This window comes from Neofelis nebulosa, chromosome 10 (genome assembly GCF_028018385.1).
Source record: "Neofelis nebulosa isolate mNeoNeb1 chromosome 10, mNeoNeb1.pri, whole genome shotgun sequence".
NCBI lineage: Eukaryota > Metazoa > Chordata > Mammalia > Carnivora > Felidae > Neofelis > Neofelis nebulosa.
In genome coordinates this window covers 88,790,177-88,910,225 of record NC_080791.1, presented here as the reverse complement: position 1 = coordinate 88,910,225, position 120,049 = coordinate 88,790,177, and the positions used below count along the sequence as shown (strand labels likewise).

At 39.7% G+C, this 120,049-nt stretch overlaps 2 protein-coding genes and 1 long non-coding RNA gene across 4 annotated transcripts; 1 reads left to right on the top strand and 2 right to left on the bottom strand.

Annotated features, from left to right (window-relative positions):
* Window positions 1–9,249: 9,249 nt before the first annotated feature.
* Window positions 9,250–82,068, bottom strand: PDHX (pyruvate dehydrogenase complex component X). Of its 2 annotated transcripts, XM_058688612.1 has the most exons (12): window positions 81,808–82,068; window positions 65,167–65,247; window positions 52,805–52,905; window positions 45,714–45,913; window positions 42,183–42,281; window positions 33,960–34,134; window positions 31,539–31,686; window positions 23,716–23,774; window positions 20,217–20,375; window positions 15,808–15,872; window positions 12,447–12,653; window positions 9,250–11,233 (listed from the first exon to the last, which is right to left on the bottom strand). In XM_058688612.1, exons 1-12 carry the CDS (start codon window positions 81,965–81,967, stop codon window positions 11,089–11,091), a joined length of 1,599 nt encoding a protein of 532 aa, XP_058544595.1. In that variant the 5' UTR covers window positions 81,968–82,068; the 3' UTR covers window positions 9,250–11,088. The 2 variants fall into 2 exon arrangements, with proteins under 2 accessions (XP_058544595.1, XP_058544596.1); XM_058688613.1 differs by lacking the exon at window positions 9,250–11,233 and having other exon boundaries at window positions 11,520–12,653.
* On the bottom strand, window positions 78,452–81,460 carry LOC131487696 (uncharacterized). Its single transcript, XR_009249893.1, has 2 exons — window positions 81,216–81,460; window positions 78,452–78,672 (listed from the first exon to the last, which is right to left on the bottom strand). It is a non-coding gene; the product is annotated as an uncharacterized LOC131487696 (long non-coding RNA).
* Window positions 82,069–82,224: 156 nt separating the features above from the next.
* On the top strand, window positions 82,225–106,671 carry APIP (APAF1 interacting protein). The gene is made up of 7 exons (XM_058688614.1): window positions 82,225–82,402; window positions 92,862–92,962; window positions 98,375–98,423; window positions 100,020–100,137; window positions 101,605–101,740; window positions 105,106–105,273; window positions 106,352–106,671. The coding sequence occupies exons 1-7, from the start codon at window positions 82,346–82,348 to the stop codon at window positions 106,449–106,451; spliced, it is 729 nt and encodes a 242-aa protein (XP_058544597.1). The 5' UTR covers window positions 82,225–82,345; the 3' UTR covers window positions 106,452–106,671.
* Window positions 106,672–120,049: the final 13,378 nt, after the last annotated feature.

Genomic DNA, 120,049 nt, shown 5'->3' with positions numbered 1-120,049 from the left:
ACAGCAATGACCTTCTTCAAACTCTGAGAGGGTTGTGCTTGTTCGGTATTCTGCTCTGCGCAGTGATCATCCCAGAAGCCTTCTGGAACACGCTCTCATTGCATAAGGTCATGAAATAAGGAATCTAGATGGTGGAGAACCGTGTAAATGGCACTCGGAGATGGGAAGAGACAGCGTGTGCAGAGACAGCAAGCCCCACGTGTGACATGTCAAATAAAGGGAGGTAGGGGAAGAGGGGGAAAATGTGGGAAAAAAAAAAAGAAAATTCGCTGGTTCTCTTCCATGAGAGTGTTGCTGCACGGAATCTTACACATTTCCACCCAGAAGCCAGGGTACCAAGAGATAGAGTAAATGGTCTCAGCCCACACGGCAAAGCAGTAGAAAATTAAGAAAACAAAGCACTGGGGTTTGCTTGCTTCTTTTTTCCAATCTCTGGTCTCCATGCCCAAAGCAGCCTTCCTGTCACATCGGGTTAAACATTCTCCCTTCGAAATCATGCCTTCGCAGAGCTGAAGGAGGCTTGTAAGTGGAAATGTCATTACTTTAATAAAAAAAAAAGGCTCATGTAATGTCCTAATCATCTCCTATTATTGTTCCGATCTGTAGCATGGCTCACGGTGCACTAATGCACTTAAGGCTCATCAGAGACCCGGGAAACTGCCCAGGAGAACAATCTGATGCCTAACGATCCCTGAAAAATTATTTTCATGTTTTTCCCTGGACACTGACTTTCTAAATTTTCCTTGAGAAATTATGGGCACAGCTAATTAATACATACCAGAATCTGATGAGTGAGCGGAACTTAGTTTATCTGGTTCCGTGAATACCAGCCTCCCCGCTCCACATCAACCCATGATTTTTCTCCCCCTCCCATAAATGTCTTACGAGGGATTTTTCAGGACTTTAGATTTTCACCAAAGCCGAGGTTCCTCAATGTTCATTAGTAAGTTCATTGGCCAGAATGTGTTACAGGGACAAAAAACAATTTCAAAAATGCTGGCGCAGTGACTCTCAGCATAGCAAAGAAGAAAAAGTTGTGTCGTTACTGTCCTCAAACGTACCCTATGTGCTCGTATGTGACCCCCTAGTTCCTCTCATTTGGGTCACATTTCCTATTTCACAAGTGGAAAAAGACCGATTCTGGATGCTGTACGATGAATGTAAGTTTCCTGTGTTTAATGCAATCGGTGTGTTTCTACAAGATATTAAAAAAAAAATTTACAAAATTTTTACACAAATAAGGATTTTTGTAAGCACCATTTAAAAACGATCTGAAGGGTATTTTCCAGGGACCTTTCTGTGGATCTTTCCAGAAAACAAAAGGCCCTTTGGAAAAGTATCCATCTCTACTGCGTGATTCTGGTTCTGATTTCCGGTTTTCGTGACCTAATCTCAAACACTGACGGAGGCCCCCATTCTCTTTCCTTTGCGGAGCCGGCTCCGCACCAACCCAAGAGCCAATCGAGCTTTGCTCTTCAGCTTTACCAAACGGTGACATTTGACACCGTGGACTACCAAAAATGAAAACTCCCCCGTGAGTCAGTAGCCACCCCCCAGCAAAAGATCTCACGGTTCCAACTAACGGGCCCACAGCCTTTCATATCCAGTTCTGCTTTTTCAGTGGTCTCTAAGAGTCGAATTTCTGGTTAGGAACTGAAAGATCGGGTTGGCCCTGACTTCCGTAGAACAGCAGTGGTGCTAGCTGCCAGAGCCCAGGGGTTTCAGGATCTCAAGCGCATCATCGCTTGCCCACCTGAGGCCCCCCACACTCACCTCTGCCCCGTGGGGTTCCAAAGGGACACCGTGTATGAGGGGAGAAAGGAGGCCAGGCGAGAAAGACAGCTTGTTAGTGGGACCCCGCTTCAAACTTGGGAGTAGTGGGTCCTGGGGGACTGGCGTGGACGATGAGCACTCTCGCCAAAGGAACGGTTCCTGAATCTCCTTGCCCATCGTAATCGCCTGGGGAGCTCTGGGTTTTGCAGCCCGGCCTCTCGCCTCAGACTGATCTCCAGGGGTAGGGCCCTGGATTCTGTATTTTAAAAGGCACATTGGCACGTGTCTCCCCCGTCCCCCAAGCCACGGGCATTAAGGAAGCACCGGTCGGAGTTGGAGGGTGAAAAGCCAGTGGTGCGCTGAGGCTGCCTCGCACCAGCTTGGGCAAGCGGTACCCGGCCTGTACCGCTGTACTGTTAAGGGAAGCAGATGGTTTCAGGAAATTTTGCAAGCCTTTGTTAAAAGTTGTTACAATAGCTTACTATTAAATAATTATCAAAACCCCAAATAATGCCCAGCACTCCTGACCTCCTTCTCATGTACTGTGATCTACGTGCGTGATGTCTTTCACATCTATTGTATCTGTACTAATGGCGCGAAATTTATCTAACGGTGCGCGGGCCACGTGCCTCTTCCCAACTCTGTATTCAGTGGCATCACATTGGTAGCCTGAGGTCAGAGCATTGATACAATAGGCAAAAGCTAAAAATCAGGGCTTGGCTTATTGTTGATTATCTCCAGGCTTAAGAAAGTGCCGGAAAAGTGTAAATAATGCAGATGAAACTTAAAAATACGTCGCATCGATAGCTTGTATGTTGTGAATGGCACAAAATTTGAGGAAATGTGCTTCCAGTATGTGAAAATGATCTGATTTCAGTAAATAAGTGACTCTCTTCATTGACAAATAAGCGAATTTCCAACATATGTCTTTGTTGGTTTAACTTCCATCTTACTCTCTCGTGTGAAGTAAAATACCAACCAACATTCGTGCTGGGAATCCTACTTATTCATCAACTGCAACCATAGTTTGGCTACCGATAGAAGAGTTCCATAAAATCAATGAATGCATTCTGTGAGAATCAATGAGCTCCATAAAATTGACAAGAGTGCTGTATGTTCTAGTACTATTTGTGAATTGTATATTGTATTGCATTGTATTATTAATGTATTTATACACTATTGTATTTTATAGCATATCTTTTTCAACTTGTTATTTATATATTTTATTATTTATTAGTAACATTTATAACAGACTTACATTTGGTTATAGGCACCTATACATTCCCCCCACAGAGAGCCAGTTGTTAAACATTTACCAGCAGGCCACTGCCTAAGCCAAGAACAAAAACAGGTTGAACAGCTTCCTTGGCTTCTATCCTATAGGTCCACACCCTTATCTCAGCCATTAAGTTTGCCATTCTCCTGTCAAGAAAAATACAAAGAATTGTACAAGAACGTGAATCAAAGGGAAAAGAGATTTTCCTAAAGACCCGAAGCAGATAATTTAATCTGCCTAATCCAGCCCTTTCTAAGAAGGTTGCCTTCCAAGCAGGGACAGCTTTGGGCTGATCCGACCACACCTGCCATGTGGAAAGAAAGAAAGAACCCTAACAGATGGCAGTTTGGCCACCACTGCCCAATAAATATCCTCCTGCCTGAATCCACATCACATGGTTCCTGGGAGCAGAGAAGAGGGGAATATGAAAGTGTTGAAGTAGGAAACAAAAGGAGTTTGAATCTTCCTGTCAAATCTGGTACATGTTTGGGGTACCTAACAAAAAGACCAGTAAGGATTTCCACTTTTCACCCAGCAGAGTACCCACGCACACCATGGCTTCTTACATGTTTATTTTTAAATTGTCGTTGCTTGTGATTTAAAGAATGTCTGTCTAAAGGTGACATAAAATGCAGTTACGAAACCAAGATGTACAGAAATGTTAAAAATTCTGTTACTTCCTAGTTTTGTTTGGTAACTTTAGGCCAATAGCCAACACCGACCACTAAGGAGTTTACTTTCGTGCTGGAAAAATAGATTGCAATGAAACTTTAACGTTTTCTTAAAAAGAAAAAGAAAAAGAAAAAGAAAAAAAGCCTGTCCTGTCTCTAATCAAGTCAAATTAGTGACTGTCCATGTTAACCCTGAGTCCCTGTCTAGGTGCCTATTTAATGCCATGAATATTTTTCCATTTGTGTCTTATTCCTCCCACCTCATCTTCTCTTTAATGATTTTTCTCTTAAAAAGCGAAGGAGGCAAAAGTCCACCAAATATCTGTTATTATCTGAGTATCGTGAGCTAGAAACCTTTTCTAAAGAGTCATCCTCCATTTACAGAGACTGTAGTCTTTCAATTATGAAAAAAAAAACCACACACACAAATTGATGCAGATAAGGAGGCTTCATCATTCAAAAGGCAAGTTGCTTTGGAATGTCTTATATAAGGTATTGCAAACATAAACACACAAGACTTCCTTGACCTTCAAGTAAGAGAGGATTCTGCTACCAGCCGAAAATGTTCATATATCTACCCACCATATACGGGAAATTGGCCACAGAACTCATCTTATGGAAAGCGTAATGTTATGGGTTAGTCTTGATAAATGGTAACATTCTTACTTGATCAGTATGTTCTTGAAACCTAGGCACAGAACTGCTCCAACAAGATTCCCCAGGCCCTTAAAAAAGGAAGTGTTTGGTGAAGGTCAGACTGACACATCAGGGGATTGGGAAGGGGGGAAGACGGGAGAGACCCAGTCTGGAATCCTACCAGGTATGAGTCTTATGTTCTATATTTTGAATTAATAGCTGTGATGGTGATAGAGGATGAGGGGTGAAGTGATAATGCTTCAAACAAAAACATATCCAAGAAACTTGCAAAACAATCCGGGAAAAATCAAGATGTCTCTACATACCTGTTATCAGTAACTTATCTGGTATCTGCACAGAAAGAACATATACTTTCAAGCACAAAGACATTTACTATGCTTCTTAAAAAAATTATTAGACACTTCTTTTTCCATAACTTGTTATCTCAGACAAAAATTAAAGAACTCTGGTCATCACCCAAAAATTTGCCCTGTAAATAAGGTCAAGGTGTCTTCCTGTCTGACCCTCAATTTTTAAACCACATCAACTACCACCCCCTTCAGGAATCAGAAGATTAAAGGAACACGTCACTCATTAATATAAAAGACTAGAGGACAATAAATGTCATATTACTGTGGCTTTAGCAAGACTCATTTCTATGATATTCCTGTAGGAGGTGCTACTGAGTTCAACAAGCTGTTAACACTATATTAACCAGAGAGGCATTTCCTCAACTCATGTCTTTTTCATGTGCTAAGCTCCAGAATTTCCTAACAGATTGGCATTTTTGAAAAGAGAAATCTTTTGTGAGGTTCTGGGGCCAGCCTGCCTATCTTGATTCTTGTCCTACTTGCTAGCTGTGGGATCTCAGACAAGCGAAGTTCCGATCACACCAATACCTATCCTGGGGGCTTGTGAGGATTTAATGAGTTAATAATACATATAGAGCATTCAGAAGAATGTTTGGAACACATTACATTATTCAATTAGTATTATTATATTTTCATGGTCAGCGTATGTGTAGTTTGAAGAAAAGAAAAGCTCTGCACCTACTTATCAAGAACTAAGAACTAGAAAAATCATATTGAATATCTGCCTGGAAAATGAAAGTCCTGTAGAGGACTGCCCAAGTAAAAGAATATTTTGCGCTTAATGTATGTTTATGCATTTTATCAGTTTTTCCATTTTTAAAACAATTTTAAGAAGTGATTTCTTCCAATATTTCCCAACATTGGGAAGACTCCTTGAGGAAATGAGGAAACACATATAAAAGCCCTATCCCCCAATGACTATGGAGTTTCCATTTTGCTCAATTCACAGGCTCATGTACTCTCAGCTCAAAGGAATCATGGCTTCTGAAAAAAGGGACCAAACTGAAATTTTTAGAAGGAGGATTAGGGTCTACTTTCAGGAACAGATAGATCTATAAAACTTACCATATAGTTTCATTCTTCTCAAGTTGCATCAAAGCATTAAAAGTAGAATACCTGGAAACTTACATTCTGATTAGATTTCATTAACAAGTTGAGATAAAATACATTGTTATTAATGTATCAATAATGAACAGATGATTTGGTGTCAAAATGAAACGCCCACAGATTGCATAATGTATTAAGTAAAGAAATCAAGTTAACTGGAAGGGCTGCATGGTGCTAAGTGGGTGAATGAAGTTGGTCTCCGAACCTACTAAGCTGATATTTAGCATTAAAGATACTGAGTGCTCAAAATAGAACTTGATTTTCACTTGCTCCTATAGTTTTGCTTAGTTAGCTGGAGAGCCCAAAGATGATCACGACTCTGAAAATAAATTTAACAGATGGTCCCTTGAGATGTGAAACAAGGGCGTGAAGATACCCAAAGAAGTATCTGTCCTGGCAGATGACTTACTCCATTAACAGAATGCATCTGCGCACACAAGGCATCTTCAAAAAAGCAGAGGCTGGGGAAGAGGTTAGGGAGTAGAGGTATTATTAAAATGTGTTTCAATTAAACAGGGCACGAGCGCTTATTCCTAAACGAACGTGACTTTCTTTAGGCACGATGACCTTGGCAAGAACATTTTCTTACAGGTAACAGGGTGTAAAGCTTTCTCTGCCCATGCACCTTTCCTTCCAACTCAGTTTCTAAGCACTGTTGGCGTTTAAGTTACTAGTGGTATGCACGGGTACTGAGTCAAGGTTAAAAAAGATGGACTGCTGGTACTTGTACATTAGGTGTGTATAAGGTGTTAAATATTTGGCTACTGAAATTAGAGAAGCCAGAACCAAAAGGGAGGTGGTTAAAACCAGTGAAAACCTGCTTCAAATGTTATCTCCTCTAGGAAGCCTACCTCTCGACCCAGGCCCAGGCACATACTTTGATTACAGAAGTTGCTGAATTGCGTATCACTCCTCTGGAGTTTGCGCTGAGTGAGGGCAAGGGCCATTAGCTATGAATCCGCAGTGCTGATGCACAGGAGATGCTCACCACTGTCGAACGAATACTCTATTTCACATTTTACTTTCGTTTCACACTTTAATGAACGTCCCACCTAGGAAATACGGGAAATTATTTGAGATGAAGTGACCATATTTTCGATAGGTTTTTCCCCACAAAGCAGGTCTAATGTAGACTGCTATGCTTTTCTACGATTTCTTATTATTTGGTGTTATTCCAAATAATGACATCATACTTTACTCCCCAGCCTTCCTGGCTGGGCTTATTGTGCCAGTTACTGATTTATTGTCTCTGAACTTGAATTTTACCCTTTAATGCCTGTTGTAAAATAATGAATGCAATTCTCTGAAGCATTTCTTAGGAAACGTACAGCAAGAACGATCTGTTAAGCTCTCTCGGAAGGCGCGTGACGGAATAAGCAGGTGTCTTCGTTCTTGCCATATGTCCGGAATGGCCCTCCTAACGCTATGTCCCCATGGCCCTCTCAGGGTAGGTACCGTGTGCTCCAGGCCTCCCATCCACCGGGGCACCCTGAGCCCTTTCAAGTGCACCAGCCCAGTGGCTGAGGCTCACCTGTGCCCTGGAGAGCTGCTTCCTGTTTCCCGTGGTGAATGTGGACAGACCTGGCCTCAACGACCCAATGACCTCTGCCAGACGGTGAACCGCAACCAGTGGTCCCTGACTAATAAAGTCAATATACAAGATTAGACCCTGACTGATACTGGTTGTCCACACAGAAGTCTGGAGCCTCCAAAGGAAAAATTGGGAGTCACTACTTTTGCTTCTGAACTTGGACCAGATTCTCAGGTATTTGTTAAGTGTGAAATATGTCATATTTTTATCCATAGAGAAACTAAGCCCCTAGTTTAAGTTGATATTTTCCCAAGCCTTCCATTCAGAGGGAGCAGTTATATTACTTACAGTCAGCATTTCAAGTTAACAGGGGGTGTCCATAATGCAAACAAAAATCCCTCAGCATTCTCTGCACGCAATTACCCGAAAGACACAAAGAGAACCATTACAGAAAAAAATATGAACTGATTTAAGAGTGGCCATGTAGCAAACACATCAGTGTTACTACTGAGGAACAGGCCCCTCAGTTACTCCCAGGGGAAGGTGCGGTGTGCTAATACCCAACGATCTCAGCAACGGTACCACCTGCACTGTGGCGAGCTTGAAGTTGGGTGCCGCACGGATCCGGGTTCAAATCCCAGTTGCGATACCTGAACCATGCGCCACTGGGCAAATTACATAATCTCTTGAGTTTCATTACCCTCCTTTGCAATGATGATGTTAAAATGAGCTAGACCCGCTTTATAGAATTGAGATTAAACAAGACTAGCAACCGCCACCGCCACGGTTAATTTTCCCTCCTGTTTCCTCATTTTTCATAGGTAAGCACATTGAGGCACAGAAAAATAAGTTTTTACCAAGAGCACAATATAGATAAAGCTAAACCCAGGCGAAAATACTCTTGATTTAATACTTGGAGCACAAAGTACGTACTAAAGAGCAGTAGTTCTGTCGAGAAGGACAGTAACTTATTGAGTCTCTCCTATAGTTAGTTCCCTGACAAATGCCATTCTTTACCAAACGGGCTGTTGATGAGCCACTGGAAAGAAGCAGGATAAGTGCAATTTATATGATTATCATTTTGACAACTTACGTGTAATACTTTATGCTTTATCAAGTGCTTGACTAATAGAATATCTCATTTGATCACAACAGCCTCATCTTTAAAAGATCTATTTTGGGGCGCCCGGGTGGCTCAGTCGGTTAAGCGTCCGACTTCGGCTCAGGTCACGATCTCGCGGTATGTGAGTTCGAGCCCCACATCGGGCTCTGGGCTGACTGCTCAGAGCCTGGAGCCCGTTTCAGATTCTGTGTCTCCCTCTCTCTCTGACCCTCCCCCGTTCATGCTCTGTCTCTCTCTATCTCAAAAATAAAATAAATGTTAAAAAAAAAAAATTATAAAAAAAAAAAAAGATCTATTTTTAAGTGGTGGGGTAATAAAGAATTTCACAACCGAAGGAATTTCAGAAAACGTAAATCGTTTTGGTGTGAATAAAGGCAAATCATGACTAATTAATGACTTTGTGAATAATTTCTCAACTTTGAATAAAAGCCCGTTTCCTTTCATTGTATCTATCATGTGCAGTAGAGGTTAGGTGAGAGGTTTAAAAGTATCTGCTTCCCTAGGAAGAAAAGGCTGCTCGAACTTGTTGCAAAAAATACAGATGAGTGATAAAATGTGAAGGTAAGCTTTTCATAGATCAAAAAAAATAAAAGACTGCTACTAACAGAGGCTAATCATTTTTCCAAACACATATTTATGCCTTATAATTTCATTCAATATTACAAGTCTAGACAAACCACACCTTTCCTCCAACCCAGCACCTGTCCCCATCTGCTGCAACCAATGGAAACACTAGGAAGTAAAATTTAAAAGTCCACAAAACTATTTAACATTATTTTATTGGAAGACTGCTGCTTTTTCCATTTACAGAAAGCTTAAATGTCTTCTGAAATATATCATTTGCTGTACATGACTTAATTTTTTGGATGCCGGTGATGTGGGCCGAGGAGGACTGTGTTTTGGACCGGGAAATTACATTACTGTTGCTGCATCATCTGACTGCACACGCCCACTCCGAATATTTGTAATACACCGCAACAAATGAACATGTACACTATTCTTCACCTCCCCCGCTTCTTTAACGTCCCCTGACCTAGTGCAGAGTCTAGTTAACTCACTCTTTCGTTAAGGCAAAAGCTTCCAGATGGTTCCTGCCGACTGCTGTCCTCTCCTCATTTTGGCCTGCCTTGCATATCATGGCCAGCCTAACCTTACAGCAATTCTACGCCATTACTTCTGGTGACTGAAAAATCAACAGAAGTTTCTCATGAATAAGGCCGTATCTAAATTAACAGTTAATTGTTACCTGCAACATATTTGGTTCTTTTACTTCTTCACGTCACCTGAGACAAAGTCCGTCATGATGCAGTTGTGTGATGAGGCTACGTTTCCCTTGAACACGAAGATCTAAATGCCATTTTACTTTTTCTTCCACACTCTAAATATAATCCATTAACTCACAGCACCCCCTATCTTTCAATTAAAAGGTTAGAAAACTAGGCTTGCTTTTAACAGAATGTCTGAATGGCTGGCCTGTACGATTTAGCATGAAATTAAATCCGAAACGCAAAGAAGACGAAAAAAAAATCTAAAAATAAAAGTTCCATTTGACATTACACATAAGATAGCTGCACTAGCACATATAAATCGCTTAGTATTGTTGCAAACAAAGGAGGTGGGCCAGCAATATATTGATGCCACAAAATAGTGAACAAACTCTGTAAGGGTCACCTGGAAATTGCAAGGGGAGAAGCAGGGCCATTTGATTTATAAACAGTCATTGATATTTCTTTTCATGCCCAAGTGTTAAAAGAAATGTGTGCTGCCTTTTCCTTAGAAGTCTTCCCAACATTTTACTCATTTTCCCTGTTTAAATGAGGAAAAAGATGACCAGATATCAAATTTAATTTTTATATCCTCTCAGTGTGATACCTCTCAGTACTACAAAAACGAGTATCTATTACACACATACAATAAGATATAAATAATACATATAAAAAGAAATAAACATATATACATACATATATATATATACACACATACACATATATATATATGTATCTATAAAAACTGGAGGACGGAGCCTGCCCAAACAGCATAGAGCTCATTCTCTAGAATAACCCAAACCGCGTTACTCAGATCAGCGCTACGGCCAATTTCCTTACATAATCAGTGTAAGTATTAGAGAAAACGCTTCTAGTCGGAATGAATTTGTACCAAAAGCTGCGAGGTGAACCCATGAAAAATCAAAATGCCTCAAGCGTACACGGTATTTCTGCTGTGCAGTTCCCGACTTTCCAAGGCAGGCAGTGGTGGCTACGAGCGCCCAGCTCCCTGCCGGGGAAACAGGTGCATTACCATGTACGCATGTCCGTCTATGGAAAACAGAGCTCCACGCCAGTGCTTATGGCTGTCTCAAGTTCTGTTCCTCAGATATAAAAATTAAGAGAAAACAAATAATTTCAGTTAAAACTGAGAGTAACATAACTTGCAAGAGGTACTCTGAAAAGAGCATTTGGGGACAATTTTTAGTGTAACTGTTAATATGACAAAGGTTTTTAAGACTGCCTTGAAAAACACAGTTTGTAAAGAGTAATTGGATTAAGCATATTCTTAACAGCTGATACACTGGGGCTCCGATGGTTTTAGAAGCTCTTCGGTTAGAGCGTAGGCAGTGTGCTGTCAAACCACGTGGTCTGCTTTCTGGGGATTCCGGGTAGCAGACACCAACACAAGCCTTTCTGTGACTGGGTATTTAAATCAGCACCCAATTTCAGGCCAGTTGACGTGCCGATCGTGGTAAAGCTGTTAAAAGAGAGAAACAGGCTCTTCTAACTTTTACAATAATTAGTGAAAAGTTCATACTATTGATGGAATAAGAAGGAGAGTTCCTGCCGACTTCATAAAATTTCCCTTCTACTCTCTTTCAAAGTTTTACATTCCACATCCGTTGTTTTCCTAATGTTAGATCAAGTTTAAATTCTTCCTTTCCTCTTGTAGACTTCCTTATAAGCTGTCCCAGGCAAACTACTAACCAACTTCAAGGATTTGCTAAACCTCTGTGTCCTGACATTTAAAATACAATAGAAGCTTTTGTATTTTCTCACATTTTATTGCACAATACAAACTTGATTCAAATGCACTAAAAAACCAACATTTTGTGTTTAAGTTAACACTAATTCAAAATGTTTGGTAGGAAATAGCATAATTTATTGTAATATATTCCAACTTAATATGAAGGTGAGCAGTTTATTTCAGAAAGTTTAGATATTTTAACTATAGTTTATTACTGAAACAAATGTTTTGGTCTCTCTCTCTTATTTTTGACTTTTTAATTCTTCCTCTTTGTAAGTTCACAGTGTCACAGAAGTGAAAAATAAGACTGATAGAAACCACTCTAAAACCTATGGCTTTATATACATAAAAAATTCAATAATGTTGCCACAACCCCTAATACAATGTGATCCTTATTTACTTACTATTATCCAGAATACACTTCTGTACATATTAAATTGTTCAAGTATATCTAGAGCAGTGCTTATGAAAAGTGAGGTCCCACTGCTTAAATTAACGGGCTTCTCTTTGACGCTCACTTCTAATTTCGACATAATTAGTTCTAACAATTTTTCCCATTTTACAATTTATCATACATTCTCAAATAGTCTAAAACGCTCACATGAGCCAAACAATTTAATTTACATTTCACTTTAGAACAGCACCAGAGGTTAAAAATGAATCTGATGAACCAAATGTTCTCTTTCTTTTACTAGTTATGGGTTATTTATTTCTGTAACATTAAACTCAAGCTGAAAATGAGGACAACTCGGAGGACAAACTCGTTCACCCTAAATAAATAAACAACTCATCCACTTCGCGCTTGTATACCTAACTGCTTTCTTACAGCGTAGGTTCTAGTACCAGCTACTCAACTAACTAAGCCAGAGACCAACTTCTCATGTTGGAGGGCTAGGCCAATCGGATGGGGTTCTCCAGGTTTGCTTTAAAACTTTCAAGAAACCTGGTAGCCAGTTCGTCGTCCACCACCCGGCTGTCACTTGACATGGTGACCGTTATGAGCTGGTGCCGCTGCAGTTGGGCATTCCCCTCTTTGTCCTGCGTGAGCTTGAGCACAGGCCGGAATCTCCCGACGGCCAGAATGCAGGCCTGAGGAGGGTTGATCACTGCAGTAAACTCGTCGATGCCAAACATGCCCAAGTTGGAAATACTAGGGGAGAACAGAACACTCTGAACGTGGCGCGTCCTCAGTCAAAGAACCCTTTCCCGGAAGCCTACGTTTTTCCTTCACTAAAAAACTGATACAGAACCTAATACCAAGTTATCCAAAGACCAAAGACAAAGACAAACATACCATTCGCAACAGTATCAAAAAACAAGTACAGACACACATATACATAGTATGTCTAGTATAACATTCACTCTGCATTGAACTGGAAGACCTCGGCAGTAGAATATGACAAGAAAAAGAAACGATACGGTACGAGAAGGACTGGAAAAAAGAAAGAAAACAGTCACGGGACGCCTGGGTGGCTCAGTCAGTTAAGCGTCTGACTCTTGGTTTCAGCTCAGGTCATGAGCTCACGGTGTGCGGGATCGAGCCCCACATTGGGCTCTGTGCTGGCAGCATAGAGACTGCTTGAGATTCTCCCTCTCCCTCTCTCTCTGCCCCTCACTCACTCACACACTCTCTCTCTTTCAAAATAAACTTAAAAAAAAACCCAGAAAAAACAAGAAAATAGTCATTATTCATAGATGAATTGACTGTGTACACAGAAAATCTAAGACTCTACAGATAAAATAGTAGGATACGTAAGTGAATTTAGCTAAGTCACCAGATAAAAAGGCCAATGTAAAACTTCATTTTATATCCATATACAGGTTGCTGTAGTTAAAAATGGAATTTAAAAACAATACCATTTACAACAGTAGCAAAAAATAAATAAAAGAAATACATCTAATCAGACCTCTATGTAGAAGATTATAAAACAGAACTGAATGAAACCAAAGAACTGAATAAACAACGGTGTATACCATGTCCACTGCCTGGAAGATTCAATACTGTAAAGATGTTAATTCTTCTCACACTGATTAAAAGACTGAATACAATCCCAATCAAAACCCCAGCAAGGTTTGCATCTATGTGTCTGTATATGAAAAGTGGTAAGTTGATTCTGAAATGTATTTGCAAATATAAAGAGCCAAGAAAGACAGTTTTAAGGGTGAACAAAATTAAAGACCTCCCTTACCAGGTATCAAAGGTTACACCTTGGTGATACCGAGCAAAAGGGATGAACACACAGGCCAACTGAAGAGACAACACAGAACAGACCAAACACACACATGATCACTTTTTCAGTGCTATGGAGAAGGAGTCAGCTCTTCAATAGGTGATGTTGGGTCAATGTAATTAATATCCATAGGGGTGGGGGTACAGAATCTTGACCTTTATCTTCGTACCATATACAAAATCCAATTTTAGATGGATTGTGATCTACATGTGAAAAGTTGTAAAACTTCTAGAAAATAACATAGAAAAATAACTTCATAATTCTGGGAGAGGCAAGAATTCTAAATAGAAAACAAATAGTACAAGCTGTAAAAACAAACAAAAAAAAAACCCCTAAAAAATAGAATTTCATTAAAATTCACAACTTGTGTTCATTAAAAATCCATGAAGAAAGTTCCAAAGGCAAGGGACACAGTGGGAAAGGATACGTGAAATAATATGTATCCTATAAAGAACTGTGTATCTGGAGCTAAGAGCCTTCCACATACCATTTTTAAAAATGGACATAAGATATCAACAGGTACTTTATCTGGTAAGTTACCAGATACCCTAAAGGCTGAAGGATAATGAAAATAGTATTCAATAGCATTAATTTGCCTGACCCCAAAGAGTACCACTACATACCTTAAGAATTGTTACAATTTAAAACCTAACGTTACTAAGCGTTGGTGAGACTATGAAGCAACGAGAATTCTCATGCGCTGTTACTGGAAGTATAAATTTGTATGACCGTTTTGGAAAACTGGCAGTATCCATTAAAGCTTTTAATTCAGGAGTTCCACTTTCAGGTCTATACAACAAATATATTCACCGTAAGACACCGATGAGAATGTTCACGGCACCGTTATTGGTAACAGCACCAAACTGTAAAAAACAACATATGCCCAAGAGTAAAAGCAGACACTGGCGTATTTAGACGATATGCTACAAAATACTATACACTGCAAAAATAAATAACTACTTCACATGGCAACATGGTAATCTCACAGACATTAATGTTGAGTGAAAGAAGTCAGACACTAAGGGATATATATTATTTACATAAAGACCAAAGGTAGCAAAACAAATCTGTGGTGATAATTTTCGGAAAGGTGGTTACCTTTGCCAGGGGGATAATTAGGAAGGGGTAAAGGGAAGCTTCTGGGATGCTGGTAACAGTCTATAACTTGCTTTGGTCGGTTACACTGAAACCTGTGTTCTTCCATTTTTTGAAACATTCACGCTACACTCAGTGTGCTACATACACTGTATGAAGGGGACACTTAAAAACAGAGCTGATAATACCTAAAGAATCCAAATGTTAATATTTTCCCCTGAAGTATCTTAAAATAAAAGAGCGCAAGTAGAAAACAAAAGTAGAAGTTTATAAATGTATTATATTTATAATATATTTCTTAATGTTTATTTATTTTTGAGAAACAGAGAGAGCATGAGCAGGGGAGGAGCAGAGAGAGAGGGAGACACAGAATCCGAAGCAGGCTCCAGGCCCTGAGCTGTCAGCACAGAGCCCGACGCGGGGCTTGAACCCACTTACTGTGTGATCATGACCTGGGCCAAAGTTGGACGCTTAACCAACTGAGCCACTCAGGTGCCCCTATAAATATACTTTTTTAAAGCTTCAGAACCTGCATGTCATTCTGAGAGCACACGAACACGTTAACTAGCTAATACTAGCAGGCTCCTACCAGCCTCGATATTTCGCTTACAGTAAAACATAGATGAAAAGGACGGACTTCTAGATCTGGTCGTCTGGTTTTGCTTGTTTGTTTTTAATTTTTTTAATGTTTATTTATTTTTGAGAGAGAGAGAGAGAGCGAGAGAGAGAGAGAGAGAGAGAGAGAGAGCACGCGCGCGCGCGCAAGTGGGGGAGGGGCAGAGAGAGAGAGAGGCAGACACAGAATCCTAAGCAGGCTTCAGGCTCCGAGCTGTCAGCACAGAGCCCGACGCGGGGCTGGAACCCACAAACTATGAGATTGTGACCTGAGCTAAAGTCAAATGCCCAACCGACTGAGCCACCCAGGTACCCCATGGTCGTCTGTCTGACGCTACTGATAATTCAGAGTTTAAATTTTACCTAAAAGATCCGCCTTGGTATTCTTCAGGTAACAGTTTTCCATCTCTCGCTTTCTTTGATAGAGCCTGAGAAAGAAAAATACACGTTGAGCACGACAACCAGCACCATGTTATGCAGCTGATTTTGCCCCTTGTAATACTTGTCTGGGGTACACACTCATCGCTGATGTGCCCTCACTGACTCTATAAGGCATATATATATATATATATATATATATATATATATATATATACACACACACACACATACACACATCGTTTTCTCTAATACAATTAAAAAATGAACAAGTTAGAGCACAGATCATCTACGAGGCTAAATATGTGAACTGAAACTCTACAAAAATTACTTCCCTTTAAAAATTCTTCCAGTATTAGAATTACCCCATATACCATAACTATGCAGCATGTTTTCTATAGATACAATGAAATTATTCTGCCTATAAAGATTTTTTTGTGAGACAAAGTATTAGAAGAAGCCATTCTTGTCGACCCAGTAGCTTTTAAATAAATTGTCTAATGACAACCATCACACAACCAACATATTAGTTTTCATCTTTCAATGCTTCCTTCTTTTTTATAAAACTGAAACATACACATCATATCTATCACTTCAGACAGCTGCAAAAAAAGCGCAGAATTGTATATTTCACTCTCAATATTATAAGCATCTTCTGTGTTGTTAGTCTTTATAAATGATTTTTAAATGTCTGCTTAACATTCTAAAGACTACATCTGCCACAATTCAGTCATGCCCCCAGTGTTTTAATTCGGTCCACTGGTTTCAATTACTTCATAAAAATCTTCAGAGGTGCAATTACAAAGCTCTAGGACATACACATTTTTTGGGTTCTTGATCTACAGCTGAAGCAATTCCTGAATGAGCTAGTCCAATTTACACCTGCCACGAGGACTGTAAGAATATATTAATTTCATACCACTCTCAGCAAAATTGATTTCTAAAAACTGACAGAGGAAAAGACAGATGACACTCTGAGAATGACGTTAAGAAAAGTAGTTCAGGGGCGCCCGGATGGCTAAATCTGGCTGAGCATCCAACTCTCGATTTTGGCTCAGGTCATGATCTCAAGGTGTGTGGGTTCGAGCCCTGTGTCGGGCTCTGTGTTGACAGACAAACCTGTTTGGGATTCTTTCTCTCCCCCTCTCTGCCCCTCCCGTTCTTTTTCTTTCTCTCAAAATAAACATTAAAAAAAAGGAAGTCGTTAAATATTCCTTGACTTGCGCTTGCAATTGACTACCCTCGTGTTAATTTTTTGTTTTAATGCTTTAAAGACAAAGAAATGGAGGTTGAGTCATTACGTATGAAAAATTAATAAGGAACTAATTCAGGAGGGGAAGAAAGAGAAAAATGAAGCCACTGTCACCTGGGGAGGTAAAATAAATCTGAGGCTTACTAAATTTTCTGTACTATAGAGCTAACATAGTCACCATGGATGATTTAATTTTTGAAAAATAAAATTCTTTAAAAGTCTAAAAATGATCTCAACATATCACTGTGACTTACAACTGAATTGACTACATATTTATCGATACTAGTTGGATACAGTTATTTACAAAACTACTTGGATCCAAAATGAAAACTGAAAAGATGAACTTAGACTTGTATGGTCCTTGGACTATCAGAAATATCAGAAATAGGACAATCTACAAATGTGTTTTTTCTGCCTTAAGCGATGTAGCTGTTCACATGATTTAAACAGGCATGTATCATGAACTTTGAAAGGTATCGACTGATTGATTGAAAGGCAGTTCTTTAAAGGCAGATGATCACAACAATCCTGATGAATTACTAGGCTAAAACAAATAAAACACATGTTCATTTTAAAAACTGGACTGCAAGTCCACATAATACACTTAAAAAAAACATCTCTCTGTAGACTGTAAACATATCAGCAGGATACTCCTATCAATGAACGCTAAAAGCCTGGCATAAGAATAATTCTGAGGAGCATCACTGGTTTTACAAATTCCTAATTCTCACTGGATTTCCCAGCAATGTAAACTTAAAATCAAAACACATGTTACCTGAAGCCTCGTGCCGAAAGGATGTAATACAAGATGACTAGGAAATATTTCTAAAATACGTCACATTCCTTACTAACTCATTTAAAAAACATACCGGGTACATCGAGGAAAACTTTGCCTCTGTCTTTTAAAATGTTATAACTAATGAAGCATGGGATCTAAGGCTTGTTACTATATTACTTTATTTAGGGAATAAAAACTTGAACTTAGCTAAGGCATGCCTTTAGCACCACACAATGACATCCTTAAGGTTCGTGAGGGTCAAGAAGTAAAAACTTAGTGCAGGTATTAACCTGGTCCACAGATGGAGCTCCAGAGACCCGCAAACTCCTTGAAAAGTTCATTTCAATACAAGTTTTTATCGAAAATTAAACAAATAAATTCACGGAGCACCTACTATCTCCATGCACTCTTTCTTCTAGAATTGGATATATGGCAAGAGCAAGACTGTCAACATCAGACAGGAAGGAACAGAGAAGGATCAACAAATAAAGAAATGAGGTGATCTCAGAGAATGATCAACTGCAGGAACACAATAACACAGGATAATGTCAGGAAGCTACTTCAGCAATGGAAGCCACAGGAGCCCTAAGAAAATGGCTCGTGAATTGAGAAAAGCCCCGATTGAAATAAAACCTCACCTCTACTGCTTTCTAGATGCATCACCGTGGGCAGATTTCTTAACGGCACTAAAACTCCATTTCCTCCATTTCAAAATGGGGGAAGTAAAGTTTCAACTAAGATACGGGGCTGATTAAATACAGTGCTTAGCCTGGTGTCTCACACATGCTAAGAAGAGAGAGTGGAGTGTTGGGTCACAGGCGGCAGGGTGGGAGGGGGTGGGAGGGGGTGGGAGAGGGTGGGAGAGAGAAGCAGGGAGAATAAGAAGCATAGAGGAGCAGCCAGCGCACACTGAAACTTAAGGGTTGCCAGGAATTACAGGAAAACCTCAAGGACTGTCACAGAGGCCCTAGAACATTCCAAAGGGTCAAGGCTGCCCTTCCCATTGCGGAGAGGCTGCTCACACTGCTTCCTTACACCTCAACTTAGCTTCCTTCAGAATATAAGAAAATGGGAACGCTAACACTGCTAATTTAAGAACTATGTATTATCATAGTAAAATTAGTAAGTTGGTCAAAAGCAAAGAGACTTTCCTATAATGCTTAATTTAAAAAATTTAATATATAAGAAATACATAAATATTAAAAATAAGAAAGATATAAAAATACGTAAGAAAATTCTAACTTTATAGTGAAATTTAACCTCATTTGAATTTCACAAGAACACTAATAATACATGTATTCTCATTGTTGTTGAAAACTTTTGATGACTAAAAGGCACACAACTATCTTAGTAAACTACTTTGACTTCTGAATTGGTCGAACTAAGTCACCACTCAATTAAGAAAAACAGTTGCATTTTTATCTATAAAACACACATTCTGCTAATCTTTTCAAAGAGGAGCAAAGAAAGAGCTAACAATGTCCATTCCACTAAGGCCAGCATTAACTGTATCTAACTCGAAGATTCTAAGAGTATGCTTTTAAAAGCAGATTAACTTGTGTTCGTGTATTTTGGGCAAGTACATCTACGACGTGTATACTGTCAGCAACCCAAAGAAATCTTATCTTCTACTTTTAAAAGTATACTTGCTCGTCCACTATGTATATACAACTGGTCTTTGGTAAATAAAAAAAAGAGAAGAATCATTTATCTAAATGAGTCTGAAATGTTCCATTCTAATGCTGTAAGAGGGGTGACACTTCCGTCAAAAAATACCTCTGGAAATTATACAGGCTGTCAGAGCCCATCTATTGCCCGTGTTCCCATGCTGTTCAATGGGATATTCTGGGGGAAATCCCACTCCTCCATATTGGAGCTAGAAAAACTGCTTTTAAAGAAACTCAGGAAAAATCCAGTACTTTTGCTTCTGGAAAATGAAGGGCTTTTAGTGGTCTCAATTGTAGAGAGGAAATGAATAAAATTAGTTTTGAAGAATAAAACACTGTGAACAGTGAGATCTACTCACCACCTTCAGAGAAATACAGTTTCAGCTGTAACTTTAAAACTATCTAAAATACCATCTTTAGAGTGGAATTCTAGACTTTGGGAAATAAAGCATTCACCTGTAACTTGAATACAGTAGACCCTAATCTATCTGTATGTTATTTCTGAATTTTTGAATATTAAATTTTCTTAAAATGGTTCCTACCTAGATAAAACCTTAAAAACTTTCATACACAATTGACAATCACTTGAAAATACTAATACATAAATATCTCTATCACAGTGTGACTAGATCATGTCAAGACTTTACCAGAGAGTAAATACTAACGTTTTGAAAGCACAGGATTTCCTAAGACATACCTTTACAGAGTCAGCAATTTCCCATATACCCTTAGCGGCAGCATCTTTTATGATTGGCGTAATTAAACCTTTATCTGTTGCCACAGCCACTGAAATGTCAATAAAGGGCAGTTGCTTTGGGCCCTCTCCATCCCAGCTTACATTAACATCTGGCATTTGCTATGAAACAGAAATAGAAAAAACATGTCACTAAAGAAGCAGCTTTAGAGCAAGGCGGTTACAGAAAAATAACTAAAATTATTCTGCATTTTTGAAAGTGAATATAGGTGGACAGAGCAAACAAATGAAGATCTGGTTTGAAACAATGATTTGGATCTCAGTGTTAAATGTCATCTATGTTTGGGAAGAATAAACATACCATCTTTTTTGAAGCAAGCTTCAGGAAACACTGATGGACCTGTTTTGATCGCTGTATACTAAATCATGGCTAAAAAAAGGTCTCATTGTTAAATCTGATTACTAAAAAGCATTTAACATTTGCCATACTTCCTGCCTCATACGGTGATCAACATGGCCTTAAGGAGAAGAGAAGAAGGGAGGGGAGCGGGTAGCAACATTCAGCCACATAATTCCTGAGGCATGTAGACGGCGCAATTATCTAGCGCAGCCCTGGCGGATATCATCCGGCCCCTAATAAGTGACTTCTGTATTTAAGAGAGATTTCCCAGGCTTCACCAACATATGACAGATACTGTGTATGAGCATGCATATGTTTAATATACATACAACTACACAGAAGACGAAAAGAGCAGAGGAAATGGCTAAACGCCTGGAGCCCGTGTATACTGACACTGTTGCCAAGTATCGGAGAAAGTGATGGTGAAAAACAGCAAACACAGACGAATTTCTCTTCCCACTCTTCGCTTGGGTAACAGCCTACCTAAGTGTACTTCTGAGCCCTCCCCGAAGAGGCCTTTCCCACTGTGCTCCTCCCCGGCCTGTTATGTTCACTCCTGCTGCTTGTTCATTCGAAGTCATCAAAGCTCATTTGTCAAAAGCAGACACGGTGAAGTCGCAAACCCCCCGAAGATTTTAAATTCTTACAGAGGACGCTAAAGTAAAAGAGGGGGAAGAAAAGCCCCTCCCAAGTAAGGAATATCTGGCAAAAGAAGTGTAATTATGCAGCCATGCAACAAAAGCCCAGGGGACATGGTCTCAGTTGTAGGCAAAGGAAAATTCATACCCTTAAACTTTCTTATTCGTATTTATAATCATTATTTCACATTTTCTAATAAAATATTTTCAACCGAAGTCTAATCTAATTCTACTCTGCAGCTAAGGAAATGACGGAAGGAATACATAAACAATATAAAAGACTGAGCACACAAATATACATTAATAACAGTGAGACAGGGTCTAGAATAATGCCAGCCTTGAGGACATTACGATATTAGAAGAAACAGATTTAAATAACATTAGGCTAGTTAAGTTTGGGAATCCAGATGAAATGAGTGATTTTCTGGGAATATAGAAGTTTCCAAAAGTGATTCAAGAAAAAGCTGAAAATTAAACAGCTCAATAATTATGGGGGAAAATGAGAAAGTCATCAAGTCTACCTCCTCAAAACAGAACTAGGCTGAGATATTTTTATTGGTGAATTCTATAAACTTCAAGAAATAAAAATCTTTATAATAAAGAAAAAAGTACAGAGAAAGGAAAGAGAAAAAGGATCCAAATTCATTTTAAGAAACCACCGATTTAAAAAAAACCTGATAAAACTAGCACAAAATTTAAATTACAATCATGATTCCTAATACAAAATTATGAAATGAAATGTAATGACCACCGGAGATTCACTTAAGGAGGGCAAGAATGATTCATAATTAGAAAATCACTAATACAATTCAAAATATTATTTGGTCAAAACACAAAAGCATATGAACCCTTAGATACGAATGGCTAAGAAAAGGCATGACTTTAAAATTCTCCATTACTGTATTGTCCAAGAAATAAAAACAAATTCCTTATAAGCATACTTTAAAGATAGCACTTAATACGCAGTGATCCAGAAAAATAGCCTGGTTATAGAAAGAAAGGCAGGACGGAAAATGGTGCAGAGCAGGAAGGCAGGAAGCCTGGGTTTCCAATCTACGTGTCCAGCCAGACACCCCACCGCTCACCTGCCTTCCTGGCCCCTCCAATGGGACACCATTTGGCTTCTCGAACTGAGTTACGTCCAAATCCAACTCTAGAACTCCTACCTCGAACCTGCTCCTCTCTCACATTCCCAATCTCTGCACGTGGAAAGCTCCATTCCTCCCAATGCTTGGGCCAAAGGCCTTGTCCTTTCTCTCACACCCCACATCCAATCCATCAGTAAATTTTGTTGGCTCTACTTTGAAACGTATCCAAAATCTCACCTTCACCCTAGCCACCCTCCAAGCTGCCCCCTGAGTCCACACCACTGTCAGGGTCCACAGCCTCCCAGGAGAGCACTGCTGCCCCCTGGCCTCTCTACAGGCTGCATTCCTCAAACCACCAGAACAGTCACTCCTTTTTCTTTGTAAAGGTGAAGTAGACCATCAGTCCTCTCTCAATCCCCTCCAAAGGCTTCCTTCCCCTTCAGAATAAAATCCCTAGTCCTTTCCATGGCCACCAAGGCTTCACCTACTTCAGGGCCCTCTCCACCTTCCCTCTTTTAATATCATCTGTCCAATCTCATCTCCTACCTTCTCTCTCCGAGGCACACTTTGTCCCTGGGGCCATGTCTGAAAGGCAGCACTCGCCCCTCCCAGCTGTTGTGTCCGTAGTTCCCTCTGCCTGGAGCACTCTTCTACCAGGTGTGTCTGTGGCTCACGCCCTCTTTTTTGGGCCTTGGCTCAGTTATCACCTTGCCAGAGAGGCCTTCCTTGCCTAACTGTGCACAATGACACCCCTACTCCGCTTTCTCTTGTTCCTCAATACTTTCACTATCTGACAAATACCGGTCTCTTCCATCCAGAGTGTAAGCCCCAGGAGAGCAGAAAACATGTAGGCGTTCGTTCACTATTGTACCTCTAATGCCTACAAAGTACTCAGCACAACACCGGGGACCAATTCGTATTTGCTGAATGGTCTCTATTCCGCTATAGTTAGTCGTAAGCCCCACTGATTCTCAGTTTCATTTGTATTACTGAGGGGGTAAGACTACATGATATATTTTTAGCAATAACGTTATAAAATTTTGGGGACTTAAAAATCAGAGTTCCACTTATCATATAAAAATCCCAAGACATGAGACTATTTAAAATTTTTTTTTAATGTTTATTAATTTTTGAGAGACAGAAAGAGCACGACTGAGGCGAGGCAGAGAGAGAGAGACAGAGACAGAGAGAAACACTTCTAATCTGAAGCAGGCTCCAGGCTCTGAGCTGTCAGCACAGAGCCCGACACGGGGCTCAAACTCAGAAGCCACGAGATCATGACCTGAGCCAAAGTCGGACGCACAACCGACTGAGCCACCCAGCCGCCCCAACATGAGACTAAAAGAAGCCAAAATTATTTGGGGTCTGCTACTTACTTTAAGGGTAACAGCTGCTGCCTTGATGATAAAATCGTTTACTGATACTTTAATGTCATCTGAAAGAAAAAGAAGCATATCAAAATTAGGGTTCATAATGAAACTTTAACATTGACCATTATGATTGCAAACTTATTCATTGACAAACCATAATGAAAAATATTGTAAGTTTTTGTTTATTCGCTTAGCAAAATTTCCCTGATTAGAAAAACTTATAGATGAGGCCCTGGATAAATAATATTAGCCATACATGTAGACAATTACTTCTGGAACTTGATTATAATTCTTTTAAAGCTTAGATATCATATACAAGAACTTGAAGGATACATTATAACCGTAATTAGAAAGAACCAACTCCTGTCTCTAAAAACACAAATGGTCTCCCTATATAGATTCAGATGATTCATTTTTTTCTCTCATCCTTTTCAAATGTCTTCATTCTGCATGAGCTTTATAATATATTGATTATACTAGACAGTGGTAACACACTTTAAAGATATCTATATCTATCTATTTATCTATCTATCTATCCATCCATCCATCCATCCATCTAGAAAGAGATTTCTTACTAATGGAGTGGACACCAAAAAAATTTAAGACCAATGAGCTGCTTTTTAACTTAACAAAACAGGATATAGCAAAGGCCAAAGATGAAGCAATGTTGGCACAGGTCCTGGTGCAACGAACAAAATGAGGTTTTCTGTCTAGTTTTATGGTGATTCCATTAAATCAATTTCCTTCCAGTATACATAATGATTTCAAGGTAAAGCTGAGGTCCCCTCCCTTCCCACAGAGCTGATCATAACTTAAGCATTTGATTTATACTTTTGCTTTTCCAGGAGGGTAGGAAAGTATCGAAAAATGTAAACTACACTTGATTCTCTATTGCAATGGCTTCTAGACAAAGCGTTTAAGATAAAGATCTCGTCAATGGTAGGTGGCAAGATAAACAAATCCCGTTACTATAGTATCATGGAATTGTATGTGAACAATAGCTCATTCCCAAGGCATGCTGGAGATTTCAGAAAGACACTAGATGAATTACCATAAACCCAAATACTGCCAAACTGTCATGGTAAGAGTCACCTGCTCATCCAAATCATTGCTCTTTTAATTCAGATTTCCAGAGACATATTTTTGTTTGCTTGTTTTAAATCTCTTTATGAGTAGAAATGTGAGTGGATTTCCAGTGCTTAGAGAATTTTAATGATAACCACATATAAAAGACTTGGTCTACATAAATTCCAGTATGTGGACAGATACTAGGAACTCATTATGCTTACTCTTCATGGCTCCCTCAACCTCCTTCTCACTTTATCTACTATCCATAGGTATCCACAGTGAAGACTTCCCAAACCATCCACCGGCTGATGATTCCCAATCTACTGCCTGAGTCCACAGTGCTCACTTAAATTCTCTGCCCTCATCATACTCCAACATTTAGTACTCTTGAGTTGATCACTTTCTTCACCTCAAAACACTGTCTCTTACTGGCTCCTGTGTCACTATACTCTCCATTGTTTTCTTCCACTCTTTACCACTTACTCATTTTCTATCCCTTCCTCTCAAAGGTGGAATCTTCCCAGGCAAGAACTTCCTGTTCCATGACTTTCATACCATTCATATGCTGATGATTCCTTCAAATGCTACCTCTAATCCCCATGCATCAGGAGCTTCAGGCTTATTATATGTCCAATTTCTCACATGACATTTCTCTTAGGCACTGAAAACCAAAAAAGTGCAAAGGAGATTTTTTTCAAGTTATTTTATTTTTAACTCTTTATTACGAAAATTTTCAAATATATAGAAAGGAGACTGTTGGTGACATTGACTGAGAAGAATAAGAAATAGTTTGTGAGGGAATATCAAACATTTTCATTTGCCTATCATTACAAAACAGTGCAGACAGGCTTATAGAATACTATATTATAACTATACAAGAAAGAGGACTGGAGATAAATAATGTGGGCTCTAAGAGCCCCTCCTCCCCGAAAATTCCTAATTGCAAAGACATACCAAACTTGGGACCATGAAAAGATACTAGACTAATCCATCCCTCCACTGAAATAGTACTGTTTCCTGCCTCATGAAAGGAAGAAACAAGGAAAATTATTCCCCTAATGATCTCTATATCATGACTAAGCAAGTACACTTAATATCTATAAAGAGAGATTCCAGGGTTAACTTTTTGAATACAGAGAATTTTCTTAGAAGTAGCTTTCCATTTATTTCCTTGAACTTTTAAAAGCTGTCAGGGTGTCTTTGTATGAATTCTTCAAAGTGTGTATCTAAATTGAAATATCAGTTCTGTTGTCACTTAACATGTAGAAACCCAGAAGAGAATGTTTTTCCCACCGTAATAGAGCAGAAGAAAAGCAGAAGTTACAAAATCACAACTTTTCTTGAGTCCATTAGGGAGCCAAGGTTACAAGGCAAACAAGTGAACTGAACGTCAAGGGTGATGGCTCCCCTCTGAGGAAGGACGAGCACACAAAATGATTAACCGCTGTTGGAATATGGGAAAGTACAGGACAAAGTATGGGACAATGCGCATGAACAAAGGGGGTATCAGCAGACAGATGGAAACTATAAAACAGCATTCGAACGGACATCTCAGGGAAAAAAAACATGCTATCAAAGATAAAGATTTTTTTTGTTAAGATTCACAGACTAAACATAGCCAAGAAAAGAGTCAGTGACATTGAAGCTAGATCAACAAAAATTATCCAAATGGAAACACAAAGAGGAAAAAAAAAAAGATTAAAAAAAAAAAAAAAAGAATAGGGGATCTAAGAGCTTTAGACAATTCAAACAATTGAGTATTTATAATCAGAGTTCCAAAGAGAAAACACATGAAGCAGAACATAAGTGAAATATAATGGCTAGGAGTTTTCCAAAATTAATGAAAGACAACAAACCACAAATCCAAGAAGCTGAGAGGAAACCCCAGCAGGATAAATACAGTATAAAAAAAACGCTAAAGCATATAATAATCAAACTGCTAATGGAGAAAATCTTGAAGACAACAGTGCTGGAGGGGAGACATCATTATAGAGGGGAACAGAGATATTAAGAACGGCAGCAGATATTTGGCAAGTCAGAAGATAATGGAATGGGATCTTTCTTTCAAGTAGTGAAACCAAAAATCTTTTTACTCAAAACTCTATACCCAGCAGAAATACCAAGAACGAAGGAGACACACCCATCAGGATGGTTGCCAACAAGTGTTGGCAAGGATGTGGAGAAACTGGAACCCTTGGGCACACCTGATAGGAATGCAAAATGGTACAGTCACAATGGAACACAGCATGGCAGCTCCTCAAAATATTACAAATAGAATTACCGTATGTTCCAGCAATACTTCTGGGATAGACCCAAGAGATGTGAAAGCAAGGACACAGAGAGCGATGTATACCCCCTTGTTCATAGCAGCATTATTGACAAGTCAAAAGGTGGAAGCAACCCAAGTGTCCACTGACATATAAATAAACAAAACATGGTAAATACATATAATAGAATATTATTCAGTCTTAAAAAGGATGGAAATTCTGACACATACTACAACATGGATGAACCTTCAGACAATACACTAAGTGAAATAAGCCAGTCATAAAAAGACAAGCCCTATATGATTCCACTCATATGAGGTACTTAACAATAGTCAAATCCATAGAGACAGAAAGCAGAACGCTGGCTGCTAGACAAAGGCTGGGAGGAGAGGAAAATAGGAAGCTATCATTTCAGTGGGTATAGAATTTCAGTTCTGCACCATGAAGACTTTTGTGGATAAATTGCTGTGGTTGCACAGCAATGTGAAAGGATCATTATCCCTAAGCTGTGCACTTACACATGTTTAAGATGGTAAATTTTATGTTACACATATTTTGCCATAATTAATAATTAAACAAAGGGAAATACATGAAGGAGAAATAGACTTTTTTCAGATAAAAGCTGAGAATATATTGCCAGCCAACCTATATTATAGGACACATTAGAGGAAATTCTTTAGCCGGAAGTAAATACCAGACAAGCATTTTGTATCTATATAGAGAAATGAAGAAGGCCAAAAAATGGTAAAAAGAAAATGGGCAAATGCAAAAAGACTTTTTTCCCCGCATTTTTAAAACTAAAGTTTGTTTTAAACATAATTGATTTGCTAAAGCAAAAACATACCAGACATATATGCTGGTGCTTATACCACATGTGGTAATAAAACATGACAACAAAGGCACAAAGGATAGAAGGGAGAAAATCGAGTATGTTGTTGTAAAGTTCTTACGTTACACATGTAACGTGTAACGAAGGGGTGTGATACAAATTTGAAGGTAGGCTGTGATGAGTTAAAGAATTATATCGTAAACCTTAAGGAAACCACCACGTAGAAAGAGAAAGGTAAAACAGAAATAAAATGGAATTAAAAAATTAAAAGGCAACCAATCCAAAAAAAAAAAAAAAAGGTAAGAAAAAACAAAGGACAAAATTACTAAATGTGAATGGTCCAAACACCTTAATTAAAAGAGTATGGATTAGATTAAAAAATAAGGGGGCGCCTAGGTGGCGCAGTCGGTTAAGCGTCCGACTTCAGCCAGGTCACGATCTCGCGGTCCGTGAGTTCGAGCCCCGCGTCAGGCTCTGGGCTGACGGCTCGGAGCCTGGAGCCTGTTTCCGATTCTGTGTCTCCCTCTCTCTCTGCCCCTCCCCCGTTCATGCTCTGTCTCTCTCTGTCCCAAAAATAAAATTAAAAAAAAAAAACAAAAAAACCAAAAAAAAAACGTTGGAAAAAAAAAAAAACGTTGAAAAAATAAGAAAATTATTTGCTGTCTGCAAGAAGTCAGTTTAAATATAAAGACAGGGACACCTCAGTGGCTCAGTCGGTTAAGCGTCTGACTTCAGCTCAGGTCCCGATCTCGCGGTTTGTGAGTTCGAGCCCCATGTCAGCCCCATGTGCTGACAGCTCAGAGCCTGGAGCCTGCTTCGGATTCTGTGTCTCCCTCTCTCTGTCCCTCTCCCACTATTGCTCTGTCTGTCTCTCTCCCTCAAAAAAAAAATAAATTTTTTTAAAAATTAAAAAATACAAAGACAGATATATTACAAGTAAAAAGATATAAAAACATCAATCAAAGAAATTTGGACTGACTGTATCAATATCAGATAAGGAAGGCTTCAGAGTAAGAAATATTACGCCACGAATGAACAGGGACATTCCATGACGCATCTATTCATCAGGAACACATAAAATCCTAAATGTGTTCTGTGCCTAATAACACATCCTCAAGATGATATAATACCAACAGTACTCAAAGGGAAAACAGACAAATCCTAATCGTAACCAGGGATTCTCAACACTCTTCTTTCAAGAATGGACAGAACACGTAGGAAATCAGAAAGGATATGAAGACATGAACACTACTCCCAGCCAACTTCACCTGACATTTACAGAACACTCCTCAGAGGTAGAACACACATTCTTTTCAAATACACATGAAACATTCATCAAGATAGACCATATTACGACTCTAAAATCTCAACAAAAGTTAAGATTTACATCATACAAAGCATGTTCTCTAAGCACAATGGAGTTAAGCAAGAAATCATAAAAGAAAGGCTGAAAAGCCCTAAATATTTGGAAATTATATTTACACTTGCAAATGATTCGTGGATCAAAAGACACATCACAAGGAAAATTAGAAAACATATTGAATAGAAAGAAAAATAAAACACATCAAATTTTGTGGAATTCATCTAAAGCACTGCTGAAAGGGACCTTAAAAGCATTATATGCTTATGTTAGCATCAAGGTTTATTATATGATATTGATCTCACCTTTCACCTTAGGAAACTAGGAAACTAAGGAGCAAATTAAACCCAAAGCAAACAGAAAAAAAAAAAGGAATAAAGGTGGCAGCAGAAACCAATGAAAAGAAAATTAGAAAAACAATGAAGAAATTGTATGAAATTAGGTGACTGTTTGAAGAGATCAATAAAATTTATAAATCTCCAGCCAGATTGATCAAGAAAGTCAAAAGACACAAATTACTAATACTGAAAATGGAGACATCACTTCAGATTATATAATGTTAGAAGTACTATATAGTAAGGTAATATTATAAACAACTTTATGCCAACGACCCCTTTATCCATAGTTCTGCTTTTCACAGTTAACAGCAGCCCAGAGGCAGATGATCCTCCTTCTGACATACTGTCAGAGGGTCATCAATACCCTAACACTATGTCCCAATGCCTACATCATTCACCGTGCGTCATCTCACCACGTTGGCATGTTATCACCTCACATCATAACGAGAGGGGCGAGTACAGCACAGTAAGATACTTAGAGACAGAGAGACCACGTTCACTTAACTTTTATTACAGTATTCTACTACAGTGTTCCATTTTATTATGATTGTTGTTAATCTCTATGTCTAATTTTTAAGTTAAGCTTTATCATAGGTATGTATGCACAGGAGAAAACATAGTATATACAGGGTTTGGTGCCATCAATGGTTGCAGGCATCCACTGGGGGTCCTGGAATGTATTCCCTGTGGATGAGGGGGGACTACTGAAAATTTTATCACTTAGATGACATAAACAAATTCCTTGAAAGACACAAACTACTCAAGCTCATTCCAGAAGAAATCGATACATCTATTTTTAAAAACTGAATTTGTAGTTAAAAGTCTTCCCACAAAGAAAATCAAAGGCCTAGATAGACAGTCTCATTGGTGAATTCTACCAAATAATTAAAAAGGAAATAAAATCAATTCTACCCAAACCTTTCAGAAAATAAAGGAGAAGGAAACATTTCCTAATTTATTCTGTGAGATCTGGTAACAAACCCAAGAAAAAAACAAACAAACATCTTTAAGAAAACCACAGGGTAGTATTATTCATGTGCACAGGTATAACAATTCTTAGCAAAATTTTAGAAAATGGGATCAAGAAATATATAAGAAAATTAACGATTGATGAGTTTTATACAAGGAATACAAGTTTATTCAACATCTGGAAATCAACCAAAATAATTCATCAAAATAACAGAATGAAAAAGGAAACATTATCTCAAAAGATGCACAAAAGCATTTGACAAAATTCAACATCCGTTTATGCCTAAAACTCTCAGCAAATTAGGAATATGAATTTCCTCAACTTAAGGAATCTACAAAAAACCTACAACTAACATTAAAGACTGAATGTTTTCTCCTAAGACCAAGAACGAGGCAAAAATGTCTGCTTTTGCCATTTATATTCATCATTGTACCAGAGGTCTTAGCCAGTTCAAAAAAGCAAGAAAATGAAATCAAAGCCATACAGATTGGAAAGAAAGAAAGAAAGAAAGAAAGAAAGAAAGAAAGAAAGAAAGAAAGAAAGAAAGAAAGAAAGAAAAGAAAACATCAGTTCATGCTAAAAATTCCGAAGTCTCCCAGCAACCTTAGTTTTAACTAATTTGCTGGGAGGTACATTACAAATTTCATAACCTGAAAGTTCATTTTGAAAAAGATATAAAAAATTAAAACTTGTATAAAGAAGAGTGATATCTAAGATATATGTAAAATCTAAAACATTTTTCAATCATTTTGGATTTTTTACTTTCTAAAATGTTAAGGATTGCTTTGTTCAGATATCATACCAAAAACATGATTTACTCAATACAACGGAATCGGTTTGTTTCTTATAAGAAAAGTGAACCAATTCTTTTCTTTAGTACTAAAATACACCCAGATGATGAAACCAAAATAAAAAGCTGCACAATGTGCCTTTGTAAGTAAAGGATTTCACAACAGTTAGCACATGTACTGTATTAAGTAAATTTAACTTTACTAACCTCTGACCAGACTTTGTCTAGCTTTTAAAACAGCTCCAAGGTCACAGTCAGTAGTAGCATATGCATGTGGTACAGTACTTTTAGATTCAGTTAACCTCTTGGCAATAACTCTTCGAATATTGCTAGCAGGGATTTCAGTGAACGTGCCCTGCAAAGAAATTGCAATCTGTCCATTAAACCATAAATGGAAGTGGAAAAAGCAAATTCTAATACTATAATCTAGTCTCAGTCACTTAACTCTTGGTAATTAAAGATTAACAGAGGAAAAATACTATTAAAAATTCTTAGTATAAGGAGGAATATAAGAAATCCAGAGAGCTTTAATTTTATAGTATACAACTGTAGAAAAAATTGGTAAAATCCATGTCTTAGTTATAAATGAGAATCTTATGTTACTTTGTAGAAGATGATCAAAAAGAAACCTACCAGGTCATGAATAATTCTCCCATGGGTGTGTGTATGGGACAGAGACAGACAGACACACACATACCACTGTAAGCAGCTTGTTACAAATATCACTTAATAAAACTCAAAGCGGGGCGCCTGGGTGGCGCAGTCGGTTGGGCGTCCGACTTCAGCCAGGTCACGATCTCGCGGTCCGTGAGTTCGAGCCCCGCGTCAGGCTCTGGGCTGATAGCTCGGAGCCTGGAGCCTGTTTCCGATTCTGTGTCTCCCTCTCTCTCTGCCCCTCCCCCGTTCATGCTCTGTCTCTCTCTGTCCCAAAAATAAATAAAAAACGTTGAAAAAAAAAAATTTATTAAAAAAAATAAAACTCAAAGCATCCAACACATCAACAAACCAACAACAGACAATTCCTACTTATAAAAATGGTGTGTAGTAGAAAAAGATAATATACTGGATAATCTGCCAAACTATTTCTATTTTGGTTTGTAATTTAAAAAGAAATCCCATGAGTATATTTCCTAAAAATTCATAATAAAAAGTATAAGTGAGATAATAAAATCTTCCTATAACTTACTACAGCTTTTCCACTCTGTTCTTTGAAACTCTAACAAAAAGCAGGATGGACATAAAACTACCTGTGATTCCTTCCTTGTCCTTCACTCCACTCTGGGACTAGATCACAGTCACTTCTAATCAAGCAGCTAAAAATATACCTGAGTCCTTAGGAAACTAAACACTTTATGTTAGTAAAGTATCTGTTCAGATAGAATGAATGCTCTCTGTATACCATAAAAATTTGAAAGTAAGGTTTATCTTCCTAATTTGAATAACCTACTTCTTAAAAACAAAGATTTGATTACACATAAATTTTTTGTATATGAAGTCACGAATCACGAATTTACATTAAAAATTGTTTCCCATGAAATTTATACTGTCTGCAAATTCTTTAAAATACTATACTGGAATATATTTCTCCATTAGAAAGAGCAAGATAGGTTTGTTTATTTTTTAAGTGCCCAGTTTTTTTTTTTTTTTCCCCTTTCAGTTTTACATGAACCTGATTATCCTGCATTTCTTCTGATGGGAAACAAATGACATGAAAGATACTAAGAAAGGGAGGTAAAAAGAGGCAAAATGGAATATTCTGACAACAAAAAAGGGCTGTTACTGCCTCCATCTGAGAAAGAATGACTAGCTATACAGTCTCTATAGTTCTTCACAGTCAGAGTATCAATTCCCTCAGTCAAGGGGCGCCTGGGTGGCTCAGCCTGTTGAGCGTCCGACTTCGGGTCAGGTCACCATCTAATGGTCCGTGAGTTCAGGCCCCATATCAGGCTCCAGCTGACACTGTACAGCCTGCTTTGGATCCTCTGTCCCCCCCTCTCTCTGCCAATCTCCCGCTCATGCTCTTTCTCTCTCAAAAATAAAAATAAACATTAAAATAAAACAGCCACAGATGAGGGCTAGTGGTGGCTACCAACTATTAGTACCACACCAGAGAAAAGCTACGTGAAAAGCAGCATGATTAAAGAGCCTACTTATATGGCACTGGACTTGAAAGTCAGCACCACACAAACTGGGTTTGTGCTAGGAGTCTGCATGACATGAAGTATCTGGAGAATTTTTTCTTTATCACTGTTAGCTACTACTAAAATGGATTGGTAGAATTACACGTAAACAGACAGCTGGGGTGCCTGGGTGGTTCAGTGAGTTAAGTGTCTGACTCTTAATTTTGGCTCAAGTCATGATCTTGCAGTTTCCTGAGTATGAGCCCCAAGTTGGGCTCTGGGCTGACGGTGCAAGAGCCTGCTTGGGCTTCTCTCTCTCTCTCTCTCTCTCTCTCTCTCTCTCTCTCTCTCTCTCTCTGCCCCTCCCCCACTCATGATGTCTCTCTCTCTCTCTCCCAAAATAAATAAACTAAAAAAAAAACCCAAAAAACAGACAGTAATGGTTCTTATTGGGTTCCTAGTTCTCACTTAAGTCCGAAAACATAAAAATCTATTCAAATGATATTACCACTACATTCGGTTGTCCAGGAGTTGAGACCGGTGGGATCATCGGCCGTGTGTATGGTGATGTGGCCATGGCCTGTGGGGGCAGAGGCACTGCGGGAGTAGCTAGAGGGGCTGGGGTGGGTCTGGATTCAGTAAACTTGCCCGTTTCTTTCAACTGGACCAGTTTGAGAGCATCCCTGAAGAGAGAGATAACCACGATTAGCAACAAGGAATAGAAGAGAACGTTTAGAAAATGGAGATAAGGAGGGAAGGTACTGAAATAGAGAGATGTCAAGGCTGTGATGCAAAATGAATTACTTGAGTTACACAAGCAAATCTTATCTGGTCTGCTGATTCATATTATTCACCCAATGGCTACAATATTTGGACATTTTCAAAAACCAAACAATTTGAATTATATCAAAGTTTGGGGCGTAGATACCTTTAAAAAGGAAATTAGTCCTTTTCTTGGGGGGGTGGCATTTGGTAGACGAACAATTCTCAAACCATACTCTCATTCTTTATACTTGTCAAATAATTTTCACATGGCATTCAGAAAATGCCAAGTTTCTGATGACTTTTATTAGTATATTTACTAAATTACTGGATTTTCTAGTGTAAATAACCTTGTTATGGTCAGAAACTCATACCATTTTAAATATTGCTCAAAATGTTAACAGCATCATCTCATGAAATAAACCTACCCCACAGCATCATTCAGAATGAAAGATAACTAAACTAGTAACAGACTTACCCTGCATTAAAGGTATCTTTGTTTTTTAAAAGGATGTAAGTGGATTACTAAACATACCAAGCTTTCAATTCATGCTAAGTTATAGTGGGTATGAAATAGTACATTTTCTTAAACAAAATGCCTTCTCGAAAATTACCTGATAATTTACCTGATAATTTAAAAGAACTCTTTTCAAAAACAGAATTTTATAGTAAAAAAAATGTTTTAATCTAAAAACTTTTTCAAAAAGGTTATGTAATCTAAAAACAACTTCAGGGTGACACTAATTTAAAGGCAATTTACATCCTTTAAATTTCTCAAACACGGTTAATTATTTGTTATTGTTTACTGAAAGAATTGCTGAGGGCAAAAACCTAGCATCTGCCGGGCATGTCTGAAATTATCCTTCCCCGAACAAAACGTTTTTACTTAATATGGCAACACGGTAGGCAGAATTCTGAGACGGATGACCCCAACATTCTTGTATACACAGAATTATTATCTGGTTACACACCCTGCATAATCCCTTGTGTGGGCCTGTGAGTATGATGGATGCCGCTCCCATGATTAGGTTACATGATGTGACAAACGTGACGGATTTTGTACACACGATTCAGGTCCCAAATCAGCTGACATGAAGTTAATCAAAAAGCAAAAGGAAAATTACCCTGGCAGGATCAGACACATCAGATAAGCCCTTTAAAAGGAACCAGAAATTCTTTCAAGAAGAGATTTGAATAGAGAGAGACTCTCCTGCGGGCACCCGAGAAGCAAACAGGCATTTGTGAACAGCCCGGGGAGATGACCATGGGGCAAGGACCTGAAGGAGGTCTCGAGGAGCTAAGACCAGTCAGTCCTTGGCTAAGACCCAGTAAGGGGCTAGAGTCCAACAGCCCCAAGGAACTGAATTCAGCCAACAACCACGTGAGCCTGGAAGAGGACTCCAACCTTCAGATGAAGCCCAAGCCCTGGGCCAACACCTTGATTTCAACCTTGTGACTATAAGCTGAGAACCCAGTCATGCTGGGCCCTGGCTTCTGACCTACAGAATTGTTAGATGATAAATAAACGTTGTTTTAAGTTACTAAGCTTGTTGTAATTTGTTATGCAGCAACAGAAAATTGACCCAGGCAGGAATGCTCCAACCTGGGGCACATTATTAGAGGAATCCCCCAATGGGTCCTAATAGCATTTTTAGGAAGGAGGGTCCATGCTTTATACGCAGTCGAGAAAGGGGTGCATGGAGTTAACACCAAATATAACTTACTTGCTTCAAAGTTAAAGAGCTGACATTTAATATGAGAGGTCAGCTGACGAAGAAACCTTAAATGTTTTCTCATCTTGGATCCCTAACTAAGCATTCAAAGTGGGAGTAAAAGGGGCACCTGGGTGGCTCAGTCGGTTAAGCATCCCAACTTCAGCTCAGGTCATGATCTCGCTGTCGTGGGTTCGAGCCCCACGTCGGGCTCTGTGCTGACAGCTCGGAGGCCAGAGGCTGCTTAAGATCCTGTGTCTTCCTCTCTCTCTGCCCCTCCCCTGCTTGTGCTCTGTCTCTCTCTCTCTCTCTCAAAAATAAACATCAAAAAAAATTTTTTTAAGTGGGAGTAAAAGTAGAAAAATTAGCCTCTTATGTATGTATTGTGTTTATGCTAATTACATAATTTCATACCAGCCTGTGAGGGAGGTATTATTATTCCCAATTCAAAGATGAGTAAGTAGGCTCAGGGAGGTTAAATTCCAAGTCTAAGTCAGTATTTCTCAATCACCTACTCTGTTCCACGTGTCAAGGATACAGTGTTAAACAAGACACTTCCCATCAAACAGCTTTATTCTCTGTTATGTTAATCAGGCAAACAAATGACAGATAGTGATGTACTATGAAAAAAATAAAGCAGAATAACAGGATGAGTGACGGGTGAGGATGGGGGGCGCCTGGGTGGCTCAGTAGGGTAAGTGTCTGACTCTTGATTTCGGCTCAGGTCAGGATCTCACAGTTCATGAGACCGAGCCCTGCATCGGGCTCCATGCTGTCAGTGTGGATTCTCTCTCTCCATCTCTCTCTGCACCCTCCCCACCACTGCTTGGGCTCTCTCTCTCTCTTTCTCTCTCAAAATACATAAACTTAAAAAAAAATAAAATAAAATAGGGCAGATGGTCAGGGAATGCCTGAGGAGGTGGTATTCACGTGGAAAGACGAAGGAGCAAGCCTCGAGAAGAGCCCGGGGAAGCGTGTTTCCAGGCAGGGAGAGCAGCCAGGGAAAAGGCCTCTCTTAAGAACAGAAGGCAGGTCAGCACGAAGAGAGCAGTGAACAAGGGGAGGGGGTTGAAAGATGAAGCTGGAGAGGTGGGCAGCAAGCAGCCGCCAGGGCTGGCATCAAACCCAGGTATGGCCAACTTCAAAGCCTGTGCACGTTCTACCACTTTTCTAACAGCTTTATGCAATAGTATGCAAATATAAACCACGGCAGAGTCAGAATAATTTTTTCTCACATGAACAGATCAGAATAGAATTCAGCACATCTAGGATTAACAGCAAGTCTGGGACTGAATGAAAAAATGCAATCTATGTAATCCAAAGCTAAACATAGGACCTCCTGACCATGGTCTCCAACCGACCACACAAAAAGTTAGCATGGGCATAACCGGAGGCAGTGCTGGTTTTCAGGGCACGGGCAACAACACGGTGACGGGAACAGAAAGGACCGGGGAGAGGAGGAGATACGTGGCCTAGGGAATGACCTTGTGTACCGATAAGGCCTTGAAGGACAAGCTTACTTCTGTTTGGAAATTAATTTTTAATTTAGATTTAGAACCAAAAGCACCAGTTTCCAGTTAATTATGATAACATTTACATATGAAGTAAATGACTGGCAGCATCATTTCTGGGGATTTATGCCATGAGCCAAAACCCTAGCCAGATAAATAAAAATATGAGCATGGATATATAAGGCCTCTCTGTTGATTCAGAAAAATGCCTTCAATAGAAGATACTTAGCTTTTAAAGGTTCTTACAAATCACAGCTGAACGTTACTAGTCTCTTCCCATCATATAAAATACATCTCTCTCATAAAACCTATTACTAATCTGGGTTTTAAATCAAATTACAGTTTAGTATCAGAGTGGCATATCTAAAATACATTTTATTTTCTTTATATGGGGATCACTAGTTTACTCTCAGTTATCAGTTAAAAATAAGCAGATAAAAATAACAGGTAAAGAGACTAAAGAATCTAAAATGCCTGAATACACTGATTTAAGACTGGTCACACTAAACTGACACATCTTTATTTTTTTTTTAATTTTTTTTTAATGTTTATTTTTGAGAGAGAGCGTGTGCGAGAGCGAGCGGGGGAGGGGCAGAGAGAGAGGGAGACACAGAATCCAAAGCAGGCTCCAGGTTGAACTGTCAGCACAGAGCCGGACGTGGGGCTCGAACCCATGAGCCGTGGGATCATGACCTGAGCCGCAGTCGGGCGCTCAACCGACTGAGCCACCAGATGCCCCTAAACTGACACTATCAGCATAGGTATTACTATTTTATCAAGAAAAAAAATAGTTTAGTTTCATTCTTGTAGTAATTAAGATTCTTGGGTAGAACAGCTCTTAGTAAAGAATAAAAGCAAGAAGTCATTAATCATAAACAAGAAAACAGAAAATCAATTCTGGCCACTGCTTCACAGTCAGCTTTTATTGCTAATTTCACACTTACATACCTCATAAAGTATAAATGTTAACTATTGTTTAATGACAGCCAACAATTTAGTTTCTATAATGCAGAGAATGATTTTAATGATTCTGTCCATGAAATAATTAATCAGACTAGACTGAAGAATTAGGTAGGCATTAAAAGCTCTAAAAATTAGGAGAAAAACAAATACACCACACACTTCTGCACAACGGCAGAAGGCACCTTGGTGGTTCGCTCAGGGTAGAATCTTCTCTACCAGGATCCCTTAGAGAGTAATTCATTTGGGTGGGCAATGACTTAGTTTTCGAAAGAAATACTACTACAAGAATGCTAGACACTTGCCTGTCACCCTGGTCAGATTTCTGATGCTGTGATATGAATACAAACATTAACTACAACTATGATTTGAGACACAGATATACCAAAGATGTTAGGTTACAGGCAAAGAACTTAAATATATTCTCTCTAAAGGTGGCCCCAGCGCTCGTTTTCCTAAAATACTACATACACAGGCAAAACAAAGTCCACAGGCTTTTGCGCAACATATATTCTGAGCGATGTGTTTGGGCAACATTAAAATAGCAACCCTAACACTTAGGATCTACTTCATAAATACAGTGCATCGGAGGCACTTCTTCAGCAGTTGGAACTGATTTTTCTATTCCACTTGCATTTTTAGTTAACAGTGGAGAAAGGTAGGATGTCCCTCCAAATTCCAAGAATGTGCGCTAAGGGATTTGGGGGGAAGCTTATGTCAAAGCCTGCAGTTTTTCAATCTTATCAGAATATGACATTTTTGTAGATGACAGCAAGTCAAAGGTTTTCCCAAAGTCCACCTTAATGTTAAACTTAAAACACAGGCATCTTTAGTAGCATACAAAGCAAAAATCCTGAATAATGCATGCTTTCAAGGAACGGTTTTTCTCACGAAATCTTTTGTAATGTGTCAAAGTTTGAAGACCAAAGGTTGACTCCCTTATGATGCAGAGTTAAAGAATAAGGACAGGAAAGAGAACTGGATATGAGGAGGAGGAAGATGGCAAAAACATTAAACATGTAACTCTATTTTAACAGTGCTGCCTTTGTGCTGACGGCTCAGAGCCTGGAGCCTGTTTCCGATTCTGTGTCTCCCTCTCTCTGCCCCTCCCCCGTTCATGCTCGGTCTCTCTCTGTCTCAAAAATAAATGTTAAAAAAAAAAAAATTTTTTTTTTTAAATAAAAATAAAAAAAAGGTATTTGTTCATCACATATGTATTAAGCACACATGGAAAGAGAAGGGAGAAATGAAGAAAGCACTATTTCATTCTTCTGCTGTCACACCAATGAATTGCCTTCTAAAATGTCACCTGATAACCAACTTCAAAGACTTTTCTCAGATCACACGTTCTTAACTTTTTATCCAGTTCCTAGAAATCCTCCAAAACAGGAATTTCAGCCTTCTAAAAGTTTACCTCCTGATTATCTCAATTATAACTACTGCTCTACTACCTACCAAACCTCCCTCTCTAGTTCCAAAGTGTTTCCTGCAAATAACATTCACCTCGCTGATCCTGATGCCTGCGAGGCTCATCAGCACTGATGATAAGCTTCAGAGCCACCCCATCACTCACGCCACTGAGACAAATACTTTCCCAAAGCCCTTATTGTATTTATGGAGCCCAAATTTCATGACCCGGATCAGAATCCCAACTTCAGTCCTTGACTGGTTGCTATCCTGGTCTATTGCTCCACATTCAGTCCTTTACGAAGGCTTCTGGATTCTGTCCGTAGAACACTGTCTGCATCAGTAATCTCTCTTTTACTTCTTCCACACACATTCAAGCATTTTTTATCTTTTACCTGAATTACTTTATAAGCCTATTAATTTATCTCCTTACCTCAAGTATTTTCCTACTCCAGTTTATCTTATGCAAATTTGCAAAATTAATCCTTCTAAGGTACAGCTATGATTATTTGACATTTCACCAAATCTAAATCGATGATTAATGAATTAAATATAGACTCTTTGTCCCATCCCTCAGAAATATAGGTGAGTATCCCTGGTTATAAAGAAAGATGCTTTATCCCATTTTTACAGGGAGTTTACTGAAACATAGACTGGTAGATTAATAAAATTAAGGTATGAATAGTAGATACGAAATAGGGATTAATGTGGGAGAAAAACTAGGCTTAACTGGCTACCGAGATACTTAATTATAATTTTTTATGGCTACGATTTTAGGTCCTTTAACTAAAAATTCACAGCCCTAGGATGCTCTTTTTCAGTCAGGAGTCAGGACAGCTGATTTCCTGCTCATGTAGTATGGCAGAACTTCACAGGATGTGTTTAAGAGAACCACAGACACATGTTTGATGAGCAAATCAATAAGGCTATCATACAGATAACTGAGACTATCTAAGAATTAAGGAGGTACCGCTCCCCATAAAAATAATACACAAACATAAACTAATGCTTTAATGAAGACTAAAATAACCAATGGAAAAAAAAAAAAAAAAAAAAGAAAGGTCCCTTGGTCCAGCACTGCCACTTAATAGTTTCATAACCCTTGCCCCATCGCAACTTAAAAACTTTTAAGCCAGTATCACCGATCACTTTTTATCAATATTATACGAACAGGGAATAAGCATATTGTTTTAAGACATTAACTCAATTTGAAGAATTTAATATTACTGCCATAGCAATATAACATATATCACTACTGCAATTTTACATTAGTTCATATGCCTAAAGGATTAACCTTTGTCTTCCCAATAGACCAAGTTTGAATAGAGCAGGCGCTATCTGTTCTCATACACTCCTGAAAGAAACAAAATTTAAACAAATGGTAAAACATATCAGCGTTCTTGAACAGGAAGACTCAGGATCATCAAGATATCAATTCTTCCCCAACGTAACTTACAATGCGATACAATCCCAATAAAAACACCATCATCCCCCTGCGGAGTCCCGTCAGCAGGGCAAATGAATGGTTTAAAATTCATTGGAAGAATAATAAAATAAGAATAAACCAAGAAAACTGGTCTATTGAAAAAGAAGAGCAAGGATAACTCTTTCAAATTTTAAATTTTACTTGAGAATATTTATAATTAAGAGTGTGGTACTAAGCAAGTGAGGTACTAACTCATGGACAGTGAGATCAGTGCAACAGAAGACCTAAGAGGGCCAACTGCATATGGAAATCTCTTTGGTCATATCATTGACTAAATTCCAAACAGATAAGAATGAAAGTATTTTTAAAAGTATATATCTAGGTTTTAAAAATTTAAATGTGATTGCTAACTTATTTCAAGTAAACGTAAAACAATACAAAGGTTCACCACTCTGCACTCTAATTTTCTGCATTTATCACCATTTCTAAGGATCTGGCCTTGTTACCAAATTAGAACTGTTCTTCACTAATGCTGTAATTATTCAGAAACAACCCTTGCACAGAATATAATTTTACACTGCCAAAGCAATTAAAAATACAAAAGAACAGTATACATCCTTTTAAATCTTAACACTGAATAAGCTCTTCTTAAAATACTTTCAGAAAAGGATGATCATGATAAATAATGGAATTGGTTGTTACAAAAAGCACAAACAGGGGCACCTGGGTGGCTTGGTTGGTTAAACGTCTGACTCTTGATTTCAGCTCAGGTCATGATCTCACAGTTTTGGGAGTTTGAGCCCCGTGTCGGGCTTTGCGCTGACAGTGCAGAGCCTGCTTGGGACTCTCTTTCTGTCCCTCCCCTGCTTGCCCGCCCTCTCTGTCTCTCTCTAAATAAATAAATAAACTTAAAAAAAATTTTTTTAATTAAAAAAAAAAAAGCACAAACATACTCTTTAGTGAATATCCCCCGAGGGCCAGTGGCTGTGCCCTGGCTAGCATCCAGGGAGTGTTTTTCCAGAATATTACGGGCAGCTGGACTTAAACGGAACCTAAGAAGAAAACATGAAGAGATTAAGGAAACCAATAAACACTTAAATTTGAATCAAATGTACATAAACGTCAACAATTTTGCTGAAACTTAGAAAAATAAAAACTTACAATGAAATTAAAATGACTCCCAGAGATAGTCACAATAAAATAAATTAATCTGTATGAATCTGGTTTACTTTACTACCAAAACATTTCATACAAATTTACTTAGTTACTATTTCAAAATACTCTTTCAATAAGAGTAAATATTCAGGGTGCCTGGGTGGCTCAATCGGTTGAGTGTCCAACTCTTAATTTCAGCTCAGGTCATGATTCCAGGGTCATGACCCTGTGTCATGAGGATTGTCAAGGATTGAGCCCTGTGTTGGGCTCCGCGCTGAGCCTGCTTAAGATTCTCATTCTCTCTCTCTCTCTGTCTGTCTCTCTCTCTCTGTCTGTCTCTCCCCCTCTGCCCACCTCCCCTGCTCTCACTCTCTCTCTCAAAAAAAAAAAAAAAAAAAAAAAAAAGTAAATATTCAAAAGAGGAGAGCTTCTATTTCGAGTAATAATTTTTCAAATGGTTCCTAATCAAACACATCAATATGGAACTAGATAAATCATTCCTTCATTTTTTCTGTGTGTGGTAAAAATACATAAAATTTACAATTTAAAACATTTTTAGGTGTACAATTGAGTGGCATAAAGTACAATTACACCAGCCATCTCCAGAACTTTCATTCTCCCAAACTGAAACTCTGTCCCCATTAAACACGAACTCCCCACTCCCCTAGCTCCCAGCAGACAGCTTTCTACCCTCTTTACCAATTTGGCTACTCTGGGTAATTCACGTAAGTGGAATTACATTACATCTGTCTTTTTGTGGTTGGCTTATTTTACTTAGCATAATGTCTTCAAGGTTCATCCATGTCATGGTATATGTGTCAGTGTTTCCATCCTTTCCAAAGCTGAGTAACATTTCACTGTATGTATACGGCACATTTTGGACACCTGAGTTGTTCCCATCTTTTGGCTACTGTGAATAACACTGCTATACGTGGTTATACAAATATCTCTGAGTTCCTGCTTTCAACTTTTTTGAGTATATACCGAGAAAAGGAATTGCTTGAGTATATACCGAGAAAAGGAATTGCTTGAGTACATACCAAGAAAAGGATCATATGGTAATTCTATTTTTAATTTTTTAGGAACTGCCATGCTGTTTTCCAGTGATTGCACCATTTTACATTCCTACCAACAGTGCACAACTGTTGTAATTTCTCTGTCAACACATTATTATCATTATTTTTTTTTAACAATAGCCAATCCAATGAATGTGAAATGGTAGCTCGCTGTGGCATTGACTGTCAATTCCCTAATGATTAGGGACACTGAGCATCTTTTCACATGTTTATTGGCCATTCATACATCTTCTTTGGACAAAAATATATATCTGAGTACTTGGCCTATTTTTTAAAAAAATTTTCTAATGTTTATTTATTTTTGAGAGACAGAGACACAGAGCACCAGTGGGGGAGGGGCAGAGAGAGGGAGACCCAGAATCCGAAGCAGGCTCCAGGCTCTGAGCTGTCAGCACAGAGCCCGACGCGGGGCCTGAACCTGCAAACGGGGAGATCATGACCTGAGCCAAAGTCGGACGCTTAACCAACTGAGCCACCCAGGCACCCCTACTTTGCCTATTTTAATTGAATTGTTTGTTTTGTTGTTGTTGAATTGTATCCTTTATTTTTTTTTTTAAAAGACATTAGTATTTACATGAAAGCATTATTTTAGATTTACTCCAAAGAGTTAAGAGGCAAAACACTTACGTTGATTATTAGACATGGAAACTGAGATATACCAAAAGGCCACACAACTACTGAGTGTCCACTCTTCAATTATGACCTTTAGGCAAAGCAGCTGATACAAATAACTATACAGTTTGATAAAGATGTGACAACTGAAAATTGAATAAAAGGGGCTGGGTCCAGAAGTGTGTAACTAAAAAATGGAGAGGAAGGAACGTGGTACTTGCTCCAGTTTCGGGAAACAGCTCTAGGTGATATGGACTCAGTGCTATCAAATCTTTAGATTTTTCAGAAGAAACTGAAATTTTAGATTTTTTGTAAGATTAACTATAACCAATTCAGAACTTTTATTTAAGAAAATCACTGTGTGGGCCAACACTGTGCGGTTCACAGGTCCGCCGCTTTATAACCTACACCCCCGGGTCTCAGACTCATTAAGTCTCTAGTGATGGATCGTCACAGAATGACGGAGTACACACTGTGGTCTCTGCAACAAGAGAAGAGCAGTAAACACAGCCAGGAGCCTGCCTCTGGTTTTCATGGTAAATGAAGGGAAGTTAAAGCAAGGAAGTCAGAAGTGCTGTGTAAACGGTGACGGGAATTTACAACTCAGCACTTCAAAATCACTGTGGATTTTTTTCTGACAAAAACTGACATTGGTAAGCTGAAGGAAAAAATTTTTAAAAAGGAAAAATTCTGCACTTTTATTTAAGTCTGAAAGTGGTTCATAAGAGGACCCTTCTCGATGAAGAGCTTTTTCTTATAAAGTAATTTTGTATAATTATAGAGAATGTTAAAATAAATAAATGAACTTGTTAGAATTTTCTGAGTCCATCCATTTAAGCTATGCAAAGCTGAAATGAAATGGTGTTTGCTAAGTGTGTTATACAGGGATAAAATTGAGCTCTAATCTGTGTCAGACACTCACATGCAGAATAGTTGCAAAGAAATGCATGTTAAGATGCTAATTCCATTTTACTTAAAAATTTTTTAATGTTTATTTTTTGAGAGACACAGAGAGAGAGGGAGAGACAGAGAGGGAGAGACAGAGAGAGAGAGAGAGAGAGAAAATGAATGAGTGGGGGAGGGGCAGAGAGAGAGGGAGATCTAGAATCTGAAGCAGACTCCAGGCCCTGAGCTGTCAGCACAGACCCCGACATGGGGCTTGAACTCAGGAACTGTGAGATCATGACCTGAGCCGAAGTCGGAGGCTTAACTGACTGAGCCACCCAGGCACTCCTGCTAATTCCATTTTACATCAGTTATACATTTAAAACTGGAATTCACATTATGGTAACTAGAATTCCATGGATGAAAACACGATCTGAAATTTGGTATATTAAATTCCATCCCAGAAGGCTAAAACCCAAGTCAAGTTCAACATGGACAACACAGACTGCTTTGTTCTCCACCAGGTGAGCAGAGCTTTCCTACTACCTGGAACAGGGCAGGTATTCAAGAACTATTTGTTTGTTGAATGAACAATGACATAAAATAATCATTCCTAGGCGTCAGTTACCTAAGAGAAAAAAAGGAAGATCTGCCACTTCATATATAAGGTACAAAGATGTTTGATAATGATTAAGATACCCTAGGAGTTGGTTTGGTTTTGTTTTTTTACATCAGCATCCAAATAAACATACTCACTGCAGTTTTCCCGGTATATGTTCCTTTTTGACAGGAGTAGAAATCTGTGGTTCTGGCGAGGGGCAAGGCACTGATGGTTTTGAAGCTGGTGATGGAGGACCTACATCTTTGGGGATTTCAACATGTTTCCAATCTTCTCCTTCTTCAACTAGCAAACCAATTAGTGCCCCTAGCCGTATATTTTTAGATCCTTCTTCAACCTATATTTCAAAAAGAAAATAACTGCAGAGATGGAAAGGCTCATGACCTCACGAAGTAGTTTACATAATTCTGTACTGATTAGAAAGATCTTAATTTGAGCTAAAATCTGCTCCCCAGTCAGCCTGCCTCCTCCTTCCACCCACCACCGTCCTTTCCTGCCTTCCCCCATGCATGCCTTCCTTCACCATTCTCCCTCTCCCAGTTATTCATGCGACAGCCTGAAAAAAAAATCCAGAATCTCTTCCCTGACAGCTTTCAAATATATAAGAGTGATCATACCATCTTCCTTTTGATGTCAATCGTACAAATCCAAACAGGAGACTATGGTTTTATCCCTCAACTACTTGTCTTTCCCAGACAGTTTCTACACAATGGCTTAGGAATTCCAGGAGCTCACGAGGAATTAACTCTCCTAAGTGAGTCCTACTGACTAATGTAAACATAAAATATGTTCGGTGAACAGTCTCTGGAGAAAAGAATATCCCATCGCATAAACAGAATTGGTTAACTACCCTGGTTAATGTTGGTTTCTGTCTTTCCCTATATTTAATTTTTTCCCTATGTATCTATTTACAAAACCTGAGAAATAAAATAAAACCCCACGAATTTTTACAAATACAACAGAAACACACTGGTGACTCAGCTAATCAAACAATTTTTCATAGATAATGTCAATTAAAAGAATAAATAAGATTGAAGTTAAAAAAAATTTAATGTATTTTAAACATTTCAGCAGCATTCATTTATAAACGAAGAGTTGCTTTTTATTTAGTTAGTAAGATAAGTCCCTAGAGAACCTTCAGATGACAATGTTTTTAAGTTCAGTACTGGAAGAAAATGTCATTCCTTTAAAATTTGTATTATTCTCTTTCAATTACATTAAATAAAGTTCATTACCGATGTAATGTAGTGAATAATAGAATGCGAGGCTGTAGGATGTTCACTAATAGAGTAATTATAAGAGCTTAACTCCTAAAATGGGCATGACATTTCTGATTAACATTAATTTTGATGGTTATCAGTATATGCACTAGTCTAAAAATAAATAAGGCGTAAGTTCTGGAAGTTAGGAAGCTTTCAAAGTTTACTAATTACTGGTGGAGAAGAACAGAAATAACACTTTGATGAAGTGTTATACATATATAAGACACAGGTACATAAGATAAGGACATTTCATGAAGTGCAACCTGTGAAAAAAACACAAAACAACCCAAGAACAATTTGTTTAGCTGTCTGTCACATACTGAAAAGTTTTAGTTCTGTGGACTACTCGTTTTTTTTTTACTATTATGTCAAAAGGATAAATTAATATTATTTCAAATAAAATTTGTGTTTTAAAACAAAAAACACACTCAACATGGATCAAGAGTGGACAGGAGAGGAGTGCCCCATTGGTAAGGGTTGGAAAGTTGCGCTTGAAGGGCCAGCAGGAGGCTGGCAGGACTGGGGAGTGGACAGCGGACAGCAGGACAGCAGCGAAAGCGAAAATAGGCAGGAAGGCCTGGGGCAAACGTATTTCTCCACAGGACCACACACAGGCTGCTGAACTCCATCCCCAGACACAGACCCCAGGGATGGGGCCTCTTTCTTTACAAGAGACATTCCCATAGGCTGAAATGAATCACCTGCAAATGTGCTCCATACTGCCCACCGGAGCTTCCTCAGTGTATCCGCTAATAGGAGATGCTGAAGTCAGCAGAATTTCCCAACAGAGAAATTATTTGAGGGGGTTCACTCCACTCAAGGTGCTGGGAAAAACTGTATTTTGATTGTGATGTTAAAAAATAATAAGTTAAATATTTTAATTATTTAAATATTTTCTTCTGTAAAATAGGACAGTGTGAGAGCTGCTGAGCACAGAAGGAGCATGCACTGCGGTCAGTGGAGTTGAGCCGAGTCGCATGGCTGACTTGGTTTGAAAACTTAGTAACAATTTTCTATCATGGTTCAAACCATTATACAGCTTTAAACTGTATTCTTTAATATACACACTTTAACTCATGTGCACAATGAACTTTGGTCTAAAAGGAAGGCACATAGAGGCGCCCGGGTGGCTCAGTCGGTTAAGCGTCCGACTTTGGCTCAGGTCATGATCTCGCAGTCCGTGAGTTCGAGCCCCGCATCGGGCTCTGTGCCGACAGCTCGGAGCCTGGAGCCTGCTTCGGATTCTGTGTCTCCCTCTCTCTCTGCTCCTCCCCCACTCAGCTCTGTCTTTCTCTGTCTCTCAAAGATGCATAAATGTCAAAAAAAAATTTTTTTAAAGGAAGACACATAAGAAATACTGACACTGACAACAAATCAATGGCAAGCTAAAAATGCACAGCGGGGAGAAAAAAAACACTCATTAAGTCTTTGAGTAACAGTTTGGCATTCAATTGCCAGGCACTGTTCTAGCACTGTGTCAACTCATTTAATTCTCCTAACAACATTTCAACGTAAGTGCTATTATTATTCATGTACAGATGAGGAAACTGAAGCACAGAAAGGTTAAATAACTTGCTCGATAAGGGAGGAAAGGGACCGAACAATAAAAATTATATTGAAAAACTACAGTCTTCAAAAAAACACCAGTGACACAGTATTAGAGTGAGATGCAGCTAAGAAATGGATTGGAGAACACAAATAGTACCAAAAATAATGAATCTTTGTTTTTTAATTTTCGAATGATCAAGTAAGCCCTGTCCAACGTGGAACTTCAACTCACGACCCCGAGATCAAGAGTCACCTGCTCCACCGACTAAGCCAGCCAGGTGTCCCTACAGCAAGTATGTTTTACAATTTTGCTTTAATATCCATGGATTTCAGAAAAAAATTCTATTCTTGAAAATTGTTTTGAATAGTAATGGTCTACCAATATTATAAAATCTATCAGTGAATGTTTTGCTAGTCAATAAATTAAAATTTCAAAAAATTATAGAAGTTCAAATAATCTTAACATCCCCACCCTTTTCACCCTCAAAAGTATTCTGGTTTGTAACAAATCATATAAGAAGCCAAACCAGACGATCTTTAATAAATTCTCCAAATATGTCATCCTAATATGCTATTTTATTAATTTATCATTTAAAACACTTGCTGTTCAATTTACCAGATAAATTTAAGACTAAGCTTATGAACTGGCATGTGTGTAAAAATTTAAGGTTTTCCGCACAGCAATTTACCAGTGATTAAATAAGACTTTTTAACAACTCCCTCATTAACTGAACTAAACTGGAAATGAATCATAAAATTATCTACACTGACAGCAATTGCTCTTTATTAACATTATTAAGAGCTTCTAAGCTTTCTTCTGGTTCTAATTAAAATGTAATAATTATTAGTTTATATCTAAAATGGAAATCAGATGCAAAAATTACGAATGAGAAGAGAATGAAATTGGGCAGGGGGAGGAGAAGAATACAAAAACCTCTCAAAGACTATGCAAACAAACCTCCATGAAGAGCAAAACAGACAATAATTTCTAATTGTTTCAAAAACGTGGGCAGACTAAAAACTAGAGCTTTTTGTCATCACTTGCCTTTTAATGAGATCAATCATCCAACTCCTTGACTCTGAAAGTAAAGATCTCTTATATGTATTCTTATTAAAATCATTTTATTATTTGCTCATATGAGAATTATTCCACAGTGAAAGACAGGTGTAACTGGCAGGAGGGTGGGAGGGCTGAGAGTGGAGTAGGGTGAAAGACTAAAAATCCCCAGTAATATCACCTTGATTTTTTTCACCAGAAAACTGTATACATTAGGAAATGAATATACTCCCATTCCTATTATCCAAAACGCATGTGGAATAATCACAAAGCCACAAGGCCCTAAAATATACATACAATCTTTTCTTTGGCAAGGAAGTAGCCATTTGTGCTGCTAAAGCCCTTATCAATCACATACTCCCACTAGGCCCCCTACCTTTTCAGAGCATTAGGGGCCAGATGAATAGGCACTACTGACCTATAACACTGTTAGCAATGTGAAATGCATTACAAAGCAGCTAAGTGGGAAAAGCTATCAATTCTGAAAGACTTTCATAGTCAAAGGACCCAGAGCTAGGTCTAAGAACACAGCTTGCCAAAAGCATACACAATAAAACGTAGCTGGGTTTGTTACATATTGTAATTCAAGCAATCTTTTCTTTTTTCAAACTCTGCATAAATTAGTTAGAAACTATTTTTTTAATTTTTTTAATGTTTACTTATTATTTTGAGAGAGACAGAGAGAGCACGAGCATGAACGGGGGAGGGGCAGAGAGAGGGAGACAATCTGAAGCAGGCTCCAGGCGCTGAGCTGTCAGCACAGAGCCCAACACGGAGCTCGAACCCACGGACCATGAGATCATGACCTGAGCTGAAGTCGGATGCTTTTGGTATGAATATTTATATTTTCCTTATTATGAAGGTATAGAAATTTTAGTTTTCCATTCATATTTCCTCCAAGGAAGTATTTTCAACAATGTGCTTTAACGTGGCCGTTAATATTGCAGATGACAAGTAAAGAAAGTTTGATAATCAGAATGTAAAAAGCAATATATAAATGACTAGAAAAAAGGGGAAAGGTTTCTAGTAGAAAACACGAATGGAAAACTATATATAGATCTACATCTAAATAGACTGTAACATTCCAAAGTGTAGCCTCTGGATAAAATGTACAAAGGAAGGGGTTATATCCATGCCCAAAACAGAGGTGAGCTGGTGTCTCAGAACTGAAAACCCATCAACAATGGACTACTGATAGATGTGCGGCATCTCTGTACCAAACTACAGAGGCCCAAATGAATACTAACCATTCAGTCGCAAACAACGAATACAAATTATTAGGTAAAAAACAGACTGACATGCGAGCTAATGGTCACCAAGAGTTGGGTGAGTAATTGTAATAATGACGAAGACAGCAACATATATTGACATTTGGTGGGCAATAGGTCTTGTAATGAGTATGTGCGTATTATCTCAATCTCTACTACTATCCATGACGTAGATGGTATTGTCATTATCCTCATTACGAGGAAAAATGCACCGAGAGGTTAAAGAATTTGCCAACTATTACATAACTAATAACTGGCAGAATCTATTAGCTATATGAATCAGGCAGCAGTTTAACTCCAGAGCCTACAATCTTAGCTGTTACAACATATTATTACATGTTCTAGAAGAAACAAACACGCTCCATCAGTGAATATATCATGTAACCCTAAGTAGGCTTTAAGCATTTTATTTTAATTTTCACAAAAATGCTACTATTTCATTATAAAAACAATATAGCTATTATAGAAAATTTAGACAATAAAGAAAAATAGAAAATATGGAGTAGGAGGATCTTAGTTCCATCCCCCAAAAACAACTGACATTTTTACAACACTTTAATCTTTTCTATAGATGTTTTTCTTTAAAGTCCTATAAGATTGGGGCACCTGGGTGGCTCAGTCGGTTAAGCGGCTGACTTCAACTCAGATCATGAGCTCAAGGTTTGTGGGTTTGAGCTCCACAACTGGGCTCTCTACTGTCAGTGCAGAGCCCATTTCGGATCCCTGTCTCCTTCTCTCTCCCAAAAATAAATAAACATTAAAAAAAAATTTTTTTTTAAGTCCTACAAGATTATAATCACTGCCCATATACAATTTTTTCATTTTTTAAAATGTTTTATTTTTGAGAGAGAGAGCAGGAGCAGGGAAGGGGCAGAGAGAGAGGCAGACAGAAGATCTGAAGCAGGCTCTGCGCTCACGGCAGAAAGGCCGATGGCTGGGCTCAAACTCATGAACCACAAGATCATGACCTGAGCCCAAGTCAGATGCTCAACCAACTGAGGCACTCAGGCGCCCCTGCCCATATACAATTTTAAAAGCGTTTTTTCAAAAAAATTGAAAAATTTTTATTAATGTATAACATGTAAAGAAACTACATTTTTTTCTAGAAACAATTTTTAATGGCTACATGATATTCCACGTTTTCTTCTGTTAACTAACCTTTCTTTTATTGCTAGACACTTTGATTGAACGTCTGTACTAATAGCTTCCACTTCTAGTAATACCATTACAGTATTCAAGGCATAGCTCCATATTTTAAATTAGTGATAAAGCAAAGATTGCCCAGAGAGGAATATTCAAAATTACTGCATCTATTTAAATTGGGATCTCAAAGGAAATGACTTCAGTTTTGCTAAACCCACAAGTATATATATATCATTAAAAAGCTCATGAAACAGAAAATATACTATCAATAGACAAGACTGTCAACTCAACTATTTTTAAGTATGTGAAAAATACCACATATGTATCTTTTTATATAGATATTTTTAAATGATTGCAAAAATGTCCAAACTGTAAGGATGAGTCAGAGTTGGACCAGGCCACTGAGTGAGGCTATGAAACCTATAGACAAGAATCTGCACTGGACAACTTAAGATATTCTTGTCTGGAGAACAGGAGCTGAACAGATGGTCACTTTACATACTTCCAATCCTGGGAGTCCTGGGGACAGATGAAGAAAGGATTTCTTGATTTCATGTGATACAGTAAAACGTTCCTTCTTTCTGGTTTAACTGACTACAAACTCGGAAACTGCTAGTGCTGAGCTTTAACCTATTGCTTTGTCTTCAAATTCCACCTCAAAGAGCCTTCTCTCTTCTCAGGCCAGAATGCTTCTCATCCTCTATGAGGAAACCCAAAACACTGAGTACCACTGTCATGGTTGAAATATTTCCATGTTGTCTGATCATCACTGGCTATTATCAGACCTTAAAACTCAACTATTTTAAACATCTGAATTAAAAATGTATTATGTACATACAGATAACACAACACTGTAAATACAGTGGTAAAAATAAAGGGTGACTCTAATTCAAGGAACTTCCCATTTAAGAGATCTTCATCCTGTTGAAGACATCAAAATATAAACTTACCACTATTTTGGCCAAGATGCCATCATCACTTGCATCTAAGGTAACCACAGCTTTGTCAGTCTCTATTTCACATAAGGCATCTCCAGCACTCACAGCTTCACCTACAAAACAAGACTGGGTTTGTTTTGTTTTTTTTTTTTTAAAATATGAATATTAGTATGTGGGCTGGAGTGTGCTTAAGTAAAACATGAATAATAAATACCAAGATATTAGGTAGCTAGCTCTAGGCTATAGAATTACAAGTAATTCTCATTGTATATGTGTGTGTGTTTGCACGTGTGTATAAATGTATGGTCTGCTGTATTTTCCAAAAGCTCTATAATGGACATAAACTATATCTGTTATAGTAAAAGACAATTACAAAAGATTACTGAGCAAATGTTAAAAAATGAAGTTTACATTTTAGAGACAATAGCAACGAATGCATATTCTCCTCCAAACAAATCAATTCCAGACCCATTCCTTTCTTTTTAATATATTTTGACTATCATTCCATGAAGAGAAAAGTTTTACAATTAATAGCGCTTCTGGGTTAACATTGTAGGGTGAGTTCAGAAACCCTGTTGGCACTGCAGAGCATAAATAAAGTATATTAAACAAAATGAGACAATGTCATAGACACAACTGAGGTCAAATAAGAAACACGTCTGTGCAACAGAAAGTATGGAAACTCAAAAATGTTGAGCAGTACCTGCCTTGCTGTTTCTGGATCCAGAAGCAGGTGTGTGTGTTGTGTGGAGGGGGTGATCAGCGGGGAGAATGCAGTGGTTTTCTTTGGAGTAAAGAGAACTAAAAGTGATTTGCTGAAGTGATTTGCAAATCAGAATCTCCCCTTAAAGTCAGGGCTGGATCAGTGCCTTTACTCAAAATAGGGGGCTGATTAAGTGGGCAATGAAGACATGTTGACTAGGACTATGGCTTTACAAAGAACTGCAGTAGTCTAGGAGGTGGGGTACAAAACACTGCCTTAGTACCAGGATCTGAGCCAAGCCACCCTCTGTCTCCATCACTGCATCCTACCAATATCTCCAATATCAACAGCAAAATCCCTAGACTGGGAGTGAGGAAAGGGAGGGCAGGAAGACATTGAAACACAAACAAAAAGCCTTCCACTGAAAAGTAAATTACAAAATGCAATTCCAAAACATTTGAAGAAATTTAATGCTAAGAAAGAAAACCACAAAATCAATCACTGAAAAAAAATATTTCAGATGCAACTCATTTAGTGCAGCCTGCCAAAGATTTTTAAGTAAGTATTTTGAGGATGCTCAGAAATACAAATGAAGGTAAAAGGCCCATCACAAGAACAAGAGATAAAAAACAGTGTACAGAAATGAAACAAAGTAATATCACGTAGGAAGGAAAGAACTAATTAGAAATCTTGGAAATGAAAAATATAGTCACTGAAATAGAAACAATCAATGGGATGTACTCTAGACTGGACATAGTGAAGTGAATTAGTGAATTAAAGGTGGCATTAAGGAACTACTTGGAACTTAATACAGGCAGAGAAAAAGATTAAAAATAGAAGAGAGCACTTAAGAGACACAACACAGATTGAGGCTGCAATGTCCGTCTAATGGATTTTCCAACGGAAGAGTATAGAAGCAATACATGAAAAGATAATTGCTGAGAATTTCCTACAACGGAAAGGAAATATGTATCCTCAACATGAAAGAGCTCTGAACGAATATAGAGTAATTTTAGCCTATGGTGTATGGACTAGGAGGGGGCACCGGGAGCCTTGTAGCTTGCTAGAAATATTATGAATCTTGACTAGGCAGCAGTAACCTGGTATATATGTGTATGTAAAAATTAACTGAGCTTATACTTTATGCAATTTATGCCTCACTAAAAAAAAATTTAAACAGAAAAAGAGCATTAGACTGTATAAACATGAATCCACATGAGATACACTGTCATGAAATTCTACACAAAAACAATCTTTTTTTTTTTTTTTTAAGTTTATTTTGAGAGTGAGAGAAAGAGAGAGAAAGGGTGGGAGGGGCAGAGAGAGAGGGAGAGAGAATTCCAAACCGGCTCCATGCTGCCAGCATAGAGCCCCACGCAGGGCTTGATCTCACGAATCATGAGATCATGACCTGAGTCGAAATCAAGAGTCAGACACTCAACCAACAGAGCCACCCAGGTACCCCAAAAACAATCTTAAAAGCTATCAGAGAAAAAAGACAAAAAAACCAAAAACGGATTACTTCAATGGAATGACAGCCCACTTCTCAGAAGCTGTAATAAAGATCAGAAGACAAAAAAGTAGTATCTTCAAAAAGCTGGGGAAAAAGAACTGTAGAATTTTATATGCAGCCAAACCATCATTCACAAATAAAAGAAAAGGATTCTTTAGACATATAAAGGTTAAGAAAATTTACCACCTATTGATGAACTATTAGAAAATGCAGTTCATCAAGAAGAAAAATAGACACAGAGGAGACCCAAGGGCTACACAAAGCAAATTACTAGAGATTCACAGAATGGTAACTATTAATCATTTAAAAGCTAATTTCTGAGGGTTTAAAAAATGTAAAACTCAACTTCTAAAAAACAATAAGCTGGATAAGGGAATGTTTCGTTGATAGTTAAAGCATGCTAAGAACTTTGACATAAATAGGTCAAAAAAAAAAAGGCTAACTAACTCTAGACTTTATTGGCAAAATTTAATTAAATATGTACCCAAAATACCTAATAGTGTACACCAAAAAAAATATACAGAAATACAATCTACAGCATTTAAAAAAGCAGAGGAAAAATTAAGTAAAAACTTCATCCAATTGAAGGCAGACACATGAAAAGAAAAAAAACAACACACAAAAATTGTAGAAATAAGTCCAAATATATCAGTAATTGTAATAAATGTAAATGGATTAAAACAACCTACTAAAAGCAGCAGAAATTATCAAAATGAATAAAAGTAAAATAAAATCTGGAGAAATGTGGCTTACACGAGACAGACCTAAAACCAAAAACACAATAAAAATACAGGTATAGAAAAGCATGTAACCTACAAATACATTCCCTCACACATAAACCAAAAATAGCTGGTATAGCAGTATCAATAGGCACACTCAATAAAAGAACATGAAGGAAAATCTAAGCCCTAAGATGAATATGCTCTGGAAGTTCACTGTACAGAAACTACTTCACTGTATTCCAAGATGTTCACATAGATGGTTATATTATCTTCAGTTAAAACAGTTCAGAACCATCAATACAAACTATTTTAATGAAATAAACATATCGGTTAGATGGTATTTATGAAACACCTGAAAGGTGATTGGCCTAACCATAAGGAGATTTTTGTACTCAACAAATATTTATTGCAAATGCATGAGGGCATTGAGGATACAGCAGTGGGGGGAAAAACAGTTAAGATTTCTGAGCTCAGGAAGCTTGCTTACTACCTAGTGACAAATTGGAAATTATGGTGGGGATTAGGTAAAGTCAGAATGCTATAGGAACATTCAGGAGGGGTATCAAATTCAGTTTTTGCAAGGTGAAAGGCTTCCTAAACCAAGGAGACATATACAGATTTACATTACTATGTATATTATTTATGTGCATTATGTATACTATATACATATTTGTATGTGTGTGTATGTATACATATATACATATATATATATATATATATATATATATATATATATAATCTGAGCCTGAAAAGATGAGGAGAAGACAATCAAGTAATGAGGCAGTGATCCAAGAAGGCACAACATACCCAAAGCCCAGGAGGCAAAAGAGAACAGGAAACTTTGGAGGAGCTGGCTAATAGTACCTGAGAGAAGCAATGAGAGATTAGGCTGGTGAGGTAAGCAGAAATCAGACCAAAAAGGAACCTTGTATGTCATACAGAGAAAGCAGATTATATCACCTTACATGCTTCTTTATAATGACAGATGTTTCCATAGTTAAAACAGATTGTACTTCAAAAGGGAAAAAAAATCACACCCTTGTATGTTTCTGCTGTAACCATGGAAAAAACAATTGAACTAGGCAACCTGGCCATTAAATACTTCTAGACATCTAGAAATTCTGCCCATAGGAAAATAGTAAAATGATATGTTATTACTTGTGTTCACCTATTGCAAATTCCTTTAAAAACCACAGATCAACCATCGATCAACTCAGATGTCTTTCTTCCTATTCCTGAATTCCTACAGCAGCTGTAATTAATTTGAAATGCATCACAAATTGCATTATAAAATGTTATGTTGCTACTGTTAATTTTCTTTTTCGATCGGGTTTTCCTCTATTTACCAGACTATGAGCTTCTTCACGATAGGAACAGGACACATCTTAAACGTTTTACATTCTACTTCATTACCCTGGACTCCAGCAAGTGCTTCACACATAATGATTTTGAGATTAAAATACTTGAGGACAAAACTCCAATAATTTCACAAATTCTCATGTCGTCATAAGGTATACATCAAACTACCATTCACATTTCATTTGGTTCTAATATTTGATTTGTAGCATGCTTCTAACATTTAACATCTCAGGTAGCCTATTTCCTTTTTACGGTGTTCTAATTTTATGTACACCTATTCACGTAACATAGACATATATATTAGCTGTATGAGAATGCCAAGAGAGAGAAAATAGAAAGAAACAGAAAAGGATCGATTCGTTATGTGGCGAACTTTCCTCAGAGACCACAGCAAAGTTTAAAACATCATATTATTACATGAGGGCACATTACCCCTCATTTTATGAAGCTAAGCTTTGAGTTAATCAATAATCAAACATAATGTAAATGCCAGAAAAATATTTTGAGACTAATAACGAGCCATGATGATTCGAAGTATCCTCCGTTTGGGCCCTGATCAACAATTTAGTGCTACAATTGAGAAAAGCTGCAAAGCAGAGTAGTTACAAGGAACTTTTCCAACTCAGACACAGGTTTGATTCCAAGCTCTGACACTTAATGAGTAATCTTGACCAAACTACTTAATCTCTCTGACTCTCAGGATGGTTTTGTTTTGAATATGTAGCTGGTTTAAAAAAAAGATCATGGAACTGGAAATGTTAGGTTAACGCTTCAAATACATCTTCAAATAACACTTCACAACACGTTTAGATAAAAACGTTAGGTATGTTATTGAGAACCATTAAGAACCAGGACTCCTCCTCACTCCCTAGCCTATACTCTGTCATTCCAAACAGATCATTCAACAAACATCAGTATACAAGGCATTATACTAAGCACTGGGTAGAAACGCAACAATAAGACATGGTTCTGTCCACAAAGAGCTTGTATTCTAGAGGGGAAGGCTGAGAGGCCAGGACAGAGCATCATGGATGGTGTGAGGTGACAGACAGCTCCTCAGCAGCCAGGTTGCAGGAGATGGTGGTTCTGCAGTGTTCCTGTGTGTCCCTGCCCCATCTCCTTGTGGTGCACGTCAGCAGCCGAGGTGGAGCGGGCCCGGAGCGAGAGTGCGGGCCCCAGGAGGGGCCAGAGCAGAGGCCCGCCCGGGGGCCGCTCCCCAGCACCGAAGCCAGCATCATCGTCCATTCCTTTGTCCAGATGGGCGGCTGCCGGAGCGGAGGACTGCAGAATAGAGAGGCTCCCCTTTCCCTTTTTAAATTCTGGGCATAAAGTAGAGTCTCGATCAAACACAATGGTGATATTTATGAACTAAACACATCCTCTGGCTTTAACAAAAGAATTCTGTCCTGCCACAAATTAGCAATACGAGTCTTTATTTAAAAGGGGTATATAGTGGTGGTGGTGGGGGAGAGCTAGATTTTATCTGTAAGACCAAGTAAATCACACCTATATGGACATTAAAGAAAAACCCCTCTTTTTAGTGCTAAGTTGAAACAGAATGGCAGCTCTGATTAGAAACAAAATAATTCAATTGTTTACACGACAAATACTTACAAGCTGCCCCTATGTAAATGACATACAAGACTGTATGGTAAAAAATAATAATAATAAAATGAGACAGACCTGCTTCAAGAAGTTCCTAATTTGACTGAAGAGTACAAACAAACAGGCCTTGCCAATCCCATCCAATCAGTGTTTCCAGCAGCGTGTGAAGACAGAGGAGGGGGCCCTACTCAAGAGGTTGCCAACCCTTTCCACTTCATTACACCCAAAAAGACATTTGTATGACCAAAGACCCCAGGCAGCTGGGCTCCTAGGCCAACAGAGGAGGTCCTGCCCTGAAGGCTAAAGGCGTGAGTAGCAGTTAGAGAAGGAAACGTCTGGGCAAAATTAACCTTCACATCCTTCTGACCTCTTACGTCTTATTACATGGCCCATTTCAAGTGCTCAACACACATGTGCCTAGGGGTCACTCACTATATGGGGCAGTGCAGATACATAACATTTCCATCACCACAGAAAATTCTATTAAACAAAGCGGTAATCAGTAAGGGCACCCCCCCAATTCTAAAATTCTGACATAACAGAAATATTAACAATAAATGTAAAAAAGTGTGCTGACGGAATGCTGTTCAGCAATAAAAGGAAGGAACGGCCTACAACATGAACGAACCTCAAAATCATGCTAAATGGAAGAAACCAGTCACAAAAGACAGATGACACATTACAGGATTCTACTACAGGAAATGCTCAGGAAAGGCAAAATTTTAGAGCCAGAAAGCAGATCACACTAGGGATGGAAGCAAGAAGTGAACGCAGTCAGGCACCAGGGATCTTTTGGGTGACAAAAATGTTCTGAAACTGGATTTTGGCGAGGTCACACACGTCTTTCTACTTAGTAAAAATTATGGAACTGTGCACTTGAAATAGGTGAAATCTATGGTGTGTAAATCATGCCTCAATAGAGCTGTTAAAATAGTCGTATCCTGGAAAAAAATGGTGAAGCTATTTGTGAAATGCATGTTTCAAAAGTTTTTCATTTTAGCACCACAAACATGGATACAAATTCCCAAAAATAACAGACACCAGAGCTCTTGTACAGAAGCCAGAGACCCGTGTAACTCTGCAATGGGCCCTAGTGATAACACTTCAAACAGTCATCAACCCCTTCAAAAACAGTTTCACTTCGGAATTTTATACTCTGCATTAGTGAGATAAAAGCTATTTGAGATAGTCGTAATCCCCAGGAATGTCCACATGAAATGCCAGTCTCTGAGGGATAACATGAAGAGGGGCAGCAGGAGACATCACTGATGAGGCACACGCTATGTTCCAGACACTGTGGCTCAGGAAGTACTTCATGTTACTACTACCTCAACCAAGTTTTGTTCTACAGTGTTTCATGAGACAGTTCATACTCTGAAATATCTCAAGAAAGAAAACAATGTCTTTCACACCCTCAAATATGCGCTCACAAAAGGGGGGGGGGGTGAGAATATTTTCTTGCTTTTGTTATTCTAACAGATTTGATTCCAATTGATTAAAAAATAAGTTATATCCATGTTAATTAAACTGAAAATATCTGAAGCACATTTTTCTGAGTAACAAACCTGTAAAATAGATGGGGAATTACAGCTCAGTTCACCTTTCAAGAGATTCTGACGTTGTACGTGTTACCTGTCACTTTTGAAGTGTCTTCTCTACCAATTTTACAGTGCATACTCTTTACATAATCCCAGACTAAAACTAAGTACTCTAATACTCATTATGAAACTGCTTTGCTAACTAACAATCAACAATGGGAAAAATGTATGTGCTATTGAGTATTTCCAAGACATCCATCAACAAAACGAAATGAAATTGAATTACAGAATTCTAAAGCTAGAGATACTCCTTAGATTTCAACTACTTCAACTCGCCCCCAGATATTTTCATGCTAGAGTGGGAACCCCAAAGGACAAACTGTGATTCCCAGACCAGAGTTCTTCCCACTGCCTTAGTTTAAACACACCCCCACACACCCATCACACACCCCCATGACATTAGTAATAATAGTTGTGAATTACAGTCTCAGAGAAACATTATAGGTTTGTAAGACCAAACTACTATCCATTAAAGGTCATCAGATCATTAGTCTTTGCTTAAAAATAAACTAGATTTATAATTAGACAAAACACTATTCTTTTCTATGAAAAAACATTCAGTCCTCTTCATGTCTGAAGGTCTAAACTCATTGTTTTAAATAACACTGATCATGCATTAAAAAGATCTCAAGATAATTTTTTTAAAACACAGCTAATATGAAAAAATGGTATAGTTTTATGCATGAATATGTTTTTAATACAGAATGACTGAACCAAGTGATTATAAATGTATCGAGCACCAAACATACTTAGAAATACAGTCACATGTGTACAGTACATAAACATTAATGAAGTTTTAAGTTATGCTCAAAAGATCACAATTAAATCATAAACATGGAACTTAAAAAAAAGAAGACAGCGAATTACTGAATCTTTGGACCAAAGATTAAGATTACTCTCAATTATTTATAGTCTATCAGTAAACAAACATTTCTCTTCAGTTGGCGGAACACAATTTTAAGAGCAACTTTCAGGGAAACATGCTCCAGGGGCTTAAAGCATATCCTGGCTCTTCCTATGTGAAAACGGCACATTGTAAAATCAAAAGGAAAAAAGAACAGAATGATGAGACCATATGTCTCCTGGCTCTTCATCATACTCTCCATATTCTAATGGATGTGAATAACTTACCAGATTGCCAGTGAGCTAGAAGTCTGAAAGACAAATGTGCTCCAAAGAATCCTTCTTATCTAGTTGCCTCAAAATGTGAGGAAATTTAATCTTTTTATAATAACCCTAAAAGGCTGTTCTGTGTCTGAATCATTATGTAATGACACCAACACTCTGTCATATTGAATGTGGAAATAGCCAAAGCTCTGTAATTCATCAGGAACAAGAAACCTAAAAATAGATTCCAATTGATTCCATTATTTATAAAGGTGAAGCTTTCTTAGATACTGATAATTATTTTAAAAGATAGCAGCCACGCAGAGCCAACTGCTCAGAGTGCTTCTTAATGAAGCACTGGCTCATTTAGTGATAGATGTCCTTCTCAAATTCTAGAAAATTCTCTGCTACTTTTGCCTTGAAAATTACATTCTCTCTTTTCTCCTTCTAGAATTCCTGCTATTGGATTACTGGATGATTTTCATCTTATTCCCCATGTCTCAATGTCTTGTTCATATTTTCTACTGCTTTATGTCTCTGGGCTGCATGTAAGCTAATCTTCTCAGGATAGACTTCTGTTCACTAATTCTTTGCTCAGTCACACTTCAACCCAACCTTGAGTTTTTCTCTTCTAATTTTAGAGACAATATTTTTCATTCTTAGAAGTTCTGTTTGTCCTTTCCAAATCTGCCTAGACATTCTGCAGAGTGTCTCTTTTCATATTTTCAACTCCTTCTCTTACATGTTTAGTCATTTCAAACATACATCTCTATGTATCTAATAATTCCAATTAACTTAAGTCCTTGGAGATCTAGTCCTGAGACTTGTTATGCCTCATGACCCTTGCTCCTAAAAGACTGCTTCCATGTACAATATTAAATTTGAGACTGTCAACTCTTCGTAAGTGGGACTTTATCTGGGAATCTTGTATGGCTTGGATTGGAGGCTGTGTCCTTCCAGAATAATGGCTTCTGCCAGGTAACCCAGGAAGATTATCAGCCCAGAACCACTTTACCTCTGCCTGTGAGTTCCAGAAAATGCAAGTACTATAAATGTGAACCTCAAAGCCTCATGAGGACATGCCTATGAGAGCAAATTTTCAAGGGAGTAGGCATTCTTATTCCATATCAAGTCAAACAAATGAATTTGCCTGTTATCATATGGCATTAAATTCCATCCATATGCTGATGACTTCACTCATGAACTTCAAATCGTACAACCAGTTGTCCATTCAACATCTTTGCTTGAATGTCTAATAAGCATCTCAAATTTACCACGTCGAAGCCTAAACCTAATTCTTGATTTCTCTTCCTTCCCTCCTCCCCGCTCAAAAACACCTGTTCCCACTCTCATTTATTCTTCTTCCAGCTCAGGCCAAGTGGGGCACATGGCTTCAACTCCCACCGACCACTACAGATGCTGCGGGCATTTGATGACTCCCTTTTCTTGTATTTAAGCGCTACTTACCATTAAGAAATTTGTTTTATAGTTTTTTATCCAGTAGTGAGCAGAGGCCCTACCCCATCTCTTTAGATAGTCATACTGACCGAAAGTCCTCAGGGTTGACTTTTCAAGTGTGAGCAGGCAAAGAGGGCTCTTAAATCACCTATAGTTTGCTCTTGATACCAGAGCGCTGTGAGGACCCGCTCCGTTCAGTGTAATGCTACTAACAAGGCTCAAAAAAGCACACAGAAACCACTTCCTATAAAATAACCCTAAGTGTGGATACCTTGGCTTTAGGATAGGGACCCTCCCAGACTGACAAACTGACGATTGGTATCGATGTTCCTTCCGATAACCTATCTGACCGCACACATGCGGCACCCTTAATGCAGCCTGAGCTATCTGCTGTTGCCAAAATATATGTCGTGATATCTCACTTCCAAGGTCTTGCCAAATCATTTACATTACCCACGTCCTTCCTCACTTTTGTGTTTATTTCTGTTTTTTAAATTTTTTTATTATTTTTTAATGTTTTTATTTATTTTTTTGAGACAGAGAGAGACAGAGCATGAGCAGGGGAGAGGCAGAGACAGAGGGAGACAGAATCTGAAGCAGGCTCCAGGCTCCAGGCTCCAAACAGACACCACAGAGTCTGACACGGGGCTCGAACCCACAAACCGTGAGATCATGACCTGAGCCGAAGTCGGACACTTAACCGACTGAGCCACCGGGGCGCCCCTATTTCTGTCTTTTTTAAATAAAACCCCAATATTCTATAAGGACCAAGGCAAATAGTACCTCATCTGCAAAGCTCTCTTATATCCCTGACACACCGCCTGCTTTTAGCTTACTCTTCCCTCTGCTAATACACTTACTGATCAACCACTTACCGTACTGGCAGGTGTGTTCCAATTACTATGCTAGTCATAACGGGGGAAGGAGAAGTATCAAAATGCAGACATATTCCCCACTAAGGAACGGAATTAAGTAATGCTTCCAACCAAGCATGGTCTCTAGCGCGGCCAAGACCAGTCATGGTCATCTGGGTAGCCTCAACATACCATACCTCCTAGCCTCCATATTGGCCCAAACCATAGTCCCAAGCTCCTGCCGTGAGGTCCATTCTGTAACCTATCGTATTGCCTTTCCTAGCACTCCTAGTCTCCCTCAAAGAAAGGGGGCTTTCTCTCAAAACTCTCAAGCCAATTTGGCTATGTTTCAGAAGTGAATACTTGTAGCCTTCTTCCCAATCCCCGAAACTGTCATCACTTACAAAAGTGACACCAGGAGTGTCCTGGAATCATAGCTTAACTGTCACACTCTGAATTCCTGCCTACCACCTAAATTCTCTCAGTGCCATTTTATAAGCACCAGACTAGACCACTCAATACCAGCATTTGCCTGGATGACATCTGTGCCCACTGAGTCACATACAGACATCCTAGAAGTCCTTGCCAGGGCCAGTCTCTGGAATCAGACATAGCATCCCAAGCCATGTCATCCATTCTGCTCCCCTCTTTCTGTTTTTAACATTTGGTTCACTATTTCTCAAGCTGAAGCATAGTAATGGCTACGGGGAATTCATCTGGTCCGTTTCTCTAACAACCTCTAATAGGGACTGGAGACGCATCCTCTTTCCTCCACAAAACTTTAACGTATTGCAGACCGAGTAAAGCACAGGGAAAGATGGCTGAAAGAAGCTGTCCCCCAGTCAATACCCGCGTGGGCGCAGGTTTTCTACCATCACACATGGCAGCGGCCAGAGGGCCAAAAAAAGGAAAAGAAAGCAGCCACCAGAAAAATAAAGTCTCCTTCTCGAGATGCCTTCACAGTAATTGTCCCCATGTCCCTGCATGACAGAGGCATAATAACACACTTACTATCTAGCAGGGCTAGACTCCTTCTCCACTCTCTTCTTTTGGGAGCTTTCTTTATTATCCTTACTTATTTGTTCTTGCCAATGACATTCATAATCAACTTGCTTAGCTTCAGGAAAAACACACACACATACACAGAATCATCATAAAGCCACAGATTAACATAAGGAGATCAACAAATTTATGATGCTGAAACTAAAAACTAAGTATAAGGACTGAAACACAACAAAAACCCCAAAATATTTTGCCATTCTCTGCTTGTGAAAAGATACAGGCTGAATCAGAAAACCTTTGCTACATTATATTGCCATGGGAAAATTTTATCTAAAAACACTTAGATTAATGAGCGGAGGACATGATTTAATTCATGTATTGTATAACACAACTGATTGGAAAAGAACCCCAAATGAGGAAATAACACAAGGCATTAGTGGAGTACTCGCTTACCTTCCTTTTTTAGCCATTTCACAATATTTCCTTCTTCCATTGTAGGAGACAGCGATGGCATCAGTATCTTAATGGGATCAACTGGAATTTAAAAACAGAAATATTAGATGGGGTGCCTGGGTGGCTCAGTAAGTTAAGCATCTGACTTCGGCTCAGATCATGATCTCGCTGTTCCCGAGTTCAAGCCCTGCGTCAGGCTCTGTGCTGGCAGCTCAGAGCCTGGAGCCTATTTCAGATTCTGTGTCTCCCTCTCTCTCTCTCTGCTCCTCCCCCACTCATGCTCTGCCTCTCCCTCTCTCAAAAATAAACATTTTGAAAAATAAAAAAAAAAAAAAGAAAGATTAGTCACGAAAAAAGAATGCACCCTCACGAGGCATCAATAAAAAGGCCAAGTACTCTAAAATCAAATTCAATTTGAGGAAAATATTCCAAAACTTAAGACTCCCAAGTGGTCAAATTCAGGGTCCAGTAAATGGCATGAAAACATAAAATTCTTATGTATTTTTTTAAATAACACTCTTACAGAATATTTCAACTCGTTTTTCATAGTTCCCTAGTCCTCTCTGTGTATTTTCAAACCAGATGCTTACAAGATTAAAAAAAAAAAAAAAGTTGATTTATGTTTCATCTCCTTCTCCTTCATGTTTGTTACCGCAACATACATATATATATATATATATATATATATGTATATACATACACATGTACATATATATGTATGTATATTTACAAGTAAAATGATCAAAGGAAAAGATAAATAACAAAAAAAAAAGAAAAAAAGAAAAAAAACTAGGGTTCTCATAACCTACAACAAAGTAATCAAGATTAGACTTAAAGAAACTGATTGTCTTTTTTAGTTCCCTCTCCTATCACACTATTCAAGAATCAAAGGTTCTTACTGGTAAGCACTAAAGTCAAGACTTGCCTTGTCAAAGATGACCAGGCAAGCGAACCTCCATGGTTAAATCGACCTCAGATTGTGTTCCCCACCACAATTTAACTAGGGACCCCAAAAGGTACACCATTCAGTGAAGCACAGCTTCGCAGTCTAAAAGGGACACAGTCTCACAGTCTCTATATTTGTCCAGATGTGCTTTTCCAATAGTTGTCCAGTGTCCAGGACTACACTCAAAGAGCACACAGTCGGCACATTAAGTTCACATAAAGTTTATACCAATAAAACAGTTAACAGCATATTCCAGCTATCAGCAGTAGCCATGGTAAGAAATTACATTCCCTGAAACCTTCCACAGAACCTATTCTATCCTCAGATTATTCAACTATCTGACCCAAAAAAGCAAAACACTATATAGCACATGTAATATTTCAAATGAGAAAGAGCACAGAAAAGGGCTTCTTCTTCCCCCCCCCCCCATTGATGTTTTAGGGTTAAAAGCAAGGGAACTGAACACTAATGTTAAAGGAGGTTAAATATATCCTTTGGGAAACTAATAATTTACTGTGACTTCAAGGGGAAAGTTCCTATAGCTTCATGGTAAAGGAGTTCCATCTCTGAACCATTTGGAGGGAAGTTTCTGTCCTCTCTCCACCAAGCCCACATACCTGCCTCAGCTTCTTCCTCATTTTACCTAAGAATTGCCTTCCTTAGGGAACTTGCATTTTTCTTTCAGTGCTTTCCTGGGCTAGGCATAAATGCACATGCCTTTCAAAGACAGAGAGCAGGCCTCCCTCTGTTTCTGCCATCAGGGTCCACTGGGTGTGAGGAAGCAATTCAGGTATGCGTGTTTGTGTGTTTGAACTCTCCTCAAACGAAAGCCCAAAGTCTAAATATGGGGTGATACTGGGGCGACTGGGTGGCTCAGTCGGTTAAGCTTCCGACTTCGGCGTCGGGCTCTGTGCCGTCAGCTCAGAGCCTGGAGCCTGCTTCGGATTCTGTGTGTGTCTCTCTCTCTGCCCCTCCCCTGCTCATGCTCTGTCTCTCTCTGTCTCAAAAGTAAATAAAACATCCAAAAAAATTAAGAAAAAATATGGGGTGATATTGAGAAGCCTAACTGTAGAGGGCCACAGATCTAAGTCACATTCTCCAATACAACAAAACCGCCAGCATTAAAACTGTTACTTTGATCCCCATCTGACTTTTTTGCCTCTCTCTCACTGGGCACCAAACTCTAAGGACAGAAAAGTAGAATTATCACTCCTTATACCCCAACAATGGTGGAATCCAAACCAAACTCTAAGTCAATATGCCCATTTCATCAATGAGAAAACTATAACCCATTGATTAAGGGATTCGAATTCTTCCTGCCTAAACCTCAAGGCTATCCTCTACTACATGGTACTACCTCTCATCATTAATTGATGATCCTTACAAATATAGATCATTAATTAATCACTGTCTCTTCACCCAGAAATTCAAACACAGCAAATCAGACACTGCAAGTCCATGTGAACATTCTTCATATCTTCAGTCAAATATCCCAATAAGCCCTTTCCCTACCTTAGGCTTAAAGAATTCGGGCATTGAGAAACCACTTTTCGTATCGACAATGAATATTCTGAATGTAGCAGAAAACAAGTAATCATTAAGTGCATTGTACCTTGAAAATAACGGAGTAAAAATAGTCACAATGACTTTCCTAACTCCTGATAAATCCTCATTTATTATTTATTAATAATTGACTTATTATTAAGTCACTTATTTCTTATTAACATCTGATTTATTGTTAAAACACAGTTATCTCAGAAGAGACTGGCGAACGAACACAAGCCATCAACTCCTGTGCATTATGTCTTTCGAGAACTTCCACTGAAAAATGGTTTCATTTAACTTCCAAGCTAGGTTTAGTTGAAATGCAAACCATGAATGTAACACAGCTTATAAAAATCTTTGCATTTTTTCTTTAGTGAAAAGAAATTTTTTAGTCCTCATGGACTAAAAAAGGCACATTAAGATACTGAATGGGTAGAAAAGAACGCAAACTACTATGTACAACCCCAGTGCACTGTTGTCTATAAACACCAGAGTACTAAATTCTGAAGTAAATTAGAATTCGGGGAAGTGCATTTAGGGAAAGCACAACACGCACAGGCAAACTTAACATTAGTGATGCACCTCCACACCCGAACCCTTAACAAGCCTATGCTTAATTGGAAGAATTCTTAAAAAGTGCTCAACGCTTGACAAACTAACCACATTTGGAAACAATAAAATGAGCTTTCTAATTCCCTACGTTATGTTGTGTATGCCTTTTGCATATTTTTCATGGCTTGATTTAGAAAACAAAAACATTTGCCTTCACAAAGTTAAGCAAGTCCAAGCCTCAGCATTTAATTTTTTTAAGTTCATAGTGACAAAGGGGGTTTGAAAAAAAAAATTACCTTCTAATAGCATGACGATAAGAGGTCAGCCTCTTCTTGAAAAACACAGCTTTAAAAAAAGTCCTAATACAGGCTGGTGTTATGAGACAGAATTATTCATAATCACATACATATTAAATTTATAGCAAATAGATTCCACTTCAGAGCAGCAATATAAATGGACTTCAGTGATTCTACGTCCAGATTCTAATTTATGACAAACCCTAAATCAAGTCTTCCAAAACAAAATCTCACTTCAATATTTTTATACCTTCGTTCTAGTTACCATGTCACAATTCATATTTATTTTATGATTCTAACTCCTATCATAATCTCACACCTACGAGACCTTCACATTTCCATTATTCCTGACGTTAAGGACTATATTACGAAACTTTTGTATTTATTAAGTATTATTTTCCAAATTACCACATCAGGAACTCAAACATTTTCATATTTTAAAAATAAAAAGAACATAATCATTCCTCACACAGCCACCCTTCAAGGATGAATTGAAATTGCTTCTCTGAATAATGACAATAAAATATAACAATTCTATAATAGATCACTACCTTTGCTCTGAAGTGAAGGTGATAAAAGACAAAGAAAGACATTTTGGACATGTCTCATATTTGGTACTATCTCTTGATTGATTACACCAGCTTACTAAAGAAAGTAAAATGTGCAATGTATTTTCTGATTAATCTAGCCAATCTACCCTCAGATTCTCATGCCAGAAAACTACGTCAAAACATAAACATTAATTTACTAATAATGGTACGTATTTCATTCTAGTGTGTCCTCTTTCGACTGGAACATTATACATACCTTTTCCATATGTATTTTTTCCAGTGATGAAGCAAGTATGCAATCATATCATCTTTGAATGACAGGCTGCACATAATTAATACCTGCCCTTTATGGCTGTCATCAATTCTATTCAGATAGTATGGGCTTTTCTAGACTTCTTGGAATTTTGGCCTATACCTAATATTTTTACTTTCATTAGAAATTAAATATAGTTTCTCTTTCCATTCCAGTAAGCAGTCTGTTCTACCTTTTTCCTGTCGAACTGAGGAGGCCTCGAAATGAGATTACATTTCCTAATAACTGGGCACAACTATGAATAAGAATAAAGGAAATGTGTTTTATTCTCCACTGGTCCTACCAGTTATTTCAATTAATACTCAAAAATACACACAAATTTTTGTTAGAGTTTAACTCTCTGGTAGTCATTTTAGTGTTAACATTTTATTCCTTTGTATCAAACTAACAAATTATAGCTAATAGCTTGTGAAGTCCTTCTGTAATTAAAAAAAGAGGACCGTGGCAATGTACATTTCCAGTTTATATTTAAAACATAATGATTTTAAAAAGTGGAACCTCAAAAATCACTAGAACTATTTTGTTTTAATGTTTATTATTGAGAGACAGAGAGTGAGCATGGGAGGGGCCGAGAGACGGGGAGACAGAATCTAAAGCAGGCTCCAGGCTCTGAGCTGTCAGCACAGAGCCCGACGCGGGGCTCGAACCCACGAACCACGAGATCATGACCTGAGCCGAAGTCAGATGCTTAACCGACTGAGCCACCCAGGTCCCCCTCACTAGAACTATTCTAATCTTTTGTTTTCTTTAATAGAATGACATAATTAACCTTTTTTGTTTAGTATATTGCTGCCTTCCATGTCGTTATCAGGCACACAGCAATCTATCAATCACTGAATTTTACAGCAGTTTCTCTAAGTAATTCCTATATTTCTTCAAATCTGGTCTTTCAATCTTTCTGCAGAGTAATTGTCTTCAACTTCAAATAAGTTACACTAATCTACTTCTACTTCTGGTTCCCTAAAGAACTTCTTTTATCCTAAGAACAAAACATTCATACTTCAGTAATTATATCAAAGCTTTAAATTGATGATATATACATCAACTCCAAAAGATCTCCAGATTAAAAAAATAATAATAATATATGCAAACTCTTAAAATATAAAAGCAGAACAGATTGCTTTGTGGTTAATATGAAGCAGATCTAAGCCCTATCACTCTGACGAAGGAAATTAAGGAAATTCAGCAGTTTACATATGAATATTGCTTGAGCATCAGGCTCTGGTCCATTTAAGGGACTATTATGCAAATACACAAAAAATCGTGAAGATAGAGCAAATGAAGAAATAAATAATTCAATACTTTCTTAGTGCGCCTCCCTGTTCTTAACACTAATTTGCTTCTTCTCTAATAGGAAGAGATGTTGCTCATTTAAGCGCCTCTCTTTCCAATGCAAGAGCTCACTACATATAATTAACCTTTAGAATTTCTGTTAAAAATAAAACAATTGTGCCACCTGCAGGCTGCATGAGATAACACAGAATGAAGTAACTAAAGCAAATTTTCTTAAAAATGAGTACTTGTCGTAGAAGTCTTCTTTATTCAAACAGTGATTTAGGTGTAGTACCAGTGTAAGAATAAATTGAAAATGTCAATGGACAACAGAAAATGTATACGTAATAGTTTGTGAAAATGGCATTTACAGGTCCTGCCGTGGTAAAAGATGGCCCACAAACAGCATATGCGGCATCATCCATTTCCCACCTGCTTCGCTTGTACACACACGGACTGAAGGATGTGCTCCAAAATGGCACCAATGGTTCTCTGGCTGGTGATGGTATATACGTGCTTTTTATTTCTTTTGTTTCTTATAATCTACATTTTACTAGTTTTCTCTAGTAAGTTTATCCAATTTCACTCTGTGCCCAAAACTTAGATCTAACACTGAGAAAACAAAACAAACAAACAAAAAAGTACTTTTGTTTGGTTATTTTTAGATAAACCCCACAAGGACAGGGCAAAAAGGAGGAGTAACAGCACACACATTTGGAGGCAGAAAAGTAAAGAGATGAGTAATTGTTGTCCAAAGAGATTCCAGTAAGCTGAATCCTAAGCCAGCAGTTCATGCAACAGAATTGCCCGTTCATGCAACAGAATTGCCCAAACGCCCAGGAACCAGCTGTACGAGGAACTGGGGAATGCTATCTGAATGCTAACTGGATCCCCTCCTGCAGTCCAGTGCTGGGTAACAACCCTTCCTCATTCAACAGAAGACTGGGACACTGGAGATTGTTTCTCTGGAGAAGGCAAAAGAGAAGACCTTTAGAATGAAGGATCAACTTACACATGTGGGGGTATACAGGAAGTGTATAAAGAAATTAGCAGATTATCTGATGTGACTGACAATACGGCAAGCTGTGCTGAGAAGCTATTAGATACTGCGGGATGAATCAGCAGTAGTTATCAGAGAAAACTAAAGAAAAAATTTTAAGGCAACAATACAGGAAAAGCCAACAGTAAGAAAGGTAACAATGATAATTTGGGACAATACAGGACAATCTCAAGATGTATTCAGTGTAAACACTGAATGCGGATTTAACCAAGAATTGCAAAGTAACTACACTGGAGGAACAAGAGAGGGAAAACCTAGGGGATGGCACTGACCAGCACTCACCCACAGGTAATATGTAAAACAGAAACAGGGAGACAAACAAACGCTGGAACAAAGAGACAAAACCTGTTGCTTATAAGAAAGAAGACTGGGAAAGCAGGGAGAGATGGGGGGATCTGCTGCATTGTTATAACCTTTCAGTACTATCTGACTGTTTAAACTATATGCATGTATTACTGTGTTAAAGTAAATATTTTATCATTGAATAAAGATGTTTAGTTAATTTTATAAAAATCCTAACAAGCGGCAGCAGCATACCATAGTGATTTAGAGCACAGGCGCTGGAACCAAACCGCCTAGGTTTAGTATAGATCCACCACTTACAAGTCACCTACTCCTTCTGTGCCTCAGTTGCCTCTTCTGTAGAACAGTTTGTAAGGACTAAATAAGGTTAACACGTGCAAAGTCTTCATGGGTGGGGGTGGGGCTGGCAAACAGCCAGTCAGTCTCAAAAACGTTAGCTAATTATTACTGACAGGTAGCACAGAAACGGTTAAGAGGGTGAACTCGCACACATCCGGAGTTGGCCATATGTATTACCATATCATGCATTACAATTCCTTCTTCAAGTAACGAAAAATAGATACACTGTTCCTCTCACATCTCAACCCTAAACACGAAGGTTTCCTTTCTACTCTCTCCTTCACCTAACCTGGCCTCATTCTCACAGCTACAATACACTAGCTCTTGATCTCTATTTTAACTGTAGTGTACGTTTGAAAACCAAATTCTCATTAAAATCAATAGTAAATGTGGGGGCACCTGGGTGGCTCGGTCGGTTAAGCTCTTGATCTCTGCTCAGGTCATGATCTCATGGTTCCTGGGTTTGACCCCCGTGTCCAGCTCTGTGCTGACAGTGCAGAGCTTGCTTGGGATTGTCTCTCTCCTTTTCTCTGCCCCTGTCCCCGGCTTGTGCTCTCTCTCTCTCTCAAAATAAATAAATGACCATTTTTAAAAAATCATCAGCAAATGTTTGATCTTCAGTGGTGCTGTCATAACATTCACTACCAAAGCTAAGGAGCAAATCAGGCTCTCAGTAAATGCCTCCTGAGCTCCCATTATCCTAGTCCTAGACCAATATAAGACCAGAATCTTGACCTCCAAAGGATTACAGTTTAAATGGGAAGTCAAGATATATACACAAGTACTAGAGGGTAGTAGATAAAAATGCTCTAAGAGTACTAAAGAGCAATGAAAGCTGAGACTTGGGCTGATCAAGAAAGGAAAAAAAAAAATCTGCTATGGCTATTAACAAAAAAATCAAAACCAAAACCAAAAAAAAAAAAAAAAAAAAAACCAACCAAACAAAAACCCCATCCTAACAAATAAAACCCCCAGAAAACAAGTGTCAGCAAGATGTGGAGAAATTAGAATCCTTGTGCACTGTTGGGGAGAAAGTAAAATAGTGCAGCTGTTATGGAAACCCATAGGATTCCTCAAAAAATTAAACAGAAGTATTACCATTTTCTCCAGGCCTCCTATGTTTGGGTATACACCCAAAAGAACGGAGAGCAGGGGCTGGAACAGATATTGTACACCCATATTCACAGGAGCAATATTCGCAGCAGCCAAAAGGTGAAAACAACCCAAATGTACATCGACAGATGAATGGATAAACAAAATGTGCTATAGAACTACAATGAAATATGATTCAACCTTAAAAAAAGAATGAAATTGGAATACAGGCAACAGGACAGATGAAACCTGAAGCCACTATGCTATTAGCTAAATACAAAAAGACAAACGATGTAGGATTCCAGTTGCATGAGATACTCTGAACAGGCACATTCATAGTGATAGAAAGAAGGTGGTCACCTGGGCCTGGGGAGAGAAAGGAAAGGGGAGATTTTGCTTAGGGGACACAGGGTTTCAGTTTGGGAAGATGAAAAAAGTTCTAGAGATAAAGACCGTGGCGATGGTTGCACAACAATGTGGACGTATTTAATGCCATGGAACTGAACGCATAAAAATAATTAAAATGGTGAATTTTATGTATATTTTACTACAATATATTTTTTTTAATTTAAAAACTTTGTGCTAGGTAAAAAAAAACAAAGTGAGAAAATGAGCAGACATTCCAGGTGAGGAAAGCATCACATCCATAGAAGGAGGTGGGAATTACAGTTCAGAGTGGCTGGAGAGTGGAATAGAATGAACATAAAAAGTGGGCATGTAAGTTAAAAACGTACGTTACAGCACTATTATAGCTTAACTTGAATACCTCGTTAATGGGGTTGACGTTATTTAAACTGCAATGGAAAACTATGAAAGAATTTTTGAGCAAGAGAAATACCACAACTAAAAACTGAACTTGTTTGCAGTTCCACATAAACAGCTGACCTTCACAAATCTGCAATTTACAGAAAAAAATAACACTGCACAGTTGCTTTGACAGGGTCGCAACTATAAATCTTGCAGAAAAATTAAAATAGAGGGGCTTCAAGTACCAAAAAAGCTACCCAGGAATGTGTTACCTGTTCTCCTTTACTCACTGAGACCGCTTGGCCTGAGAGACTGAAAAGGCACCTAGGACCTTCCATTAGATCTTCAAATGTCTGGCCTCCATTCTAACAGTGGTAGAGAGAAATGGGAGGCATTTCTGGAAGATCATTTCATGGCAGAGGAGTGGAGTGAAGAAAGGAGAAAGCAAGGACACCTGTTTGTTCATTCACTTGTTTATTCAACAAATATTTATTCAGAGCCTACCAAGTATTAGGTGTTCTTCTAGGGGCTGGAGATATCAAAAGTGAAAACGGACAAAAATTCCTGCTTTCATGGAGTTTTCATTCTAAAGAGGGGAGACAGAAAATAAACATGACGTGTCTGGTGGTGATAAGAAATAAGAAAAGAAAGGCAGGTAAGGGAATACAGTGACAGTGGAAGAACTATTTTATCAGTTGATCAGAGGCCTCCTTTGATAAAATGAGCAGAGCTGAATGGAAGAAGCCATGCAAGTATCTGATGGAAGAGCCTTCTAAACAGAGGAAACAGCAAGCACAAAGAATGAGCAGAGTATGCTTGTTGCTATGTTCCAAACACACAGAGAAAGCCGGCGCACGGGAGTGGAGTGAGAAAGTGAGGAGGTATGCGGTCCGCTGAAGTCAGGGAACGGAGGGTTCCTACCATAGGGGGCCTTGTAAACCACAGTCAGAACTTCAGATCTCAGACTGAGTTTAATAAGAAGCCTTGGAGGGTTTGCAGCAGAGAACTGGCATGATCTAATTTATAATTTAAAAGCACTGTGAAAGCTGCATGGAGAACAGTCCGTACTGGGCCAAGGGTAATGGTAGGGCTACCTACTGGGACACTCGCAATAATCCAGAGCAGAGATCATGGTAGCTTAGACCATGCTAGTTGGTGAGGAGTGGTCAGATTACATCTCAAAGGTAGAGCCAACAGGAATTTCTGATAGACTAGATGTGCCATACGAAAGGAGTCAGGGATGACTCTAATTGTGATACAAGTGAAATAACAAAAACCAAAATCAGATGCCACAGCTCCAAAAACAAAATCTTTCTACCTGTATAAAGTGCCCAAACAGCCTCATAAACTATATAGACTCTATTCCTATCCAGTTGTTCAAACGTATACAGAAAAATCCCACTAAACATCAGGTCAGTTACACAGACCCTGTGCTTACTCTTGTGCAAGGCACTGGCCTCAGGACACAACCCAGAGAACTTATACTTGCTCTTTTCCCCTCTCTTAGCATGAGAGCCACCATATTTATAAACAATACAGTACTTGGTATTTCAGTGCTCACCTAAAGTACAAAGTGAGATGACTGAAGGGTGTGAGGCAGGAGGGGATGGGAGAGATCTCCCATCTGCCCTTCTGAATCTACCCCTCAACTTTCCCCAGACCACTGTGCGTGCCTCAACAACACGCTTCCTTGTGCCTTGAACCCACCGGGGTTCAGCCACAGGGCAGTAGAAGCAGGAGATGAAGGGAGAGCAGAGAGGGGGGTGGTCAAGGTATTTACTTCCCCAGCTCCCTCCCCGTGTAGCCACCTGGGCTGGTTAGATCCTTCAACTGAAGGACACACCTCCATCACAGGATCCTCCCGCAGGTTCCCTCCTTTCCAGCTGTAGCAACTGCCCCCTTCCCATGCCTCTTCATGATGCCACTCAGCACCTTGCTCTAAATAGCCCCGCAGCACAGCACCACCTCTACACCCGGAATTCACAAAAAGTAGTCATCTAGTAAACTCTCCTCAAATTACCCATTTTTACGGTGCCATCTATTCCCTGCAGGACCCTACAGAAGATTTAGGAGAATAGCATTTAAGTAATTAGAAAAATTTCGGGGCGCCTGGGTGGCGCAGTCGGTTAAGCGTCCGACTTCAGCCAGGTCATGATCTCGCGGTCCGTGAGTTCGAGCCCCGCGTCAGGCTCTGGGCTGATGGCTCGGAGCCTGGAGCCTGTTTCCGATTCTGTGTCTCCCTCTCTCTCTGCCCCTCCCCCGTTCATGCTCTGTCTCTCTCTGTCCAAAAATAAATAAAAAACGTTGAAAAACAAAAATTAAAAAAAAAAAAGTAATTAGAAAAATTTCAACCCGCAGAAGAGGTCACTCTATTTGAAGAAATAGTTCGAACCAAGATTTCCAAATAACTGGCTTTATATAAATGTATTCGCTAGCCATTTATTTAGTGGGTACACCTATACAAAAACATTCACTTCTTGTTCTCAGATATGGTAAATATCCTTGCAAAATAGCACTATTTTCTGTAGGAAATGACAGACATGTTTATGGAAATAGGCTGGAGACTAACTGGTGTTTAGAGATAAATTACAGGGAGATCCACAAGTTTCCTGAAACTACATAGAAAATTTTGCACGTACACATTTTTCTGAAGAAGTGGTATAACTTTTATCAGTTTTCAAACAGACTTGTGTCTCCCCTAAAACCTAGCACTAGTACAATCCCAAGGAAGTTCTCCTGAAATGTGCCAACCTTAATTCTTCCCTAAAATTTTTCATGTAATACAAGAAAGCCCTTGATTGCAGCAAAGTATTGAGCAGATCACTAGCTATAGTAAATGTACTGCTTATCAAGTACAAAAATAAATAAAATAAAATAAAACAAAATAAAATAAAATAAAATAAAATCACCATTCCCTCCATTTTGTTTACAGAATCTGCTAATTCTTTCATACACTTAGTATCCAATGGTGCATCTGTAAGGAAGCTGGCCAGAATTGTAGGTACTCCATGGCTATGGAAATACTTCCTCTGAGTGGGAGAAACTGAATACGACAGAAGAGGTTTCAGTTTGCAATACTGGTCTTCTTGCTATTAAATTATAAAATTAAAATTCTACCTAAATCCATTTATTTTGCAATCTTGGAACAGGACAAAAAGAAATCATTACTTAAGAGTCTAGCAAAAAAATGGACACATGCATAAGTTTGGGGATTTACACATTGGCTGTAAAAGGCAAATGAAGGTCAAGACATTAACAATTAGGCACACTCAAGAGGACAGTTGATCCTTGAACAACATGAGTTTGAAATTTATAGGTCCACTTACATGCAGATTTTTAAAAAATAAATATATTGGGAAAATTTTTGGAGATCTGCAACAATTTGAAAGAACTCACAAACCACATAGCCTAGAAGTACCAAAACATTTAAGAAAAAGTTATGTATATAAGAATACAGTTGATGATATGTATAACACACAAAATATGTGTTCATTGACTGTTTATGTTATTGGTAAGGCTTCTGGTCAACAGCAGGCTATTAGTACTTAAGTTTTGGGGCAATCAAAATTATACATGGATTGTCCACTGCGTTGGTGGGAGGGGTCAATGCTTCTAACCTCCATGTTGTTCGAGGGGCAACTGTGTATCAATTAGAAACTTGCAGATAGGAAGACATTAACATATACTCTAACTCTTAAAGGGTTCTGCCACCCTTTATACAGTCAGTCTAGAATTGTAACTGTTAAACTGTTCTAAAAAAATGATATCACGACTGTCACTGAAATACTATTTCACAATGTAGATATTACTAAAATAGGTCTCACTTCACTTAAAAAAAAAAAAAAGTGGAGGTGTTCACACAGAATATAAACATGGTGAACACAGCTTCAGCATGCTGACATCGTTCTGTTGATGGCTACGGCCAGGCCACCACCTGACACTGAGGTAGACTGTGGTTAAGGAAACAGGTTCTGGTGTCAGGCAGAGCCGGGTTGAAATTGGAGTTCTATCACCAGAGCACAGCATCAGCCACTAAGAGTATTAAGTGAATTAAGTCATGTAAAGTGCTGACAAGGGTGCATGGTACATAGTAAGCTCTCAGTGCTACTTGTTCTTCTCAAACCCACTTCCCCGACTCCTTTCTTGCTGGAAGAGACCCAATTTTGTTCAATCGTGTACCCTTCTTGTGAACACGTGCTCCGAGTTAGTGACCTCATTGCCCAGTGTGTTAGTCCATTTGGACAGCTGTCATAAAATACCTGAGGCGGATGGCTTATAAACAACATTTATTTCTCACAGTTCTGGAGGCTGGAAGTGCAAGATCATGATGCTGGCAGATGTGATATGGTGGCTGATGAGGGTCCACTTCCTAATTCATAGATGGCACTAAGCATGGGGCACATGTCATTGCTCATAAAAATGTTGCCAACAAACACCATTTAAGGAAACCAATACTCCAAGTATGACTCCCACGGACAGAGTTTAAGATCCTGGATTAGATGTACGAAAAGAGAAATTATTCAGTAAGTGTACTTAATTCCTATAGTCTATAGGTTACCAAATAGTTGTTTATTTTTATGAAATTACAATTTCTAACAAGCTCAGAGAAAAACAAGCCAACACCATGTAATTCATGCTTTGTAAAATAAATAGTTCAAGGACCACCACCTGTATTTACCACGACAAACAAAAACCTGTATGTGGAAAGTTACGAGACAAATTTTAGCTCCGTATATTAGAAAATAAAAAAACCCAAGATTTCCAAATAACTTAAAGCTGCCCAACAACACTGAGAGCTACTGAGGTAGGCAGAATAACAACCCTGCCTCCCACCCCCCACTCCTCCAAGATGTCCCACATCCTAACATCCAGAACCTGCGAATACATTATGTTACATGGCAAGGGAGCATTAAGCTTGAAGAAGGAATTAAGGTTGTTAAACAGCTCATGTTGAGATGGGGAAAGAATCCTGGTGGCCCAATATAATCACCAGAGTCCTTATACATGAAGGAAGGAGGAGCTGGGAAACTTAGCTTCCATGAGATATAGTGATCTCCCTCTTACAGATGATGTTCAGGCCAAGTGAGCCAAGTTGTTCATGGTGTGCAGGGGAGTAGGTAAAATGTCATGATGCATCTGGGGCGCTTGGGTGGCTCAGTCGGTCAAGCGTCCGACTTCGGCTCAGGTCATGCATGATCTCGCGGTCCATGGGTTCGAGCCCCGCGTCGGGCTCTGTGCTGACAGCTCAGAGCCTGGAGCCTGTTTCAGATTCTGTGTCTCCCTCTTTCTCTGACCCTCCCCTGTTCATGCTCTCTCTCTCTCTCTGTCTCAAAAATAAATAAATGTTAAAAAAAATTTAAAAAAAAATGTCATGATGCATCAGATAAGGACTGCCTAAGTGAGTTTCCAGAGGCAGAAGTCCTTAAACTGGTTCTAAAGAAAACCCCTGAAACTGCATGCACCTTTCTGTCTGTAACCACCTATGTTCCTTTTTCTGTAGAGAGAGTCTAAAGCATTCAAAGATTCTCTAAAGAACCTGTTTTCGGGGGCGCCTGGTTGGCTCAGTCAGTTAAACGTCCAATTCTTGGTTTCGGCTCAAGTCATGATCTCACAGTTTGTGAGTTCAAGCCCCGCATCAGCCTCTGTGCTGACAGCACACAGCCTGCTTGGGATTCTGTCTCCCTCTCTCTTGACCTGACCTTGCTCTTTATCTCTCTCTCTCAAAAATAAATAAATAAACATTAAAAAACAACAACAAAAAAAGAATGTTTTCCAAACAAGGTTAAGAAACAGTATGGAGTTTCCTCAAAAAGTTAAAAATAGAACTACCCCACAATCCAGCAACTGCACTACTAAGTATTTACCGAAAGGATACAAAAATACAGATCTGGAGGGGCATATGCACCCTTATGTTTACCACAGCATTATCAGCAATAGCCAAATTATGGAAAGAGCCCAAATGTCCATCAACTGATGAATGGACAAAGTGTGTGTGTGCACACACACACACACACACACACACACACACACACACACTGGAATATTACTCGGCCCTCAAAAAGAATGAAATCTTGCCATTTGCAACAACATGGATAGAGCGAGAGAGTATTATGTTAAGCGAAATTAAGTCAGTCAGAGAAAGACAAATACCGTAAGATTTCATTCATGTGGAATTTAAGAATCAAAACAGATGAACACATGGGAAGAAAAAAAAGGGAGAGGGGAAGCATATCATAAAAGACTCTTAACTATACAGAACAAACTGAGGGTTGATGGAGGGAGGAGGGTGGGGGATGAGCAAAACGGGTGATGGGCATCAAGGAGGGCGCTTGTTATGAGGAGCACTGGGTATTACATATAAGTGATAAATCATGAAATTCTATGCCTGAAACCAGTATTACACTTTATATTAACTAACTAGAATTTAAATAAAAATTTGAAAGAAAACAAAAGGATACCTTCCTAAATTATTTGCAACACTGAGATTTTACTATGTCATGATTTTCTAAGGTAGTGAGTCTTAAAGTGTAGCCCAGCAAACACCACCATAAAATATCAAAACTTGAGCTCCATCCCAGACAGAATATCTGGGAGCTACAGGAAAGTTCAATATTTCACAAAATGGAGAAAGGGAAAACAGGGAATTCTATACACAGTTAAAAAAAACCACTACACCAAGAGGTATTTTATGAAATATTCAACTGAAGAAACTGAAATAAATTGTTCCCATTACCAAAGCTTAAAATCTCAGTGTACTCATCTTACCGTGTGACTCTGTAACTTTTTTTTTTTTTTTCTGAGTCTCAGGTAGCTCAGAATATGTAAGCATTGCCTACTACCCCTAATTTTTTATATCAAAATTCAGACTGTGAAGTGCCAGATGATTGGCAGGTAATACATCACACTCAAAAAATGTTAGCCATATCCCCCCACCCTCATGTAAAGAAAAATAATGCCCAGCATACTATATTACCTCCTGTTAAATACTAAAGGAATTATGTTAATTCTGTTAATGTCATTACTTAATGCCTACTTTCTGTAATAACTTCTTGGTATGATTCCCCTCCTAATATTCCACTCTTTCAAGCGCATGTTTTGCTGAAAACATTCTTCTCGACCTATGTCTGTGATGTCATAGGTATTTACAAATTAAGTCTCTTGCTTGTCGTCGCGCGGGGCAACCCGAGAGGCCTGGAAGAAAAGATCTCCCAATAGAGAGGGGCCAAGAGAATGAATAAGAATGGCTACCAGTGGCTTTTGAATCTCAGCAAGCTTCGACACCCTGACAGCTTTAGGGGAACCTGAGACTGGGAAGTGGCTTGAAAGAAAGGCGTTTAGGACCTCTCTCCGCGCGTCACAAATAACCCAAATTCCAAGGCAAGGTCACAGAGAAGCCACACTAACCAGGGGCCCAGGAATGGAGTCAAGTTCTCCCAACTCCCAAGAAAAACCCTTCGCGGCATGCATGCACTAGGCCAAGTCAGCGGACCTCTCCCCGAGAAAAGGCCTTAGGAACCGGGAGCCGCGGGCACTTCCACACCCAGATGGGCCTTGAATCCAAAAGCCCCTGACCCAGGCCCATTACTCAGCTACACGGAGAAGCCGAGCGAGCCCCGACCACTCACCCCGCAGCCACTGCGTGCTGTGAAGCCATCTCCAACTAGCTCCGCGACCGAAAGACCATCCGGAAGCGCCCCTCACCAGCCCCAGTCTTCGGCAGCCGCCGGAGCCCAAGAGGTAGCGTAGCACCCGAGGGTCACAGCCCAGCCTCCAGGAGGCCGCCATCTTCCCGGCCTTGTCGCGGGCTGCCCGCAGCACCGCCTGATCGCCCAGTCATCAAGACCCTCCCAGGCCCCGCCTCTTGTCACGTTGGCCACACCCCCTGGCTCCAGTGGTGCGCGTGAGTCTCGGAATCAAGAGGTTCTCCTAGTCCCGCCTCCAACCTCGTTGGCCCCGCCCCTCAGCCCGGAGGCCTCGCCTCTGGATCTCCTGTCCGCGAGGCCCTCCAAGACCCGCCTTCCGCCTTTTGGACCCGCCCCCGAGCTGCCCTCAGCGCCGCCCGATTGCGGCGGTGGTCACGCCACAGGCTGCTCTTAGCCCAGACCAACCTCGGTCCCGAAGCCGCTCAAAGATAGGAGGCCGTGGGTTCCCCTCATCAGGGCCATGTCGGGCTGTCACGCTCCGGAGGGAGACTGCTGCTCGCAGCGCTGCGGCGCTAAGGTAGGGGCGGGGCCGCGGGTGCCCTGTTTGCCCGGACTTGAGGCACAGGTGGCGTGCGGCGGCGGGAGCGGGGCGCCGACCTGGGGGGCCTGGTACCGGTGTGGACGCCACCCCCGCTACCCGCCGCCCTGGCTCCGCAGGCCGATTCGAGGCCACGGCAGTCGCTGTTCCCGAGGCTGGGCTCCCGATGACGGGCGCTGGGCGCCAAACGCTGAAAAAGGGAAAATAACGGAGGAGAGCGCTGCGCATCTTGAGTGTGTTTTGAAACAACTTACCGGGAATACAGGGCAAACGAGGCAACAGGAGGCACTGGAGTGGAAATGGAGCTAAGACTGCCCTCGAGCTTATTTTCTGCGCCCTGGCAATCAGCCCGACGTTTGGCAGGCAGTAGGCGCTCGGGAGACGGTGGCCAAACCGAGGCTGTGCTTCAGTAGCCCCCACTTTCCCTCTCGGCCTGCCTCAGTTTAGAGTGATTATGGGATGATCATCCTTGAGCAGAAGTCAAAGGAAAATCCACCCTCGGGCTGCATCTGCTTTTCATTCACTGGGTATACACCCCAACAGCTTTATGGAATACCTGTGTGCCCAGGGATACAGCGAGGATTAAGACAAATGGCCTGCGGTCTGGAGGAAAACTAGAGGAGTAAACAATTACCAATACAATGAGAGAACCCCTGCTTAAGAGGCAGGGATAGCCCCCTAAAATTAGCCCCCTATTCCTCCTGTTCTTTCTGAGGACTGACTGAAGGTCCCAGTTAAAAAAGTCGTAACGTGGGAGATCTTATTGCGAAATACTTGTCAATCTTGTGGGAATACTCCCACAGCTTAGCAAAAGCTAAGCAAAGACAGCTTAGCAAAGACAACTGTGAGGATGGAATGCTGGACAGGAAAAATTGGATAGAAAGGGGGAAGATGTTGGGATACAGGTCAGATAGCTAGGCAGGCGTGCGTGGAAACGGCAGAATCTCTAAGATGTTTCAATAGCATGTGTGTTCATGCCAACAGTAAGTGAATCTTGGTGAAATATTATCTAAAGGAGCATCAAAGAGAGCCTTTTTCAAGGGATCTGAGAATAAACAAGACCTCTCAAACCAAACGTGGCCAACAGACAGCTGGGCCAACAGCTGTGTTTGCTTCACATTGTTCATAAGAAATATCAGCCAACCTTTCAAAATGCAGAACACTTCAGGCTTCTGTTAAAACTTTGGTACATCTGATGGCATGGAGCTTGTATTCCTTCATGGGATCTGGGTTGAGCTGACTAGTGAGTACCACCTAAATGTGCTTGCCAGGTTACAGAGCTCCCCTACCCACAACAGATTTGCATATGCACTTAAATAAACCACTTCCAGTAAGCTTCATTCGGTCCGTGAGCCACCAGTTCGTAAGCTCTGATATAGGACTTTTCTTAATGTAGGAGATGTGATCTTAATTCACAGTGTTTATTGGGCAAAGCACTATCCTGGTAGGTATATATCAAGAGCATGTTCCCTACTTTGTAGGCAGCTAAGCTTAGCTGGGAAATAAACCAAGAACTACTTCTATTTTTTAATTTTACCTTACATATCATAGTGTCCTATATATGTCAACCCTGAATAAATACTTGTTCTTTGCTGTTATTATAACACAAGGCCTTTCAATACCCTTCCCTTGACCTCATCAGTTCTGTACATCTTTACCCCTCCCCTCCACTCTAGCAACACATTCCCATGGCCATACCCTTCCCTGCTCCACCACTGCCCCTTCACCTCACACCTTTTTGGGGTGAAGGACTTTTCTTTTTTTACTCCGACACTTCTCTCTGTGTAGCCCCCATCATAGGATCTATCATACTGGATTACAAATAATTAATTGCCTTTACTTAAATGCCTCCCACGCAGACCCCCAAGGGATGGGCTTTGAGGGAGTGTCCCTCAACTACACACATTTGTGTCTCTACAAATATCATTGTGTCCTACTGCAGCTGGCTCCTGGACACCTCCTGGGAGCCCCCCCCCCCTCCCCCAGGAGCTTCCCTTCACATTACCTGAAGTGACTATCCTCAGACCTCACCATCTCCTCTCATTCTTTCCCCCAAACCTGCTTTGAAGGTGACTTCGCCTCCAGAAACACAAAGAAAATGAAGCTGTTAGTTGTGAACATCTTAACTTCGATTTCTTCCTGTTCCCACCTACATTATAATGTTAAGATTAAGAACAAGACATCTAGAATTTGCCAGCGAAAATTGGTTCTGCCAGTTGCCACGTGGGCAGTTTTGGATGCATTAATCTTTTTTTTCTTTTTTCTTTTTTTTTTTTTTTTAGAGAGAGAGAGCAAGTGAATGGGGGAGGGACAGACAGAGAGAGGGAGACAGAATATGAAGCAGGCTCCACGGGGACTGAATCCCACAAACCTGGCATCATGACCTGAGTCAAAATCAAGAATTGGACCTCCAACCAACTAAGCCACCCAAGTGCCTCAATCTTTCTTAGCATAATATAGCTATTATAAGGATTAAGTTGTATATATAAGCTTTGAGAATACTACCTGGCATAAAATAAGTATTCAACAAATATTAACTATGTTTGTCATTAATCGTATTATTGCATATCTTCCTTACTTTTCTTCTTCCTCCTAAGATAAATATTTCCCTGGTCTAATTCCAGCTGCTGTGTCTCCATAAAGATTGACCTATTAGGCTTTTGCTTTCCTGTGGTGCTAATCTCTCCCCATTCCCTAATTTTACCTTTTAGCATGAAAGGAAAACTGGTTATTTCCGAGTTTCCTTTACATGCTAAAACTCTGTTATTAACCAGTTTTCCCTTCGGTTTCCCCATCTGGCCCTTCATAGCCACACTATTGAAAGAGTCTTTAGAATTCTCTGCCTCTAAGTTCTATTCACTTCTTAACCCACTAAGATCTGGCTTCCACACCCAACCTATTAAAACAATTCGTACTTAAGGTTGACCTAATTTACAAAGATAGTTGGCCTAGCAAAAACCCAAAGTGAACCCATCGTTTTTGTGATTGCACCGAGCTGCATTCCTAGAGAAAATTACATAACTGCACTGAGCGGCCTCACTTCATATTCAAGATTTCAACCCCAAATTGACCCTTAACACTGCCCAACAACCATCCCATGTTTCCCCGGTACTTTACTGTCCCACTCCCTGAGAGGACTAGTTTATACCTTTTATTATCTTTTCAAGCCTCTCATACCCCGCCCCCACATCGTTCCTCAGCTGATGGCTTTGTTTATACTTAAGAAAATAGAAGACACCGGCTATGAACTTACTTGCCTTCCTAGCACAAAACCTAGCGACCTGCTGAAACGGGAACCCATCTTCTCATTTTTCAAGATGGCGGAAGCCCAATCTCTCCTCTTGTGCACGGGATCTGCCTCCCCTCTCACATTCAGAAGTTGTTCCTGTCCCTCTCCCTGTCTTACTGTGAATCCGCCCCCTCTCGGCCAGACTGTTCTCATCAGCATGGCTTCCAAGGCCCTGTGTGACCTGGCCCCTGCAAGTTCATCCGCCTCTCTCAGCACTTTCCTTGTCAACACTCTGCTCCGGCCACCTGGCCTTCTTTCCATCAAATGTGTTAAGCACTGTCTCACTCCAGGGCCTTTACATCTGCTGTCTTCTCTGCCTGGAGTGCTTGCCGCACCCCAGACAAACCTTGTATGTGCAAGCACATTCATTTATTATACACTGGTTTGTTTGTTTTTCACATTCTGGCTTTAGATTGTCAAGTGCTCAGAGAGGCTTTCCTTAACCACCTTATTCAAAATCAATCTCGGGGCGCCTGGGTGGCTCAGTCGGTTAAGCATCCGACTTCAGCTCAGGTCACGATCTCACGGTCCGTGAGTTCGAGCCCTGGGCTGATGGCTCGGAGCCTGGAGCCTGCTTCCCATTCTGTGTCTCCCTCTCTCTCTGCCCCTCCCCCATTCATGCTCTGTCTCTCTCTGTCTCAAAAATAAATAAACGTTAAAAAAAAAATTAAAAAAAAATCAATCTCTGCTACGTTTCTCTTAAGTTGTTTGTTTCCTTCTTCCTACTTATTTAAAAAAATATATTTTTTTAATGTTTATATATTTTTGACAGAGAGCATGAGTGGAGGAGGGGCAGAGAGAGAGGGAGACCTAGAATCTGAAGCAGGCTCCAGACTCTGAGCTGTCAGCACAGAGCCCGACGCGGGGGCTTGAACTCAGAGTGGAGATCCCAACCTGAGCCAAAGTTGGACGCTCAACAGACTGAGCCACCCAGGCGCCCCTCCTTCTTCCTACTTATTATAATTTATTCCTCTCTTTGCTCTTTTAAAACTACCCCCAGAATGCAAATTTCTTTAGGGCAGGGACTTTGTCAAGTGTTAGTGGCTGAATTGCCAGGAAATGCTTGGCATACTCCCACCATCCTTCACTGAGACTTGACTCACCCTTCCCTCCTCTGAAGCTTTGCCAGACTCCTGCTCCCTCCCACCACTAGCTTCTTCCTCCCACCGGTAAGTGGCTTCCTTGGACTGCCCTGTATTATGTATTGCTTTGTCCTTTCATAACTTCTATATTAGATTGTAAGCTTCTTGAGGGCAAGGGTTTTATCTTCCTCCTATTCATTTCTTCAGGGCCTGCAGAAGTTTGCCAAATGAATGAATGAGAAGGCTCTATAATAAAAACCGAAAGGACAGGTACATAGAGCAAATGCTGTGGCATGGGATTAGAGGAAGGAGCGATCACTTCCTGCTGGGATGATGGCAGAAGGAATCACAGGGGAAGCGATAGGGGGCCTGGTGTTAACGCTGATAAGCAGGAGCCTGACAGCTAGAGTCGCAATAATTGAAAATTAGCAATAACACGAGCAATAACAGTGCAAAGAAAAAAAAAGACGCACTTGGTTAGAAAGAAAATATGTCTTAGTTAACTAGTGCTCTCCATAGCAAGCACCCCAAAACTTGGGCTTAAAACCCAAACACTGACTGTCTCGCAGAGTTTGAGGATTAGGAGTCTAGGGGAGTTTGGCTCAAGGTTCTGGCTCAGGGTCTCTCCTAAGGTGGCAGACAAACTGTCCCCTGGAGCTACTGTCATCTCGAGGCCTGATTGCAGCTGGAGCTGCAGGCACGCTGCAGTGTCGTTGGCGGGCCTCCATTTCTCACTGATTATTGTCCATACACCTCCAATTCTTCACCACACAGCCTTCTGTGTAGGCTGAGTACCCTCTCCATGTAGCCGCTGGCTTGCTCCCCCAGAGAGCAACCAAGACAGAAGCCATAGTGTCTTATATCCTAATCTCAGAAGTGACACGCTGTCACTTCCCCTGTCCTACTGTAGTCCGTTGGCCACGCAGCCCTAGTACCATGTGAGAAGGGCCTACACCGCGGGGTGTGAATACCAGGAGGCAGAGATCACAAAGAGCCATCCTGGAGGCTGACTACAACTAAGTTGAATAGAACTGAGAGATTTGTATCAAAATGGACTGAAAGAAAATGGGCGAAAAGTAAAATTGGGGCAAGAAAGCAGAAGGACTTAAATAACAGACCAAGGAGGTGCACCTGAGCATTAAGTGATTGGAGGGATGGGGTGCAGTGATCAAAGCAGTATATTCTTTTAGTGCTCATGGGAGAGAGGAGGGTAAGCTAGAGAAGAGGGAGAGAAAGGAGAAATTGTAGGCAAGGAGACCAAATAGGGACAGATAACATTATTCCTCCCCAAATGAGTCCTTGAAAGAGTTTTTACTCAACTGTTGCAAAATAAGAAAATAAGGACAATCAAAAAGTGAATTTCACAAAATTAACACATTCAGTTTAAAGGACAACCTTTTATTTTGAGATGAACCTTTCTACTCTTTTCTTTATGTTAAAAATGTACTTTTTGGGCGTCGCCTGGGTGGCTCAGTTGGTTAAGTGTCCAACTCTTGGTTTCAGCTCAGGTTATGATCTGTTGGTTTCATGAGTTCAAGCACTGCATCGGGCTCTGTGCTGGCATTGCGGAGCCTGCTTGGGATTCTCTCTCTCCCTCTTTCTCTCTCTGCCCCTCCTCCACTCACACCCTGTCTCTCTCAAAATAAATAAACTTAAAAAAAATTAAATAAAAATTTAAAATATACTTTCTTTTTTGAAAAAGGTGATAGTAGATGGTTAAATGTAATTACCGTTATAACTTGGCAACCTTATGTCAGTCCCTAAAATTTAAACTACAACAGCAACAACAAACCCTGGTTTAAAAAAAATTTTTTTTTAACGTTTATTTATTTTTGAGAGACAGAGAAAGACAGGGCGTGAGTCAGGGAGTGACAGAGAGAAAGGGAGACACAATCCAAATCAGGCTCCAGGCTCTGAGCTGTCAGCACAGAGCCTGATGTGAGGCTCGAACCCACAAACGGTGAGACCGTGACGGAGCCAAAGTCGGACTCTCAACCGACTGAGCCACCCCGGCGCCCCTGCGAACTCTGGTTTTAAAAATCAGAAGTCTGGAAATCACTGATCCAGATTATTAGCATAAGGAAACTGATACCCAGAAAGGGTCACGGACTTGCCTTAGGGCATTCAGCTAGTTGGGGGTCAAAGCTGAAGCAAGCCTCCACGCCTTCTCATTTCTTCCAGTCAGTGCCTAACTGGTGTGAAAAAGAGTTTGTAAGTGTGGTGAAAGTGGAAGGGAGAAATAGGGTCAGTGGAGGTAAAGTTGCAAAGAAAGCCAGTACGCACGGAGAGGAGAATGAGATGTGCAGAGAGAAACAAAGCCCAGAGACTGAAAAAATGCCGACAACTTGGCCGTGTCTGAATCCAGTCCCTCCCTTGGGCCAGTGTCAAGAATTTTGAAAGACTGAAATGAGCAGAAAAGATCACTAGGTGTCATGGGCTATCTTTGAGCTATTGTGCAACTCTGTAATTGTAGAATCCTGACAGTAATGCAGATGATTACTGACCCTAGAAATGCAGGCTGCATTCTGGACATTCAGTTGGTTGCTGCCTGGTGGATATTGTCCAGTTTTTCCTCATTTATAAATCCAGAATTCCTAATTACTTATATGGGTGATGTTTTGCCTTCTCTTTGGACACAGCAGTATCATGTTTCTGGTTCCCTCACTAGCTGATGGGTTAAATAATATATTTGACATGTGTTTATTTTATATTTGTTTTGAGAGTCCCCCAGGCAAACCTCTGTCCAAGCAGTACCTCTCTTATGCTTCAATTGAAAGAAAAGGTGGGGGAGGGGAGTAGAATCCTTGTTGGCTGTGAGCAAGTATTTCAGTGACAGTGAAACTGATTTCCATAAAATAACGGGACTGAAAAATCAGAAAAATTAAGTATTGCTTCAAAAACTTTTTAGCCTTTAATGTTTTTGCTGTATACAAAATACTGTTAAATGTTTCTCCCTCACACTATAGGACCTCTACTGTCAGAAGTTGATTGCAATCTATCTTCAGTTATGTCTTCCAAATTCTTACAAACCCAGACATAATAGTAACAGATAAGTAATATTACTGACATTCAGGGGAGAAATAATATTAACTAAGCTTCTTGTCAATTCTTAGTGAAATATACATTCTGATACTTACTTTCTTACCATTCTGAACAATTTAGATGATTGCATTTTTACCAAATATATGTTAGTTCCCACTGCTACAATTTCCTAAAATTGAAATTTTGTGGGTATGAACAAATGAATGAAACTTTATTAACAGGAACTGCCTTATCATGGTTATCACTGTAGTATGAAGCTGGCTAGTTGCTACAATAACTCAGGACTGGAAGACAAAAGGGAAAGGGGAGACCCATAATAACAGACTATTTTCTATATTGTTTGCAACTTCCTATGCAAATGGATGGTTTTAAGGATTGGAAAACTAGGAGTTTTCTCCTTATCTGTTCTTTAATATATAATTAAAATATCACTTGTATCACTAAAAAAGAAAATGGCAAATTATACAAGGCATGGATAATTCTGGCTAGATTTTGTAGGGACAGATATAAGGAAAACCAACACAGCTTTATTATTAGTTTTAATTCCAGAATTTTTAACACTTTAAATGGGAGGGAGGTAAAACTTCCAATTATAAAATAAATAAGTCATAGGGATGAAAAGTACAGCATAGGGAATATAGTCAATAATGTAATAACACTGTATGGTGACAGATGGTAACTGCATTTACTGTGGCGAGCATTGCCTAAATTGTCAGAGTTTATTGTACATTGAAAAAACTAATATAACATCGAAAAAAATGGGAGGGAAACTAACATTGTCACACATTGTCCTGGATGCTTTATCTCCATTTTTTTTCTCATTTTTAAAAAAACTTACTCACTCCATACCTGGAAGCCTGTAGCACTGTATCTCTTTTTAATCCTCATAATATTCTCATTTTGTAGATTAGTAAACCGAAACCCGTAGTCATATAAGCAATAAATAGCGTAACGAAGGTTTGACTTTATGTCCGTTAACTCCTAAGCCTGTGTTGAATCACAACTTTAAAAAATTTTAACATTCCCATGTTCTTAATTTTACATTTTGAAGTCTACTCCATCAAACTATTATTTATGATAAAATACAAAGTGTATGTAAAATATTAACAGTGAATTGGGGAAAACACTATAATTTCAGAAAGCCAGTGAAGTAGCTAAAAATTTGGTGTGCTCAAAAGTCAGCCCTCTCTGGGCCCAAAGGTATTTCTCCCCTTTATCCAGTGCCAAGATTTATACAGGCAAGCTTCCCAGCTGTGCTTTTGTGCACAGAGGGTCTATTTCTTGTTTACCCTTACCTGGGGGGTATAACCTCTTATCTGGTTTCAAGCCTATGGAGGGATTTTCTATTAGGCACCCCATTCTGAGCACACCCTAGGGTTTATTTCGTGTTTCTGACAGCTTGCATAGCTATCAAAATTGAAGGTCAAGCTCACCAGAGATCTGCAAATACCTTCAGGGAAATGGCTTCAGAGCTTCCCTCTGGGGTAGACTCACTCTGGTTTCTTTTTTTTTTAACAACTTTTTTTTTTTTTTGATGTTTATTTATTTTGAGAGAGAGAGTGAGCTTGCACAAGCAGGAGAGGGGCAAAGAGGGGAGAGAGAATCCCAGGCAGGCTCCCCGCTGTCAGTACACAGCCCAATGTGGGGCTCAATTTCACGAATCATGAGATCGTGACCTGAGCCGAAATCAAGAGTTGGATGCTTAACTGACTGAGCCACCCAGGAGCCTCCACCCTGGTTTCTTTTATGGCCACTGTGAAGCCTTCTTTACTTTTTTGCTAGCTCAGCAATTTAATTTGAAATTTTGTTTTAAACTTTATTCAGGAAGAAAAAATTACTCAACATTTTCAGTTGTTTTCAAGGTAAAAGTTAGATTTCATACTGCCAGAAATGGAATTCATTGCATTTTTCATTATTGTTTTGGGTTTTATTAACTTTAACTTTAAAAAATGGGGAAACATCATATTTTTTTATTCCTAAAGAAGTAAACATTAGACTTAATAAAAATAAGCTCTTACTTTAACTAGATTTATTGTGCTGATCACTTACAATATATACAGATACCTACTCTTTATGTTATCCACTTGAAACTAATATAATGCTATATGTCAATTATACTTAAATAAAAATACATGAATAAAAGCTCTATGTTCATCCCAGCATATATACATTTGTTCCTATACACACATATCTTCATACAAATGGGCCCAGAAAGTATTACTTGTGATTGCTTCTGAGTGAGTCCTTTCTATGTTTTTTTCTTGACTTTATATTCCATAGTGAGTATATATTGATTTTGTAATAAGCAAAAACAATGTAATCACTATGGAAAAAAGACGTTTTAGAATAAAAATAAAATCAGACCAACACAGAATATGAACAAATAGCTGTCATATGTATATCATGACTTAACTGAATAAGATGTTTTGTGTAATGAAATTTGCTGGACAGACCAAAACATGTTCCTTTCAGCACTAAATTCTATTTTATTTCAGCCATTGCAGTAGATGCTTTGCATTATATACTGGGCATTTCCCCACCTTGTTCTCATAGCCTATTCCATAGTGTTGGACTACATGGCCCTATCCTGTATAATTCCAGGTTGCCAAATAACATAGATCCACTTTCTAAACATCAAAAACAAATTATGGGGGCACCTGAGTGGCTCAGTCAGTTAAGTGTCTGACTTCAGCTCACGTCATGACCTCATAACTCGTGGGTTCGAGCCCCACATCGATCGGGCTCTGTGCTGACAGCTCAGAGCATGGAGCCTGCTTTGGATTCTGTGTCTCCCTCTCTTCTGCCCCTCCCCAGCTCACACTCTGTCTCTCTCTCCTTCAAAAATAAACATTAAAAAAAGAAGTTTTATAAAAACTTTAAAAAACAAAGTATGTTTTGTAATAGTTTTCTCCCCCATGGTACCCTCTCTATAGTAGATTTTCTTGGCTTCTTAGCAAAGATGTCAGCTAGAAAAGTCACCCAATAATATAATGTCTGTTTGAAAAATCCTTATGTTTTTTTTAAGGACAAGGAACATCCAAGATACCTGATCCCAGAGCTTTGCAAACAGTTTTACCACTTGGGCTGGGTCACCGGGACTGGAGGAGGAATTAGCTTGAAACATGGGTAAGTTTCTGCCTGATGTCATTTCTGAGAATTCTCCACGTAAGTAGCCCATGAAGAGCCTAATACGTGTTATGTACAAAGAACAACTGGTACTCAGTTTTATGTGATAGTGAAAGTATCTAGTTTCTAAATGGAGAAATGAGTATTTGCGTAACTGAATGACAAGTGTGTAGAAGTTGTACATACAATAAATACCTAAGGATTTAAGAATCACAATTTCTAAACAGAATAATTTGGTCCTCGGTCTTTGGAGTCCCAAAGTTAAATTACACACTGCCAAGTATGTTTCTATGTCTGGAATTAGAAAGGGTCCCTTCTTGGGAATGCAAGCTGGTGCAGCCACTCTGGAAAACAGTATGGAGGTTCCTCAAAAAACTAAAACTAGAACTACCCTACGACCCAGCAATTACACTACTAGGCATTTATCCAAGGAATACAGGTGTGCTGTTTCGAAGGGACACATGCACCCCCATGTTTATAGCAGCACTATCAACAATAGCCAAAGTATGGAAAGAGCCCAAATGTCCATCGATGGATGAATGGATAAAGAAAATGTGGTGCGTGTATATATATATATATATATTTTGTGTGTATATATATATATATATACACACAAAATAGAGTATTACTCGGCAAACAAAAAGAATGAAATCTTGCCATTTGCAACTACGTGGATGGAACTGGAGGGTATTATGCTAAGTGAAATTAGTCAGTCCGAGAAAGACAAATATCATATGACTTCACTCATATGAGGACTTTAAGAGACAAAACAGATGAACATAAGGGAAGGGAAACAAAAATAATATAAAAACAGAGAGGAGGACAAAACATAAGAGACTCATAAACACGGAGAACAAACAGAGGGTTACTGGAGGGATTGTGGGAGGGGGGATGGGCTAAACGGGTAAGGGGCACTAAGGAATCTACTCCTGAAATCACTGTTGCACTATATATATACTAACTAATTTGGACGTAAATTTAAAAAAATTAAAAATTAAATTAAAAAAAAAAAAGGGTCCTTTCTAGGTAAGCAGGATTTGTTTCAAGGGTTCAGATACGTATTTTAAAGTCACTTAAACACAGATTACGAACCATCAAAAGTACTAAAAATTACATTTTATTAAATCAAAAGACGACATTATGCCTTTCTAAGTGCATCATGTATCATCATTCATGGATAGCACCTGCTGGTCTTTGTTGCTCAGAAGATAAAACAAGAAGGACTGGTTGAAACAGAAAGAATTTTACTTGTTCATTAGGTATGTTCAGTGTCTTTCCTCCAAGAAGTTAAAGAAACAAGTGACTATCAGTAATGAAAATACAAGTTGTAGAAACTCATTCTTTCAAGTGTTTCTGGAATAGGATGAATGTTTTTTTTCTCCTGAACTGTTTTAGGAATAGTACTATCTGGAGGCTGAATGTTAAACTGAGTAACTTGATTTCTTTCTTTATCCTAATTCACTTTCTTTAACAAAATTGAATGAATATAACATTTATATAATATCGAATCTATATAGTAATACCGCCAAGGGGGCTGCATTTCATAGAAAGGAATGGAACGGAAAATTTAATCAGAATGCTTAGAACAAAAGAGATTTTTCGGTACACTACAGGATGATGCCAGTGAAATTTCATCTACTTCAAATTACCGAGTAACTCATGGAATAGTAATTGAACTGTGGGCAACGTCAGTAGGGACCCAGCTGTCACAGTCCCGTGTATAGGGATGCACTCAGTCTGGAAAGGTCATGTTCCTCATGGTGCGTCGCACATCCATCCGTGCCTCCTCTCTGACTGTCAACCCAGTGCTCCATCAATCCAATTCAGCATTTGGCAGGTTTTCAGATTATTTTGCCAAAGCTTTCAAGTTGACTGTTCAGAGCAAAGTCCTAAGATAATGACATTTGTCGCTAAGATAATGACATTTGTCACTGTTGTTTCATTTATCCATTTAGTTGAGTTCCCAATAATTTGGTTTCTCAGCTATATTTGTAATAAATCATATTCTAAACATTGCCTTTAGTTAACTGCTTTTTATTTGCATATGCAGAAATTTACGTATGTACAAATATGTACAAAATACTTCTATCAAACTGAGTTCAAATAACCATTTTTGAAGTGGCTCTTTAAATAAATGGCAGTGATGGGGCACCTGGGTGGCTCTGTCAGTTGTATTTGACTCTTGAATTTTGGCTCAGGTCATGATCTCATGGTTCGTGAGATCCATACTGTCAGCGTGGAGCCTCCTTGGGATTCCCTTTCCCCCTCTCTCTCTGCCCCTCCCCTGCTCGCTTGCTCTCTCTCCCTCACTCTTTGTCTCAAAACAAATAAACATTAAAAAAAATGGCAAAGTGAAAATGGAATGCAAATCTCAAAAGTAAATTTATTTATCATAAAGACATAAAAGACTATGTTCTTTCTAAAAGAACTTTACTAACCCATGCACTGAAAATGTGTGTGGTCACCCTAAAACACTCACGGGGCACCTTTTAAAATTAAGTGGTTTTTACAGCACTACAATCAATTTATGGGGACATTGCGTCATAAGCGAAAATGTTTGGTCCTTAGTTAGGTTCTTAATGGGTGAGGAGCTCCTCCTGGGGGTCACGGGTGGAAACAGCCCCAATTTTATGGAATTGTTTGGAATGTTATTAAACGTGTGCTTTGCAAAGTAAGATGGGTAATTTGTAGTAAAATGTTGAATTTTTTTCCCTCATATTTAAATGACTTCATAAACCCACATCATTAACTATCTACTATGTTATTCTCGTGTTACAGGTGAAAGTTTGGTTTTCTTTGATGCTTAAAGCAAATAAATTTGGAATGAAGGACAAACCCAATAGATTATGTTTGGAGATATAAAATTATTTACTGATTCCAAGGTTTGGCTGATACCATTTTAGATCATACTACTTGCGTGTGGTACCAAAAGATGTGTATAAAAGACAGCTTAAGATACATATGAGAGTTAAATCAGAAGGAGGAAATAGAAGAGCAAGAAAATGACAGTAGTCGAAGCAATTCCAAGACACTCAGCAGCCATTGTGTTTAGGTTGGGGGACTACCATTCACATTTAGCATTTCCTGTTTTCATGGTGTGATATTGTAACGTGTCAGAGACACCAGTCCTATTCATGCTATTAAAATTAAATTTGATAAACCTGTAGTGTAGACACGATATGTGAGGTATATAATGATTTTAAATTTAAAAAAAAAATTTTTTTTTTGAGAGACCACAAATGGGAGGGGCAGACAGAGGGGGACAGAGGATCCAAAACGGGCTCTGAGCTACAGCAGTGAGCCCAATGGGAGGCTTGAACTCAGGAACCACGAGATCATGACCTGAGCCAAAGTTGGACGCTCAACCGAACCACCCAGGTGCCCCTAGATTTAAATATTTTTAAATAGCTCGGCAGTAAATAAAAATAGACGCAACTGAACATAGATGTATTTTGAACTCTTGAATTTTGTTTCCCTCCTTATGGAATAGTGAAAGAGCAGGCAGTACCGAGAAATAAATCTCAAAACTTAATTCTTCAGATGCAAAATGCTTTTTGTTTGTGGCTTACGGCACCAAGTAAATACTTCCCTTTTAGTCTTTGGCACATTTCCCTCCTAAAATAAAGGCTCTCGGGGCGCCTGGACAGCTCGTCAGTTAAGTGTCCAACTCTGGATTTTGGCTCAGGTCATGACCTCAGGGTCCTGAGATCAGGCTCTGTGCTGGGCATGGAACCTGCTTAAGGTTCTCTCTCCCTCTACCCCTCCCCCACGCTCTCTCTCAAAAATAAAATAGAGTTTCTATCATCTTTACATTTTTATCCAGGTACCTCCTTCTTTGTAGATGTAAATATGTATTTTTTCTAAAACATATTTAGCTCATCTTCTAATTACCCAAAGTTGATCAGTTTTGTGTTCACAAAGGGAGCAATAAAAACAGATTCAGATTACGAAATCACTTGAATAAACTGAATACCCTGGATTTTCCCGCTTTGTAGATGGAGTGTATTTACTAACAGGCTGTTTTAAACTTTATTTGGGTCTTTTCCCAGGACTGCATACATTTCTCCCCACACAAGAAGACTTACCCTACAAGTCCACTGACTATATATCACACATGAGTCTAGAATTTCTTCCATGTTACATAAGGAAAGAAGCTTTGGATCCCCGGTATTTGCAAAGAACTCTTTCTAACTGTATGATCCCTCTGATTCCACTGGTTCCAGAGGAACGCCACTCTGTTTTCTTATGTCGTGGGTTTTTTTATGCAACAAAGCTCTTAAGTGAGCTATTTCATGAAAACACCTGAATGTAGCTTACTGTGGTTTGGATTTCACTCCCATTACCAGACATTTCTTTTCCAGATCTTAGTTTACCCGTGGACCCTTAAAGGAACTTTCATTTTTGTCAGTTACAAGTCTATGGGTTTATTAATAACTGGATTGATGGCTTGACTCAATATAGGCCATCATCCTCATTATTCACCAGGAACCAGTGTCCCTACATCCGTGTCTCAGCGGCAGAAGCTGGAGCATTCAGGTGCTGGTATTTCTTTCAATCGCATGTATGTGGCAGCTCTTTACTACCTTCTGGGAGCCACTGAAACTGACAAAGGAGACAAAGGAACTTTGTTGAGGCTGGAGAGAATTTAGAGAAGATTTTGAAATTAATTTCCCAATCAAATTTGAGAGTACTTTGTGACAAATGGTACATTATAGCATCTCCCCTAGCACAACATTCTGTAACAGGCACATCTCCAGATGGAACCGTGCCTTTTATCTGTATTTTTAACTTTCCACAGTTGTTTCAGCTTTATTACCAAATAGTTTCACAAGAAAGATGTGCTTTTCAAATAGGAAGCATATATTCCACCCAAAAAGTAGCTTAATGTTAATGCTGTAATTTAATAAGGTGTCCAGCAGGGGTCCCTGAACTTCATGTTTTATAAGCAGAGCATTTCAAGCACTAAAATTAAACTTGATCCCTTGCGAGACAGAGATCATCTGCTCATGAGCATATCTTCCCCTGATTGGATTTTGTAATAACTGTTCCACATTTAATGAGATAAACTGCAGTCTCATGCTAAAGATGCCAAAGACTTGTTTTATTTCCCATAACCAGATAAAAATCTGGTTACCATTGATTTTGCACTGTAGACAGAAATAAAGAAATATATATGAAAACTGTCAACATTTTACTGCATCACCAGCATTACGTTTGTCATGTAATTACAGTGCATTAGTAATTTGTTATTCTTTCTATACAGCACACATCATTAATTAATTCAAGCAGCTTTCTGTGTGATTTGATTTATAAAGAATATTGATGATTGGACTGTAAGAATACACTTGCCTTTGTTCAAAAGCAGAACAGTAGAGTTAAATACATACCAATTTCTACATTTTGTGTTACCAGCGATGAGATCTACATTGCTCCTTCAGGAGTGCAAAAGGAACGGATTCAGGTATGTTAAAGGTTCCTTCTTGACCCCAAAGCTCTTTTCCTCTCTACTTGACTATTACTGTTTTGTGAAATGGAATTAATTTTAAAAGAAGTTTTGAGGGGGGGTTATATTGATAATTTAAATGAATAATCAATAAACATTTCTTAAGTAACTATTAAATTTTTTTTTTAAGGTGAACCTCCATGCAACTAATATTTTTGAATTGTCATTCATCCTCTAGAGGGCACAAGTGAATGGCACAATCTTAAGTCCTACTACAAAGTGATTATAATTTTGCAGCATTATAACACTGTCTTTATCAGGCTGGTAGGGTGATCACGTTGATGGTCTCAATGGACCAAACTGACTCATATTAAACAATAGCAAAGCTATTCCAATCTAAGTTATAAAACTTTATTTCAGATTTTTGAGAAGCCTCATTCCATATTAATGCTGGAGTGCTGAAAATTTAAACATAACACTTAACTCCTAAGGCATAATCCTTCATTAATAAAACATTTATATTGTAGTTTGTAATAAACCCTGGCAAATGAAAGTCACAAGTCAGAAGTATGCATGCACTACTAGGAAAAATCTGTGGATCTGCTTAATTACTTCAACTTTAAGAATAATATACCTTACTGGGGCGCCTGGGTGGCATAGTCGGTTAAGCGTCCGACTTCAGCCAGGTCACGATCTCGCGGTCTGTGAGTTCGAGCCCCGCATCAGGCTCTGGGCTGATGGCTCGGAGCCTGGAGCCTGTTTCCGATTCTGTGTCTCCCTCTCTCTCTGCCCCTCCCCTGTTCATGCTCTGTCTCTCTCTGTCCCAAAAATAAATAAAAAACGTTGAAAAAAAAATTTAAAAAAAAAAGAATAATATACCTTACTGAGATTAACATGTCTGAGTACCAGTTCCCTTTCTCAGGAGATAAGAAAATTCTACTCTATATTCTTCCTCCTATGATGACATATGAAGAAAAAACTGTAACCCCCATCTTAGAATGATGATTTCTTTGTAAAGTTTCTCTGAAATATAGTTGTCAAATGACAGGGAAAAGCCAAGAAGCTAAGTTGATGAAGTATCATTACATGCATATGAAATTTTCCATATCAATTGTTTCTTCAAATTCTAAAGGAAGAACTTCAGCTCTCTTGAGAATATTTTTATCAGTAGAAAACAGTTTTTATTTCTCAAAATGGCTGAAACATTTTGGAAGAGAAACAATTATATGAATATTTAAAAGATGGGTTAAGGGGCGCCTGGGTGGCGCAGTCGGTTAAGCGTCCGACTTCAGCCAGGTCACGATCTCGCGGTCCGTGAGTTCGAGCCCCGCGTCAGGCTCTGGGCCGATGGCTCGGAGCCTGGAGCCTGTTTCCGATTCTGTGTCTCCCTCTCTCTCTGCCCCTCCCCTGTTCATGCTCTGTCTCTCTCTGTCCCAAAAATAAATTAAAAAAAATGTTGAAAAAAAAAAAAAAAATTTAAAAAAAAAAAAAAATAAAAAATAAAAGATGGGTTAAATATGCATACATGCATCCTTAGCACACACCAGAAAGGGGACACTTCTAAATGATATCGTATAAGCCTTTTTTTTCTTCTCTGCCCCCCTCTACAAACAGCCTGAAGACATGTTTGTTTGTGACATCAATGAACAGGACATAAGTGGACCTCTGCCGCATAAGAATCTTAAAAAAAGCCAGTGCACTCCTCTTTTCATGAATGCTTACACAATGAGAGGTAGGCAGAAAATGTATTCACCATAAAGAACTATTTGCTACAGAGTAGGTTTTCTAAATAATTGTAATTATTGTTGTAGTTAACATTTCTCGAACACCTACTGTGTGCAAGAACTTTAATTATGTTAACACTTTCAGTGCTCACATCAGCCCACGTGGAAGGCCCATTGTTACTCCATTTTGTGTTCGAGAGGACAGAGGCTCTGGGAGATTTTCCTAAAATAAATAGCTAGTGAGTCCTGGGGCCAGAATTCCAACCTAGTATGACTCCACTAGATTGTCAGGTTGACTGACAACACTATATTTACAATCAGATGCCTACTTCTAGTGTAGAGGTCTACCCCCGGGAACTTGTAGAAGGTAAGTAAGATTACAAGTGAGGGAAAATTGTGGCCTTTACTTTTAGTGGGAATAGTGCTGTCTCTGTCTCTCTCTCTCTCTCTCTCTCTCTCTCTTTTTTAGTGTACCATATGATAAAAGTAGGAGTCTTATTTCAATTCCCAGAATTTGTGATAGCAAACCAGTCTGGAAAGGTTGAGCCTAGAGGACGGTATGAAAATAGAAAATTATACCTGAAACACCAGAGCAATAAAGTCATTACAACCATGCTTTTTATAGCCCTGAATGAAATCTGTTCTGAGCATGGTCTCATGCTGTGTTCTGTTCCCGGACACTGTCAGCTGCTCCCGACAGCGTAAAATCTCAGGAACAGATGCTAACAGCATGAAACATCTCTCCCAGCATAAAGCGAAATAAACTTCCAATTGCAAAAATAGCCATTACTGAATTTTATAGCATGCAAATCCTTTTTTAGGTAAATCCATTAAAACCCTGCAACCCCGATGCCACCGAGACATGGCCCGCACTCTGAAGCCTAACTCCATGATTAAGGGTCACCATGACCGCGGTTTAAACCCAAGTGCCACCACTGCTATCTGTGAACCGCAGACAAGTGATTTAACATCTCTGAACCCCCGTTTCCTTGACCATTAAGTCGGGGGGATAGAATTTACATCTCTGGTTGTTGTGGGGGACTGAAGATCAAGAGATCACACGTAATGGGGATTTGCCCAGTGCCTGGCACAGAGGAACTCCTAATTAAATGGGAATATTGGACTATGATCTCCATGATTATTCTAGTTACACTTCAGACCATCTAAAAGCTATTTCTTAAGCATGTGTATTGTGCATTGCCCCGATGCTGATAAGGTTTAAATGCTTTTTGCAGCTTTGCAGCTTCTGTTAGTATTTCTCTCTTCCTACCTCCATCCCTCCCCTCCTGTCTACTGCCAACTTATTATTCCATGCCAAGAAAGACAAGGTCATCATCATATACAAATAAATGTATGTGATATATAATATATATATGATAAGTGATATATAGTATATATATAACATATATATTATATATTTTTAAAGGTATCATTTTGTTTTCCCTGAGTATGTGACTTTCTTCTCCCTCCTCCAGGAGCAGGTGCAGTGATTCATACCCACTCAAAAGCAGCTGTCATGGCCACCCTTCTCTTTCCAGGACGAGAGTTTAAAATTACACATCAAGAGATGATAAAAGGAATAAGGAAATGTACTTCGGGAGGGTCTTACAGGTATTTTTTTCTATTTTTGCTTAAGTAATTTCAAAAGTATTTTTTCTGTCTTTTGATAAAGAGGCTACTGATCTTTTTTATGCCTTTAATGAGATGTTGTGGGATCTATGTTAAGTAATACCCCACTTAATATTACACTTCCAGATCTGTTCTCAGTGACACAAATCAGACGCCACCCTTCCTCCTCCCCACCACCACCCCAGCCTTGGTAAATTATTAGCAACATGAATAATGAAACCGTTTGTCAGAGTTAAGTGGAAAACCCTTGGCTGAGCTTTCTATAGAGATGGAAAGATTATGTTCCTGTATGGAAGCACCCTGAGAGCGTGGTCCCCTCACCTTCATTTTGTCTCCAGGAAGCTTCAGCCCTGACTGAAGCTTCATCTTGATTTAATTTAGTATGTCTAGGGGAGCCTGTGTCAGTTAAACATCTGACTTGAGCTCAGGTCATGATCTTGCAATTCGTGAGTTCAAGACCCGTGACGGGCTCTGGGCTGTCAGCCCAGAGCCCAGAGCCTGCTTCAGAGTCTATGTCTCCCTCTCTCTCTGCCCCTCCCCTGCTCGCACTCTGTCTCTCTCTCTCTCTGTCAAAAATAAATAAATGTTAAAATTTATTTAACATTAAAGAAATGAGTTCAAGCCCCACATCGGGCTCTGTGCCGACAGCTCAGAACCTGGAGCCTGCTTTGGACATGTGTCTCCCTCTCTCTCTGCCTCTCCCCTGCTCATGCTCTGTCTCTCTCTCTCTCGTGCTCTCAAAAATAAAAAAAATAAAATTAAATTAAAACAAATTTTTAATTTTTTTCAAAGTTAGTATTTCTAGAATATTTTCATATTTACGATTATTTCAATTAAGTAGATCTATGTATTTTTATAATTTTTCAGTATGGAAAGTGGCATTAGATGGTATAGAATGGAGGCCTTCTAGGTAAAATCAACCGAATCCGCCAGCCCACCAAAATGTTCGCCAATCTAGAATACAGGGATGGGAAGAAATGCGTTCTCGGTGTTCAGGTACAAGCTAAGCATTTCATTTGAATGTACTGGCATTCTTATTCCTGAGCTGCTTAATTTGCCCGAGGGCCTGATCCTACCTTACCTTGCTTAGAGGAAACGGGTGCCAGTTTTTCTAAAGTGTTCTTAACAGCAGTATCTTATTGTTAATCCACGTAGTAGAATCCATGTACATGTTTAAACGAGTGTGCCGGGAACTCAATATGACTTGATTTTAGTTACTATTTATTGTATGCCTACAGCATTACTCAGCACTGCAGAATATCTATTTACAAAAGTGAAATGTTTAAATTATGGAAGTGTACATACTAAGGAAAGGATAGCCCCACATTGCCTTTCCATTCTGGGTCTCCAAGGAGAGGCATTGTGTGTGCTATTAATTTCATCAGCGTTTGGTTGCTTTGGTGAAGAAATAAAAGCAGGTGAGAAGGAGGCGTGAAAGGGCGGGTAGAGGGACAGCAGAGAGCCTTCTGGAATTCTGTGAGAAAAAGAATGGCCCGAACCAAGACATGCCACTTTTTATGCATCATAACAGACACGCTTCATAGATCACTTTAAACGTTTCTGATTTTAAAGAATACAAACCTTTTTGAAATGTCTTTTGCAATTCTATCTGATCCTGGCTGGGAAGTCAGTAACAGGGTCATTATCACAGCTCAGGAGGCAGTGATCTTTCTTCAGAATTTGGGGAGAATCCTAAGAGTCCAGTTTTCAAAAGAAGGGGCAGTGAAGGCTGGGCGAAGGAACAAAGGAGGGTTTTGATACTCTGTATTTTTTAAGTCCAGTTTGAAAAACAAAAACTTTCAAATACACACCTAATTCTCCTCAGGGGAGGTTACCGTATGTATGTAAGTGTGGTTGTCCTTCCTTCCGGCAGCAACACGGGTGGCCTGTGGCAGAGTGAAAAGCACACTGTTTAGAGGTCAGAGGACCATCTTGGCTCTGCTCCTCATTTGACTCAGAAGGAATAGTGTTCAGTCTGTAAAGTGGGTGGCTTGGGTTGAATTTCAGGTCTCATTTTGCTGTGATATTATTTTACTCAGGAAAAGATGTCTGACTTTTCAGTGTATGCTAGAGGAAAATATATGTTTGTGATTCTCTTGGCCAACATTAGGAAAGATCTGGGGGGCGTCTGGCTGGCTCAGTCAGTTAAACGTCTGACTTCGGCTCAGGTCATCAACTCGCATTTTGTGAGTTCGAGCCCCACGTCAGGGGCTGACAGCTCAGAACCTGGACCCTGCTTCGGATTCTGTCTCCCTCTCTCTCTGCCCCTCCCCTGCTTGCACTCTGTCTCTCTCTCTCTCAAAAATAAGTAAAGATTAAAAAAAAAAAAAAAAAAAAGAAAGAAAGATTTGGGGCTAGCAATTCATTCTTTCCATATTTAAGAATATCCTTCAATTACCTCTATTTCACTTAAGTGAAATAATAAACATCTCCATAATGCTGCTGGTAGTGGTTGGCCAGGCTCTTTATCACGTGACAGCTCCTTAGCCTATACCTGCCCTAAAGTAGCAATTTTTGGTAAAACTTTACTTAGAACTTCTTTTGTTGTTGTGAAGTTTGGCCATTATAGAGGTAGCGAAAAAGGAGATGTTACTTTAACAAGGGAAGAGAAATTTATGTAAAAGGGAAAACACGTCCGAGTTTGACTGGGTATAAATGACCTCAGAGATAGACTTAATTTTACCAGTATCTAAGTTATTTGCGTAGATATTATTACATGAACAGAAAGGAAATGCATATTCTGATTTTTTCACACGTATTTACTGAAAACAGGTGGAAGTAAAAGAAGTTCTAATGCCACAGACTTGAGAATGTTCTGAAAGTACTATCACACCTTTAATAGTTATTTCCAGAAGGTTCTTGCTAACCCAGTACTATAAACCACACCCGCATGTATTTATTTGCCTGAGACACTTTGAGGTCTTGCAGAGATAAAATAAAATGGTTTTGTATCTTTGGAAAATCCATACTTAATAAGTAGTTCAATTGTTAATCCTTTCTATGTTTCTGGTTCTCGGATCTATCATTTCTCATCTCCTATTAAAAATACTATGATTGTCTCTGCCTCAAGGAAATACTTGTATGATCTTGATAATTTCTTTGTTAGGTTTTGGTATCCTATACAAATTTCTGCCACTTAGAATAATGCCTGCCAGATTCCCAAGACGTCTTTTGATACAGCTCTCTATGCAAGATATACAGAATAACATGCAAAATCTGGTTCATAACGTGGAGTGGCTTTCAGATACAAAGAGAATGTCTAGTTGGTCCGTGAAAAAAATTGTAAATTTTACATATGAATACCTTTATTTGTTTTAGCGGGAAAAATGGCTTGTTTTGTCCCATAGGTATGATGATATGTTAGTGGTACCCATTATTGAGAATACACCTGAGGAGAAAGACCTCAAAGAACGAATGGCTCGTGCGATAAATGAATACCCAGACTCCTGCGCGGTCCTGGTCAGGCGTCATGGAGTGTACGTCTGGGGAGAAACCTGGGAGAAGGCCAAAACCATGTAAGTATCCATCAAAGGGCATTTGGGACAAGTCACTATACTCCAGATGTGAAGAGGGAATGAAGTGTGTTTTATGATTTGAAAGGAAGTATGACTTTTTTGTGTGTTATTGGTCAAAGTGGCTTAAATTTAAGTCATCTGGGGGCGCCTGGGTGGCTCAGTCGGTTAAGCGTCCGACTTCGTCTCAGGTCATGATCTCGCAGTTCGTGAGTTCAAGCCCCGTGCCGGGCTCTGTGCTGACAGCTCGGAGCCTGGAGCCTGCTTTGGATTCTGTGTCTCCCTTTTGCTCTGCCCCTCTCCTGCTCATGCTCTGTCTCTCTCTCTGTCTCAAAAATGAATAAAAACAGGGGCGCCTGGGTGGTTTGGTCGGTTAAGCGTCCGACTTCGGCTCAGGTCATGATCTCATGGTCCGTGAGTTCGAGCCCCGCGTCGGGCTCTGTGCTGACCGCTCAGAGCCTGGAGCCTGTTTCAGATTCTGTGTCGCCCTCTCTCTCTCTGCCCCTCCCCTGTTCATGCTCTGTCTCTCTCTGTCTCAAAAATAAATAAACGTTAAAAAAAAATTTTTTTTAAATGAATAAAAACATTTAAAAAAATTTAAATTTAAGTCTGTTATTCCTAGATACTTGATTTGCATTATGTATTCATTTATTACAAAATATTTATTGGACAAGCTGTTATTTGGCGAAGACACTGTGCACTTGATACAAAGGAGAAGGAAACAGCTCTTTTTCTCCCAAGTGTAAGGCTAGAAGGGAGAATAAGGCTAACCCAAGTTAATAATGATTTGCTACATTTATTTCAAAAAGTGACACGGAGTAAAAAATTTAAATTTATGTAAGTAGTATATTTTAAACTCCCTTTTATTTCCTGAGATGCATGTAATATGGTTGCATGATTCAAAATGATTCCTTTCCATGTTTTAATAATGCTGGGGGCAAAATGAGAAAAATCTGGCCTGGAATCTAGAAAAAAACAATGCACTAGGAGCCGGCTTAGCCTGATGGAGAGGAGAAATGTGGGAGGGCTGGAGAACTCTCTTTCACTAAGACCTTTCCGTTCTTTGCTTTTTCTTTTCCAGGTGTGAGTGTTACGACTATTTGTTTGACGTGGCCGTGTCCATGAAGAAAGTGGGCCTGGATCCTACACAGCTTCCGGTTGGAGAAAATGGAATCGTATAAGCCAAGTGAAAATGTAATTCTGTGCACCAAGCCTATCTTGATTATTATGCAAATGAAACTTGATTATTCTTTTTAATGAATTGAACCTTCCCATGATACTATAAAGTCACTAAACACTGAAGATGGTCACCCTGAATCTACTTCTGACGTTGGACGATATTTGCTTGTATTCTTGGAATTTTAAATGGCAATGCGGTGAAATAAAAAATTTTATACTGAAGGTTTTTTTTTTATGCTTACTTTTAAATCCTTAACAGCAAAATATCCTCGCTTAAATTAATTCCTTTTTTACGTACACTCCCAGAGAAACCCTTTTATTCTCTAAAGTTGCTGAGGATACCAAATTCGTGAGAAAATTTCCATTCATTATGAAATGAGCATTTTCTTATTTTAATATTGGCATCATGAAACGTATGTGAAAAGTTAAAGCCAAGTGTATCTCTCCATATTGACGTCAAAACAATTTACAGGTGTCCCCTGTTTGCTGTAGTGCTTCCTTGTAACAAAGCATAAAGGCACTCATTTCATACCGGAATCAACTGTGAAATTCCCACCGACTCCAACTCTACTAGCCAAACCAACCCTAACCAAACCAGTGATATAATCAGAAAGCGTTTTCCTTCAGGAAGCCAAAAGCAACATCACCTTGATCATAAAGGTTTCACTTGGTTAGTGCTTTTTTCAGTGGGGGGAGAAAATCAATAAGGCACCAGCTGCACAATCTGAAGCTCATCTACCCCCCTCTCTGTTTACTGCCCTCTCCCCTTCAAGTACATTGACCCTAGTCCTCTCACTCCAGGCCCTCGACCAGACCCTTTGTCGTTATCCAGGACCCCCTTCATGCGCTTGCTTCCCTCCTTTTGAAGCCCAGATGGCGGCCCCATATTTGCAGCATTTCATTGCAAACATCCCAACGCCCTGGGATGGGGATGGCCCGGTGGGGAAAAATTACACAACTCTGTTGATTGATCCCGCTTCAGATCTAGGACCACACACGTCAGGTGGACCCTCAATACTGCCAAGCAAACTTCCTATGATTCCGTAGTAAATTCATTCTCCCAACCTCAGGACTGTCTCTCCTGGCCCTTATCTTTCAGCAAATTTCCAATATTCACCCCCCTCCCCAACACACACACACACACACACACACACACACACACCAGATGACAACCTCTCATACTCACAGAGATAAAATAGATCCATTCCAAAGAGAACTAATCTTTCCAGTTAACGTTTCCACCAACCTTCCTGCCTACAGCCTTTGCCACTTTTCTTGTACAAAGTTGGTTCTAAGGCCAATTCTTCCACTTAGGCCTTGGATCCAATGCCCTCTAGCCTTCTCAAGGACTTTGCTTCTGCAAGGATCCCCACATCAGTCCCTTTTCTCTTTTGTACTGGCAATTTTTTGCTCTCTTAACTGGCTCTTTTGTATTGGTATAAAAACATGCTGAAATATCATCTATCTTAAGTCACACACACACACACACACACACACACCAGCCTTCAGTTCATCCAGCACCTTTAGAGCAAAAATTTTTGAAAGAGTTGTCCACTTTTCTGTCAACCATTCTCACTTGTTCCTGACTCCCTCCAGGCAGGCCACACCACTCCACTGAAAGAGATTTACCAAGAATAACAAAACCCCCCACCTCCTCAGCCTCTTTGAATGCTTTCTTTCCTTCTTTGTCTTGAATTAAACCCTTTTCTCCCCCAAGACACAGTTTTCCCTGAGGCTCTCAAGTGGTGGTAATTCTCACTTCCTCGTACCCCTAGGCATGGAGTGAGTGAATTCCTTGAACACTGAATATTTTTCCCCTGCTCTCATTCCACAGTACTCAGCAAACCTTCAGCCACAGCTAATTCCGGCTCTTCTGACTCCGCACCCGTACCTGTGTGCCTTCAGGTGCCTGAAGGAAAACACATCACCACCTTAAGGTCAAGTGGGCCTTTAGAGCTGTTTCCGCCCGCCCCCCACCCCTGAATTTTACTGCCTTCCTCCATTCATTCCCCCACTCTCCTCAACAACTGTCTCCTCAAACTTCAAACACCTCCTCCCTGCATATTCACTCTGACGGATGACCCCGAGTGCTCTTTCATTGAAAAATAAAAGCCGTCCAGAGAGAGCATAGCATAATGTATAGAGTTGTCCAATCGCTGAATCACTATGTTGCACAGCCGAAGCTCATGTAACATTGTCTGTCAACTATACTTCAATTTTTAAAAAAAATTTAATTGGAAAAAAGAGCTTGTATGGACTTGCACCTTTCTGCTTGTATTCTGCTGAGGAGCTGTCCACGCCCCCGCCCCCACGGAGGCTGGCCCCTTCACTGAAGCAGATCTCCGCCCCCCTCTCATGTTTAAAGACAATATCCACAACAGAATCTCGAATTTCCTGAAGTCCTCCTCGACTCCATCCTGCCAACTGCTCAGGCCCATCGTCTCCACGTTACACTAGGTGGTTTCTTTCACATGCTACAGACGCACACACCCAGCTGATCAGCAAATCCAATCTGCTTTGGATCCAAGGTGTATCCAGAGTCTCTCAACTTCTCACTGGGTTCACTTTGACCACCTGGCCCAGGGGACACCATTCCTCACCTAACCTATTGCAGTTGCCTCTTAACCAACTTCCCTACTTCAGCCTTTGCTTAGCACCCCACTCCCGTCCCCAAGAGTCTATTCCCAACACAAGCAGCCTGCATGAGCCTGTTAACAGGGAACTCAGCCAGTGTCACTCCTCTGCTCAAACCCCTGGCTTCCTGTCTCACAGTGAAGGCTCCCCACAGCCTCCCCCATGCCCCCATTTGCCCCCCCTCGATTACCCTCTTCCTCACGTACTCTGCTCCAGCCAGGCCCGTATCCTGGTGAGTCTTTGTACTTTCCAGGCAATTTCTTTGGCAGGTGTTCTCCCCCTTTAAGGGCTCTTCCTCCAGGGCCCTGCATAGCTCATTCATGCCCTCTGCTCATTCAGGTCTTCAAAAGTCACCAGTGTGGTTCTCCCTGCTCACCCTATTTTAATCACCGCCCTGCCCTACCCACCTCATCCTGAACTCGCTTCCTCCCTGCTTTAGTTTTCTGCAAAGTGCTTATCACCAACCAGCATGCTATTGTGAAAATTAGTAAGGGGGACCCTCCCTAAAATAAAGTCGGGAGGTTTCCACAGGGGGGAGCATTGACACCTTACCACTCAGTAGTCAATTGCAGGCCCAACAGGAAGAGACTGACTCGACCCTGCCCAAGATACTCCTCTACGCGGCCTGCTGGAGGAGGACCCGCTTTCCTTAGGCCCGCCCCTCCCGCAACAGCTCAGCCAATGAGAAGCCACCGCGCTTGAACTCCCAGTTTACTCCAGGGGACTGTTAGTCCGTAATAGCCTTTCCAAACCATCGCTTTTCTTCTTAAGCATGCCTCTCCTTTGTCCCTCCTCCCCACTTGCCTAGGGTTTTGCTACAGCTAGTGTGTCCCAGATTGCAAATCCTCTTTTACTCCCAAATAAACTCTTTTGCAGGTAAAACAACAGGCAGGTCTTACTTTTAAGGTTAACACTGTGATTTAATTGTTCACCTTCCACCTTCCCCCACCAGATTATGAACCCCAGGAGGACAGGGATTTTCATCTGTTTTGTTCACTGGTCCCTTGAGCAGTATCTAATACAGAGTTGGTACTAAATAAATATTTATTGAATAAAAGACCAACTTTTTGCCAAAACTAGGGATCAGTTCTCTGTATTTTACATGACTTTATCGTAGCTTTACTAGTGATAATTCCCTCCATTTTTCTCTAGGTTTCCATGACCTCAAACTCCTGCGGTTTTCCACTCACCTCTTTGGCCATGTCCGTGGTTCTTTTCTCCAATATTTCTCCTCTATCACACCACCGTGTTGGAGGGCCTCAGGGCTATCTGCCCTTAACCCTGTGCTCCCTCTTTACTTCCCCCCCCCCCCCAGGAAATCTCATTCAGTGCGGCAGCTTTGAATATTATCTATATGCTGATGACTCAGTGTTCTATCTCCAGCCCCGACCTCTCCTTTACACTCCAGACTTGTCTCTCCACCTCCTACTCTTCATCCTTGGATGTCTAACAGGCATCTGAAACCCAGCACGGCCCAAAACAGTGCTATCGATTTTCCTTCCCTATAAGCCATCACCCTCCCCTCACCCCCAAACATTTTCTGGATGCTTATGCTAAAGATCTCTCTGAAACAGAGATTTACTACAACCAAGAAAAGTGCCTGACACATTATAAGCACCCACTAAGTATTTATTTTCTGGGTGCTAGGTTCTAGCTTTGGTTACTTCAGCTTAATTTCCTCATTAAAAAAATTTTTTTAGGGGTGCCTGGGTGGCTCAGTCCATTGAGCGTCCAACTTTGGCTCAGGTCATGATCTCACGGTTTGTGAGTTTGAGCCCCACATGGGGCCCTGTGCTGACAGCTCAGAGCCTGGAACCTGCTTCAGATCCTGTGTCTCCCTCTCTCTCTGCCTCTCTCCCATTCCCTCTCTCTCTCTCCCGCAGAAATAAACATTTAAAAAAAAATTTAAAAATTGAATGTTCTTATTTATTTTTGAAAGAGAGACAGAGACAGAGAGGGAGACACAGAATCCGAAGCAGGCTCCAGGCTCTGAGCTGTCAGCACAGAGCCCAACATGGGGTTTGAACCCACCAACCGCGAGATCATGACCTAAGCTGAAGTCTGACGCTTGACCGACTGAGCCACCTAGGCTCCCCCATTTTCCTTATTTTTAAAATGAAGCAGGGGGCGCCTGGGTGACTCAGTCGATTATGCGTCCAACTCTTGATTTTGGCTCAGGTCATGATCTCACGATTTGAGAGACTGAGCCCGATGTCAGGCTGTATGCTGACAGTGTGGAGCATGCTTGGAATTCTCTCTCTCTTTCTCTCTCTCTCCCGCCCCCTGCCCCTCCCCCACTCAGTCTCCTTCTCTCTCTCTCTCTCTCTCTCTCAAAAATAAATTTAAAAAATGTTGGGGCGCCTGGGTGGCGCAGTCGGTTAAGCGTCCGACTTCAGCCAGGTCACGATCTCGCGGTCCGTGAGTTCGAGCCCCGCATCGGGCTCTGGGCTGATGGCTCGGAGCCTGGAGCCTGTTTCCGATTCTGTGTCTCCCTCTCTCTCTGCCCCTCCCCCGTTCATGCTCTGTCTCTCTCTGTCCCAAAAATAAATTAAAAAAAAAAAAAAATGTTTAAAAATAAAATGAAGCTAATGAATGAGATAAAGCATGTGAAGAAATAAACCTACCTTTAGTAGGTATTCAGTAATTCAATAAATATTAATTACCCTCCTTTCTAGAAGTCCCATTTAATTCTCATGAGAGTGTTTTGAGGGAGGTATTATTGTTCCATTCTTTTTTTTTTTTTTTTAGGATGAGGCAATTGAAACTCAGATAGGAATAATAAATATGTACAATTTACGAAAAAGTAGGTAAACATTTACCGCAGTGCCTCAAACTGTCAATGCACCCAAGCATGCTCTAAAATTTCTCTCCTAAACACCTGTCACTTAGCTAGCCTCCAGGTAATTGTGATGCAGGTAAGTCCTCGAAGGCCTGTGACACTGCAGCACATCTCGGATTGTATGTTTCTTCCCACCAGAAGTGCAGAAAGGATTTGCAAAACCTGACTGAGCGGTGGAGAAACAGCTGGTGGGAGTTTGTGTCACCTAGTTGGTTTTTCTAAGATCCCTACGATGTGGATCGATGTGGATCGCTACGCTAGAAGCCGAGGTTCAAAGGTGAACACAGACACAGCCCTGAGAGTATTTGTGCAGGGAGGCAACAAGCATCCTTCTACCGTCCTTGTGACCTGTTCTCTCCATGATTCCTCCTTCTTCAAATAAGGAGGGGGAAAGGTCAGTTATGAATGAAGAATTCAACTGGCAAGAGATCCAGATCAAACACGTTCATTTCGTTAAGTGCGGGACATTCCATTCACTCTCCGACTGAATGAGGGATTAACGTATTTTAGTCAAGAGGATGTCATTCTTTCTCAACTGATTTCAGAGCTGTTTTGTCCCACCCAGCTCTCTTTTGTGAGAAGTACCTCAAAATGATATAGTTCCCCAGAAAAAGTCATAGGTGAAGTCCTAACCTAAAACAGAGTTTCATCTTGTATTTCAGTTTGTTCCGATACTTCCCCTGTGATGAAGAACATTTTTATCTCATCAGCAATTCTGGTCAAGGGGGTCAGATGTGGGACTCGCTATTGGGAGCACGTCTCGAGACGCAATTGGAATTCTCCCTCCAAGATTCTTTAAAACAGGACTCCGAGAGAAAGAGAATTTGGTTTTTAAGTCATTGATCTGTCATCAATAATCATCGAATCAACACATTTCGGATGATAATCACAGAAGAAAAATGTTCCTCTTGTGTGGCTATGCGTTATAAACAATGTTCATCTCTGGCTCTGTCACAGTCCTAACTGGGTAATTCTGTCGTTGGAAAGTACATTTTCTGAAAATTAAAATAAACGACTTGAAATAAAAATAGATGCAGTTTTCCTCCGTTTACTGCTGTTAAATTACAAAAATTCACCTAAGTAAATTTTAAAGATCCAACTGGCTTTATTAATTGATTTATGAATTGGGCAGCATTCCATCTAGCAAGTAGAGGGGAGCTGTAAGGAGTTGTTAAAAAAAAAAAAAAAAGCAGATTTATATAGGGAGAAGAAAAGGCAGGAAGCTCTTGATGAAAGAAAATAAAGGCTTGTTACAGGCCAGATCACCCTTTCCTTCAGGGGAAGGGCAGGGGGTGTCTTATCAGGTCCAGGAATGGGGAGGCCCATGTGACAGATTGCCTCATCCGTGCTGATCAGAACATTCCTGGCTGAATAGTTCAGACTACATTTCCGGGACCATTGAAACTGAAGTTAGGTTGGGTACTAAGCCCAGTTTGATGATTTGGCCTAAGTGACACCATTTGGGGCCTGTGGATTTCATTTTAATACTGTCTCCTTGTTTAAAATTCTACAAGTTTTCATTATTGGACTTAAACAAATTTTTTAATGTTTGTTTTTGAGAGAGAGAGAGGCACAGTGCAAGCGAGGGAGGGGCAGAGAGAGGGAGACACAGAATCTGAAGCAGGTTGCAGGCTCTGAGTTGTCAGCACAGAGCCTGACGCGGGGCTCGAACTCACAGACCACGAGATCATGACCTGAGCTGAAGTTGGACGCTTAACCGACTGAATCACTCGGGCGCCCCTCATTACTGGACTTTTAAAAGCCAGAGAATAAGCAAGGCAATTCTTATAAATATTGTATTAATCTCCTGTATGATTGTTCTTGAAACTTTCCCATTTACAAGTAAAGGTTGTAAGGATAAAATGAATTTATTCATGTAATTAGAAAGGCCAGGTACAATTGTAGTAATCATAGCAATTTGTATTTCTTAGGAGCCTAAGCAGTACATATGGTAAGGACCTTTAAATGCATTATATCCAATTTTTATAATAGCCCTTGAAAGTATTATTACCCCTCATTTTACAGATGAAGAAAATCAAATTTAGAAGTTAAATTACCCAAATAAAAAATTTACCAAGATCACTCAGTAAGCCCTCGGCGCTTTCCCCCATTAATTAACTTTATGTCATCAATGTAATACCAACTGCTCCTTGGGTATAAAGGGAGTTTGCCTCTTAAAGTATATGTGGCTTCTGAGATAGGCATTAGGGACTTAGGAGTCTAAGAATTTTCATATGTTTGCAAAGAAGCATCTTTAGCTTTACTGACTTAATACTTTCCAAAATTTCTTTGGGGATCATTTATTGATCATGCATTGAGTTTCTTATTATTCAACTGTATGATTAATTTTTATCCTTTTGAATATGAATATCATATTCTATTCCTTCTATTAGTTTACTTATACTTTTACTAAATACCTTTTACTTTCCTACTTAATATTATTTTATCGCAATAAGGGCCACATTTTTGCAAGTAAAACCAAGGAATCATTTCTCAATATACAGTAGAGCTACATCTTAGGTTTGAAAGTTAGGGGTGCCTGGGTGGCTCAGTCGGTTAAGCATCTGACTTTGGCTCAGGTCATGGTCTCACAGTTCATGGGTTTGAGCCCCACGTTGGGCTCTGTGCTGACAGTTCAGAACCTGGAGCCTGCTTCAGATTCTGTGTGTATGTCTCTCTCTGCCCCTCCCTCACTCTCTCTCTCTCTCTTTCTCTCTCTCTCAAAAATAAACATTAAAAAACTTACAAGTTAATGAATAAAGTGAAAATCTCCAATAGTCAAAATTACCTGAAAATACCTTAAAAAATTCTTTAAGGGGCGCCTGGGTGGCTCAGTCGGTTAAACGTCCAACTTCGACTCAGGTCACGATCTCGCGGTCCGTGAGTTCGAGCCCCGTGTCGGGCTCTGGGCAGATGGCTCCGAGCCTGGAGCCTGCTTCCGATTCTGTGTCTCCCTCTCTCTCTGCCCCTCCCTCGTTCATGCTCTGTCTCTCTCTGTCTCAAAAATAAATAAACGTTAAAAAAAATTTTTTTTTAAATTCTTTAAATCACCCATCAAGTATAGTACTATGTATGTGATTTGTGAATTTAGCCTAGTTTTTTTTCATTCTTTCAACAGTAAGTATTTATATATGGCCCTCATCACACTTATTTCCCATCTTAAGGATATTGACCGAGCCTATCACCAACCATTTATCTACTATTTGAACAATGTGTTTTAAAGTCACTCAAAAATTTTTTTCCATTGGTTTCACAAATCTTCATTATTGGTGTTAGGTTTCATTGCATACATCACTTTTAATGTAAGAAAAAAGAGATACTGTCCTGGTATACAAGCCCTTTAAGTTAATTTGAACGTGATTCAATACCACTGTAATTGGAACTTACTAGCTGGCTAAGATTTCTTCCCTTTCCTCAAGTATGGATGAACTATTCAATTAATAAGCTTTTCTTTCCCATGCTATAAATATAAAGCGATTGTGTGTGCATGTGTATGTGAATGTTGTGTATGTGCATGTGTAATCTTCTGCTCATTTTGGCTTCTATTATTTTATAAAAACTGGGTAAAAAGCAAAATAGCCTATCCCAAGGAAATCCAATATGTTAGTGTAATAAGTTCTCTCTGGAAGCAGGCAGTTCTGTTGGTGCTCAATGCATGGCTTTCTCACTCGAAATACTGGTGGTCATCTGTAAGCCTATCAGTTTGATATAAATCAACTAAAAGACACCACAAGATTGATACAGCGGTCAAAGGAATGAAATAGATAGACATCCCCAGGGTACTGAATGTTCCTGCCCAACACTGGGTGGGAACTTCAAATGATATGGCTACAAACCAAGCATGGTAAGTAGATGTCAATAGATGTTGAATGAATGACACTTGCCCCGTCTCCCCCATAGACATTAAAGCAGATGGGAATTAGGAGTCACGTGAAATGTCTGCCTCACCTCCTTCTCCCAATTCCACCGGGAGAGAAATGAGTCTAGGAAGAATGAATGCCCTATTAGCTTTTATATTATGGACATAATTGGTCACGGTAGTTAATGGAGTAGGACTGGAAAAGTCTTAAATCCCTGGTTGAGACAGCATTGGGAGGGGGAGTTATAAATACACACATCAGTCATATATTGCATCGCAAAAGTGGGGATTAGAAAGACTAGGATTATAAAGTCTTGAGTCAATGAAGCTTATCTAATATCTCCTTATTGAAATGTCTTTGATTTTATGAGTCCTCCCATTAGCAAACTATGAATCACTTTGTTCATTAACTTTATTTAATAATAATAATTGCAGGGGCGCCTGGGTGGCGCAGTCGGTTAAGCGTCCGACTTCAGCCAGGTCACGATCTCGCGGCCCGTGAGTTCGAGCCCCGCGTCGGGCTCTGGGCCGATGGCTCGGAGCCTGGAGCCTGTTTCCGATTCTGTGTCTCCCTCTCTCTCTGCCCCTCCCCCGTTCATGCTCTGTCTCTCTCTGTCCCAAAAATAAATAAAAAAACGTTGAAAAAAAAAAATTTAAAAAAAAATAATAATAATTGCATAAAATCTTGTAGTTCAGCAAACACTTCTACTCTCCTAGTCAGCTTCTCAACAGCTCTGTGATTGCAGCGTTACCACCATCCACCCACTCATAGAAGCTTCCAGGGAACTAGCACCCTGTCCTACTGATTTCTATAGCACTGTGCCCACACGTAGCAGGCAATCCTTGTTTTTTGAATGTAAACCTTGATATTACAGATGCAAACATGGGTTTCGAAAGATTAACTTGCCCAGTACTCATGAGTAGCAGTGGTAAGAATATGTCCTAAGCCTTTCATTCTACATTCCGTGGCATTTGTCCAACCTGGATGAACAAATTTCTCTCGGTAAATACAGATAGATGCATATGATTTAGACATTTAAAAAAAAATTTTTTTTAACATTTATTTATTTTTGAGACAGAGAGAGAGCATGTACAGGGGAGGGTCAGAGAAAGAGGGAGACACAGAATCCGAAACAGGCTCCAGGCTCCGAGCGGTCAGCACAGAGCCCGACGTGGGGCTTGAACCCACGGACCGCGAGATCATGACCTGAGCCGAAGTCGGATGCTTAACCGACTGAGCCACCCAGGCGCCCCGATTTAGACATTTTTAAATTATTCAAGACTTGGGGAGCCTGAGTGGCTCAGTGGGTTAAGCGTCCAACTCTTGATGTTGGCTCACGTCATGACCTTGTGGTCCATGAGGTTGAGCCCCACGTGGGGCTCTGTGCTGACAGTGCAGAGCCTGCTTAGGATCCTCTCTCTCCCTCTCTTTGACCCTCCTCCTCCTCTCTCTCTCTCAAAAATAAATAAATGGGGTTTTTTAATTATATAAATTGTCCAAGACTTAAAATGCACATAGGGGCCTTTTTTAGGTCGACAGCTGTTTTTATTATATAAATTTCAGGTAGGGACATTTTTAGGTTGACAGCTAAGTTTTTATTCCTTATTTAAATTTCAGGCGTATTCTTTCTGACAGTTTAGTAAAACTGCATACATATTTTAACAATATTCATAGAAGTGATTAACATCACAGTATTAGAATATTAGGGTATTATTAAAGAAACAATTATTTTCCTTTCTCTACAATTGCTAACAATGAATTTACGCTAACCGGTAGGTCTGCACATTTCTGCCCTTTCTCCTCTGTTCCAGTAGTTTTTCGCAGATGCATAGATCCTGATAACCTCTGTCCCGTGTAACTTAGAAACGTGTTGATTCTGTTCTAAATTCAAACTTCTAAGGGCCCTGCACCTAAGCGACCCTTTCCAACGGCACTTTCAAAGCCATTCGTTTTACAGCATGTCAGGTCGAATTCTGCCCTTTAAATGCTCTTATTTTCAACAATTATCTCAGTTAATTTAATCGCATGGCATCTCTAACTGGTGATTTTATCACACGACGGAATGAAGTAACTCATTCCAACCCATACTCAGCAATGTCACAGCAGCAACCCTTGTGCGTTTTTTATAGAAATTCTCTGAAAAAGACTTCTTTCCTCCAGCCTCCTAAATTTCAGAACCTGCTGTCATTTTCCCCTTTGCCTCTTTTTATCTGGGAAGCAACACTGAACTCTTACATCACATTTGCTGATTTCCCTTCCCAGCCAAGAACGACTGTTAAAAAACCTCACTCTGTTGTGAAAGCCCGCCGCTGTGAAGGATATTACTTCGGCCAGGGTGACTTCCCAAGAATTACCTCGTAGCATTTACAATGATTCTGACTCACCAAGCTTACACATGAGTGTGATTTTTTTAACCCAGGTCTTAACTGCTTCTAGCTGTTAATCTTCAATCATTCAATGCCATTCACATATTCATCAGGCATTTTTCCTATTTACTTAAGAAACAAATCACCGCCTGTAGTCCCGATGTGAAATCAAAACTTTACCCTTAAACCAAATCCACAATACACTAAAGTACGCATTATCACTTCTAATCTTTCGTAATGCTTTCACGTCCTGAGAATGAGGTTTTCCTACTTGGTCTCCTTCTCTTTAATGTCTTCTGCCCACCCATTGTTAATAAAGGAGATTTTGTGTATTGCTTTATTCTATCCCCCCTCCTTTTGGGGGGTGTTTTTTCTTGTTTCGCTTCCTTTTTACTCATTAAACATGTATTTTTATTTTTGTTTTATTCCTTTAAGCTTCTCTCTGGACTACTTTCTCTCCTGACATTTTTATCTCTCAGCAGCTAGTACTTTTAATATTTTACACTGACCTTGAGCAGAAGTACTTACGTCCACTGTTTGGCTGACATCGCCTAAGGCTCTTTTAACTAACTTCAACTATTCTTTTTAAACATAGTGGGTTTTTTTTTAACCTTTATTTATTTCTGAGAGAGAGAGAAAGAGAGACAGAGAGAGAGAGAGAGAGAGACAGAGTGTGAATGGGGGAGGGACAGAGAGAGAGGCAGACACAGAAGCCAAAGCAGGCTCCAGGCTCCAAGCTGTCAGCACAGAGCCTGACGCGGGGCTCGAACCCACGAACCGTGAGATTATGACCTGAGCTGAAGTTGGACGCCCAACCGACTGAGCCACCCAGGCGCCCCTCAACTATTCTTCTTTTCATACTCAGTACTTCCTCGGTACTCAGGTATTGGTTTGCAGGTAGTGGTAAGCTGTTGTTCGAATCTGCCCCATTCTCCTTACTTCCACCCTGCCTGCTACCCCATGATATTCTGGAACGACGGTCAGTCACAAAGTCCTGCCTGCCCTCTGGGTGCAGGCGTGAGTACATAACCCAGGCCTGGCCAGTCATGGCACACCACTCCCCTGCCCACAGGGATCGCTCCAAGTTTGAGGTTCCTAACTCAAGGAGAGCTGCTGGGTCTCATCTTTCCGGCCACATGGAGGAAATCTGTCTCTGGTTGAAGAGAATGAAACCAACACAAAGAGCAGCATAAAAAGCAGATATGAAAATAGAGTGCTAGGGTGCCCGAATGGATCAATCGATCAAGCGTCCGACTTTTGATTCTGGCTCAGGTCATGATCTCCTGCTTTGTGAGACTGAGCCCAGTGTGGGGCTCTGTGCTGAGAGCACAGAGCCTGCTTGGGATTCTCTGTCTCCCCCTCTCTCTCTTTTTCTCAAAACAAATAAACATTAAAAAAAAAATGGAGTTCTAATAGGGAACTATCTACTGAAATAGTGAGTTTCAGTACCTGGATTCAGCAGTGCCTTTGGCTTTACTTTCAGCCTTTGGAGTCAGAAGGGATGAACAAATTTGCTTTTTTTAAACTTCAGTTATTTGGAGATGTATTCTTTCATAACAAAATCTTAACTGATCCCGTGTCTGACTAAGAGGAGAGGCTACGCAACTGTGTGAGATAAAAGGCTAACTCACACGAACGTCGATGAGTTACAGGCTTCTAGGCACATTCCTTCATACAGAAAGTGGCAAAAAGAGAAACGAGGCCCGTGCACCGGCGTGGCTCGGAAGGTGCGTCGGTTCACGCACAAGTTTTCTCTGCGCGTTGTTTTCAAGCAACCAGGGGAAGCTCTCACTATGAAGGAGAACGTCTTAGAAATGCAGGAAAACCTTGGGTAAAAAGCTGAAAAGCTGCAAAAGTTCATTCTTTAAAGCAGAGGGAAGAGGGGAGGGGGCGGATAAAGG

Bases quoted from the DNA above. Each gene is read 5' to 3' on its own strand.
- PDHX (XM_058688612.1), bottom strand. From the start codon at position 81,967: ATGGCGGCCTCCTGGAGGCTGGGCTGTGACCCTCGGGTGCTACGCTAC. The intron at 34,135-42,182 runs GTATGTTTGTGC...CTCTCTCTTCAG, and splicing joins CGGGGGATATTCACTAAAGA to GGATGCTCTCAAACTGGTCC. The intron at 15,873-20,216 runs GTATGTCTTAGG...TTTCTTTCTCAG, and splicing joins AAATTGCTGACTCTGTAAAG to GCTCTATCAAAGAAAGCGAG.
- APIP (XM_058688614.1), top strand. From the start codon at position 82,346: ATGTCGGGCTGTCACGCTCCGGAGGGAGACTGCTGCTCGCAGCGCTGC. The intron at 92,963-98,374 runs GTAAGTTTCTGC...TTGTGTTACCAG, and splicing joins GGAATTAGCTTGAAACATGG to CGATGAGATCTACATTGCTC. The intron at 100,138-101,604 runs GTAGGCAGAAAA...TCCCTCCTCCAG, and splicing joins GAATGCTTACACAATGAGAG to GAGCAGGTGCAGTGATTCAT.